Source organism: Homo sapiens, chromosome 2 (assembly GCF_000001405.40).
Source record: "Homo sapiens chromosome 2, GRCh38.p14 Primary Assembly".
NCBI lineage: Eukaryota > Metazoa > Chordata > Mammalia > Primates > Hominidae > Homo > Homo sapiens.
This window is the reverse complement of record NC_000002.12, coordinates 204,373,418-204,517,596: the sequence shown is the minus strand read 5'-3', so window position 1 is coordinate 204,517,596 and position 144,179 is coordinate 204,373,418. Positions and strand designations below refer to the sequence as shown.

Below are 144,179 nucleotides of genomic sequence, written 5' to 3'. Positions count from 1 at the left end.
CCTATCACCTAGGTATTAAGCCCAGCATCCATTAGCTATTCTTCCTGATGCTCTCCCTCAGCCCCCACCTCTGACAGGCCCCAGTGTGTGTTGTTTCCCCCAATGTGTCCATGTGCTCTCATTGTTCCGTTCCCACTTACAAGTGAGAACATGCCACACAGTGTTTGTTTTTCTGTTCCTGTGTTAGTTCGCTGAGGATAATGGCTTCCAGCTCCATCCCTGTCCGTGCAAAGGATATGATCTTGTTCCTTTTCATGGCTGCATAGTATTCCATGGTGTATATATAACCATATTTTCTTTATCCAGTCTATCATTGATAGGCACTTGGGTTGATTCCGTATCTTTGCTCTTGTGAATAGTGCGGCAGTGAAAATATGCATGCATGTGTCTTTATAATAGAATGATTTATATTCCTTTTTCAACATGAGATTTGGAGAGGACAAATATCCAAACCATGTCAATATATTTGTTAAATATTCAAAGGCAAGTTGCAGACATCATTCCGCTTTACCTGTAGATACTTCAGCATGTGTTTCCAAGGAACAAGGATCTTCTAAATAGCCACAATATCATTCTCATACCCAAGAAATGTAGTATTAATACAACTATGTTACCTAATATGCAAGCTAGATTCAGATTTCCCTGAGCATCCCAATAATGTTTTTATAGCTGTATTTTTAAAAATCTTGGATCTAATTAAAGATCATATATTGCAATTAATCGGCTTTTGTGAAATCTGCCTTATAGATTTTAGTTTCTTCTAATGTACATACAAAAAAGGGGTGGAGCTCACAGATGTGACAGACGCTGTTGATGCCTCTCTTCATATCGCTGTGGCTCACCTGCAGCCTTGGTGGACATTGACTGTGTGAGGACAGCTTCTTGCCTCCTGTGCCTATGGTCACTCCACCTCCCTGCCACAGGGCTGTCTGCAGAGCTACGGGAGCTTGTTCAGCAAGCAGGATAGCTTGGAAGAGCTGGAGATTTCAGCACCCCAGGGACAACTCTCCATCCATGAAGTTCACAGCTTAGTACATGAATGCTCAATGTTCTCTTCCTTTGGTGGAACAATTCTGATGCTTGCTCTCTATATCACCTTACAGGGAGCTGAAGCCCATTTCTTCTTGCCCATTAGCACAATTTGAGGGACATCCCCGGCTGCCCTGTCCCTCTCATACTCAAGTGTGCTTCTTGGGATTACCTCCCAAATATGTTACCTGCACCCACGTCCTTGTTTAAGGATCTGCTTTGTGGAGAACCCAAACTAAATTGTCTACCATTATACCCTAACTAATGGCAAGCCAGGATTTGGACTCAGGCAGCCTGGCTGCAGAAAGCATGCTCTTAACCCCTAAACCAAATATCATTTTACATACAGATTTCCCTACAGGGTTAAGTCACTTAGCTAAGGTCTCAAGTCAGTAATTAGGGCTGAAATGGAAATGCAAACTCATATTTGACTCATTCCAAAACTGTCAACAATAACATAATTTAAGCCCAGTGAAACTTCAAAATGCAGAATATAATAAGGATAACAGAGACCAGATTATTTTCTCTCTTGAATTATGTTTAACTTTTTTGTTTATTACAGGAAAATTTAGTAAAGATTTTTTTTTTACTAAAAACCTATGAATCAACAAATATTTATTAAACCATGATTGAGTTCTAAGGGCTATGCTGGGTTCGGGGTAGTCATTAATCTCTACCCTCAAGGAGATTACAGTATAGTCATTGTAATTTATTGCTGTAGTAACTCAACAACATTAATAATAATAAAACACACACACACACACACACACACACACAGAACCTCTAAGTCTCAATGGAGAGAATTAATTTGTCATTCCACTCTTTTTCTCCAAGATATGTCCTTGTTACGATATTCCTCACTTTATTGTAGTTGTCTATTTATATATCTGTGTCTCCCACTAGACTTTGAGTTTTTCAAGGTCAGGGATCCCATTTTATCCTCAGCATCCAGCCCTGGTCTTAGCAGATAGCTATTAATTTATCTGTTTCTTCCACGTGGCCAGAGACTGTACTAAGCATATTACGTGCATTGCCTTTTTTAATAATCAAAACAATCCTATAATGTAGCACCTATTATTGTCTTTATATTCATTAATAAGGGCTTGTGGGATGGGGGTTTGCTAAGGTCACTTGGCTAGGAAGTGGCAGAGCTGAGACTCAATCCTAAAATTCAGCATGATTCCTTGCTCCTTTCTATATTCTGTGTCCCCGTAGTTGAGCTCTCCTGAAAACAGGGATCACTGAAAATGGTTCTGATCGCTTTAAAATTGTGCAGAATATTGCTTCTGCCAAGCCTCTCAATATGGCTGCACCCCCCAGCAGATGAGACAGCTGCCTTGTCTCAATTAACCTTTACTGAGATCGAGTTGGGTTGACATTAGCTCCCTAAGCACCTCTTCAATCACTCATTCATTCATTCATGCATTCATGGATTTTCATTTCAAATTGCTCCTTTGTGAACCAAGTTGGGAAATTCTCATTTTCACACATCACCTATTTTGATGGATTCTGCTCGGTTATTTTCTGTTTTCATGATTGACCAGCAGCCGTTTATACATTTTTTCAACCATCATCTCCTTTGCAGCAGTAGGCCTTCGACCTGTGATCGCTTTCAAGGAGGTAAATTACCAATTGTTGTTGTTTTTTTTTGGACTGCAGTTCCCTGGTAGCTTCAGTTTTCAAATGAAATTGAACAAGATGAATCTTTGTCACTTCCAAATCTATGAAATCTTAGCATACATATACATACATACACACAGATACTGTATGTCTGTGTGTGTGTGTGTGTGTGTGTGTGCCAAATTTTCAGCACCTTCATTAGTACTCATGGGGAATGTACTAATGGGAAATTTGCTAGTCATTTAAGTGGTGGATGTGCCAGTTACAGACTTTCCTGGCGGGGTGGCCAAGATGGTTTTTATAAATAAAGTTTTATTGGAACACAGCCATGCCATTTATGCACTGTCTGTGGCTGCTTTTGTGCTACAATAGTAGGGTTGAGTAATCACAGCAAGAGAACATATTGCCTGAAAAACCTAAAATATTTATTTTCTGAAAACAGAGAAATGTTGGAATAGAGAAAAGAGCACAGTTATACAATCTCCGAACCTTGACTCTGCCACTTAGTAACTGAGATCGTTTGGGAAAATCATTATCTTTCTGAACTTTGGTTTTTTTAATCTATACAATTATGTTAATAATGAATGTGAAAATGCTTTGTATTTGGTCAACTTTTATCCAGACTTTAACAGTAAAACATCTGGGAAGAGCAGGACTGACAACTATATCAGTTAGCTTTTGCTGCGTGACAAACTACCCTCAAACTTAGTGGCTAAATAAACCAATAATGTATTGTTTTTACAAGTCTTTGGGTCAGGTGGGGGTTGGCTGATCTTGACTGGGCTCAATTGAGTGAATTTTCTGGTCTCTGCTGAACTCCATCACACACTTTATGGCTGGCTGGAGGGTGTTTCTTATGTGATTGTATTTCATCTTCTTCCTGGGACCAGTAGGCTAGCCTAGGCAAGAGCATTGGCACAAGAGACCAAGCTCAATCACCTAAGCAGTTGTAAAGACTTGCCATGCATTATAACTGCTAAGATCCCATTGATCAAAGAAAGTTCACATGGTCAAAGTCAGGAACAACCATAACAGGAGGCCAGGGCAAGGTCACATGGCAAAGGATGTGGATACAGGGAGTAGTGAAGACTTGAGGTCATTCGTGAAATGTATTAAAGCATTGTTTGAGAAAATGAGATGGTGAGATAAAAATTGGTACAACTTCTTTGGACAACAGTTGGGCAGCACATAAGAAAAACATTATATATATATATATATGTGTGTGTGTGTGTGTAGTATTTCACTCAGCTATCACATTCTAAACATTTATGCTAGGAGACTCATCATGGATGAATATAAAGATTTATCAGTAAGGATACTAACTATAACATTCCTGATAAGGGTAAAAACCTGAAAACAAATGTCCAAAAATTGAGTCGTAGTGAATAAATTATGGCCCATTCACATGATGGAATAACATAAAACCATTAAAAATGAGAATAAAGAAGAATAATGCTATGGAAAAAAATGCATGATATATTGCATAGTGAAAAAGGTCATAAAATAATTTCTATAATATATTCATGTTTTGTTAAAAATGAACATATATACATAGATGAGAGAATATGTATATATTAAAATATTAACAATGGCTATGTGTGAAAAGATTAGCATGAAGTTTTATTTTCTTCTTTGTAATTTTTCTGGGCTATCCAAATTTTCCAAAATGATCATGTATTTTTTTGAATAAAAATTGCTTTACACAAGGTAAAATAAGTTAAATCATCTTTTTAAAAAAGCATGGGAAAGAAGTATGGCCAGAGCAATCAGTATATATGCCATGGGTTGCCGATTCTTGCTTTCAGAGTTTTTCTTTGTTCTCCCAGAGGCATTGTAAGATAATGTGCACTTCATCTATTGATTGAAAATGCATGTTATTTCAAAGGAGTAACTTGTTGGATAGGAATCATTTATGTCTATGTAGCTATGCATCAATTGTACTGCTCTTGTTTAAGTTATTTATTGTGAATTAGAATTATGATTAATCTTTGCCTAAACATTTTTTATGTACAACTATTCCCTTGCCACTTGCAAAAGCCTGTTTTAACTTTGAAACACCTAAGAGATGGCAGATTACAATAGTATTGTCAGGTTTTGTACTAATATGTTGAAAAATAATATAATTGCCAATATGTGACATATTAGAAGAAAAATAAACTCAGAGTACATATGTGACTCACTTACATGCTTTTCCCTTCAGCCTTTTGTCTACTCCTCTCATATTTCTTGTTGTTGTACTTGTTAAGATTTATATTGTGGAGAGGAAGTTTCCTTCTCCATAGCTATCTTTGGTCAATAGAAATGTATCCAACAAAGCATTAATTCTATTCTCAAATGAGAACCACTTGTAAATGTTCATGGATACAATGAGGCAGTAATTAGTCATTAAGAATATATAGAATGAGGCAATGCCATGGGTCTTGACAGACATACAGGCTGGCTACCTATTTCAGAACAAAATAATAGTAATATGAATAACAATAAATCTGATCATTGCACATGCTTAAATTTTTATAATTGCATATGTTTAAAAATTGATCATTACATATGTTTAGCAAAATAAACGGTATAGTCACAAATATTCAAAAGCAGGCAGTATGTATGGTTCCAAGTCTGCCACTGGGAAATACATCCCACTATATTCAAGTGCTCACTTTTTTCAATAACTTTAATGCACACTGCAAATTTAAAAATTTGCTTGTAGTTTATGTGATAATCACAAGCTGCTTTACAGAAAATATTTTTAGGGGAATGAATAAATAATTTGTGATATCACCATACAAAGGAACATTATACAGTGATGAAGATGAATGAACTAAAGCCACAGGTATCAACAAGAATGAGTTTTACAAAAATGATGTTGAACAAAAATGCAAGTTGCAAAAGTATACTTATGGTACACTTAAGTTATGTCATCCATATGAAGTTTAAAACCATGCAAAACAATAGTAAATATTGCTTAGAGACATACATATAGTAGATAGATGTAATTTGTCTATACACTAGCTGTTCACTGTCTACACATTAGCTAGACGTTAGTGATGATAAATCCCAAACTCAGCAGAGGGGTTCTTGCTGAGAGCAAAGGGTGGAGTACATTTGAGGAAAAGTTTATAGAGGGCTTTCAGTGTATGGGCAATATTTTAATTCTATAGTTGGTTCCTGAGTGAGATGGAATTTATGATGTTATTTGTATACCTTTCTATACAACTCAAATATGCTGTAATAAAAATTTTAAATAAATGTTCTGGAAGGCTCAGGTAGATGCCCCTTGACACAAGTGTGACTAAAAGAAAGAAAAATTTTTTATCAATCTTAGATAAAAAGGTGACAAATTGATTTAAAAGGATTTACAGCAGTGCATTAAGGTAAAATGCATTAACGTAAAAACTTGAACACAGTCTTTAAGAACGTGAACTCAGTACAACTATGTGGAACAAAGTTTGTCCATCCAGGAACTTATTCATGCTGACACTCATGTTTGTACTGAAGGTCCTTAATTTCAAGAAACTGCTTACTGAATGTTGGGGAAAGTTTCCATGCCTGAGAATTTAGTGCTGTTAATCTTCTGCCACATTTGTGCTAGGTCCATTAGACCATTTCAGGTCTTGTCTGTTTTTATTACTTGTTATATTTCTAGCAAAGTTAAAGCTTTTAACACTGCTTGGGTGCCTGTGAAGTTGATGAATTCCTCTGCTGCTGATGGTGTCTCATGCTGATCCTCTAATGGGTGCATTGAAATATAATCTGCTGCATTATTTGCTTTCCCTGGCCCCTGCACAATTTTATAACCATAACCATGTAGATATTTTAAACCCCATCACTCAGAGCACATTGCTGCCTTGAACTGTGAACTGCCAAATATTGTCATGAGTACCTGATGATCTGTTACCATAGTAAATGCTGAGCCGTAAATGAATAAACGACAGTGTATGAAAACCAGGAGGGCTGGCAGGTCTCTCTCAAGTTCCCGAGGATGGTTAGGACATTCTTAAAATCGGTCTTGCAAAGAAGAAAGTAAATGCACTTTCACCTAGATTGGAAACAAGATATGTTTTCACAGATTTAAGAAAGCCCTCATAAATCTGGTGATGGAGTCTTTTTGTTTTTTCTTACTGTTAGGTAATGGCCTGTAAGTTTGGATATTGCAAAGCATGCTAGAGTTATTACCTTCATTTTCATTTGTCAAATGGCTGGGAATACACAAAATTATTTTACAATGCTTGACACTATAATAGCTTCCCAGTCAATGAAGCAGTAGAAAAGCCATATTTCTAACTGGGTCCCAAATTCTAATTTCTTAAGAAACTGAGACACGGTTGGTCTTGGTGTTGCAATGTCTCCATCTATAAAATAGAGATAATAATGGTTTCTCTGTTGTGGTATATATATACACAATGGAATACTACTCAGCCATAAAAAGGAATGAATTAATGGCATTTGCAGCAACCTGGATGGGATAGGAGACTATTATTCTAAGTGAAGTAACTCAGGAATGGAAAACCAAACCCTGTATGCTCTCACTCATAAGTGGGAGCTAAGCTATGAGGATGCAAAGGCATAAGAATGACAGAAGGGACTTTGGGGACTCAGGGGGAAAGTATGGGAAGGGGTGAGGGATAAAAGACTACAAATTGGGTGCAGCATATACTGCTCAGGAGATGGGTGCACCAAAACCTCACAAATCACCACTAAAGAACTTACTCATGTAACCAAATACTATCTGTTCCCCAAAAACCTATAGAAATAAAAAAATTAAAAAAAAACACACATCTCCACTTATCCTCCACTTCCCCATTACCCTTACCAGCCTGTGTAACCATCCTTCTATTCTCTATCTCCATGAGTTCAATTGTTTTAATTTTTAGCTCCCCCAAACAAGTGAGAACATACATTAACAAATGTAGTCTAAAACAATAAATAGAACAATATATGCAAAAAATTATAGTTTCTCTGGCCTGAGGTATTGTAAAGATTAGTTCATGTTTAAAACGAACTTTAAAAATGCAAAGCACTGGGCCGGGCGCGGTGGCTCACGCCTGTAATCCCAGCACTTTGGGAGGCCGAGGCAGGCGGATCACGAGGTCAGGAGATCGAGACCATCCCGGCTAAAACGGTGAAACCCCGTCTCTACTAAAAATACAAAAAATTAGCCGGGCGTAGTGGCGGGCGCCTGTAGTCCCAGCTACTCGGGAGGCTGAGGCAGGAGAATGGCGTGAACCCGGGAAGGCGGAGCTTGCAGTGAGCCGAGATCCCGCCACTGCACTCCAGCCTGGGCGACAGAGCGAGACTCCGTCTCAAAAAAAAAAAAAAAAAAAAAAAAAAAAAAAAAAAAAAAACAATGCAAAGCACTGTATGAAAGTTAGAAAAACAAGCTATAGAATATCTAAATCTTGATTTTTTGACACTGTAAAGCTCAATTATAAGTTTATTTTATTCGATGCCTTCTTTTACATTTTTCATATTAAAAAAGAAAGAAAACTAAACTTATTCTACCACATGTTTCATATAGCTTAGGATTTACAGTATCCTTCATGTATCTACATGAGTGCTGAAGATAATAAAATACTTGCGATTTCTAAAAAAAATTTCACTTTATTTAGGCTACTCTTCGATGTGTTTAAAGAACATAGATTGCTTTTCAGTATACTCCTCTTTCAAAGATAACTTTTTCCATAAAAAAGGATACGAGATTTAAATATTGTTTAGTTGGTGCACACAAAGTTTACTCAGTTTGTAAATTCACTGTGTATCCTTTTGTCTGGCTCTGATCTTTTGAATCTTGTGTCCCGGTCCTGATTACCAGGTTTCTGTTCTGTTTCTTTATGCCTGGCACTCCAGCCATGGAGAAAGGGACTCATATTTCTACACCTGTCACCTTCTGAGATACATAGCAAGATGGCCTTTTGTTCAAACAACAGTGTTCTATTTTTTCAGCCCCTCTATCAATTAATTGAATGAAGATGTAACAGCAGTTTAGTGTTATTATGCCAGACACTGTACTAGGCATTTTACATATTTCATCCAATTTAACTGCCACTACAACTCAATGAGGTTCATGCTGTATTTATCTCCATCTCACGGTTGGAAGACAGAGACTCAGAAAGGCTAATAATTTTCCCGAAGTTACAGAGTGGCAGAGGCAGGATTCAAACCCAAGCCTGTTTAGTAATCTTTTGATGCCTCCCCTCCTTTTTTCAGTCTGCAGAAAAATCAGCCATTGTGGTTTTAAAATATGTCCACCATTCTTTGGCATTTCTTCCTTCAAAAGGCAGAGCTAATTCTCATCATATAATTTGCAGAAGTGACTGCGTGACTTCTAAGCACATGGATGGTGTCGCAGCTTCCTCCTCGAAGGATCTTTCTCTTGGCTCATCACACTGGGGAAAACCAGCCACCTCTCCTCAGTCAGCTCAGTGCAGAGGTCCACAAGGCCTGAGGACTCCTGCCAAAAACCAGCATCACTTTGCCTGTCATGGGAGGAAGCCATCTTGGACACTGTTCTTCCAGTCCAGTGAGGTCCTCAGATGACTGGAGCCTTGGTCTACATCACGACCCCCAGCCTCATGAAACATATTAAACCAGAAGCACACAGCTAGGCTGATCTCGATCTCCTCACCCACAGAAACTGTGTGAAGCCATAAATGTTAATTGTTTTAAAATGCTAAGATTCAGGGTAATTTCTCATGCGGCAATATACCAGCAAATAGAACAGATAGCAGAACTGACAAGTGAAGTGATCACAGCGGTTTGGAATCCTAGGCTAAAATCAGGAACAAAAAGTTAAAAACAATTGCTTTTCTAGACATGTACAATCAATTGCCATAAGTTAAATTCCTAATACAGAAGCAGTTAATTTTGAAATATTGAAATTGATCACAACTTCAAACTGAGCTGCCAAAGTAATTCTTAAACAAACACACACACACACACACACACATACAAACAAACAAACACACAAAATCAATGTTTGTGTTGTCTTGGGCAGCATTCATGGAAACAGGATCATCCTTTCCCTGCCATCTTCTGGACAGGCCAGACCATGGCTAAAAACTCAGTTCTGTTCTGCGGACCCTATTTTAAGAAGCACGTGAACAGCCAAAGCACCACCCAGGATTGTGAGAGACTGGAAACCACGCCCAGTGAAGCATCATTTGGGAATCTGGGGTTCTTTGGTTCTGAAACAGCTAGACGAATCGATATAATTTTGCTGTCTTCAACTTTTTAAAGAGTTATAGCACATATGTGGAGGAGAACTTGTTCTGTGTTGCTCCATGGTGCAGAAATAGAATTACTGGAAGCCAGTTCTAGGAGGCCCCTGGTGCTGTCAGTGCTGGAGTGTCCAGGAAGAGATAGTGTTAATTTTCAACGAAGCTCTAGAGAAAAGGATGACCCCCTGCCTGAGAGGTTAGACTGCAAAACCCAGGAACCCTTTACATCTGTAATTCAGTGGCATTAGGACCCAATTTGGATGTTGGTGTGGGTGGCAGCAGTTACACTGGTAGCCTGGACTGTTCATATAGCTCATTCATGTCCCGAACTTGATCCCAGAAGGAATCATTGTTTCTTATACCATGAATAAGGGATGCAGGAGAGGGCTTATGCTGCTACCCTTGCATGCGGCGGGGTGGGGGATGGCCACTCTCTGGGAGATGTCTGCTACTTGAGATTGACAAAGAAAGAAGCTGCCCTGTCCTTTTTTAAAAAAGTTTTTTTTTGAGAAAGGGCCTGGTACTGTCACACAGGCTGGAGTGCAGTGGCACAATCGTGGCTCACTGCAGCCTCAACCTCCTGGGCTCAAGCAATCCTCCTACCTCAGCCTTCTGAGTAGCTGGGACTATAGGTAGGCATCACGATGCCTGGCTAAATTTTTATTTTATTATTATTTTTTGTAGTGACAGCGTCTCACTATGTTTCTCAGGCTGGTCTCAAACTCCTGGGCTCAATCGATCCTCCTGCCTCAGCCTCCCAAAGTGCTGGGATTACAGGTGTGAGCCACGGCACCTGGCCTGCCCTGTTCTTGAGTACCACCTCACTGTTATTTCCCCAGAGCAAATGTACACTGAGCTTGCTGAAAGTTTGAAGAAGTTTTATTTTCCACTTTATTTTTAAGTTCCTCTGTGTTAAATTATACACAAATTCAAAGTGTATTCATGTTATACATGCTGCTTTTAGTGTAATTTTTTTCTCATTTTGTTTTGCATTCCCCTTCCCCTCCATTCTATTCTATCCACATTAGACCTCCTTACCCCAAAAGGTTACCCATGTTAATAATCCAGTACCCATATCCTTCTATATGTCTCTCTGTGCTCATGTACATGTAAACACATATGTATTAAATATATCCACCTAGACAGAGGGCTTTTTGGTGCTGGTTCATCAATGTGGAATCATATTATACATAATTGCCTGCATCTTACCTGTAACAGTTCTCATTTCTACTTGCAATGCACAGGAATACTCTTTTGCCTAAGGTATAATGGCTCTTCATATTTTTTTGTCAAACCAATGCACACTTTCTCATTGTTACTTTAATTTGCATTTCTCTGACTTGTTTGTAATTTTGAGCTACTTTTTATATGTCTGTCAGCATTTGGATTTTACTCTTCTGGGAGTTGCCTGTTCATATCTTTGGCACCTTTGTTATTGGGCCTGTTCCTTGTTAGTTGTAAGGAGACTTTGTGCATTATGGGTATTGTCCTTTTTGTGAGAGCTAATGAATAAGCAGGGCACATGCGAACCGCAATAAAATGATGACTACATTGTGGAATTCTTACTCTTCATTAGGAATTCCTCACGAATCCCGTGACACCAGTATCTTGGCATACTGACCACATGATGTGGCCATGGTCATTTTTACACTAAATTCTCAGTAGAGCTTAAATAAAAACTATACAAAAATAAATATTATGGCATTTTCCCTTCTCTACTCAATAGATCCTCTTGTATAATAGCACCTAGGAAAATGTACACACTTTAATTTCAAGAGGAATGCCTATTCCTCAGTTCACATCACCCTGATCTTAGTCCTTGGAAGATAGTAACACTTGCCTTATTTTGATGAAGGAATACATGGACCTCTGTCTAAGTCATTTAGGATGTATACCACCATTCTGAAATATTTTTTCCTTGATCATCATTTTTCTAAATGTTTTATTCTAACTCACACGTTTCTCCCTGACTGGAGTGAAGGGAGTTAGGGGGGTGAGCAAGGGAGAGGGACTGTTCAAGGTCACTCACCTCACATTCAACACAGCAAGATAGCAGCAAGTCAAAACATTGCACAGATGGGTGAGAAAGCAAGATTAGTCAGGAGTAAGGTTTAACCTATAAACTTGCTGGAAATGCACCACAAATCTGGTACTGAGCTTTCTTGCAGCTAAATGAAAAAGGGAAAAGCAATTGCCTATAAACTTCACAGTATTCACAAGTTAAATATTAATCTGTCGCTCAGGAAATAGCTCAAATATCCCTATAATTTGGCCAGAGATTAATTTTTTTCCATAGGGCTATTCATGTCACAGAGGACATACATTTCAGCCTATTTTTCCTTACCTAAGAAGAAGGGCCTGACTAAGGATCATCTCCTTGGTTTTTTCTTGCTCTTGTATGCTCTGACAGCTTGCTTTTTTGTGTTAACTTTTTGTTTGTTGTATAACTTCCCAGATATCATCCAATATGCCATTGACTGTGGGCATGTTCTTCTGATCCCATCATTTAGTTATGTCGAATTTGCCAGAGCTAAGTATGAGGCACAAAATCAGAAGACCTGTCTTTAAAGATTATGTGGGTCTTTTTAAATACTTCTTGTATTCTATATCCAGTGTCTGGAGCTACTAAAGGACTTTCCATACCAAAACACTACATCCTCTATCATTATCGTCTTCGAGTAAAACCACCACTCATGATGTAAATGAATTCTTTTGCTCATAATTGATATAGCAACTTGCTGAGTTGGTGGCTTTAGGTAGAATAGCTCCTATAGTATTTTTTAAATTAATAGACTATTTTTAGAGCAGCTTTAGAGTTATAGAAAATTGCTCAGACAGTACAGTAAGTTTCCATATATTCCCCCACTCAGTTTCCCTTACTACAAACATCGTGCATCAGTGCAATACATCAGTTATAATTGGTGAGCCAATATTGACACATTATTATTAACCGAAGTCCATGGTTCACTCTTTGTGTTATATAGTTCTGTGGGTTTTGTCAATGCACAGTGTCACATATCCACATTACAGTATCATACAAAATGGTCTCTTACTGCCCTGGCTTTAGGTCTGAGATAGTTCTGATAGTATTTTTTTTTATCACCTTTTAACATCTTACATGAGGTTATCTTATTAATGTTCAAAGACAAAAATAATATAATGTCCAAGTGCCCTCCAAAGATGGTCACATGTTTTAATTTAGCACATGGCTAAATTTCATCTCAGTTTAGAATATATATTTTTGTGGGACTTCGTTGTCATTTTCCATAGAAATTTATGACATTTGGAAATTCCTCTGGGGTACTCAATCCCATCATCAGTGTATTATCCCAAAAGAGCACATGGTGGCTTAGCGCAACATTCTGATGTTACAACAAGATGTCTAACTAAACATTCGAGACATAGCACCTAAGCAGTCCTTTCCTAAGCAGCATTATACTATTCCTAAATATTTGATGAATTCAATGAAGTGAGTCCTTCAAATTTTAAAGTGTTGTGAATTTATGCTCAGTAGAAAGCACTTCTAGAAATATGGAAGCCTGCAATTATTGTGTTATTTTGCCATCTGTCCCTTAAATGTATTGAGCATGCAAGAAAAAGATATAATACCCAGATACTCAGACATGCCTTTTACTTCACGTCATCATGATGTTTCCTGAGGTCACAGGCATGTGAGGCATCTGTGGTCATCAGTTAGATAAGTTATCATCTTTGGCCAGTGACTATGTCCTCAGTGAACATATCCGTGTGAACAGAGAGAGATATTTATTTACATGTGATTATCCATTAAGTTAACAAATTTTTATTGAGTCCTGCTATATACTAGGTATTGGGCTAGATGACACAGATAAGTCAACAGACAATTATAAGACAGGGTGAAAGTACATGAACATGGCATTTTAATGCTCACAGGCAGTCAAATCCTTGTGTTACAACTCATTTCCCAACTAAGTAAGTTGAGGCTAGGAAAGGTCACCTAGCAGTTGAATAGCAGAGCCAGGAATAGAACTGACTCTTAGTTAAGCACTCTCCTCTCCCTTGCCCCGTTCCCTTTTTTGTGTGTGTACTTAAACAATATTGTACTGTTCTGCCAAATTCGTGACATCTTTAATATTTTAATTTGTGCCTACTGTATTCCTTGGGATGATTTGAGGAGAAGGAAGATGCCCACAGAATTCTAGTGATGTTTAATTTAATTTGCCTTGGATGAAATTGAAGCTAAAATTGTTAGCCGAAAGACATACATAAGGAGGTATGAAAACCCAAGTATTGTTGTTGTTCTTTTCCAAGTTTGTTACAGATTAGAATTTCATCACTGGAGTTAAAAGCACTGGGGACATGTTGAATTACTTTCCTGATGGTATCTTTAAAATTTTCTCAACAGCTGAGTTTATTTTAGACATTAATCTTAGAGGCTGTCTCAAGAAAACACAAAAAGAAAAAATTTTTCAAATAACAAGATCTTGTAACAAGTTCTGAGGGTCACCTTTGTTCAAATCTGGCTCAGAAAAGACAGATGAACCATTGAGCAATTGAACTGTATCTGTTAAAATTGACCAGATAATATATATGTCTCCTTCTATCTCTTCATCTGAGTGATTCACACCAATGCAAATTCTGACCTACCTCTATTATTCAGTTTAAGAAGAGAAAGTATAAAAGATATATTAGTGCATGGTGCTGGATCAGTCACTGTCCTGATTTTATCTCTGCCTTTTTCATTCTTTTAAATTAGATTCTTCATTTTTCTTAAGCTTTCATGTTTCTTCATTTTTGTCGTGCAGCGTCCATAATTTCTCAACATTTGCAGCTAAGTCAGGCTGTAGAATATATCAGCTGTATTTTTAATGGTACACATGAAATTGCACTATAATATCCCAAAGGCAGAATACTGATTCTATTAAATTACAAATAAATGTAGAACATTCAGGGATGCTGGAATTACAACAAATGGTATGTCATCTAACATGTGGAACAGAATGTTTTCTCAACAGCTAAAAATTGCTTTTATTGTCTGAATATCGTAAAGGAGCTTTAAGTTGTGTTTAAAGTATGCTAATAGAGTGGAACACACATTTCGACGGACATATAATATTATATGCTAACCAGGTTCTAGGAAGCTTTTATTCTTTGCAGGTGCCCTATTTCTGAGGAATTGCCTTGACCCATGGTCCCTCTGAACTAGTGTAATAATAAGTCACAAAGATCCCAGAGTAACTCATTTTTGCCTTTTACAGTTTACAACAGTACTTTCATATACTTATCTCATTTTGATCCCATTTATAACCACACAAGGGATATGATTCTCAGCATTTTACCTATTACACATATGGTCCTTTATTTTCAGGGGGCTACGTTGGAAGGGAACTAACACTACTTGCCTACTATAAGACTTGTTGCTTAGAGCTCCTCTTCAAAGAGCATTTTTACATCTTTTTCTTGCTAAAAGATGTAAGTGTTCTGAACTCAAAACACTTCCCTTCTTGATTAATAACAACCAATCAAATTGGGAAGTGGTGGGAAAAGTGGTAGGAAGAAAATGAAATAAACCTTCAGATCATCAGGAAAGGAAAATTAAAGTAACCCTACCTGTGGAAAATACTTATTTTTTCCTAACAGAGGCCTGGAAATATCATAGCCTGAAGCCCCCATTTTGTCCTGGTCAGAGCACAGCAATCTATTTGCATTCCTGAACAGATCACCAAACCATAATGCCGGCAGCAGACATTGTCACTATGGATGTCCTGCCTGTATGCTAACCTGGTGCCACTAACTGACTGACAGTTCCCTAGTAGGAGGCTTCCTGTGTCTCTCTGCCTCCAGACACCCATGGGTCCTGGGAGCAAGGGAAGCCAGAATGTGGGGCAGACTGGAAGTGCCAGGGCATTAATGCCCCCAGGAGTGACCTCCACCACGGAGGTCTGGTTGTTAGTGGATGTGTTAGTCTGGGTCCTCTGTGAAGCAGACACCAAGAGGAGATTAAATGGACACACAGGAGAAATGCTGTGTAAAAGAAAATAGAGAAGGGGTCAGGAAGGCTGGGAGAGCTACCAGACCATGACGCAGGTCCAACCCCCAGGGAAGTAGAAAAAGAGAAGTTTGGGTGGATGCATCCTACACTGTGGTACAGAATAAACTGTCAGCAAAGCTGTTAGCAAGTCCTTGAGCTGAAGTCACCAATGAAGGAGTCCCATGTCCCCCAGGTACAGGCCCACCCTAGTATCTCCACCACCTTGGTCACTGGCAAGGAGTAGCCCTGAGAGATGAGGTTCAGCCCAAATCTGTCGACGGATTTCAGAGCATGGCTGCTGGGCTCTCAGCCAATTCGCCTGCTGGAATAGTTGGTCTGCAAGGTGCAGGCTCACGGCTGCTGGGGTAGATATAAACCCAGAAACTGTGAGGGGACAGGTCTGAGGTATGTTCCACACAGTTCCTCAGTGAGTTCCCAGCAGGACTAGGCCCCAGTTGTCCATTGCAATAACCCACTTTTACTGGCATTTCTTGTCTCACTTCTCTCTTTTCTCACTGTGCTTCCTGGCGTCAACTCTCAAATAAACTGCTTGCACCTCAATCCTGACTCAGGGCCAGCTTTTGGAGAAATCCAAACTAAGACAATGCCTTTCAATGATTAAGGGCTTTGTCTACCTTGCAGCAGGTCCTTTCACTGTGGCCGATTGGGATTGCCATTTTTATGCTCAAAATGAGAGTACTGAGACATCAAAACAGTTGGCGTTTACCTATTAGTGAGTCCCAAAGATATTTCTCCCTCTTCCCCCTCTCTTGAATCCCACCATCTTCTTAATTTTCCCATGCCTGACTGCCCCCTAAATAGGTGAGAATGGCCCTTAGCAAAATATTTCTTCAAAATCTTTGCTTAGAATTGCTCTTTCATCTTTAATAGAATGAGAAAGGGGTTAATTAGGGCCAGAACAATTAAGACAAAACATGCACAGAATATTCTATTTTATCTTTGTGAGACTCATACGGCTTGATTTGTGTTTTACCTGATGATGGGCGTGGCCAGTGTAGCAAGAACGGAGGCATTTGAATGGCATACCAGGCTCATCCCCTGAGCCTGGGAGATCAGCTGCCTTCCCACTCTGGCAGAATAGAGTGAGTTTTGAGTTTTACATCCTGCAAAACCATCAGTCAAGGGGTCAGGATAGGGGTCCCTGACTTCTCGGGTTAGGTCCCAAGGTAGGTTTGCCTTAAAGTCACTATGACAACATGGGTGATTGGGCTGTACTGTAAGCTGACTGGTGAGGGACAGATGCAGGGGGACCACCCAGGCACCCCACAACTTCTTGTTCCGCTATCTCCAGTGAGTTGAACGGAGCTGGCACTGTTTTGTGCTCTCCATTCTTGCATGCAGCGCTCTTTACTCCCAGCCACAGCTCCTATTCTTGTCACAATTGAGTATCACCCTTACAGGTGCTTCCTGAGACTTCAGGGTCTCCTAGTACTACAATCTGGATGACACAGTCACGATGGTCCTCTTGAGAAGCACCCAATCCTAACCCTCTTCATTTTTTAAATTTCAACCCCAAATTCTAATGAGGGAAGATCACAATTACGGTATTGCCAAGGGTTTCATCATTCAAATAAATGCCAATCCCTATTACCATGATTTTCATAGAAGTACAGTTGTCCCTTAGTATCCAGGACCCTGAGGATGACCAAATCCATGGATGCCCAAGTCCCTTATATAAAATGGCATAGTAGTATTTGCATATAAGCAATGTACATCCTCCCATGTACTTTAAATCAATGCTGGATAATTTATAATACCTACTAAAATGTAAATGCTACGACAATAGTGGTTATACTGCATTGTTTCTTTATTTGTATTATCATTTTATTATTTTTACTTTTTTAAAAAATATTTTTCATCTGAGATTGGTTGAATCCACAGTGGAACCCTCCCATATGAAAGGCCTGCCATAAATATATTTCAACACTAAAAATTAGAAAGAATGTTATCTCAAGACCGGATGCAGTGGCTCATGCCCGTAATCCCAGCACTTTGGGAGGCCAAGGCTGGTGGATCACCTGAGGTCAGGAGTTCAAGACCAGCCTGGCCAACATGGCAAAACCCTGTCTGTACTAAAAATACAAAACATTAGCTGGACATGGTGATGGGTGCCTGTAATCCCAGCTACTTGAGAGGCTGAGGCAGGAGAATTGCTTGCACCTGGGAGGCAGAGGTTGTAGTGAGCCAAGATCGTACCATTGCACTCCAGCCTGGGTGACAGAGTAAGACTCTGTCTAAAAAAAAAAAAAAAAAGGAAAGAGTATCTCAGGGTAAAGAAAAACTGTTCCCAAGAAAGAACACTTTGTGACTTTATACTAATGTTGATATGTTTTTAAATTTCTTCACACACAGTACTAGTCTGGCAACTGGCATTTGGGAACTACCAATATGAAATAACATTAATAATGAACATTGTTTACTATGTGTCAGACACTGCACTATTGCTTTACAAGCATTATCTCATTTAATTCCCAGAATAACACTTGAGGTAAGCACTGTTATTGTTTCTATTTTACAGGTGAATAAACTGAGGCAATGAGGATAAGTAGCTTGTTCAAGATTATCCAGACATCAAAGAGCAAAGCCAGACTCAAACCCTGCATTTGAACTCCAGAGCCTACATTTTTAAGCCCTATAATTTACTTCACTGGTTCTCCAAACGTGGTCCAGAAACCAGCAGTGTCAGCATCACCTGGGAACTTATTAAAAATGCAAATTCTTGGGTCTCACTCCAGCCCTAATGGATCTGAAACAAGATGGGGCCCAGTAATCCGTGCTTTAGCAAGATGCTAGTGGATTTTGCAGCATGATAAAGTTTAAGAACTGCCACTCTAAGAAATGCACAACAATAATATATTATTTGCTATCTGTTTATTTTATAGCTCTTTGCAACAATATTGCTTATGGATGGTGCAGAGTTGGGATCTTGAACTTTTATCCTCTGTAGTATAGGCCATCTTGTGGACCTCTATGAAACACTCATTAAATGGAAAAGGAAATGCTGCCGTATATGTCTTGAATGACTTAAGCTCATTTGTGTATAAAGATGAGATGCTAGATTAGAGAACTTTTTGAGATTCTTTGCATCTTCAACACCATAATATTATTCCTGTCTCTCATTGCATGTGTTTGTGATAATCAGGAATTACATGAATATAAAACTAATATAACATTTTGCTTGCATGTGCGATAATCATTAAAAACACAGCATGAATGATAGCAACACATGGCATTTAAAAATAAGCTTTCCAATTATGCCAGGAGACGCAGAGCTCATTTTATTTTGCCACAGACTTCGTAATATTGGTAAGTAAAGGTTTGAAGAAGTGGCTTTCTTTGGAATACATTAGAAAGATTTCTTTTTTTCTTTTTTCCTATGTGCAACATTGGTGCTGCACCTATCTCACAGGTGCAGATCAACAGGACAATTTTCTAAACTTGCTTTTAAAGAAAAGTCCTCTAGAAATATACGGTATTAGATTAGAGATATTAAAACACAGAAATTTTGCAATCCCACAATTGAATTACATTTCACATGATGGGTTCTTGATATTACATATGATTGAGCCCAAACAATATGCTTTGGAAACTATCCAGACTTATAATTATAAAAGGAATTTGAAGTGTATGGGTGTTCTGCAGTTTCTTATCAAAAGTGTAATTGAAGACTTCCTTTATTTCACTATCTCAAGTATGGCATTATATGCCCATCACTCAGAGAGAGATAAACAAATTTGATGCTCATTTTTAATCTCCATGCCAGCAACAACATTCTTACCCACCAGGCCAAGTTCTTACATAGAATTTGTTAGACTACTAAGATTTAATAATGTTTATTTACAGAGATCCAAAGGGTGCTTTACTATTAATACTGCATTCCCAGATATTTTTATTATCCTTCACTGAATGTAATTGGCAACATATACTCAAAATGTTCTTCCCAACTATAGTTTCTCTAATAAATATTTTTGCATAGGCTACGTCTACCTGGGTTAAGGTGCTAATAAGATTAACTTTTTGTTGGAATTGCTGGTCATTTTAGGAAAAGCTAAATAAAATGAACAATTTGGTCAGATATGCCTGTTTTATTTTCCTGCCTTTAACTTTTGGATATAAGTTACAGAATTGGCTTTGTTGATTCTGAGCTATAGAATCCACTCTACGTGATTTAAACATAAAGGAGGATTTTGTGATAAGGTCTCTGAGCATTGGGGAAGCAAGCAGTCAGGCCTCAGGAGTGGAAGACTGGATGAGGAGCTGAGGTGGACACCCCCAGCCTTTAGACACATGGGCTTTGCTTATGCTGCATGGCTTCTTCACCCTCCCTTCTCTCTGCAAAGTGGTTTTCTCAGATTCCCCTAATGCATGTCACCAAACAGGTTGTCTTCAGGGCTGCCACCAGCCCATATGGCACTCACACATCAATTAGAAATAGGTTTCCTTCTCAATACACTTTGATTCCATCCGTCAGAAAATTGTCATAATATATTGATTTTGTAGTAACAAGACTCTTCACTGCTGGAACAACGTCAAAATGAACATTCAGAATTCTAACAACTACAACCTGAATGGTGCCCCCTTAGGTGTGATGTCCTGACACAGGGCACAGCCTGCTCTACTGTGTGCAGTGCCCTGGCTGCCCTAGCCCTTAAGTCAACCCCAACAAAGAAAAGGAAGGATAAGCAGGAGAGAGCACATTATTGACTCAGCGTGAGTCTGACTGGCACCCTGAATGCGCATCTAGAGAGAGTAGGTGTGGTCAGATACAAACATGACTGCCAGGTGGAATGACCAACCATCACAGTTTGTGTCAGACTGAGGGATTTTACAGATTTGATTAGGATTTTCATAAATTACATTAGGATTTTGATAGATTTGGTAGAGGTAAGAGCTAAGACTGGGTACGTTCTGGGCAAACCAGGCAAGTTGGTCATCCTACAGTGAGGGTCAACTCTTCAAAGTGGGTACAGCTCTCAACAAGAAGTGTGAGAAGACACCCCAAGAGGATATAGTATATATCATATGTATTACTGTTTGGGGTTGAATTATAATAGTTGCTTTGTTATTTTGACATTGTGGAGGCTTAGTCCTGCAGGAATTTTATTTCATTTGGCCCAACAATGCTATCGCAAAATATCATGGTAATCTTCATTTGGGTACACTGGGCTATGTATCACAGTGCTATTTCTTTTCTGTTCAAATTCTATTCCAGCAAAGAAATTATTGTTCTATATTAAATTTGTTTTTTTTTTCCAGTCTTGACATTTTGCTTAGGTTAATGTTACCATTGTTTTTCTTAGGAAGTTTTTGAAATGTTCTATTTAGGAAAAAAAAAAACTTTGGAAAGAAAAATATATATTTGTAAACTGGATTGCATAATTTGTTATTGTTTTCAATGAGGGTGGATATTTATACATGACATCCAGATAAATATTTAAACATTTGTTTCCTTAAATTAATGTTTTTATCCATTCTGGTATTCGACACATAAGAGATAAAAGAGATGGAGCAGGGTTCTCTATTTGTAGAAGGGCAAAGAAGGGTTATCCTTAGAGCTCTACTTCCCAACAAAAAGAAACTTGAGATTTATAATTGCTATCTTTGCATAAAACAAAGAAAATTTCTTATTTCAATTAAAATTACCTTCACATTAGATCTTAATCTATAACTTACTTCAAGTCCTATTGGAAGAGAAATGATCAGAAATCTTAAATGCCTACTGAGGAATGTAATTGACCTGACATTAAATTTTAGAAGGGGAAATACATTTGGTAATTAAAACAAGAGTCTAAAATTCAGTTCCTTTTGAGGGACAAGGCAAATCATTGAGGGGAGGAAAGTAGAGACTGAGAGAAAAACGGAAGGAAAAAAGAGTGATTGTGGGCAAAGTGAGAAGGTCATTGTCACTGGTGGAGGGGAAAAGATAGTGAGGGACCAGTGAAGAGAAGAATGGAGATGAGAGTAAAGATCCAATCAAGATGTTCTGAATTAACTGATATAAGCAGCTCAGCAAAACTGGCTCTGAAACAAGACAGAGATAGAGCCAATCCCAGTCCCACTATGCACCAGTGTGTGACTAGCTTCCTTCCCTTCCCTGAGCTTAATTATTCCATCTATAAAACAAAGATGATATTGTTTATCCAGTGGGGATGTTGTAGGGCTGGACATGTCATGCTTGAAGATCTTGGCATGTAATTGTTGCTTTACTAAGCAACAATTATTTTATTACTGTCATGCTTTATTTTTTGCTTTAGAGTGTTGTCTTTGCAATGTTAATTATATGATGAACTGTTGCCTTTTCAAATTTAATATAATTCAAGTAATTGTTTATGGAAGCTAGATGTCCTGCTAGGTACTAGAGATATAAAGATAAAATATTGTCCCTAACCTTAAGATCTCAGAATCCCAGCACAAGGAGAGAAGTTCACAAATAGAGTTGTGTTCTAGGCACAAGTGGTTAACTGGCTACAGTGGCTTGGAGAAGGCTTCTTTAAACCCTGGGATGAGTCTTAAGAGTGTTTTTAAAACTTTTATGGGCATACAAATTACCTACGAATCCTGTTACACTGTTAATTTTGAGTCTGTAGCCTAGGGTATGTCCTGAGATTCTGAGTTTATAAGAAGTTCCAAGATGATGTCAAGATTGCTGGTCAGCTGACCACACATTGAGTAGCAAGTAAAGAAGTGGTTCTTAACCACACCAGCATGTTAGTATCACATGGGAAATATTTTTTAAATGTTACTGATGCTCAGCTACCACTTCTGAAATCGTTTGTTTTCACTGGTCTAGGGAGGGGCCCAGGGAGTCTTAGTTCTAACAGGCTCCCAGGTGATTCTCATGTGAGCCAGGATTGACTCCACTGCTTTAAAGGATGAGCTGGGACTTGCCAGGACACCTTGGCAAGGGAGATTGCTTTGCAGAAAGGAAGAACAGCATGTGGAAAAAACATGGATGTGTGGATCCAAATGGCATATTTAGGGTATTCGCCTGTCATTCAGTTTGAAGTTATGACGAGCAAAAGATGTGGGGTGGTGGTAAGAGATGAGATTGGGTGGCCAAATTATATACTTGCCTTTCAAAAAATATCTATATATATTATCATTGTGGTAAAATATATAAAAAATGAAATTTGCAACTATAACCATTTTTATGTGTACAATTCAGTGGCAATAAGTACAATGTTATATAACTGTCACCACTATCTACTTCCAAAACTTTTTCATCACCTCACACAGAAACTCTGTAATCATTCAGAGTTAAGTCCACATTTCTCCTCCCCTGGTAACCTGTATTCTACTTTCTGTCTCTATTTATTTGCCTGTTATTGATACTGCATATAAATAAAACCACACAAATATGTCCTTTTCTGTCTGGCTTATTTTACTTAGCATAATGTTTTAAAGTTTCATCCATATTGTAGCATATATCAGCACTGCATTCCCGTTTATGGCTGAATAATATTCTGTGGTATGGATATACCACATTTTGTTTATCCATTCATCTGTTGATGGACACTTGGGTTGTTTCCACCTTTTGGTAATTGTGAATAATGCTATGGCCATTCAATCCTAGTTACAGATCAGAATAACATGTAGAACTTTAAAAAATTACTGCTGTCTGGGCCTTACTTTAGATCAACCAAACTCAACTCTGGGAATAAAAATCAGATGTGGTTGCTGTGGCTTTAAACCTTCCCAAGAGATTCTATTGTGCAGCTAGAAATGTGAACTGCTGATTTGATTTACATAAGGCGAGCTGAATACAAGTCCCAGGTGCAATTTCTTTAAGGGTTAATTTATTTAAGATTCACGTACAGAACAATCACATGGAGGGCTTCTTGAGAAGGCCTAGACCTAGTTCTCAGACTGAAGATTTTGATTTACTAGGTCTTTGATAGGCCTTAGGAATCCTGATGTAGTCATATGGTTATGCTTTGTGGCCCCACCCAAATCTCTTCTGAATTGTAATTCCCAGGTGTTTAGGGAGAGACCTGGTGGGAAGCGATTGGATTAAGGGGGCAGTTTCCCCCATGCTTTTCTCATGATGGTGAGTTCTCACAAGATCTGATAGTTTTATAAGGACAGTTTTCTCTGCCCTTGCGAGCTCTCTCTTTCCTGCTGCCATGTGAAGAAAGTCCTTGCTTCCCCTTTCACCTTCCACCATGATTGTAAGTTTCCTGAGGCCTCCCCAGTCATGTCAATCTGTGAGTCAATTAAACCTGTTTTCTTTATAAATTACCCAGTCTCTGGCAGTTCTTTATAGCTGTGTGAAAATGGACTAATACATGTAGCTATCCTGGAACTCTAGTTTGAAGAACACTAACTTCCAGACTATTTAGCTTGACACAGAGAAACTGCATATCTTTGTTACATTCTGATAACCATACTATCTTGGCATCTCTAATTGCAAGGAGCCATTTGTCATAGGAGAAGCTGAGTGAAAGCCTAGAGATGGTTCAGAAAATCTGTTCACTGTTATGGAGAAATAATTTGGACCAACTGAAATGTCAACTATACAATACTTGATATAATAGGGATACTAGGGATACATCAGTAGAGAAGAATCCTGGGACTCCCTTTCTTACTTTGCTCTTTTTTGAGTTCTGTCCTTTATTGCATGAATTAGTCCTCAAAGAACTTTTTGTCTAGACTGTATCTACTAATGACTTTTTTAAAAAGAGGTAAGCATCAATGTCTTACTTTTTCTCTAACACTCTATATTGTGTTTGTGTCAGAAATGCATACAGTATAGTGACTTTCATCAAGTTGTTCCTGGATCCACTTGGCTGATGTTTATTTCATAAGGTAATATTTTAGATCATAATACTTTAACCCTGAAACAGAGATATTTAACTTTTTTAGAATTAAAACATTTCTTTTTATATATTTTGTTGTCTCTAGTCACGCTTTCAGGAGTGCTGATCAATTATCCCACACCTAGAAGCCCACATAATTGAGTGACAATGCATTTTTCACGTTCTCACATTCACTACAATAAAAAAGCTTTCAAACTTATTCAACCTTCTTCTGTGTTACTGCATGGCAGGGTTATTGGTATTTGATGTGTCAGACATGAGGAAAATTCTGTCTTTCCAAGCATGGACAGAAATGCACTTAAGTGTAAAATTATGAAGGGTGTAATTTTGCACTCAAACTTCAATTACAATAATTCTTTCAATTAACATGCCCTGTTTCTTGTTTGCTTGGGCCCTTAAATCTGACAGTCTTCTCTTTCCATAAGAGAACACATAGAATTTTACCTAAATACAGCTTGGAGAGAAAAGTGCAGTTGGCAGTTTTATTATTCTTTCTTATTTTTATTACTCTCTAAGTTTAACTCTTGTATTTTGACAGCTTTCAAAAAAGTATTCACAAGACTTTGCTGTATTCCAAGAATGACAAGTTCATGGAGAAATTTGACTGCTTTGTCAAAGCTGGGTCACATAAGCACATGACCCTTTTTGAGGACTTCGTAGGGCAGAGACAGAAAGGTAGTTACCTGACAACTTCAATGGGTGAGTATGAAGCCCTCTCCCTGTGGTCTCTAAAGTCGGGGTACCATATATTCTGGATTTGGGGGTCCAGTCTTAGGTTGAGAATCTGTAGCAGCCCGTATATTCTCCTGACTAGGCCCAGGAGAGCTTAAATGTTGAGATATGTAGGTAGGTTATCTGCCATATTTGGGGATTAAAACCAACCAAAAATATACCTCTAAAAGGACCTGGACCTCTTTGAGGGTCTTCTAGGCAAATCCTAGCAAAATGATGGTGGGCCCAAAACAATTTCTTAAGAGGAATGATGAATGAATTATGGATGCTTCACCAAGAGGGGGAAAAGACTCAGTAGGGGACCCATTAGCTGACTCCAATGGTTTGGAAGAATGCCAGGTGTTGCTGTCCATGTGATGAGCCAGCACACAGGCTCTTTTGATCATGACAGAACCCTCAGCACCTTGAGCTGATTTTTATTGTTTGGAAGTGGGTTTAGTCTCTGGGATTGATGAGTAGGGTTGCCATACAGCACTTTCCCTGGAATTCAGCCAGCAGCTTGAATCCAGCTATGGCATCATTGTCCTGGCATTTGGTTTCAAACAATAGCATTCTATAAAAAAGTATTTAATTTAAAACTAGAGGAAAGATCTTTACTGTTTTTCTCTTGGCTAATGGGAACTTCTTGTCAAAGCAATAAATGCTGAAAAATTATTAAATTTTAAATTAATAAGGCCATAGGAAAGGTATCTGCCCAGTGGGGATTTCCAGCACAGTCTCAGACAAGGCCTGCCTCACTGTTCCAGCAAGTTTTCAGCAGACTCAGTGACCTTTTCCTAAGACCCTCTGCAATCCATGGGGTGCTTGGTAGAAATTTGTACCTCCATGCTTGTCAAACTACAGCCATTCAGTGAATATAATGGATGGTACAATAAAATAAATTATTTAAATAGTAGTAATAGAACAAAAAGCACTGTATGTTTTTGGGGATACAATATCATTGCTGGAATAAGCAATTCCTTGAGCAGTAACTAATGCTAATGGGAAGACACTATGGCTGCATGTCATTCTCGGAGTTACTCTGATTCTGAGGTTCAAAGCTACTATTGTACAATCTGGGACTTTTACTGGTCTGCAAGTCTTAGTCTTCAGGGTACCTACACTCAGAAATCAAGTAACCTCCTTTTGTCTCTGTTAGAACTTTCTCATGCAAGCTTAGTATGTTTCATTTCATGAGTAATTGACTCGAGAATATGATTGTGACTTGCTATAGTCCTTCTTGTCACCTGGGCAGAAGCCTGCAAAGGGATAATATCCTAATGGATTCACCCTTATTGAAAGTCAGGTTTTCAGTACTACAGTTCCAAACAGCAGTCCTTATTTTTTCCGCAGAAGAGTGCTACGAATCAAACGCATAACAAAATGATTTATAAACCAGAAAATTAATTTCCATGAAAGTTCAAACCACCTCCTTGGACCGGAGAGTCATTTTCTTAGATTGCACATCCTGTCTCATTAGGCAAATCTACATGGGAAGGCACTTGGTAATCCGAGGGTCACTTTGTGACTAGGTCATCAAAGTAGAATGATATTTATCATTTAATGGCATCAAGAAAAAGTAGTTAACACTTATTGAATGCTTACTATGTATTAGGTACCTCTTGCAGGATCATGATTCACCTCTGTGTTCTTTATGCATTAGGCAGTGTTCTAAACATTTTTACATATTAACTTATTTTATTATCCATTATGTCAGTATTATTATCATCACCCCCATCTTACAGATAAGAAAACAAGCCCAGAGGGGTTAGGTAACTTGTCTAAAGTCACTGGTAAGTGGTAGAACTGGGATTTGAACATAGACTTAACCCCCATTTTTACCCAATACACTCCCTCTGCTCCTTGGGGATGCATCTAATACACTTTCATTCACTGATCAATGGGCCTCTCCTCCCAGGTGAGTAACAAGAACTCTGAAAACGTTGCCTCTCACACTCATTTTCTGGATTTCCAAGCTGCTGATCCCATAGTGTTAACACATGCTTTCTTAGAAAATGTTAACACCACTGATTGGTCATTGCCAAGATCTGATCTTGTTGCTTTCAATTTGAGCCATATCTCTCAAGGTGACTTTTCGCGTATCAGATCTCACTTACCTTGTGCTGACTATTAGTCTACCTCCTGGAACCCTGGGAATGCCCCTCTAACAGTATGGTCCACACTGTATTACCTACAGTTATGTTCAAAAGTGTCAGGAAAACATGCACACAGTGAAACACATTGATCAAAAGTTAAAAGGGAAGAGACAGCGTAGAAAAAATTTATTTCTAATTGGAAGAAATAGGACTAACATTCTCAAAATAATTAGAAAACCAGTAAACGCTAAACCACATGGCTCAATAGGTATTTAGGGAAAGGAAAGAGCTGCACCTTTCTTTTCAGGGATACAAATTTTTGTTTAATGTGTCTTAGAAATTTGGGAAGATACTCTTAACTCTCAAAAAATCAGCCCTTAGAGGCACAGCAGGTAATTAGGTTCCACCTAAGGTTTGAGATCTCCTAGATTTTAACCTTAAACATTTAGCCCATATGCCATTTTAACAAATCATAACAGTCCTTATAGACAGTCCTGGACTCTTTGCGAATATGATCTGTCAATGCGCTTTCTTTTTATTTAACTTTTTCTGAGCACCATGCTCTGCAGCACATGGCTAGTAAGAAGCAGTTACTGAAATCTGAGAACTATCAAAGAGGTGGAGAAAGAAATGGGGGTACAAACCGTACATAAGCCAAAGAGACAGCTTACAATTATTCCTTCACTTCTCTGAGAAAAAAAAAATAGCACACATCAGTGGAACAGGCACTTGCAATGACAGAATTCTGTCAATAACAATTGGTGGAGTGTGTTCTATTTGCTCATCAATGCACTTTTTGATAACCAGAGTCCATAGCTGTGCTTACACAATGGCAAACATATTGCTCATTCTTAACAGCCAGGGGCTTCCAAACATCTCAATATTTATTATAACACATGAAGAAAAAGAATTTTCAATGTCTTTCTCATATTTTATTAGAAGGTTTTGACATTGTGAAGGCAATATCTGAATCTATGTTGTGTGACTCAATGGCTTGTATACATTAAATATTCCATTTGAAGGCTCCATAGCAAGCTAACTTTGCTTATTCCTGGAATTATTGTGCAATTACTGTGGTACTTAACTACAGCTAGATGTTTTAAGTATAGGTTAGTGCAAATGTAATTGCGGTTTTTGCATTTGTACTAACCTAATAGTTAGCCGTAAAAGGTAAAACAGGTATTTTAAACACATTTAAATCATCTAAATATTCCTATTGGAAGAAGAAATGACCATATTACAAATCAGAAGTAATATCATCCTTCAGAGAGAATTTATGATTAAATACACTTTAATACATAGAACAACTGAACAGCACAGAAAAGAAGTAACTGGAGCGCAGCAATGATATTTAGCCTGTATATTCTCACTGGTTGCTATTAAGTCCTGATTTGTTGGCTCTGTTCTGATTAGTGAGTGTCTGGTTCTGGTTGGTTGATTCCTTTCAATTGTTAAATATTTGGATTGATTTCTGATTTCTGAAGCAATTGTTAACGATTTTGAATATCATCTCTACTTGAAGATATACTATAATACCATAGAGCCAACAAACTCCAAATTATCAAAGGGTTGTTATAAAGCAACACTTTCTCTAGCAATAAAAAGGCACACTTGGATATATTTATATTCTAAAATAGGTATCATAGAATAAATACCACAATGAAAGTCACACAGTGGGAAAATAAGTTGTAAACTTAAAATCAATGGCTTATGTATAATGATAAACACACAGATTTACTATGTGCTAACCACTGTTTTAAGCACTTTACATATCTTGGCCCATTTACTTTTCAAAGCAACTCCATGGGATAGGTTTTATTATTATCATCTTTATACAGATGAGAAAATTGAGGCACAGAGTGATTGAACAACTTACATGAACTTACTAACCAATAAGGGGCAGAGACTAAGTTCAAATCCAGGAGTTTGGCTCCAGAGCTATGCTTTCAACACCTATTCTCTCTGTCTCCTTTAAAAAGATATGTAGAATTCAAATAAACATACAAGTTAATAAGTGTTCAAAAGCGATAAAGACCCTTTCAAGGGGCTGGAGTCCGTGTCCTGACTGCAAGTTGTAAAAACAGTCTACAACCTTGCAGTGATTAATTGCGAAAGAGATGAATAGAGAGTTAATACATGAAGAAATAAATTCAGTAAATAATTACATTAAAACCCCAATCTTTGTTGAGATTAGAGAAATAAGAATTAACTCATTCAATAAATGTCTCAAATTAGCAAAAATGAATAAATATGAAGAAGCTGAATTTCATCAGGGCTATGAGAAGGCAGGCTCACGTCCAATGGCTGTTGCCGTAAAAAATTGACTAAAGCTTTCTGGAGAACCATTTGGAAGTAGGTTATGAGAGCTTCTGAACAAGAGTTTATTTTTCTTTCATGCAGGAATTCCAGTTTAGGAAAAAAATGCCTCAAAGAGAATAACCCAAGGATGACATAAATGAGTGCTATCTTACAAAGATGTTTGTATCATTGATGTATACAATGGCAGGATTTTATAGTGCCTGAGATGCACTACAAAAGGGGAAGAGCTAGACAAGCTGTGGTATGTTAAGAATTCAGAACGTCATTCTTATTAAAATAGTAAAATAAAAATTTGTGAGATTTATCCATATGTAGAAATATATAAGTGAAAAAAATGAATCTGAAGATGAAATACACACACTGATGGCAACTATGGAAAAACACATATGCATTATTTGTTTAAGGCCTCGGAAAGAAAGGGATGGATGTAAGAATTGAGTATTGGTGTGTGTTTGCCTCTTTATTAATCTTATGTTACTTAGATTCTCATTGGCTTGCTCTCTTGTGTGTGACAAAACAAGTAAATGAAATAAGGAAACACATTTCTGAAATGAACTCATTTTATCTAAACTAAATTACTCTCTCTGTCTCTGATACGATCCTATATGGAGCTGCCTGGGAACCCTATCTGATAGCAAACATCAGGATAGGGCACATGAGGAAGAAAAAAGGAGAAGTCAATGCATGTAAGGTCAGGAAAAATAGTCTGAGCATTCATCATACTTGGCAGAAACATACATGCAAGAACAACCCCACCCATAACTAGTCACAAATGGTCTGCCAAATGAAAGACTAAAATAGCAGCATATGTTGGAAATCTTGCTGTCTTTATGATATGCAGAGAGACATTTTCTTTCATACATTTCTTTCTTTTATGCTGCTGAGATCCAGCCTGCCATTTGCTGTGATGTCTTTCAGACTTTTTCTGGGCAAATTTTCGACTTTCTTCTCACCCTGCATAGTGATCTTCAGCATCCAGGCTGAATGTGTCTGTTTGATATTTCAAAAATATACGTGGTCCACCAGAGCCTCTATTTCCATTTAGTTTCCTCCAAACTCCTCACCACCACCACCATCATTTACCATTTACTGAATATTCTACATGTAGTCACATTTGCTTCAGTTAGTGTCATTATGAATATTAAAAATAGAGTTTTGAAAGAAAACACATATACCCCTCTGTGCTGTACCTTCCTCCAAAAAGCACAACGCTGCATAATTTCTCAGATGCAAACTCCATTTTCATCTTGCCAGCAATTTGGCGGTTCTCAAAAGGTTACTGCTCTGAATTTGTTTTCTTTGTAGTCTTGCAGTCCATTTGTTCTGCCTTAATGCTGAAAATCTATGTGGGATCTCGACCTCCATATGCCATACACCAGTAGATTTACCCTTTTCTTTAAAATTTTCCTCTACATTAACATAAGAAGAAGAATGTGTTTCATGATTTGTTAAATTGGCATATGGGCTAAATGTTTAAGGTTAAAATCTAGGAGATCTCAAACCTTAGGTGGAACCTAATTACCTGCTGTGCCTCTAAGGGCTGATTTTTTGAGAGTTAAGAGTATCTTCCCAAATTTCTAAGACACATTAAACAAAAATTTGCATCCCTGAAAAGAAAGGTGCAGTTAATCTACCCGGCCAGTTAGTGACCTTGCCCTAAAGGTAATTCCACCTCAACTTTAATGACCACATAAAAAGGAATGAGCCAAAGTCATAAGCCAAAACCAAAAAAGTAAAAGCTGGTCCTACATACAAAATAATGGGGAGATAAGCACTTAAGTGAAAAGTAAACTTGCTCTATGTCTGGCTGTTTCCTGTGTGTTTCCTACGCATGTGACCATTTTCTACACATTTATGTGTTGTGTTTTCCCATGTGTTTATCTTGGTGCCAAGGTTATTAAGGCAAGTTCCCCAACCTCAAGAGATTTATTTCTAATTGGAAGAAATAGGACTAACACTCTCAAAATAATTAGAAAACCAGTAAATGCTAAAACACATGGCTCAATAGGTATTTAGGGAAAGGAGAGGGCTGCTGAGCTGGAGAAGTAGGGATGTTTCATAGAGGAAGCAGAGTGAGAGGTGGGCAGTGGAGAATAGGAAAGACAGAGATGAGCAAAGAGGAGATGAGAGGAAGATAGGCTGGTGCATAGTGATGGTGTTACAGGAAAGGGGTCTGATCCAGACCCCAAGACAGGGTTCCTGAACCTTGCGCAAGAAAGAATTCAGAGTGAGTTCCATAAAGTGAAAGCAAGTTTATTAAGAAAGTGGAAGAATAAAAGAATGGCTACTCCATAGACAGAGCAGCCCCAAGGGTTGCTGGTTACCCATTTTTATGGTTATTTCTTGATTATTTGCTAAACAAGGGGTGGATTATTCATGGCTCCCCTTTTTAGACCATGTAGGGTAACTTCCTGATGTTGCTATGGCATTCGTAAACTGTCATGGTGCTGGTGGGGGTGTAGCAGTGAGCATGACCAGAGGTCGCTCTCATCGTCATCTTGGTTTTGGTAGGTTTTAGCTGGCTTCTTTACTGCAACCTGTTTTATCAGCAAGGTGTTATGACCTGTATCTTGTGCTAACATCCTATCTCATCCTGTGACTTAGAATGCCTTAACTGTCCGGGAATGCAGCCCAGTAGGTCTCAGCCTCATTTCACCCAGCTCCTATTCAAGACAGAGTTGCTCTGGTTCACAGGCCTCCGACAATGGAGTACCAGGTAGAGGGACAGCGGGGGCACAAGCCCAAGGGAAGAAAGAAGAAGGTAAATGTTGAGGTGGGCCTAGCTGTATAGAAGATCCAGGTAGGGAATGTGGCTTCATAAGGATGGGTGATGGAGGGCTGGACTCAGTGTGGTAGGCACTGGGGAGAGTGGTTGGGGCTTTCTAAGGGAAAATGGTACTCTAGGAAGAATAGTCTGGTAGTGGCTGGAGGCTGGTGAGTACAGAGATTAACGCTAGAAAGCTGCTCCCCTTATTCTGGAAGGTATGAGTTCAAAGAATGCTATTTTCTTGGAGAAAAAGAACAAAGGGGAAGTTTGAGAAACGCTTCAAAGAGGGAAAGAGAAAACTTGATGAAATCTTTAGCTCATAGCGGTTATATCTTGGGAATAAGGTGAGAGAGCAGATGGTATTGGAGATTTTGCATTTGATCTTATACACTGCATACAGTTCAGGATAATTATACATATGTGAATGTATATGTATATACATGTATATGTCTATGTGTGTGTATATGTATATATAAACATGTGTGTATATGTATATGTATAAACATATATGCATATATATTACTTTTAAACAAAGGTCATACATTATTTTTTATAGCAAATTTAAAAAATGTAATCATAAGATTTCGGGAAGACTTCAAAAATAATGACACTACTAACAAATGGGTTAACTGTAAGAAGAAGCTGGCCTCCTTTCTGGCAGGTGTATCTGGCATTAGTGCGCGCATGCACACACGCACACACACGCTCCTCTAGGTCTGATGTGCTCATCATGCATGTCCTTATTTCACCACTTTCTGCCTCTTGGATCCTTATGCTTTGTGGGCCTGGAGCTGTTTTGCCTCCTGCTCCCTTCCCTGATGTCTCTGCCACTCTATCTCTGATTTCTGTATGCCAGAAAGATCTGGCTTTTGCTGCTGCTACTTCTCAACTGTCAGGGTCTCCATGAAGATATTCTGCTGAGTCTCTCTTGAGTTTCTTCAGTCTGAAGTTACCACTTTCCTTCACATCCTACCAGAGGCGTGTGGACTACTCTGCGATCAATCTTCCACACTTGTCCAACTCAGTGAACCTGACTTGCAGTCAAAAGTGATCCACTGCTGGTGGGTTGGCTCAATGCCAGGACTTTGTTGACTGCAGCCTGGGGTGGATTAATGTTCAAGGAGTTCACATTCACTAACAAACAATCAGGCTTTCCAACTGATTTCATAATTTATAGAAGGGATGGCCCTGCCCCTGTAATATACGGCAGTGGCTTCATACATATGAATTAAGAGGCTACATACAAATCAAGCCCTAGAACCTTTAGAGGCTGCATATGTGCCAGCCGGTCAGGGGAGCTTGTGATACAATCAGTAAACAGTGAAGAGGCCAGCATTCTTTATCTAAACTCCAATATGCACACATGGCCTTGCATTAAGAAGGCTTTGGGGAGAATATACCACATTTTATGAGAATGGACATAGGGGTGGAGAAAAAAAGTGGTTGGAAGTGGTGATTTGGCCAATGATGATTATAGAAGAGCAACTGTTTTCTTAAAATAAAGTTAAAGATCATAATACATGACCACAATAGATGCACAACAGAAGACAAGGTGCAGCGTCTTGTGTGTCACTTCTACAGATTTTGCTTTTGAAACTATTAGTTGTGTAATCCCTCGTACGGACTTTTTGTTTCCTGAAAGTTCTGTGCTTTTTGAGCGGAATAATGTACCTACCGTATAACAGGATTTTATCTAATGCTTTTTTCACCAATGCATGCAAAAATAATTAAACTAAAAAAAAATCCCAAGAGCTTTAAAAATTATAACATAGTTTCCATATGAATTTGTAGGACAAGTACAATTTTAATTTTCCAAAAATGAAGCATTTAAATACAGCAAAATCTGTCACTTTTGAATAACTAATGAATGAATGTATTTTTTGTCCAAATCTTAAATATTTTGGCATCTTTAAAAAGACAAAAAATTTTTTAAAGTGAGATGAAAATCTATAATATTTCTGAGATTTTAAAAATAAAATCAGAATACTTGACAAAATCTTTTTAGTAATTTTATACTTTAGGAAATAATTTTGTCTCAAATAGTTGAGATGCCAGGAAATTCTAGGCACTGTACCAAGAGCTAGATGCCAAAGAAGTCATAAATAAGTCCTGCCCTCTTAGAGCTTATGTCCTAGGGGAGGAGACAGAAATCAAAAGTAAACACATACATTTGATAATGATAGAATATGACACTTGATATGAAGGCAATAAAGTGAGTGTTGTTGAGAAATCTCAGAAATAGGTGAGGGAGTGGTCAGTGAGAGCCTCTCTGAGGTGGTGATATTGGGACTGTGATTTAAAGCACGCAAATGAGCCAGCAATGTCCAGATGAAAGGAAGCATATTCCACGTGGAGGGAACAGCCAATTGCCTGGTGCTGAAGGTAGTGGAGTAAGGGCAGGAAGGGAGGCCCTGACCAGCTTTTGTGGGATCTTTTGGGCTACCATAAGAAATTTTCATTTTATTCTAAGTGCCAAAGAAAGTCATAGGAAGGTTTTTGAGTAGGAAGATGATCTGATCTGATCGACATGATCCCGTTTTCATTTTTAAGAGATCACTCTGGCTCCTTGAGGGAATTGGATTAGAGGGGGCAAGAGCTGGAATAGAGAGGCCCCAGGAGGTTACTGAGGTAGACTAAGGGAGAGAGGATGGTAGCTTGATGGAGTGGGAGATAGGAAGAAGGAGAGAAGTAGATGTGCTTGAGCACATTTGCAGATAAAACTAACAGGACTTGCATATGGACTGACATCCAGAAGAGAGGAGTCAAGGATGTCTCCTAGGTTTTCAGCTTTACCAATGATGCATAGTGGTGCTATGTACAGGGGTGGGAAGTCTGACAGAGGAACAGGCTTGTGGGAGAGGAGGAGGAGGATCAGGAGCTCTGTTTTGAATCTAGCCTGAGATTCTTAGTTAACATCCAAGTGAAGATGTTAAACAGGTAGTTGGATATGGAGTTCAGAGTAGTCTGTGTTTGAAATATAAATATGGAGACCACCAGCATGCAGATATAAAGCCAAAGGTCAGAATGAGGTTATCTAAGGACAGTGGGTACATAGACAAGAAGACCTAAAACAATCCAAAAAAGGAAAGGTAGGTAGAGAAATCTCCAGAAAAGGCATAAACTGGAAGATAGAAAACCATGCGTGTACAGTGTTCTGGACACAGGAGGGAAGAGTGATCATCTGTATGAAATACTGCTGAGAATTCAAGTAAGATGAAATCAGAGAAGCAGTCGTTGAATTTGGTAACCTCGAAAATACAATTTCAGTGAAGAGTGAAGCCAAATTGAAGAAGGTGAAGAATGAATGAGAGATGAAGCTATAGATGCAGCATGTGTAGCAACTCATTGGAGGAGTTTGGATCAAAGGAGAAACAGGAAAATAGGAAGTAGCAGGAAGGGGAATGATGAGGTCACAGAGGCTGCATTTTTTTTTTTTTTTTGCAAAGACTGCACATATTTAATACAGAATTGGCTAAATAAATCATGGTACTTCTACACGATGCAACTACATAGCTGTAGAACAGAAGGAGGAAGCCACGTATGAACTAAGATGAAATCATCTCCAACATGTCCTGTTAAGTGAAAAACACAAGTGCGGAACAATATGTGCAGGGTGCAAACTTTGTTTTTAAGGGGGAAAGAGGAATATACATATTTGTATGTTACTACACAGATGCATGAAGTATTTCAAGAAGGATAAACCAGAAGGTAAAAATGCTGGCTCTCTATAGGGAAGAGAATGAAGTAATTTGAGTACCTTGGGAAAGGCGGACTCGACTTTGTAAATCTTTTTGTACTTTTCAAAATTTGTAGGACATGAATGCCTTCCCTTTCAAATAAATTAAATAAACAAACAAACAAATAAAAGATAGTCTCAGCTAAAAGCTAAAAGTTTGAGTGATTGAGTAGAGAAAGAGACACAGTTTCATGGTGCAGGAAATTGAGATGATAAATAAGGAGCAAAGTCTGGTAGAAGTGGGAGGAGATACATACCAGAGCCCTGGTGGAAGCAGCCCACCAGGCTTCCTCCCACCAGACAGAAGCAGGGACACTTTCCTGCACAACAGAAGAGCATATAGGTTTGGATATTTGACAGTGGGAGGATGAGTGTGTTTTGTTTACTTGGTATTCATTCTGTGAGTGAAAGAAGGGGCATCAGCTAAGAGTTCAGGGGAATGGAAGAGGTGGGGAAAATTTAATGGTCTCAAAGGATGGGCTATCCTCCCTTGGGAAACAAAATACATGATATCTGGGTAAAAGTGGGGTGGTCACAAATGCAAAAAGAAAGTAGTTAGGTTAGTTACTTACTATTTTCCCAGTCACACTGAGCTGGCTAGGTGTATGTCCAAGGAAGAGAGGTGATTGGGGTTGTGAACCCAAAATCTATGAGGTCTCAATCAATTTAGAAAGTTTATTTTGACAAGGTTAAGGATGTGCCTGTGATACTGCCTCAGGAGGTCCTGACAATATGTACCCAAGATGACTGGGGTACAGCTTGCATTACACAGGGAGACATGAAGCATCAATCAATATGTGTAAGATGTACATTGGTTCAGTCAAGAAAGGTGGAACACTTTGACGTGGGGGTGGCTTCAGGTCACAAGTAGATAAGAGACAGACTTTCAGTGAAAATACAACTTACATGTGAGGCGGGCGGGTAGAGGAACAACCATTTATGCTTTAGTCTGGTTCAGTGAATCTACATTTTTACATAAACAATAAGGCAGAAGAAGTAGTCAGATATGCATTTGTCTCAGGTGAGCAGAGGGAGGACTTTCCCGCACCTGTGAAGAGGATAAGCTATTGATATTTTAGGGTAAAGATCTTGAGGTCCACAAGGAATGTCCTGTAGGTAAATTTTCAGGGAGGTATGTAGCTTTTTTAAAAAAATAATCTTTGTAGCTATCTTATTTAGGAACAAAATGGGAGGCAGGTCTGCCTGACAGAGTTCCCAGCTCGACTTTTCCCTTTGACTTAGTGATTTTGGGGGTCCCAAGATTTATTTTCCTTTCACAGGGTGTTACAATTCCAGCATGACTGAGGCCAAGCAGAGAAGTTGAGAATGTTTGCAAGAGAGTGATTCGAAGGAACTTCGGAATTTAGCTGGATAAATTGGAGAGTGAAGACCAGGATAGGCAGATATGGATATAGATAGTTAAAAATAGGTGGTTTCCACAGATTAGGGGGTTTCCAGTACATGGATGAATCATTGCAATGGTGTGGGGGAGGGGGGAAGGGAGTTCAAAAGGAAGTGAGCTGGAAGGGCAAGAAATGGCATCTAAGAATGAGATGTGAAGCAATGACAGGCAGCATAGATCAGAACACACCAGGGGACGAGGTAGCTGAGAAGGATGGAGTAGCATGTTGGGGAGATGGAGAGGCACCACCACGAATAGACTGAGCTGTGGAATGAGTCCCTGGGATGAAACAACAGCCTGTGGAGAGCTGGAGAGCCAAACAGTGATCCGAGTGCTAGGGGACTTAGTGAAGGTGAGGATGGGGGGGTGGGGACTGCCGAACAGCTGATGAAGTGCAGTGGAAGTCATGAGTTTCCTCTGAACTGGAGTACTTAAAGGAAGAAAGGGAAAGGGGTTGGAAGACACATGGTGGAAAAAAGACCTAAGGAGTGGCATATAAGAAAAAATAAAAAGCACAACGGCCTCCACTTGTGGGGACTGTAGCAGAAACACGGCCCTCAGAAGAAAGTAAGACAAAAAGGGTTCAGGAGCAGTGAGAAGAGTTGCAGGATGCAGAGGCATTTCCTGAGCAGGCAGGCATGCCAGAGTGCACAGTGATATGTAACTGATATACATCTCTTACCTTCTTTAACCTCGTCTCTTTTTCATCCAGCCAAACGTCTACACCTTTGCACCTGGAGCTAAGACTCTTATCTTTTGACCTCTATCCCCTGGCTCGTTACAAATTCAGAGATGGGCCAAGTGGGGACCAGCCATGGCTCCATCTTAGTTTATAAGGTTTGGAGGACATTACCTGCAACTCTGAGTGTTCCTGGTGGTGACAGAGTATAGCCCCAGGAAAAGAGATTCCATGCTAGCCACATAAGGCAAGGATTATAGCAACTGACTGTAGCCAGAAGTTGAACATACAGTTCTCATATGCAAGCAGGTAGAGCAAACCTGCCCTGCATACCTAGGCCTCTGCCTGTGCACAGAGATAATGAATGCACACAGGCAGTGTAGACTACAAGTGGCATGGGACTGGAATTGGAAATGATAAATGGAAAGAAGAAATGACGTCAAATAATTGTTCAGCAATTTTAAAAGCAGAAGGATGAAACAAGGAAGAACCTGGTCACCCATTTCTGAAGTGGTGGGATCCATAGTTGATAAGGCTTCAAGCTGGGCATGAGGGTGTTTGCCCTTAGAAAAAAAGAGCCATAGGAGGTCACTGTAGGATGCCTTGGGTCTTTTGCACACATATCCTAGCAACCTGAGGCACTGAAGAAAGTTACCCGAGGAGCCCCAAGCATCAGGATTTCCACCACTGGGGAATTTTATTTTAGAGAGCTTGAGGGCTGAGTTACCTAAGCAGCCCTTAGAGCTAACCCTCTCTGCTTGAGGCACTGCGAGAACTAGGGGGCCTTTAAAAACTTTCCACTCAGCATGGCCAATTTAGCAAGTCTTTAATTTTTTTTTTTTTAATTAGCTGAGCATTGTGGTTTGCACCTGTTGTCCCAGGTACTCGGAAGGCTGAGGCAAGAGGGTCCTTTGAACACAGGAGTTTGAGGCTGCAGTGAGTTATGATCGCACCACAGCACTCCAGTCTGAGTAACAGAGCAAGACCATGTCTCTGAGAAGAAAACAAAAAACTTACTACCTGTTCCTCCTTTTTCTGTACCCCCAAACTCTGCAACTGTAATAAAATCCCAAAGAGACCTTAATACCAAGCCATCACTTGCTTTATCACTCACTTCATTAACTTGCATGTATTTCAATCTGAGTAAATCAAGTGACTTTGCTCAGTCTCTCACAATTTCTGGTTATAGCTACTAGCTATAACCTCTAGTATACAAGGTTCTCAGTTCAGTCTGTTTATGGGCCATCTGGCGTTCTTGCATTTCAAGATCAAAGACTCACCTATAACTCTGACCAACTCTAGACAACTTTAAGCCCAAGCAGAACAATATCAGAGAGTCTTGTTCATACTTGTTGCTCAACAAGGGCTGTTTTTCTTCATCCACTACCATGGCCTCACCAATCTCGGGGCATTCCTATGAGCAGTTTGGCATTTCCCTTCCTCCCTACTCTTTCTAAACCCCTTAATATTGCAAATAGATACACACACGTGGTTGAAGTTTTCTTCTCTTCCACTCTCAGCAATTAAGCAGCTAAAGCTGGAGGGATCAGAGAATTGGACTATCAGGATAAAACATAAGAGCAAAATCCAGGGTGAGGTGCTGACTCACAAGCACAAGTTAGAACTGAAAATATTTAAACAATTATTGAGGGAAGCTTTGGTTGGGGTAAGCCTGTAGGGTAGATTTGCCACCAAATAGTGTAGCACTAGCTCTTGATGGTTTGGAGAGAAGTGTTCTATCAATAGGTCAGAACATGTCAGGAATGGGGAGAAGAGAACGTACAGGACCAGACTTCTGCCACAGGCCCCAAACCCTCTGTTACTTTCTTTCTTTCTTTTTTTTTTTTTTTTTTTTGAGACAGAGTCTTGCTTTGTCGCCGAGGCTGGAGTGCAGTGGCGCGATCTCGGCTCACTGCAAGCTCCGCCTCCCAGGTTCATGCCATTCTCCTGCCTCAGCCTCCTTAGTGGCTGGGACTTCAGGCGCAAGCCACCACGCCCGGCTAATTTTTTTTTTTTTTTTTTTTTTTGGATTTTTAGTAGAGACGGGGTTTCACCGTGTTAGCCTGGATGGTCTCAATCTCCTGACCTCGTGATCCACCCGCCTCGGCCTCCCAAAGTGCTGGGATTACAGGCGTGAGCCACCGCGCCCGGCCTGTTACTTTCCTATAGAGCTGGAAGGTTAGACTTCTGCCACAGGCCCAAAAACATGTGGGAAAATCCCTGGCCTTGGGATACTCCTGTAAGAGAATGCCTTGTGTCATTTTGGTTTCTGTGGGCACCCTTCTGGTCCCACAATGATGGAATTTTGGTGCAACTGACTACACAAAGTATTGAATGGCAGAATCGCAGCTCGCTGCTAGGGATTGGCCATGTCAATTTTTCCAACCATGGCACAGGAGAAAGTGTAGCTTTTCCACAAAAGAGTGACATGATTAGCCTAAGAAACTGGTCATCTTCCAGGTCAAACAAAGGCTTTTTCCTTCGTTCGAGCACTTCCTTCAGGCAGAAGGATTTTTTAAAAATAAAACACAGCACAGTTTCATGGGAGGAAATTGACCCTTGCATCATTGCAATGTACTCAGCCAGCCACTGCAATGCTTGTCCAGAGAAGAACATGGAGGCACTGGGCTGGTGGGCAGCTTTTAGAGCGGACAAATCTAGCTAATCACAGCCACTAGACTATCCCTAGCCCAGCAGAAGTCTGTTCAGAGTAGGTGCTGCTTGAAAAACATTGCTTAGTCTCTTCCCAGTGCATGTAAAAATCCTAATTACTCACTATTCACTGTATTTTTTGTACGTTCATTCTCTCTGATTTGGCAAAACTGAAATATCATCGAGGTGACCATGATTTTCATTGGGAGGATATGTGGGTGGAAGGAATGTGTGTTGATTTCAGTTTGGAATATGCAGTAAACACAGCTTCCAACACAAAGACTCTAAATTAGGTCGTTGAATAAAAAAACATGGGATTCCCATTACAATCAACTAGAGCCCTACTTGTGCATCTATAACCAGGTAATAGTAGAATGGATTCCAGAATTAGCTCATTAGGCAGCTACCTCTTAGAACCCTTAATTTCCTGTTCAGTCTTCCCCTAGAATGTTGAGATTGTACAGCTGATAAAATCATGGGTCTCAGGCAGCAAAGACAAATGTGAAACTGAGTTTACTCAACCTATAAGCAGGTTGGCTTTCTTTATTTAAAAAAATCAGAAGAATCCAAGATAACTCCAGTGTAACTTTTTGGTACTTGACAGCCACGGAGCGTATTTTCCTTTTCCAGGAGTTAGAAGCGTCAAGTGGGGAAGTGAGGGAAATAACTGGATATTAAAGATTACCATAACCAAACCCATATTTCCCTCAAGACTGAAAAAGTAAAGTACCACTTAATAATACATGACACAACTTCTACCCTTGGCAAAGCAATATTTTAAACCTAAAATTATATTGTAATTAGCCTTTCAAAAATGTGAACACTTCAATATAGGAGTCCATTAATAATCTAACTGCTGCTGCAAAGCGCGTTCCTCCCACACGAGTAACTTAATTAAACTTACAGCTTCTCATTCCAACCGTCAGACCGTCATGAAAAACAGGTGGCTCCCAACTTCCAGATAATGGAAAGATGGATCTTGTGATGACTTTGCACACCCAGATGAAATTATCTAAATGTCTTCCTTGTTCTTTCTTCTGGCAATTTCTATTGCAAACACAGATTTGCTTCTACTCTACAGGATTTAAAGTTCAAGCACTACCTAGGATAATTCTAATGAAAATTAAATGTAGATTTATATAATCATCTGGGTCATTCCTTATATGAAGATCTAAAAAAAAAAAAAAAAGAAAACCCTCTGTTACTTTCTTACAGAGCTAGAAGGTTAGGTAAGTGCTAAGAATAATTACATCCTAGATGGTGTGATTTCAAGGACACTGACAGGATAGCAACTAAAGGCAACAACCTCTGTGAATCTTCTCTCACTTCTCTAAGGGCTACAGGCCAGGTATCATAAATTCAAAACCCTGCAGAAGGAGGCAAGTGGCTGGAATGGGTGAAGATGGCTGGATGTAAGGGTGGCACGGATGTGGTTAACTGGAGAGTGTGTGTCCTGTCTAGACGGGCAGTCTCCACTCGACTCCAGCAGATCCTTGTCTTGCCTTCAAGAGGGTTGAGTTACCGACTGAGTAGAAGAAGGAAATTCCAATTTGTAGGTTAAATCTTTTAATATTGCAAAAATTTGACAACTAATTTAATATTTTAAACTTTGAGTGGGCCAAACCAAATAATATAAGGGCCCAGGACCACCTTCAGAGACTGATGTGGATTAAGACTTCAATGTGTTTTCCCTCCTAAGAAGCGAGACAGTTTATCAGTCATCTGTGCCTTGCAGTATATCCATAATCTGAGAAGAAACCTTAAAGAGAGAAGGAGATATTCCACCAGTAAGTGGGGAAGGAGAGCATGGGAGGGTGCTAAACTCAGAAGTAAGTGGAGAGGAGGGTCTTTCACGATAAAAAGATAAATATCACCAGGAAATTGGAGACAAAAATTGCACAGAAAAGTGAGCTAAGGTCCACCTCTATGTTCTCACTGAGTAGGTTTGGCACCGTACTTGATAGTGTTGATTTTGAAGACAGGTGTCTGCACTCCCCTGGGCACTCCTGCCTCCATTGGCTTGCCTTAGTGTCCTCAGGCAATCCTCCCAATGAAAATCATGGTCACCTGGATGACATTTCAGTTTTGCCAAATCAGAGAGAATGAACGTACAAAAAAGACAGTGAATAGTGAGTAATTAGGATTTTTACATGCACTGGGAAGAGACTAAGGGATGTTTTTCAAGCAGCACCTACTCTGAACAGCCTTCTGCTGGGCCGGGGATAGTGTCCTTAGGACCCGAAATGCTGGGGGCTTTCCCTGAGTCTGGACAGAGTGCCAGAGTCAATCTCCTCTAGCCCCAAAGGAAAGAACAGCCTTCAGACAATAACGGGCGGAGGTTGGAGGATTGGTACTCCTGCTCCTCTGCGTTCAGTGGATCCCTCTACACTATCTCCCAGACTCTTCAGCACGGCATGAGTAAGCCCCCAGGGTCCACAGGTAACCTGTTCCATAAATGACCCATTACTCTCTCCTTTCCCTTCCCTGTCGTCTTTCCCCACTCCCCTCCTGATACTTCCTGGCATCATCTCCCAAACCACTTAAACTCTAATCTATGTCTCAAGTTCTGCTTCACAGGGAACCCAAATAAGACAAACAAAGGCCCATGAGAACATCTCCTGGAGGTCCTGCTCACCTAAGCTCACCTCAGGCCCGAGACGCCATTTTTATATGACGTAAGTACACAGTATTGTGTTCCCTTAACTACAAAACTGCGATAATTTTGTAAAAGCTGCCACTCCAAGCTCAAAGTATTGTTATGAGGATCAAATACTTAAATGTGCTTCACAGATTGTAAAGTTTCATACAAATGCCTTTTTTAATAACTTATTATTATTAAGATCAAATAATGATGCGTCTCCAGGAGCAAAGATGAGAGAGATAGCGGGGGAAAACGAGCAAGGTGAGGTGCTTTTCTGAACTGCTTAGTAAGTCTCCGAACATGAATATCTGGCTGGATATGGCGGCTTTTATGAGATGCCTTCAAATTTATGACACCACAACAAGGTGGATCAGTCCATCGAGGTGGTGCTATGGAGGCATGTACTATTTACAACGCATTTAATGTGTTTGGAAACTGAGTTATTATTCCCAGGACTGGGGGAAGATAAGAGTGGCTGACAGAAGGCATAAAACCACACCTTCGAAGAGAATTTCATCTGCGTAAACTACAGTGACTAATTCAAACAATGAAGTATTTAGTGCCTGTGACTATTTATAGTAGAAACTAATGGCTCTTTTATACCTGATTTAATGGCCATTTAAAAAGAAAAAGTGTAATAATAGGACAGTCAATGGAATAAGTGATATTTACAGATCAAATGATTAGCTATAGAAAGAGGGAGACATTTTTTCCTAGCACTTTCAACAGTTGAGTTAGACTTGAGCTGCAGTTGGAAATAACTTATTTTTGTTGACTAGACATGTATGTATCTGTGTGTGTGTGTGTGTGTGTGTGTGACACTGGATTAAACACTGCAGGCAGCAGGCATGTGCTTTTTGCCTTTTATAGCAGCTGAACTGCTTTTTAGAATTTTCTTTAGTAGATAGTGATTTCAGGTGATTCTCTTTTCTTTTCCCATGCTGCTAGGTATGCTTTTATTTTTCATGACCACACACATCCTTTTCAAGAGGAAAACCTTCAACAATTTCATCAACACTTAGATTTTTCACTGGCTGCACAACTTTCCCTTTGCTTTGATGGTTTTTAGCAAAGTATTTTATGTAAAAGGGAGTCTTGCTGAAGTATTTAAACATGAACGCCTCTTCGAGAGACAGCCCTACGTCAGTTTCTTAACCTCAGCACAGTGGAAATTTGGGGCTGTATAATCATCTGTTGCAGTTGCGGGGGGGTTGTCTTCTGCACTGCGAGATTTTTAGCAGCATAATTGACCTCTACCCACTAGATGCCAGTAACATCCCCCAAATCGTGACAACCAAAAACATCTCCAGACGTTGCCAAACTGTCGTGTGTATGTGTGTGCGTATGTGTGTGTGTAAAACCACTGTGTGAATCATCAGTGGACACGAGGTGTGCCTAAGGTTTCTGTCACTTTGGGTTCATTGGGGTGTATGAAGCATGTTTTTGAGAGACAGGGGACTTGCTGTGACTGCTAACTCTGCCAGGCCTTTGTGTGGTTTTTGAATGATACTAATTCCTCTTCTGTCATTCGCACTTACCCTCACAGGGTTGTGTGAGAACTAGAAGAGAAAGATCATATTGAGCATTTACTGTGTTCTAGGCCTGTTCTGGATGCTTTAAATAATTGATTTAATCTTTGTAACAGCCTCATACCATCCTCTGTGAGGTGGTATTACAATGATACCCATTTTATAGCTGATGGAATTGAGGTACAAAGAGTTTGAATAACTTGCCCAAGGTCATAGAGCTGGTGAGTAGCGGAGTTAGAATATAAACCTAGGCTCTGTGGTTCTCAAGTCCCTGTCTCTACCTACTTACCACACTGACCCTCTAAGTTAAGTGTATATGAACAGTTTAGAAATGTCGCAGCAGAAAATCCATTGTTAATAAGCTTCCTATGCATACCCAGACCATGCTCTCTAGGGCTCAGACATCCTACGCATCTAACAAGGAGCCTCTCTGTCATGGTATTCCCATTTGCATCGTTTACTTTCCATCTCTACAGCTTTACATTGTATACATCTTTGATGCCAGCCTCAAATGCCCACCTCCCAGGAGCCCTTCCTCTTAATTCCTCTTAATTTCCACATCAGGTGCTCTAGTGCTTCTTGAAGTGCCTTTCTGTTTATACTAACTCTGTGAAATTCATCTGCCTCTCTATCAGTGACATGTATGTGACATATCCCCCTCTAGCAGCAAACTCCTGGTGTTCAGCAGGGACCCTCACAGTGATAGTCCCTCGCAGTGGCCAACATGGAGCCTGGGCATTCTATGTATTGAAAGAGAAAGATTTCTAAATTGGTGAATGACTTGAGCAGATTATTGGATTGAATAATGACAATTTCTACCTATAACTGTTTATCCCTATTTTACAGATGAAACAACTGGGTTGGAGGAAGTCACCCAAAGAGGGATCTTTGTATCTTCCCCATCCCCAGAAACAGCAAGCAATGCAGATGTCATAAGTATATAGTGCAGAAATTAGCTGAGCACAGCCACTTGCCTAAGAGTGACTGAATTCTGCTGGATGAGCAATAGGTGGCAAGAGGGTCCTAAAAGTCCTAATCTACTGTAGGCAACACTCTCCTCACACCAGAGGCCATTTTCTCATTGCCCCGCCTCCACACTTTTTAGGTCATTGCTGTTGAGCATCACCTTGCACTGATAGACGATTTGCCACAAATGTTGAAAAATATCTCATTGATCAGGTTTCACTAACTGTCCAGGCAAGAGATCACGAAAGGACAGACCAGTTGACATGGGCCTGATTACTTTGCTTACAAAAGCTTTTTGTAGCTGTCCTTATCTGGGCTTTGTGCCTGTACTCTACAGTGTCAATTTCTTAGAGAGATTGAGCAGGGCTGCCAAGGGCATTCTTCTTTGTCAAATGTTTCACTTATTGAGTTTGTACCCAGGGAAACATTTATCTCTTGTGGCAGCATTGCTGCCATGCTTGCTTCAGACGCAGGTTCAGTCCCAGTGATCCTTAAGGAGGTCTTGTTAGAGCAGAAGGAATGGATGTTGAGTGAATGAGAGTAATTAGCTTGAAGATGTGTGATCAGAGTGTTGGCATAGTACATTGCCACAAGAAGTGAGAATCAGAGGCCTTCCACAGTGGGGCATGGATCCTAGTTAGCTCGCTGGAGATCACCGAGTGTTCCTTAGACACACCTTTGGTTGACCTTTATTTCAGACTCTGTTGTTAAAGGATACAATTCTACAAGGATTCTCTATTAATGAGAAGCAATAGCTGTATTTTATTCGTAGGTGATCTAAAGGGGGTTTTATCACAATCTCACTGTATCCTAATCCAAAATATATTAATGTCATCAAAACACACACAATATGTTCAGAGAGACTGTAGTTAAAATGGCATTGTCTCATGGACTGTTTTTTTCCCTTTTCTATCTACTTTTACAATAACCATGGGACCAGTGCATCCCTGAAAGAAGCAAAGTCTCTAACTATTGCATTATCAATTGCAAACGAAGTGCTACGTGGAACCATGTTTTATGATGCAAGGGGGAGAAAGAGTATAATTTCTACTTCTGATGCAAGAGGCAGAAATAGTCAACTTTGACGAACGATCCATGTTTGAAGATGCAATTAGAAAAACCTCTCTCTTACTTGTAAGATGAAAAAGCATGATACAGATGAGACTGAAAGAAATATCTAACTCTTAAGCATCCTGATCTAAGGAATTCAGCTTGATTTTCCCCCCAAGGCACAGCAATATTGGGGAAAAACAGCTCAGAAACTTGGGGTTTTTTTTTAAGGTTTATTTGTTCCAAGAAACTAACTTTCTTTCCATCTCTGACTTTTCACATCATATGAATTCAGAACACAGCCCCTGTTTAAAAATAATATTTCTTCAGAATAGAAAAATAAACTTGCCTGTACGTGGAACATTTCCAAAGAGAGAACATGAACAAACAGGTTTTTAATTTTAGGTGGAAAGTAGACCTTTTGGCCCACATTTAATTGCAGATAAGAAACTCCTGGATCCTGGAATTAACCAGCTACTTCCCAATGGTCGTTTATTTTAAACAAAAATTAAGATCAAGCTATTTATTTACAGAGGAAATAATTAACCATACACAACACACAGCTACATTAAAAGATCTCAGTTTTCCAGAAATCAAGTAGCGAAGGAAGTTTTCGTCATCATCTTACACCCTAGGATCATGCTGTCCTCCAAACAAGTAGCATTAAGCTGTTTCCATGTAAAAATAGAAAACCTGAAGAGCTGTACCTTATGAACTGAGTGGGGAAGTGCTTGTGTGACAGCTTCCAACCTCTGTGAGAGTTTAATCCTTATGAACTGTATCTTTACCCATATGACTTTCTATTCCAAAGAGCAAGAGTCTGACTTCTTCCGTTTTATACTCTGCTGGGTTTTGAAAATTGGAAGCACATTGTTCAATTAAGAACCAATTAATGTGACATTCCAGCATGAAAGAAGTGTTAGGCAAGAGGAACCCGCTGCAAACTAATCAGTTTAAAGTTTCATTGACTCATGATCTGCTGTTTCTTAAAGGCATGAGTGTTTTGCATTTATATCACCTCCAGCTCTTGGAACTTGACTGACTTTATAAACTATGCAGGGTCAAGTTGAGTCAGGATTGCATGGCGACCTTCCCAGAGTAGCCCAATTTCTGCAAAAATGTGCATACCATGGGTGTGTTCTTTCTCTCACATTGGTACTAAGTCGTTGTTTTGCAGCTGATACTCCTATTTACCATGTGACTCAAAGATAAATAGCAACCAAAATCTCAAAGGACCTGCATTGTAGTCTAGTTCTCTCAAACACAGTTTGTGCTCATGAACTTCAGTTTCCTCATCTCTTAAATGGAAGCAACAGGATCTGTTAAATGGAACTAAGTTGCTGTGTCACTCACTGTCTGAAAAGAATAAGCCCTGGTTTTTTGAATAAATGCCAGCCTCAGCAATTAGTCCATCAACTTAAATTCTTCTTGCAGTTTCAATTAGATTAGAACCCTTCCCTGGTTTCCACTCAGGCTGTTGTGCAACATTTTTGCAAGGCTAACAGCTGTCTTATTCTACCCTTGAGAGAGCTCTATTTCAGCTACTCATGCATTCCTAGTTCATAAAGCGCTCCAGGATCCAGTGGGTGAAAGGCACTGTCTAGCATCACAAGATGATATTTGTTAGTAGTAAATAAGCTATGGCAAAGAGGCAGGCAGTGATTACATTCTTGTTAACAAGTCACTCAATAGTCTAGTTGGCATCACTGTACCAAGATTTGGTTGAATATTGCAGAACTTGGAGTGGCATATTTTATAGGGTATATTTTTTAATGCTGAGAGGGAGGGAAGGGGGGAGGGAAACATGACAACAAAACTCCAAAGATAGATGTTCACGACCTGTCAGCATCATCTCCCATTTCAAAATGAATGTGCAAGGAGATGGTCCATGCAGTTGTTTAGCAGGTTTTTATTTTTTAACATCATTTAAGGCAGGTTTCCAAATAATATTCTAAGAGAAATAACCTCCCCAAAATTCTATTCAGACCCAGAGAGTTATATCCTATTTCATTTTCCTTCATCCTCTCCTTTTCCATCTTCATTTTCTGTTCCAGTCATTCTTACCTCCTTCCATCGCGTTCCTTTTCACTCTAAGAGACCTTAGCAAAGCTCCTCAGAATCTCCCTTCAACATTTCTGTTGCTCATTGTCCACTTGCATCCTTGCCCTTCCTTTCCCTTCTCTCTCCTGCTCTGAACCAGGGAGCCGGACCTTGGTGCCTCATGCACCCAGACTTCTTTGACAGCTGGCTTCAGTCAATGAATGGGAGGCAGGAAGAGAGGTATTTATTCCCTGTTCTTTCCCTGCTTTGGCCATGGCTTTACTACTGAACCTGTCCATAGCGCCTCATTCCACGCTACAGCTCTTACTGGGCTCTGGTAACAATATTTCCTCTCCTTGCCCTTCTGCCTAGGGGTAATAATAAATTTCTACTATTTCTAGTCTCTGGCTGCAACCACCTCGCTGATTCCTGACTCCGGTTCACACTTCTGCAATCAGCAATCAGTCCCTTCAGTAAAACCACTTTAGCTGGATTCTGAATCCTACCAGGACTCTGATTCTCTTCTCCTGCCTCCCATCTTTTTCTTTCTTTCTCTCTCTCTCTCTCTCTCTGTTTTATTTATTTATCTTCCTTCCCTCTTCTCTCCTCTCCTCTCCTCTCCTCTCCTCCCCTCCCCTCTCCTCCCCTCCCCTCTCCTCCCCTTCCCTCTCCTCCCCTCCCCTCTCCTCCCCTCCCCTCTCCTCCCCTCCCCTCTCCTTCCTTTCATTTCTTTCTCTCTCCCACACACAAGCACACAGAGAAAAAAAAAACACACAAAACTATATTGAATGTATGTGGAGCTTCCTACCTGATTTGAATTGATTCAGTGCCTGAATTCTCTCAAAGTCTGATATATAAGCCCTTATTTCTGTATTTATTGTTCATATAATGCACATGGAAGAATCAATCACTAAGAAATTTTACTTTATTTAGTGGTTATGCTGATATAAAGGTAGTAACAAAGCAACCATTTAAAATGAGAAAGTTATAATTAGTTTAGTTCAAATACTTTAATGACAGTGAAATATTAGCCAAAATAAAATTTCTATTTATTTGTATAATGAATGTCTTTTATATTTATTTTAACCTAGCCATACTAGTAGCTCTCTTAGGGATTAAGACTAATTTCAGAATACTCCCAAAGGAGTCCTATTAATTTAAAAGGCACTAAGTATTTAGTGAGAGGACTCAACTTTAGGTAGTACAAATTTACTCTCATTATATTATAAAAGATATTAGATTTTTTTTTTTTTTTTTGAGACAGAGTCTCACTCTGTTGCCCAGGCTCCTGCCTCAGCCTCCCAAGTAGTTGGGACTACAGGTGCCCACCACTACACCCAGCTAATTTTTTGTATTTTTAGTAGAGATGGGTTTTCACCATGTTAGCCAGGATGGTCTCGATCTCCTAACCCTGTGATCTGCCCGCCTCGGCCTCCCAAAGTCCTGGGACTACAGGCGTGACCCACTGCGCCCGGCCAATATTAGATATTTTTAAAAAGATAATGAAATATTTGTAGCTTGCATACTTCCTTTCTCATTACAATATTTGTCACGAAGATGAATTAATGTTGTGCCATCTTCCATTCTCATTACAATCTTGGTCTGGAGATGAAATACTGGATGTTTAATGTCTTTATGAATTGTAGCAGAAAACTGTATGATGTTGCCCTTTTTAATATTCTGGTTTCTGACTGGCTGGCATTTCTACTCCTCCTCCCCCTGAAACAGTTCCTACTAATATGGAAGAAAGGTTTAGGATAGGTAGCCAATGAGAGAGCAGAATATTAAAAAGGTCAACAGAGTACAGTCTTTTCTATAAATTCAAAAAATGCACTAAGACATTAAGATTCAAATACTATAACTCATACTTACAAGCAAAACATGTAATCATAATTGTAAAAAAAATCCCTGTTTTAAAACCTTCTCATTACCGTGATAAAAATACAATATAATTATTCAAGATTAAAAAGTCTCTTAAATATTTTATAAGAGATTGTGCATGTTTTTAAGAAGTCACAGTTACTAAAAATGAATATACAGCTCACTTTATTTGCTTTCCTTATGGTAAAACATTGTATTATTTCTTCTTTAATAACACTAATACCAACAGATAACTGTAGAAATGAAAATTTACTTTGAATGAATGCAATGCTATTCATGTTTCAGAATAAAGAATTCCTAATTTAGATTTTGGAAAATGAAAAAAAGATTTCAGATTTAGGATTCATATTCATCATTTTATTGGACATTTTTAAAAATCATACTTTAAGTTCTGAGGTACATGTGCAGAATGTGCAGGTTTGTTACACAGATACACACGTCCCATGGTGGTTTGCTGCACCCATCAACACGTCACCTACATTAGGTATTTCTCCTAATGCTCTCCCTCCCCTAGCCCCACCCCCAACAGGCCCCAGTGTGTGATGTTCCCCTCCCTGTGTCCATGTGTTCGAATTGTTCAACTCCCACTTATGAGTGAGAACATGCTATGTTTGGTTTTCCTGTTCTTGTGTTAGTTTGCTGAGACTGATGGTTTCCAGCTTCATCCATGTCCCTGCAAAGGACATGAACTCATCCTTTTTATGGCTGTATAGTATTCCATGGTGTATATGTACCACATTTTCTTTATCCAGTCTATCATTGATGGGCATTTGGGTTGGTTCCAAGTCTTTGCTATTGTGAACAGTGCCACAATAAACATACATGTGGATGTATTTTTATAGTGGAATGACTTATAATCCTTTGGGTAAATACCCAGTAATGGAATTGCTGGGTCAAATGGTATTTCTAGTTCTAGATCCTTAAGGAATCGCCACACTGTCTTCCACAATGGTTGAACTAATTTACATTCCCACCAACAGTGTAAAAGCATTCCTATTTCTCCACACCCTCTCCAGCATCTATTGTTTCCTGACATTGTAGTGATCGCCATTCTAACTGGCATGAGATGACATCTCATTGTGGTTTTGATTTGCATTTCTCTAATGACCAGTGATGATGAGATTTTTTTAATATGTTTATTGGCTGCATAAATGTCTTCTTTTGAGAAGTGTCTGTTTATATCCTTCACCCACTTTTTGATGGGGTTGTTTTTTTCTTGTAAGTGTATTTAAGTTTTTTGTAGGTTCTGGATATTAGCCCTTTGTCACATGGGTAGATTGCAAAAATTTTCTCCCATTCTGCAGGTTGCCTGTTCACTCTGATGATAGTTTCTTTTGTTGTGCACAAGCTCTTTAGTTTAATTAGATCCCACTTGTCAATTTTGGCTTTTGTTGCAATTGCTTCTGGTGTTTTAGACATGAAGTCTTTGCCCATGCTTGTGACCTGAATGGTATTGCCTAGGTTTTCTTCTGGGGTTTTTATGGTTTTAGGTCTTATGTTTAAGTCTTTAATCCATCTTGAGTTAATTTTTGTATAAGGTGTAAGTAAGGTGTAAGGTTTCCAGTTTCAGTTTTCTGCATATGGCTAGCCAGTTTTCCCAACACCATTTATTAAATAGGGAATCCTTTCCCCATTGCTTGTTTTTATCAGGTTTGTCAAAGATCAGATGGTTGTAGATGTGTGGTGTTACTTCTGAGGCCTCTGTTTTGTTCCACTGGTCTATATATCTGTTTTGGTACCAGTACCATGCTGTTTTGGTTACTGTTGCCTTGTAGTATAGTTTGAAGTCAGGTAGCGTGATGCCTCCAGCTTTGTTCTTTTTGCTTAGGACTGTCTTGGCTATGCAGGCTCTTTTTTGGTTCCATATGAAGTTTAAAGATGTTTTCCTCGGGAGGCTGAGGCAGGAGAATGGCGTGAACCCGGGAGGCGGAGCTTGCAGTGAGCCGAGATTGCACCACTGCACTCCCACCTGGGCCACAGAGCGAGACTCCGTCTCAAAAAAAAAAAAAAAAAAAAAAAAAAAAAAAAAAAGATGTTTTCCAATTCTGTGCAGAAAGTCAATGGTACCTTGATGGGGATAGCATTGACTCTATAAATTACTTGGGCAGTATGGCCGTTTTCATAATATTGATTCTTCCTAACCATGATCATGGAATGTTTTTCCATTTATATGTGTCCTCTTTTACTTCTTTGAGCAGTGGTTTGTAGTTCTCCTTGAAGAGGTCTTTCTCATCCCTTGTAAGTTGTATTCCTAGTTATTTTATTCTCTTTTTAGCAATTGTGAATGGGAGTTCACTCATGATTTGGCTTTCTGTTTGTCTGTTATTGGTGTGTGAAAAGACCAAATCTACATTTGATTGGTGTACCTGAAAGTGACAGGGAGAATGGAACCAAGTTGGAATACACTCTTCCGGATATTATCCAAGAGAACTTCCCCAACCTAGCAAGACAGGCCAACATTCAAATTCAGGAAATACAGAGAACACCACAAAGCTACTCCTTGAGAAGAGCCACCCCAAGACACATAATTGTCAGATTCACCAAGGTTGAAATGAAGAAAAAATGTTAAGGGAAGCCAGAGAGAAAGGTCAGCTTCCCCACAAAGGGAAGCCCATCAGACTAACAGCAGATCTGTCTGCAGAAACCCTACAAGCCAGAAGAGAGTGGCGGCCAATATTCAACATTCTTAAAGAAAAGAATTTTCAACCTAGAATTTCATATCCAGCCAAACTAAGCTTCATAAGCAAAGGAGAAATAAAATCCTTTATAGACAAGCAAATGCTGAGAGATTTTGTCACCATCAGGCCTGCCTTACAAGAGCTCCTGAAGGAAGCACTAAACATGGAAAGGAACAACCGGTACCAGCCACTGCAAAAACATACCAAATTGTAAAGACCATCGACACTATGAAGAAACTGCATCAACTAATGGGCAAAATAACCAGCTAGCATCATAATGACAGGATCAAATTCACACATAACAATATTAACCTTAAATGTAAATGGGCTAAATGCCCCAATTAAAAGACACAGACTGGCAAATTGGATAGAGAGTCACGACCCCTTGGTATGCTGTATTCAGGAGACCCATCTCACATGCAAAGACACACATAGCTCAAAATAAACGGATGGAGGGATATTTACCAATCAAATGGAAGGCAAAAAAAAAAAAAAGCAGGAGTTGCAATCCTAGTCTCTGATAAAGCAGACTTTAAACCAAAAAGATCAAAATAGACAAAGAAGGGCATTGCATAATGATAAAGGAATCAATGCAAAAAGAAGAGCTATCCTACACATATATGCACCCAATACAGGCACACCCAGATTCATAAAGCAAGTTCTTAGAGACCTACAAAGAGACTTAGACTCCCACACAATAATAGTGGGATACTTTAACACCCCACTGTAAATATTAGATCAACAAGACAGAAAGTTAACAAGGATATTCAGGACTTGAACTCATCTCTGGACCAAGTGGACCTAATAGACATCTACAGAACTCTGTACCCCAAATCAATAGAATGTACATTCTTCTCAGCACCTCATTGCACTTATTCTAAAATTGACCACATAATTGGAAGTAAAACACTCCTCAGCAAATGAAAAAGAATGGAAATCATAACAAACAGTCTCTCAGACCACAGTGCAATCATATTAGAACTCAGGATTAAGAAACTCACTCAAAACCACACAACTACATGGAAACTGAACAACCTGCTCCTGAATGATTACTGGATAAATGACAAAATGAAAGCAGAAATAAAGATGTTCTTTGAAACCAATGAGAACAAAGACAGCATACCAGAATCTCTGGGACACATTTAAAGCAGTGTTTACAGGGAAATTTATGGCACTAAATTCCACAAGAGACAGCAGGAAAGATCTAAAATTGACACCCTAACATCACAATTAAAAGAACTAGAGAAGCAAGAGCAAACAAATTCAAAAGCTAGCAGAAGACGAGAAATAACTAAGATCCTAGCAGAACTGAAGGAGACAGAGACACGAAAAACCCTTCAACAAATCAGTGAATCCAGGAGCTGGTTTTGAAAAGATCAACAAAATAGACTGCTAGCCAGACTAATAAAGAAGAAAAGAGAGAAGAATCAAATAGATGCAATAAAAAATGATAAAGGGTGATCAGTGTGATCACTACTGATCCCACAGAAATACAAACTACCATCAGAGAATATTATAAGTACCTCCTACGCAAATAAACTAGAAAATCTAGAAGAAATGGATAAATTCCTGGACACATACACCCTCCCAAGTCTAAACCAGGAAGAAGTCGAATCCCTCAATAGACCAATAACAAGTTCTGAAATTGAGGCAGCAATGAACAGCCTACTAACCCAAAAAAAGTCCAGGACCAGATGGATTCACAGCCAAATTCTACCAGAGGTACAAAGCAGAGCTGGTACCATTTTTTCTGAAACTAATCCAAACAATAGAAAAAGAGGGAATCCTCCCTAACTCATTTTATGAGGCCAGCATCATCCTGATACCAAACCTGACAGAGACACAACAAAAAAAAGAAAATTTCAGGCCAACATCCTTGATGAACATCGATGCAAAAATCTTCAATAAAATATTGGCAAACCGAATCCAGCAGCACATCAAAAAGCTTATCCACCACAATCAAGTCAGCTTGATACCTGGGATGCAAGGCTGGTTCAACATACACAAATCAATAAACGTAATCCATCATATGAACAGAACCAATGACAAAAACCAAATGATTATCTCAATAGATGCAGAAAAGCCCTTCGACAAAATTCAGCAGCCCTTCATGCTAAAAACTCTCAATAAACTAGGTATTGATGGAACATATCTCAAAATAATAAGAGCTATTTATGACAGACCCACAGCCAATATCATACTGAATGGGCAAAAACTGGAAGCATTCTCTTTGAAAACCGGAACAAGACAAGGATGCCCTTTCTCACCACTCCTATTCAGCATAGAATTGGAAGTGCTGGCCAGGGCAATCAGACAAGAGAAAGAAATAAAGGGTATTCGAACAGGAAAACAGGAAGTCAAATTGTCTCTGTTTGGAGATGACATGATTGTACATTTAGAAAACCCCACCATCTCAGCCCCAAATCTCCTTAAGCTGATAAGCAACTTTAGCAAAGTCTCAGGTTACAAAATCAATGTATTTGGCATATTTTAATTGTTCAACAAATGTTATTGAATAAATGTATATGTAGGAAAGGTATGAATCCCTACAAACAAGTATAAAAAAAAAGAAGGGACTAAAAAAATACTACTAAGCTTTATAGTTCACTGGTGTGTTACTCTTCTTACAATACCTGATATATGGGTATTGTAAGACAACTGTATGAAAGAATGAGAGAGAAAGGAATACAAGAAGGAGAAAAGGAGTATTACCCATAGCCTGTGGATTGCAGTAGTACCCATCAGCTAACTTTTTTTTTAAAAAAAAAAAAAACAGAGTCACAGTCTCACTCCATCACTCAGGCTGAAGTGCAGTGGCACGATCTCACCTCACTGCAACCTCCGCCTCCCGGGTTCAAGCAATTCTCATGCCTCAGCCTCCCGAGTAGCTGGAATTACAGGTACATGCTACAACACCTGGCTAACTTTTGTATTTTTAGTAGAGATGGGGTTTCACCATGTTGGCCAGGCTGGTCTCGAACTCCTGACCTCAACTGATCCACCTGCCTCAGCCTCCTAAAGTGCTAGGATTACAGTCATAAGCCACCACGCCCGGCCCTCATCAGCTAATTTTTCATCTGCCCAGCAATTTTTCCTGTTGTTTTCTTGTCCAGCCCCAGTTAAACCATCCAGCCCCACCTTTCCTCACATTATCTTGGTTGACAAATCCAGTTTCTTTCTCTCCGGATACTATTTTGGTTGGAGGTGGGCATTTAACTCAACCACAGCCAAAGCAACACACAGTGGGGGACTAATATGGATGTTAAGTGAGAAAGGGGTTGATCTCTTATCCTGGTTCACTGGCTGTAAGGACAGAACAGCCTTGGAGTTGCTGTGGCCATCTCTGCCACTAACTAGAGAAAACTAGCTGCAGAAGGAAGCCAGCAGAGAAGAAAGCACAGTGAAGAGCTGGAGAGAGGGAGAGAAGGGCATGGTGACATCATGTGAATGCCTGGACTGGGCCTTATTTAAAACTAGTGCCTCTTCTTGAATGTCTCAGATATCAATTAATTAATTCCCTTTTTGCTATGGTAATTTGAACAAAATAACTGTCATCTACAGTTGGAGGAGTCTTAACTATAGAATTATAGCAAAGAGTTCTAAGATCCAGATGGACCCCAAGCATTAATTACTGAATAATAGATACAACCACTTTGAATTAATATGGTTGCTTTTGTTGATAAATTATAAATATATATTAATTCAGAGCAACTTTTTGTCATTATTGAATTAGTGAATATTAAACCTATTAGTGTGTAAACTCTGTAAATATATTCTACACTTGGGGGGAGATTTTTGTGTTTATACAGATTGGAAATCACTATTTAAGATAACTATAATTAATTTTCAATCTAGTACTATAGTTAATCACAACTAGTTCTCAAAAGAGCTATCAAAGTTTCTCTGATCTAAGAACATGGTTGCTAGTCTTACCCTGCCTATGAATCAATTAAACAGCTTTCATTATGTACAATATGCAGAGCACTCTCTACGATCCTAAGGGAAGTCCAAGTTTATAGGCACTCCAGGGGAGTGCCTTCAAGAAGCTGAACATGAAGCTCATATACATGATAATCAAACCAACACCATCATGTCAAAATAACTTTTAAGGGACTAGTGCCAATCACAGTTCCCTAAGAACTTAAAATCCATCTATTTTGCATATGTAAGAATGACAAAATGGTAAAAAGAACATACCCTAGGGAAGAGTACACGAGAGAGAGAGAGAGAGAGAGAGAGAGAGAGAGAGAGAGAGAGAAGCTACCAACTCTATATGAGGGAGGGAAGCCACCCAATTTCTTTATTCTACTGGTAAAATAGTTCAAAGCTCATTCTTAGAAGCCTGACATTTCCTGAACATGCAAGCCTGCTTTGTTGTGACCGAGACTATTCTAGGATGTCCTTCACTGGAAAGTGGTCACCTATAGTGGCCACCTCTCTACGACTCCCCTTTCTTCTACTTCTATTTCAAGGCCCGTCTCCAACTTGTGTATTTTGCTTAATAATATTGTTTACACTGACCTTCTTTGCCCTGCCCTCTGCCTCTGGAGTCTGAACCTTAGAGATGCATCAACTGAGCTTTCTGGTCTCCTGGCTTCAAATAGGGCTCAGCCAGTGGGAGATATCTATGGGAGAGGAGAGGGTGGGAGGGAAGTCAGGGTCAGGGTGTTTACTCCCCTGTCTCCCTCCCTATTGGATCCCTACAGGCTGGCTGCATCCTTCTACCAAAAGCTAAAACTCCTTCCTCTGGCTCCTTTTAGGCCTCAGGGTGGTAGACGGTCCCCACAGTTGGTAGCTTCACCATCTGTTGTTCGTTTCCTTAACTTTGCCCACATTTTTATAAGTCATTTCTTCATTAATCTCCCTATCATTCCTGCCTCTTGAGTGTGCCATATCTTTCTTGCCAGGACCTGACTGATATGCTCCCTTTTTGAATCCTGCCTGCTGGCCCTTCACTGATGGCCAGTTGAAGTGACCACTGCTTCCTTTGTTTTTCCTCTTGTCCTGTGCTTTCTTGAATCATTGCTCTGATCACACTGTGCTGCCCACATTTGTTCCCATGTTCATCTCTTCTGTGGCCTGGAAGCTCCTTGAGAGTAGATATTGCCTATTCCCCAATCCTAGGGTTTGTAGCAAGGTACTCACAGGCTGAATGAATGAATGAATAACTGAGAATACTGCCCTCCATTGAAGTCAGTATACTAGGCATTCGTATTAGAGTGCTTGGAATGTCACCATATTTTGGAGGGTTTTAATACCTGCTTCATCGTGGCCAACTCTAGCCAAGGGTTTGATCATTCAAGCTGATCAGATTTGAAAAGCCAATTATTTCTCTCACCTTGACTCTAGTTAATTAGGTCAAACTTACCAAACTCAAGAGATGTGGATTTCTATATTAAAATAATCCCATATTAATAGTTGATGATAAAAACTATAATTGCCAGCCAGGCGTGGTGGCCCACACCTGCAATCCAAGCACTTTGGGAGGCCGAGGCGGGCGGATCAAGACCATCCTGGCCAACAGAGTGAAACCCTGTCTCTACTAAAAATACAAAAATTAGCTGGGCGTGGTGGCATGCGCCTGTAGTCCCAGCTACTCGGGAGGCTGAGGCAGGAGAATCGCTTGAACCAGGGAGGCGGAGGTTGCAGTGATCTGAGATCGCGCCACTGCCCTCTAGCCTGGTGACAGAGTGAGACTCCGTCTCAAAACAACAACAACAACAACAACCAAAAAAAAAAAAAAATATATATATATATATATATAATTGCCAAGTGGACAGAAGTTAGTGTTCTTTTTCTGATTTTTATTACCAAAAGTTTCAAACATAAAAAACTTTGAAAGAACAAAACATCCTTATACTCACCACTTAGATTTACTATTAATATTTTTTATAGTTGTATCACTTAACCATCTACATTTATATGTATATACGCATATATATGACTTCTTTGCTGAATCTTTTGAAAATAAATTACAAACATCATCAACACTTCACCCCTGCATAGTTCTGCATGCATTTCTTAAAACTAGGCCAATTCTTCTTCCCTGGTATCATGCCTAAGAGTGCTAGCAATAATTCCCTGATAGCATCTAATATGCATTGATAATATGTTTGTCAGGCAGACTTGGGGAGCAGGGGCACCTTTGGCCCACAGAGCTACTCTGGTTTAATCTCAATTTGATCTGGCATGCAGTTTTTTCTAAATGTCAATATCCATCAGCTGCAACTGTTGAGATCAACAAATTTATGCACATACCTGAGAGTTCCTTCTGGGTTTCTCTCTGGAAGCACATTCTCAGAGATGAGGCCAGGACTGCTGCAGACAGCAAGTAGCAGGGGCTCAGCAAGAAAGAGCTTTAGTTTTTTCTCCTTTTGTTTCTTTACCTTGTTTCCTAATCCCAGCCCAGAATATCCTTTTTTCTTTTCCTGGTCCAAAATTTATTCTATATGTTTTTCTTTAAAAAAGGAGATAGAAGCCAAGTGCAGTGGCTCACAGCTATAATCCCAACACTTTGGAAGGTTGAGGTGGAAGGGTTGCTTGAAGCCAGGAGTTCAAAACCAGCTTCGGAAACATAGTGAGATTTCATCTCTACGAGAAAAAAAAACTTCGTTGGGCATGGTAGCAAACACCTCTAGTCCTAGCTGCTCAGGAGTCTGAAGTGGGAGGATCGTTTGAGCCCAGGAGTTTGAGGCTGCAATGAACTATGATAGCATTGCGGCACTCCAGCCTGGGCAACAGAGTGAGATCCTGTCTCTTGGGGAAGAAAAGGGGAGAGAAAAATGTAGATGTAAAAGATGACCCCAATGTGGAACTTGTAAAATAATCTAAGCAACTCCATGACTCTTGCTGGGGAGCATCATGGCCACCTTCTCTTGTTGGCACCTAGGTTCCCACAGGAGTGCTGGGTCATGTGCTTTATTTGTTGTCTCAGGTAAAAAAGCTTTAGGTCCCTCATTTGTAATTTACTGAAAAGGAAGTGAAACTGCTGAACAAACTTAAATGGCTTTGATTGGTGTTTTTTCCTCCCCTATGGATCAGTTGACTAACTATTAAAAATAAAGTTTCTTCATCCTTTTGGTTGAGATTAACTATATGGAAGCAGACCTAAGGTTTAGGTGTGAGGACTACTTGGTGAATGCTGAATTTGCACAAAGGAAAGTGGATGGTCTTCAAAGATCTCCATTATGTTAGGGGAAAGTGGTGTGCCAAGCACACTGTCAGAGGCCATCTCCCTTTCCCTTCTCCCTTTACCGACAAGGGATTGGTGGCAGGTGGGGAAAGCCGAGGTATTTCTCTGCTTCTTGTGGGATCTCCAGCTTTGGGCCATCTCCACCATGACTCCAGTTCCTGCAGGAAATCCATTCCCTCCATCGCCCTAGTTCCCATCAAACACCTCCAGTAACACCACCTTCTCCCAATTTATCTTCAGCCTCCTGTTACTATCATCTCAGAGGTGCCTTACCACCCTGTTTGTCTTCCCAGTTCTCTCACACTGTGTAGCCAATTTCCTTTATTAAATACCCCCTGTAAAGATGTAGAATGGTTTCCATTTCCTTGGCTGGACCTTGACTTCTGGATCTCCCCATAGGTTTGCCATGAGATGAATTAAAACATGAATTAATCCAAGTTCCTATTTCAAGGAGCTCACAATTGAGTGGAGGAAAGAGATCAGTATATAATTTTAATAAATGATGATAAATGGTATGGGGACACAGAAAGTGGGTTCAAAATGCCTTCACAGGTGTTTTCTTGTTTATTGGCTAGCTGTGATGGTGTGGCATAGGGACCTTGGCAATTATAGTTTTTATCATCAACTATTAATATGAGATTGCTATAAGAATGGTCAGGACAAATTCAAAATAAATATGAATTTTCTATGTTATTAAGTGCCCCCTACGTGGAAGGCACTGGGTCTAGGCACAAGGGAAGAAAAAATGAATTAATTTACGTTCCTATTTCAAGGAGCTCACAACTGAGTGGAGGAAAGAGATCAGTACATAATTTTAATAAATGATGATAAATGATATGGGGACACAGAAAGTGGGTTCAAAATGCCTTCAAGGTTGTTTTGTTTATTGGCTAGCTTTGGTGGTATGGCATAGGGAGATGGGCACTCACTAACAGCCATGAGAATTAAGCTCTAGGCTGGCTCTGCCACCACTAACTTTTTGTATGGCCTTGGGCAATTCATTAAGCCTTTCTGGGCTTCCATTTCCTATTTATAAGAGATAATATCTGAGTTTCCTTTTGGATTGCAAATGTTATTACCATGACCTTGTAATCACTCATTGAACAATTCTGAGAGCCCACTATGTGCTGGGCACTTATTTTGAAATTCCTTCCAAATAGTATGACTGAAGCCGGACTTGTCTTTATTTAACCCAGGAGTCCTGCCTCTCCAATCCACTGCATAGCACAGGAAAACATGGACACACATGTGCACACACACACACACACACACACACTTAAATACACTTTATCTCTGCTACCCACCACCTCTATGTCCTGGACATCCCACAGACCTGTTGAAGGGATGCATGGTTAGCAACCTAGAACACCCAGCACGGCACACATCACTGTCTGAGAAGAATGAGAAGGTGGGCCCCGCAGCTATGGGCTCTGCACACCCTGGTGGGATGCATCTAGCTCGAACAAGGACAGGTCTCCCTGGTTGAGTTCTTCAGAGACACCCCCACGATGCATATCATAGCCCTTGTGCGATGGCTCCATTTCAGTGGGCACAAAGCAGCTACTTTATGGGGGAGCTAGCAAAAAAAATCAATCATTTCCATATGTTTTCCAAGTATATTCTCTCAACCAAACATGTCAGACACCTTCCCACTGATATGCTTTTCCAGTTATTACATCATCTGCAAAGTAAATATCTTAATCAGTTAAACTTATTGCAATTGAATATTTAATTCCTGCCACTGTACAATTTAAATAATCTCTTCCAAATAATTTGCTTATGGTCATCAGGCTTACATAAGGCCCTCACAGAATGTGTCTCTGTCAAAGCACAACAACTTCTTTTGCTGATGGCAGGCAGACCATATGTAGAGGGGCATTTCCAGCCCTATCCCAGCATAATATCATAGGTGCTGGAGGTACAGTGGTCAACAGACAAGCAGGCATTTCTTTATGGCAATGTAATGAAAGAGAAGAAAATCTAGAGCGGAGGAAAACACAGTGATTTGATGTATTTTAAGGTGGGCCTTAAAAGAAAGTAAATTTGCCATATTATTCTCAAGAGAGTTATGATTTAAAATGTAGTATTTAAAACAGACTTGCAAATAGAGGGAAAAAAATTCTGCCCCACCTCTGCTGAGTGGTTGACGAAAAGCAGGTTTAAGATCTAGCAGCAAATTGAACTTTAGAAATGATCAGCTGAAGCCCTGTGAAGTCCAGCACCTTTGCTCGTGTCTTCTGTCAGAGAAGGGAATTGTGTGCACTTTATATGGCAAACCAGAGTCTCTTCCTTTTGGTGCAGAGAGTGGGTTTCGCCTCATAGGGAGCTTTTGCTATTCTTTCCTCTGCATTCTCCTAAGGCTTGTGCTCAGAATGGGAGGGCCTCCCCCGGCCTCCCGGTCCCCTTTTCCCACAGCCCTAGATTCTGTGTCCCTTACTTCCTGACAGTGATCAGCCACTAGGTTTCTTGTGTGTCTTTTGTGAAGGCAGGAAACACAGAGGAGGTGCCTTGGAGACGGAGGGCTGCTTTCCCAGTGGCACTGCCTCTGCTCCACCCCTCCTGGCCCCATCTTAGGCACTCTGCCAAGGGCACCGGGGCAGCCGTGTGACTGAACGTGGTCCTCAGACACACAAGAATATCCCTGTTCCCACCCTGGCTACACCAGTATCAGCCTGCTAGAGCCAGTTCTGTTCCCTTAAAACTAGATGTGGAGTCACAAGGGCTCACTGGATGCAGAGATTCTGCAGAATCCACATTTAGACATTTACGACATGCCAGGCACACAAAAAAAGCCAGGATTGCATGCTTCACACTATCTTGTTTAAACTAGTGCTCCCAGCCAAGAGTCTCACAAAAATCGTCAGCTTTTAATTGCTTTGTTTTGCTCTTAGCCATGGTCTCAACTCAAATAATGGAAGTAGGAAGGTATCTGTTAAAAAAATTAGTTTTGCTTGATATAACAGAAACACCCCAGTAATAGTGACTTACACATATAGAAGTTTAACTTTTGCTCACATAAAAAAAAGTTGACATTAACTCAGGCTCTTTGTAGTTCATCTCCCCATTATTTATAGAGTGTGGAATTAAACCAGCTTTCAAGCTTTTTGGTCTCCGGATCCCTTTACCCCCTCAAAAGTCATTAAGGCCTGCAAAGAGCTATTGTTTATGTAAGTTACTATAGTAAAAATTAAAACCGAGAAATTTTTTTACATATTTTCATTTTAAAATACAAATAATAAACCTACTGCATGTTAGCAATAACACGGATTTGTGAAAAATAATTATGTTTTCTAAGACAAAAAAATTAGTGGGAAGAATAACCTTTTTACATTTTTATAAATCCCTATCTGGCTTAATAGAAGACATTTTGAATTTCATATACGCCACTGTATGCAATCTGTTGCAATATATTCATAGTTTTGGTTGAAATTTATGAAGAAAATTCTAGACTTGAAATAGATATATATTTGGAAAAGGGAGGATTCTGTGGGCCTCCTGAGCAAGGCTTTTGTTCTCTGTATCCTCAGCCTATACTTTGAGAATTGCTGTCTTAAATCCCATAGTCTAAAATAGCTGCTGGAGCTCCAGCCATTATATTCATATCCAAGGTATCACGATAGAGGAAAGACTGAAGGAAGAATTGGTACTCTTCGTTTAAAGAGAATTCCTGGAAGGCACACACACAGCATTCCTGCTTACATCTCTGTGGTCAGGGCTTTCACATGGCAACATCAAGCCACAAGGGAAATGTTTTAGTGGGGCAGTGATGTGTTCAGCTAAAACTTTCTTATAAAGAAAGGGAGAACGGCTACTGAGAAGCAATTAGTAGTCTCTGCCACAGGAAGCGCGAGTTAAAAGCATTCCAATGACCATACACTTCATCTGTCGTTTCCATGGCTGCAGATGGTCAAAACACCACAGAGTCCTGAGGAGTTCCCTGGGAAGAAATTATTGTTTACTTTGCCAAATGATTCATCTGTGGTGTTCAAGTGGATTTTAAAGTGTCTACGAGGGGCAGGGTGTGGGATGGGAGTTTAAGGGGCAGGATATGGGGAAAAAGGCAGCAAGATCTGGGCTGATCAGAAGTCCCTCCAAAGAAGTACTGACCAGAACCATGTTGTGAAATGGAAATGAAAAGTCCCAAGAAAAGAAAGGCTCTCCTGGCAAGATGTCACTGCAGCTATACAGACATTCCTCTGTTTCGAGAGACTGACTGACACTCAAAGAATAGCTGTCAAGGACAAAATTTATTGGAAAAAAAGGAAAATGTTTTCTCTCTAACAAGAAGTAAACACCACAGGATTTTCCAGTTAATAAGAAAGTGTTAAGAAACGAACATAACATACTTTCACTCAGCGTTTGCTTTGTGCCGCCAAGATTCTATGCACTTTACATGTATTATTGACTCTTTTGATCCTCACGGCAAACCTAAGGGGAAGATACTATTAGTATCCAATTTTTCTAATAAGAAAATCGAAGCAGAGGGAAGTTAAGTGACCTGTCTGAGATCACCCAGTTGGGAAGGTTGTATTTGGCTCTATAGTCTATATTCTGAAACTACTAAGCTACACTCACTTATATTTTGAAAAGGAGCTTGGAGCCAAGGTTGAAGCCTGAGGAAGTCCATTGGATGAGATAAAACTTTATCACAACATAATTTAGTACTCTTGAAATTTACTGTTAGGCCCTATATTACCTGTAACTGGATATTATAGTTTGTTTGCATGTGCCTTTCAATTTTCCCTGTGTTTAAAAGGAGATATTAGCATTACTAAAAAGTGATATCTCTATATAAGGATTGGTAGTGCATTAAGGAAATCCTCATGTACTTTCTCCTCATTTCTTTCAGTAACCCAAACCTAACGAGGCATACTTCATCACAGCCTGTGGCTTCATATTCACCTTCCATCACTAACCCAGCGGCAGCTACCTAAAACGTGAGCGTGGTGCCTAGCAGGAAGTAATCAGCCTTGTGGGATGTATTTTAATCATCCAAACCTTTCAGCAGAAGGTGCAAATTGGTAGCCTGCGGCTAAAATTTTGCTTATGGACATGCTTTATTTGGTTCATAAAATATAATTTTAGAAAACAGATTTTTTCCTGGCCAAAATTCAAAATCTAGATTTTACCTAAGAATCCAGAGGAGATACTTTGCCTTTTAGATAGGCCATGTTCTCCCTGGTTCAGCTTGGCCCCCAATACTCCAACCTCTTAAAAGTGGCTTTTTCCTGCAAGTATGTTACCTGTCTGTCCCCTGAAGGCATTTGAGTTTGCAGCCTTTTCTTTACAGGTATTAAACTTCAAATCATACTAAACCCTATATTTTATTGTAGCAGAACCTGTTCTGGAATTACTCCACCTGCAATTTCCACTTGAACTAATTATGCTGTCACAGCTTATCCACATGGTGGGTTCTGCAATCAATGGAAACACAGAAGTTATGATTCCAAACTGCATGTGGGTAGATAAATGATGGGCTGAAAATGATGGGATAGGATAGAACCACAAAATAATGGGATAAATATCTGGAGTTTGATAATACAGATCCTGGCACATAGTTCTAGAGTTTAAACAGTTATTGCTGAAGGTTTGATGGTGCACAGGCAGAGGTTTACTAAAGCTGCTAGGACTTCTGTTTTGCCTTGACTATCACCATCATCACTGATAACAGTGACAATCAGTCATTGATGCCATTCACCAAGTATTTCTGGCTATGTGACTTCAGGTATATAAGAGGATTACATTTCCTGCCCCTTGAAGTTTGGGTGGGGGCATGAGACTAGTTCTGTGGAATGAGGTGTGAGCAGAGCTGATATGTGTCCCTTTGGGCCAGATCATGTAACTGGCAGGCTAAGACCTTCCAGAGTAATCTTTCCTCTGACATGGTGACCAGCAGGTTTTGAGATGGTGGCAGCTCTAGTAGCCTAGGTCCCTGAGCCACTACACTGGGCAGATGCTTCTGCAAAACCGTGAGAGACGTCGCATGAACAAGAAACAAAATTGTTATTATAACCCACTAAGATATTTGTTTTCTCTTTTTAGCAGCAGCATAACCTATCCAATCCTGATTAAAACAGTCATCAAATGTTCACTAACAAGTGCATACTAAGTTAAGATTTCTAAAAATCTGAATTCAGTGACTTGGGCTATCACTAATGTTGAAATGAAAATCCTTCTTTGGGCCTTGTGTTTCTGTGATTCACTGATTCTAGGTCCATTTTCTGAAACCTCCGGTCACCCGTGCACTCTCCTCTAGCTGTTTCAGCCTTTATCCTTTGCCACTGAGCTTGTCAATAATAGAGCTTTTCTTCTTGCTTGGGGAAAGACATCCATCAAGCATCAAGAGACAGAGTCACTCTGAAAGCAAATGTGCAGGGTCTTTCCCAGAGCTACATTTTGCAGCAGGATTATACTCTCAGCCCACAGACAATAAAAACCATTTGTATCTCAGCTCTGCGGCAGCTTGGCACAATCTTTCCTATCAGAACTTGTGTGTGTCTGATGGTAACAGAGCTAAGGAAAAGCCCAGGTCTTACTGCTCTTTTTAAAGACCAGGTCCTGATCAATCCAGTCAGCAGTATAATCCATTTCTTACAGGTTTCTTTCTGCGTCTGTGTATTTTAACATTGCATCCGTAATTAAATTTACTTTCTGAACTAGGGATGTATTTTCTTGTTAATGCTATCAACATTTAAAAAATAAATCTCTTTTAAGTTTATTGTTTCAAAATGCAAGAAGTGTCCCTCAGGACCCACCTACTGGGAAGCAGATGATCTCATTTGTCAGTGGAAAATGCCTGTCTGGATGGTAAAAACTTTTCTTGGTCCTTATTTTAGACCTTTTTGGTCTGAAAAATGTAAGTTTGGGATGGTCATTCATGGGTTTAATATATTGCTGGAGAAGTTGGTGTTCTGGTTAGCTCTTTCTTCATGCTGAGCTTTTAAATATGATATTTTAAAGAATTTCAGTAAATCAAGTGTTGTTAAGTAGGCGGGACTGTCAAGTTTTAAGTTTCAAAATCCATTTACTTAATCAGTGAAAAAGTTATTGAACACTTGGCTCAATAAATGACTTCTTCAACAGGAAAGACCATGTCTTATTTACCTTTTACCTCTACCACCTAGCCCAATGCCTATATTGGGGTGCCCAACATGTGTTTTCACAGTTGCTAGTCAAAGTACTATGCTAATGCACCCCGGAAAATACAAGAAAGTCCTCACACTTTATGACCTAATAGTCTGGTGGTTTAGATAAAATAAATGTGCAGTTAACTATACTCTGTGGCAGTGAAGAAAACATTATTTGCTGAGAAGTGTGATGGAAAAGGATGTTCGATGGGTCACACAAATAATGCAGGAATTTAGAGTCCCTGGGTTTTACCGAGTCTCCACTGACTAGCAGTGCAGCTGTGGGAGAATCTCTGGGTTTCTGGGACTCCAACTGTTAAATGAAGGAGTTGACAAAACAATTAGAAACTTTTTGAAATTATAGCACTTGAACACATTTTTATAAATTTCAAACAATGCAGGTAGAGCAAAAGTTCCTGACAGCTTTAGCTGTATTCTGTAAGTTCTGAGTATGTTTGTTTTCATTTTTATTTATCTCAAAGTATTTTCTAACTTCCCTTGTGATCATTTTTTCTTTGACTCACTGGTCATTGGGAGTATGTTATTTAATTTCCATATATTTCTGAATTTGCCAAATTTTCTTTTTTATTTATTTTTTGAGGCAGGGTCTCACTCTGACTCTCAGGCTGGGGGGGGGCAGTGGTGTGATCACATCTCACTGCAGCTTCAACCTCCCCAGCTCAAGTGATCCTCCTTCCTCAGCCTCCCAAGTAACTGGGACTACAGGCATGTGCCAACATGCCCAGGTAATTTTTTTCCTTTTAGACACAGGGTCTTGCTATCTTGCCCAGGCTGATCTCAAACACCTGGGGTGAAGCAATCCTCCTGCCTTGGCTTCCCAAAGTGTTGAGATTACAGGTATAAGCTACTGCTCCCAGCCTGTTTCTTTCTAATTTTATTTCTTTGTGCTTGAGGAACATACTTTGTATTATTTAAATCCTTTTAAATTTACTGAGATTTGTTTTATGGCTTAACATATGGTCTATCCTAGAGAATGTTCCGTGTGTGCTTGAGAAAAATATTTATTCTTCTGTAGTTAGGAGTTTTCTATAAATGTCTAGTTGGTTTATAGTATTGTTCAAGTGTTCTATTTCCGTGCTTATCTTCTGTCTAGTTGCACTATCCATTATTGGAAGAGGAATATTGAAGTCTCCAATTACCATTATTTAATTGTGTATTTCACCCTTCAATTCTGTCAGGTTTTGCTTCACATATTTTGCAGCTCTGTTATAAGTATATACACTTTCATTATTATATATTCTTGCAGAGTGACCCTTTTATCACTATCAAATATCTTTTTTGTCTCTAGTAACAATTTTTTGTCTTCGAGTCTAGTTTGTCTGATATTAGTATAGTCACCCCAGTTCTCTTTTGGCTACTGTTGTATGATATATTTTTGTATTTATTTGCTTTCGATCTTCTGTGTCTTTGAATCCAAAGTACTTCTCTAATAGTACATAGTTGAATCATGTGTTTAAAAATTCATTCTACCAATCATTGTCTTTTGATTGTAATGTTTATTTCATTTACATTTACTGTAAGTAGTAAACATAGGATTTATACTTGATATTATCTAATTATTTTCTGTGTATCTCATGCTTTCTGTTCCTCTATTCTTCCATCATTGCATTCTTTTGTGTTAAATAATTTTCTATATACCATTTTTTTATCATTCCCTTTACTATATATGTTTGGGTTATTTTCTTAATGGTTGCCCTGGGATTACAATTAATATCTTAATTTAAAAGTGTCTGGTTTGGATTAATACAACTTGATTTTAACAGTATATAAAACCCTTGTTTCTAGGGATGTGAAGGACCTCTTCAAGGAGAACTACAAACCACTGCTTGAGGAAATAAGAGAGGACACAAACAAGTGGAAAAACATTCCATGCTCATGGATAGGAAAAATCAATATTGTGAAAATGGCCAAACTGCCCAAAGTAATTTATAGATTCAGTGCTATCCCCATCAAGCTGCCATTGACTTTCTTCACAGAATTGGAAAAAAGTACTTTTAATTTCATATAGAACCACAAAAGAGCCTGCATAGACAAGATAATCCTAAGCAAAAAGAATAAAGCTGGATACATCACTCTACCTGACTTCAAACTATACTACAAGGCTACAGTAACCAAAACAGCTTGGTACTGGTACCAAAACAGATATATAGACCAATGGAACAGAACAGAGGCCTCAGAAATAATGCCCCATGTCTACAACCATAGGATCTATGACAAACCTGACGAAAACAAGCAATGGGGAAAGGATTCCCTATTTAACAAACGGTGTTGGGAAAACTGTTTAGCCATATGCAGAAAGCTGAAACTGGATCCCTTCCTTACACATATGCAGAAAGCTGAAACTGGATCCCTTTCTTACACCTTATACAAAAATTAACCCAAGATGGATTAAAGACTTAAACATAAGACCTAAAACCATAAAAATCCTAGAAGAAAACCTAGGCAATACCATTCAGGTAATAGGCATGGTCAAAGACTTCATGACTAAAACACCAAAAGCAATTGCAACAAAAGCCAAAATTGACAAATGGGACCTAATTAAACTAAAGAGCTTCTGCACAGCAAAAGAAACTATCAGCAGAGTGAACAGGCAACTTACAGAATGGGAGAAAATTTTTGCAATCTATCCATCTGACAAAGGGCTAATATCCAGAATCTACAAAGAACTTAAACACATTGACAAGAAAAAAACAAACAACCCCATCAAAAAGTGGGTGAAGGATCTGAACAGACACTTCACAAAAGAAGACACTTATGCAGCCAACAAACATATGAAAAAAAGCTCATCATCACTGGTCATTAGAGAAATGCAAATCCAAACCACAATGAGATGTCATCTCATGCCAGTTAGAATGGCAATCATTAAAAAGTCAGGAAACAACAGATGCTAGAGAGGATGTGGAGAAATAAGAATGTTTTTACATTGTTGGTGGGAGTGTAAATTAGTTTAACCATTGTGGAAGAGAGTGTGGCAATTCCTCAAGGATCCAGAACTAGAAATACCATTTGACCCAGCAATCCCATTACTGGGTATACACCCAAAAGATTATAAATCATTCTACTATAAAGACACATGGACATGTGTGTTTATTGCAGCACTGTTCACAATAGCAAAGACTTGGAACCAACCCAAATGCCCATTAATGATAGACTAGATAAAGAAAATGTAGCACATATACATCGTGGAATACTATGCAGCCATAAAAAGGGATGAGTTCATGTCCTTTACAGGGACATGGATGATGCTGGAAACCATCATTCTCAGGAAACTAACACAAGACCAGAAAACCAAACACCGCATGTTCTCACTCATAAGTGGGAGTTGAACAATTCGAACACATGGACACAGGGAGGGGAACATAACACACTGGGGCCTGTTGGGGGACTGGGGGCAGGGATAGCACTAGGAGAAATACCTAATATAGATGATGGGTTGATGGGTGCAGCAAACCATCCTGGCACGTGTATACCTATGTAACAAACCTGTACATTCTGCACATGTACCCCAGAACTTAAAGTATAATTTTAAAAAACCCTTGTTCTTGTAAAATTCCTTTGTGCCATTATTGTAATAAAATTATATCTTTGTATATTGTATGCCCATCAACACAGATTTATAGGTTTTGCTTTATGCAGTTGTCCCTTAAATCACATAGGAGAAAAAAAGTATTGCAAAAAATATATATCAATACTGTGTTGGTTTTTGTTTATCTGAGAATGTCTTAAATTCTTCTTCATTTTTTAAAGATAGTTTTGTCTGATATAAAATTCTTAATTGACACCTTTTCTCTCTCAGCACTTTAGATACATTATCTCACTGTTTTCTGGCCTTCATGATTTCTGATAAAAAAAATTGACCGTTAATCTTACTGAAATTCCTTGTATGTGATAAGTCACTACTCTCTTGCTGCTTTCAAGATTCTTCCTTTTCTTTATCTTTAGAGTTGTTTGCTTATGATGTGTGTGGTTGTGAATCCCTTTGAGTCCTTGAATGTACACATCAATATTTTTCATCATGTTTTAGAAGTTTTCAGCCATTATTTCTGTCCACTTTTCTCTCTCCTTTCCTTCTGGGACGCCTATTATGCATATGTTCACACGTTACAGGTCTCTGAGGCTTTGTTCATCTTTTTTCATTCTTTTATCCTTCTGTGCCTCATACTGGATCATGTATGTTGACCTATCTTCAAATTTGTTGGTTATTTTGCCTGCTCAAATCTGTGGTAGAATCCCTCTCATGAATTTTTTAAGTTATTGTACTTTTAAACTCAAGAATTTCTATTTGGTTCTTGTTATAATTTCTTGTTTTAAATTGATATTCTCTATTTGGTAAGACATCATTTTACTTTCCTTTAGTTCTTTAGTCATTACTTCCTTTGGTTCTTTGAACATATTTAAAAGTTTCTGATTGTCTTGTCAACTCCTTCATTTAACAGTTGGAATCTCAGAAACCCATAAAAGTTGGACAACTCTCCCATAGCCACACTGATAGTCAGTGGAAACTCAGTAAAACCCAGGGACTCAAAATTTCTGCATTATCTGTGAGACCCATCAAACGTCCCTTCTTCTTCAACTGCATTTCTCAGTAAATAATGTAATGCAGCAACTCTGGAAATCAGATCCTCCTTTCTCCCCAGAGTTTATTGTTTTTATTGTTATTTGTAGTAATAGTTGTTTGCTTAGTGACTTTTCTGAACTAATTCTGCCTGTGTTCTTTGGCATGTCAAAGCTACTGAAGTCTACTCGCTTAGCTTTACGGTTGGCTAATGAATCAACAGAGATTTCCTTAACCAAAGGTGAAAGCTTAGGGTCTTCTCAGGATTTTACAAATTGTGTGCACAGCCCTGGGCATGCTTATAACCCTGTGCCTAACTTGTATATGAAATCACTGAAATGACATAATTTGTATGTCACAGCTTGTACATTCATATGTATTTCATTCTTAACAGAACAGTGGAAACACTGTACAAAACTAAGTTGACTCTTTTGACTTCACCTTTTTCATACATGAATATTCTACCAACCCTCTCTACCTTTGGCTTACTGATAAGGAACAACGGATAAGAAAAGGAATTTGGGTTTCTTCCTTATTTCCTTTCCCCTATGTAATCATAGTTGAAAAAGCTTAAGAGTTTACTTTATGCAGGGAAAAGTAACATGAGTTAGAAAGGAGATGATAGGGTTCCTAGATCATTTGTGTTTCTTACACACTGTTGCCTTCTCTCAGTTTGTAGTAGGTTCTGGTTTTAATGGAAAGCACAGCCTCTCAGGGCTGTCAGCATCCCCACTTCTTCAGCTACAGATGTAACAGCCTTCCTTTGCACTCATTTTGAGTCTCACTAAATTTCCATGCATCATGAGTCTACCAGAATTCCTTGCTCCTGACATATCATGAATGCTACATGCAAATGGGGCAAGGACCAGGGAGCATGCATATTGTACATATCTCTTCTGCTCATGCACGGGTTCCATTGTCCCATTGGACTTCACTTATAAAATACAAGTTCAAAGATAAAACAATTAAGCATTTCAAGATGGCCATAAAGGGCATTACACCAAGTATGGGGTCTTATGTGACTGCATAAGCCTCACATCCATGAAGCTGGCCCAGTGAGGCAGATGCTGTTAAATGCCTTCCTACCCAGTTTCCCTTTCTTATTGATGGAAAAGACAAACTTACTATTTGCTTATGGTATCACTGTGCTCATTTAAGAACCTACCTGTCCTATCCCTTTTATTCCATTTTTTAATTGACAAATACAAATTGCATATATTTATCATATATACCATGTCATTTTGAAATATGTATACATTGTGGCATGGCTAAATGCAGCTAATTACCAAATGCATTACCTCACATATTTATTAACTTTTTTTGTGATGAGAACACTCAAAATCTACTCTCTTATCAATTTTTGAGAGTATAATGTATTGTTCTTAACTCAGGTCACCATGCTGTATAATAGAGCTATTGAACTTATTCCTCCTATCTAACTGGAATTTTGTATCCTTTGACCAACATCTCCCTAACCATCCGTCCATCTTCCCTCCCATCCATCCATCTGTCCTCCCATCCGAACATCTCCCCTCCCATCTGTCTGTCTCCCCTCCCATCCGTCTGTCTCCCCTCCCATCCGTCTGTCTCCCCTCCCATCAGTCTGTCTCCCCTCCCATCCATCCATCTCTCCTCCCATCTTCCATCTCTCATCCATCCATCTCTTCTCCCATCCTTTCTTGAAGCTACAGAGAGGACATGACACAATTCTGACCAATGAAATGGAAGCAGAAGTCTCAGCCTGCTGGGACTTCTGGAAAAGTTCTGCATCTAAAACCTAGCTCTTCCTCCTGTTTATTTATCCCTGAAAGGGGAATGCACCACTGAAGAAGGGGCAGCAAAGTATGCATGAGGTGGTGAGCATGAAAGCAAGAACTTGGGCTAAGGAGCAGGATTAGAAAACTGAAGGGAATGTGGATCTCCAAAGCTTTGCAATAGCCCTTAACTGCAATCCTCTGTATCTTGTTATGTGAGGAGAGTAAATCCCTGTTTGATTAAATTACAGTTTTTCAGGTGTCTGCTACTAGCTGTAGAACATAATCATAACTTACATCCATTAATTTTGAATACCACCTTTATCATGCACAAAATTCCCATAGATACATATTTTCTTTCTGTATTCTTAAACTGTCTCACTGATTTTTAAAATACATTTCTGTGCCGAAATCACATCAGTTGATTGGCTATAGATTTATAGTATGTGTTGTAATCTGTTAGAGCAATGCCTCTTCTCTTTGTTCTTTTATTAAAAGTCTTATTTTTATCTGTATTCACTTCCATGTGAATTTTAGAACATCCTTGGTACATTGAATGAAAATTAGTCAAATTTCGATGACGATTATGTTGAATTAAATGCTTAATTTGTGAAGAATTGAAATCTTTTACATTTTCATGATTTCCATCTAGGAACATAACATAACTTTCCTTTTATTCAGACCTTTCTTCTGTCCTTCAGTAGATTTTGTTTCACTTGCATGGATTCTGCACTTTCCTGTTAAATGTATTGCTAGGTATTATATCTTTGGTTACTATTATAAGTGGGATTTTTCCCACTGTATTGTCAAATTTGTTTTTTCAATTTTATAGTAAGGTCGTTATTTTTTATTAACCTTAATTTCATACTCAGCCAGCTGGCTGGAGCTCCATTTCCCCTAGATGCTTTCTAGGATCCCATTTCAGCCCTAAAAATTCTAGAACTTAGGTGTTATAGAACTTTGTCATTGGAAGAGGTTATATCTGGTTCAGGCCAAAGGAAAAGCTTCATGGAAAGGGTAAGATTCATTGTCATTATCATTTAAGGCTGTCTAACTCTTCTGGTGGTAATGTCTCCAATTCTGTTTATTTATAATTTTTAGTGCCAGGCTTTTTAGGGTTCCTTCAGACTCCTCTGCATTTCTTCATTGTTTAATGCTACCTCCACAATTGTTCCCAAATCTGATATGACATGACAGGCTGAGTAAGGACTGCTGTAAAATAAATCCCCAAACATCTCCTCTAGTGCTCACAGTTTTCTTAGTGGTGATCAATATCTCCTTTTGTCCCCCAAACCAAAGCTCCAAAACCTAAATTTACATTCCCTTCCCAGTGAATATATTGAAAGGCCACAGCTAAGTTTTTTTATCGAGCATTTTAGAGTTTTGGCACAGTAAATTAAAACTGAACTTAGAACAATTCTGAAAGAATGACTGTTAGCCAGGAAGTCATATTATCTTCTCTCACTCCACAACCCCCACTCATATTCCCAAGTCCCTAAGAAATAAGTCACCTATTGATAGTGTTAAAAAATTAGCAATCAACCCCCAATCATGAGTCATGGGAGTATACATGGTTTAATGAACCAGTCTTCAGACATGGACTTACCATAACAGCCAGGAAGATGTCATCCATGCATTTCCACATCTGGAACATTTTAGGTCCTTCCTAAATGAGCAGGGGAGGAAAGAAGTAGGGAGAGATAAGAAGCTTTATTTTCCAAATAGATAAGTTCTTGAAATTTTTCCTGAAAAGCCTTTGAAGGTCCCTCTGAGGGGTATTGATTTTAGAATCGAGAGACTTGTATTAAAACCTGGCTTTAAGACTTACTATGCTACTTCCATAATTCATTCTCAACCTCCTCAAGTCTAGTTTTCTGCATACAAGAATGTTTAGAGGATAAAATGAAATGAAGTTGACAAAAGAATCATGTAAACTGTAAAGTGCTTTGCAGATGTAAGTTGTTAGTAATTTTGGCATGTTGAACACTTCCCCTTGCCTGTTACATAACATGTCTGGGGATATATAATTCAAAGGGGAAAAGAACCCTGAAGTGGCCTCAATGCATGAGAAAATCATACTTAAGCATGATGGAAACCTTTACAAAATATATAATTAAAGTAAAACTCATGACTTCATGATAAAATTTTGATGAAAATAATCAAAAACAAGTCATAAAATATAAATGCAAAGTAGTTAACTTTGTTCTGATGTTTGAACTAGTGGCTTAGAAATCTAAATAAAATGATGACAGGGTGATTTAATCAAATGCACAGAGTTGCCTAGTTTTTATAAAGCCTCCTACCTGACAGACCTCCCTAGGGCTAGAGAGCATGCACTTCTCTGGTTGGAGAGACTCAGTTTCTTCATTGTGTCAGGGAGGTTCTGGTTTTCAGATTGTCAGCAACAGCAGCATCGGCATCATCCTCATTGCATTAATTCCCTGTTGCTGCTGTAACCGAGTAGCAAAAAAAAAAAAATGACTAGGTTAAAATGACATGGATTTACTGCTTTGCAGTTCTGGAGGTCAGAAGTCCAAAATGGGTCAGCAGGGATATAGTCCTGGAGGCTCTAGGGTAGAATATTTTTCTTGCTTTTTAGGCTCCTAGAGGCTGCCTGCATTCCTTGGCTCACAGCCCCTTCCTTCCATTACTCTAAGCTCTGCTTCCACAGTTACATCTCACTCTCTGACCCTCCTGCTTCCCTATTATAAGGACCCTTGTGAATACACATTGGGCCTACTGGATAATTTAGATTATCCAGTAGATAATTGAGATCCTCATCTCAAGATCTTTAATCACAGCTGCAAAGTCCCTGTTACCATGTAAGGTACCATACTCATAGGTTCCTATGAATGTGAACATCTTTGGGGGTAGAGGCATGAGCCAGCCCATAATAATCCTCAACAACAATGAACACTTATTGAGCATTTTTAAAATGTGACAAGCATCATTCTAAGTACCTCATACACATTAAATCACAAAAATCTTATGCAGAAGATATCATTCTCTTCACTTTAGGGTCATGACATTGAGGCATGGAGAGGTTAAGTAATTTGTCTAGTCACACAGCTAGGACATTAACCCACGTGAGCTGACTCTGGATCCCAAACTACTCACCAGTATCCCCTTAAGAAGTGAATAGATTGGCCCATTAGACTTAAAGGACACAGAAGCCCCTAAACAGTTTTTGAAGAGGCAGTAATTTTACAGTAACAACACTAACAATGGCAGTATTTTATATTTTTGTAGTGGTTCACAATATCCAAAACACATTCTCAAGATGTTCCACAAAAATTTCTCATAATTCTCAAAACAACATTTTCCTCCATTAAATCCCTTTCTGATTTATCTAAATAACAAGGGCTCATATTATGCCTTTTACTGGAATTTGTATACCTGTTTGTCCTGTTAAACTGTGATCTCTTTAAAGGTAGAAACAACCTCCCCTTCAAAGAAAACAGTATTAGTGAGTTGAATATATTCAATGAATAGGTGTTGAATTGAATAGTATACCTGAGGCAGAATATGGTTTGGGGTACTGGAAACCTAAAATACACGTGGTAGACTCTTCCTTTAATGACCCCCAATGAACCATGACTTCCAGTATTCATGCCCTGTGTAATCACCTCTCAACTTGACTTGGGATGATATATAACTATTTTAACCAATTGAATATGATGAAAGTGATATTGTGCCAGTTCTAGTTCCAGCCCTTCCTTGACCTAAAAGTTTCTCTTTTCTCCATCTTGATATTCTCACTCTTGGAATACTGCTTTTGAACCCAACCACCATGCTGGGAGGCAGTCCAAGCAGCCATGTGGAGAAACCCATATGGAATAGGACTGAAACCCCCCACCAATAGCACTGAGTTCCAGTAGACCCTCCAGATGACTACAACCATCTGACACCACAAAGAATAGAATTACCCAGACAACCTGCAGAATTGTGTGTTATTTTGAGCTTCTAGGTTTTGGGGTGATTTTTAATGTAACAGTACTTAACCAGAATACCAGGACAACCATATGTGTGCAGCACAGGGACACCATGCTCTCTCTTCCTCCTGCTGAAGCATTCTTGGTGGGACCATAGATTCTAGGTTGAGAAGGCAGAAACTCTGCCACCTCTAAGCCATTGAATGGTTCCTGCAGTTTGGAAGAGAGTCTTCTTGCAGTTCCAGAGACTGAGGAGTGTAGGCTGAATGTGGCTTTCAGAGTCTGGGGACATGAATAGTCAGAAGGAGGATTGCTGGGACCTGTGCTGATTTGAATTCCTTAGAATCTGAGTCTGGCTGTCCTCTCTTTTTATCCTCTGAAGACTTAGTAACTAACACACACTTTCCTTTCTCCTTTTCCAGTGGTTTCACCTTCTCCTGACAAGGGGGTCTTGTTTCTTATTGTTGAGAATGGCAGTCTTGTGTGTGCAGTCTTTTGATCCCTAGTTGGCCACATAAGAATGAGCTCTGGGCTGGGAACACTTCTTTACCAAGAGCTAAGGAGCCCACCCACCTATGCTGGGCTTGCCACCTGGTGTGGAAGTTATTTTCCCTGTTTGGACCCATTGTGTACTCCTTTGTTCTGCTTAAGTAAATGCGTCCATCAATGGCTCTCAGATGTGCCCCCAGTTTTCTGCATGTCAGAGCTCACAGGGGAAAGCTGGAGTCTTTCTACTGCAGCACACAATAGGGTACGTGCAGCCAACACTGCCCTCACGGGCTGCGAGTAGACCCACCCGCCATCGGGGACGGAGGTGTTTTAAGGGGCAGGATGTTTCCGTGAGCACTCTCTCGTCTCTTGCTCTAAGTAAATGCTGAGGCTGCTGTGCGCTTTGTTTGTCATCAGTGACCTTGAGCCATGTGCTGGTCTGTTCCCAGAGTGGCACTTATTTGCCTTTTAACCTTGGTGGCACCCATATCCTATCTTGTGGCACAACCCAGGGAACGGCAAAATATTTGCTTTGCAGCCTTTCAACTTCCCTCTTGACTTCCTGTCTTTGACTGTACTTTTTCCAGTTCTAGTTCTCCACTGTGGGGAAAAACAAGAAACATAGAATAAAACAGAATCCGTCCCTGAAGCCAAGTGATCCCAGTTGCCTAGAGAGACATTACTGGAAGGCGCACCTGTCTGACCTTGCAGGTTCCTGCAGAAGATGCTGTGCTGTTGATTCACAATAGGCTCGTGTGCTATTAACATGAAGACAAAACCACATGGCGCAAAAAGATGTGGCTCAGGAGCCGGTTCTGAATGACGAAGGCGCCCTTCCCACTCCACATTCTTCCTTCCTCGCCCTCCACCCACTCCCCATTTTAAGACCCTTTAGGAAAAGACAAAGGCATTGACTCCATGGGCATTCAGTCCATCATGAGCTTCTCGTGCTTGTGTGTTGTTTGGGGAGGGGGTGAGATGAGTGAGGGATGGAATGGAGCCTGTGGTTTCTGTGAGGGACAAGTGGGAGGGGCAGCAGTGGTGACAAGGGTGGGGGCATGCATGCAGCTGAGGGTTCACCTCCCTCCTCCCACTCCCTTTATCTACCATCTGCCAGCCTAAACGCCGTTCTACCCTCACACTGGGGTAATGGGAAGGACGAGAATGGGGGTGGGTGTAAACAATTGTCTAAATTAACAGCCTACACTACCGTGGGAAGGGAAAAAGGAGGCTGGAAGATAGTTGCCATCATTGTTTCTGGGAGAGATTTCAATCCCTCATTCTCTAGAACAAGGCACAGTTGTTTATGTAAAGCATGTATTGACAGCTCGAAAAAAAGGTCGGTCAGATTATTTATTTTGTTAACAAATATTAGTTCTATTGTCTGCCAAGTCCTGCTCTAAGCACTTTACAAATACTAATACACTGAATTCTTATAACAACTCCATGAGCTGAATACTTAGAGGAAAATATTATTTTTTAGAGACAGTCTCACTTTGTCACCTAGGCTGGAGTTCAGTGGCATGATCTTGGCTCACTGCAGCTTCAAACTGTGGGGCTCAAGAGAGCCTCCCACCTCAGCCTCCTGAGTAGCTAGGATGACAGGTGCATGCCACCATGCCCAGCTATTCTTTAAAAAAATTTTTGTAGAGACAGGGTCTCACTATATTGCCCAGGCTGGTCTTGAACTCCTGGCCTCAAGCAGTCCTCCTGCCTTAGCCTCACAAAGTAGTGGTGTTACAGGTGTAAGACACTGCACCTGGCCTAGATACTCAGAAAATACTATTTTTATCTCCATTTTGTGGATGAGGAAAGTGAGGTCTATAAGGGTTAAAGGCCTTGTACAAGGTAAGAGTTGCCAGATTTTGCAAATAAAAATAAAGCTCAGTTAAATTTGAATTTCAGAATGCGAACTGATAATCTTTTAGTAAAAATATGTCACATATATTGTCTGCTCACAAATTCTTGCTAACAAATCAAATATTGCATGCAACATCTAAGATACACTTATATTTAAAAATTATTTATGGTTTATTTGAAATTCAAACAGAACTGGGCATCCTGTATTCTATCTGGCAACCGGAGCTCCAAGAACAGACTTCCAATAAGTGGTGGATCAGGGCTTGAACCTTGAAAGTGTGGCTTCTAGTCCAGGCTTCTAAGAACCTTGCAATGCTGCCTCTCTATTGAACATTGGAATGCTAATTGGTTAAACAAAACATGAATCAAGTTGTGTTTTCTCTCTTGCAGGCCATTTGTGAAAGATTAAACAGTATTTTCTCTTTCTGTCTCTTGGAAGGTGGCCAGGGATTTGTGTCCAGTGGCCTAAGCTTCCCTGGATCCAGGAGAGAATTGAGAAGCTGTTATTTTTTTAAATTCTGAACCCTTGAAGCCATTGGACTGGTTTGTCTAGAGGTGTTTCTCAGGCTTAAAGGACTTCAAAGACTGATCTGTTCTAGGCTCTGGGAGGGCATAGGTCTGCACCATGGTGGAAGGAACTCAAATAAGGATAGGTGCACATATACCTGGAGAGAATGGACACCAGGTCACACTTGGGAACCTCAGCCTAGAGGCCCATGGTTGAAGGCTGGCACAAAGTGGGCAGAGCCACGTCCTCCCAGTGGAACAGGAGGGCTGTGAAGCAAAGAGCCCAGAAGGGGCTGCTGTGATCCCAGCCTAATTTTTCTGAACTACTTAAACCATAGAATTGATGACTTCAAAAAGAAAAAAGAAGTGACTTTCCCTTCCACGCTGTGTAGAAATCCCACCCCAGTTTTGTTAAAATGAATATATTAGTAAGCAGTTACTGTCTGCCTGGTTCTTGCATATTATACTTTCTCATTTGATCATAACAGCCCTGATGCCATATAGACCAAGACATAGAGCTGGAAAATGTTTGCTCTTGAAAACACTGATTATTTCCGTCGAAAACATGGGGTCTTAACTACCTCCATTGTACTACCTCTCTCCATTCAAAACCCAATTTTAATTTCTTGAGCCAAATTTAGATGTTTGATCTCCTGATGCTGGAGGGCAGCAGGGGAGTGGGGAGAGGGGGTGTAGTTCAAGAACCACATGCAGAAAACATTCTTTTTAGACTCTGTAGAGGAAAATTATACTCAAACATCAAGTACCGTTGGATTAAAAAGATTGTATTTCAAATAGTTGTCATTTTTTTTCAGAATTACACACCTTCTTTTTAATATCCTGAATTTAAAAGCTTAAATATAGATACCCAGTTTGTAAAGCATTGCAGAGAACAGGCTTCTCTCTACAACACAAACTCTGGTGTGATGTAGCCCTGGTCTTAGTTATGCCCCTCATCTACATTGCTCTGCTGCAGCCATGGTTGAGTCACCATTTCTTGACAGTCAGAGCTCCTGTGGACCCCACGAAGGTCCCTGTGGGGACCAGAAATACAGTACACTCAAAGGAGTCAAAGATGTTTACAACATGAATCAGCAATCCATAGCAATTTTTCCCCCTAAAAGTCACATCTTTCATATAAGCAATACTAATTATGCTGTTTAGTTTTGTTTTTCCAAGGCGAATGACAAGAAAAATGTATAACCAAGGAACTGGTTGACAGAAGTGAAGAAATATGAGACAACTAAAACAGAGAACAAAAAATAATGAGAAAAATTATTAAAAGAACTGAATTGTGTGGGTTGCTCTACTGGTAATGAGCCTGAACTAAATGAAGAAGTTGCATGTATTTATGGAACCTGCAGGAGAGATAAGGAAGTAGCTTTCTCCTAATCTCTAACTGGATTTTGTTTTCCAACTGGGTGGATAATGAAAGCAGCATGAGAAAGCTGTCCTGGGGTCACCCCTGCAGTAGTCCTACAAGGGGAGCTGGCCTCATAGATAATTTTTGCTTTTCCTCGCCTCTGCCTTTGGATCCCACTCTGCCTGGACTTACTTGTAATTTCACAGTAATTCATACCCAGTTACATCTTTCCACACCTATATATTAATTGCCTCTCCACACTTACCCAAAGGCCCACTTAACAACAGTGTTTTATTTATGGGCTCCATCTACCTCCCACTCTGAATTAGTTTATTGTGGCGGTGTAACAAATCACCACAAACTGGGTGGCTTTAAAGCAATATAAATTTATTTTCTGGAGGCCAGAAATCTGAAGTTGTGTGTTTGTAGGACCTCACTCCCTCTGAAGGTTCTAAAGGAGAAGGTTTTTGTCTTTTCCAGCTTCTGGTGGGTCTAGGCATTCCTTGGTTTGTGGCTGTAGACCTCCAATCTCTGCCTTGTCTTCACATGGCTTTCTTCTCCCCACCTGCCTTTGTCTTATAAGGATACTTGTCATAGCATTCAGGGCCCACCCAGATAACCCAAGATTATGTTATCTTGAGACCCTAACATATCTGCAAAGACCCCTTTTCAAAATAAGCTTATATTCACAGGTTCTGGTTTAATGTATCTTTGGGGGCAAATCATCATTGAACTAGCTATACTCCCTTTCCTAAACACAAGGTACTCTTATTCCCTAAGTAAGAGAGTAATCAAAGAAGAATCAATTTGTAATTCACCAAGACATTTTTTAACATCCCCTTTCCTCACTGCTCCAATTTTCTTATAAGCCAAAGCTACTTAAGATCATCATTGTCTTGTAAACTTTCAAAACTCCCTTGAAACTTACAGTCTGCTTTGTCTGAGTTCCATATATTCAGCTCTCATTCTAGTAAGTCTACCTTCCACAGTCCTTCCACCATTGCTGAATTATGTAGACCCATTTAGCTTTCCAAACCAGTGGTTATACATCCTGGTTTATAGGGACAGTTCGGGCTTAAGCCTGTTTGTCCCAATGTCCTTTCTTGTTGGCACCCCCTCTTTAATTCTCAAAATCTACTTGAAATGATACCCCTAACTAGAACACTTTCTCTTTTGTTGAGAAGGTTTGAGGGAAAATTTACAGAAAGAATTCTGTTGAGTGAGTGATGAGTGATGAGGAGGGGGAATTTCTTTGCCAGAAGTTGCAAAGTTGGAGGCTAAAATAGGAATGGGAAAGATCTGGAGACAATTGGCATACAGAACATATTATAGTGTAATTTAAGACAAGACTTCTGTTCTTCTCACTGGGGAGAGAATGAGCATCTACTAGTAGCTTGGGACCTCAGTTTTCTTATTTAAAATAGTCTAGGAGCAATTAGCTTCTGAAGTTTGAGTCTCAGATGTAATTGTATTATTTGGTTTGGTGAAATATGGTCTCTACAATTTTGCAAGCAAAACACTCCCCAGTGGTGCCCCTGAGCTCTGCTTGGGGGCCCAAGGACAAGCCCATCTGGGTCACTGCCACCACTACTGGTCCCCACATGGGCTGCAAGGGAGACTGAGGACCTGCCCAGTCAGTGCTTTTGCATTCTCCTGCCCCAGGGACCCAAAACTGGCCTGCCTAGAGTTCCCATCCCCAGAAAAGCTTTGTCATAGCCTTCACAAAAACCATAACCTAAACTACTGAGGAAATCACAGGACACTGCTGATATTGATTATAGCTGAAGAAATTATACGGAGACCACACTAGTGCACCCACCCAGAACCAAAGCCAAAGCACCCTACTCAACTGGCACTATAGATAGATCTATAAGAAAAAGTCATTCCCTACAAAAGCTATTGAATAAAATTGGAAGAAGTGTTTGGTACACCAGATGCACAGATATCAATGTAGGAACAGAGAAAGCATGAAAAAGCAAGGAAACATGGCAACTTTAAATGAACATATTGATTCTCCAGTAACAAACCCCAAGAAAAGAAAAATCTATACAATGCCTCAAAAGGAATTCAAAATAATGATCTTAAGGAAACTCAGTGAAATACAAAGAATACAGACAATACAAAGAAATCAGGAAAACACTTCATTATCTGAATGAGAAACTCAATTCATTCAAATTCATCTATCAAAGAGATAGATGTCATAAAAAAGAACCAAACAGAAATCTTGAAAAGCCCAAGAATAGACAGTGTTACTGCTGAATTCTACCAAATTTTCAAAGAAGAACTAAACCAATTCTTCTCAAACTATTACAAGAAATTGAAAAGAAGGGACTTCTTTCTGCTCATTCTACAAGGCCAGCATTACCCCGATAGTAAAGCCAGATAGGAACACAACAAAAAAATACAAAACTATAGGCCAATATCCCCAATGAACATAGGTACAAAAATTCTCAACAACATACTAGCAAATTGAATGCAGCACACCAAAAAAATAACACATCATGATCAAGTGGGATTTATTGCAGGAATGCAAGGATAGTTTAACACACGCAAGCCAATAAATGTGATGTATAACATCAATGGAAAAATTACAAAAACTATATGATCATTTTAATAGACACAGAAAAAACATTTGATAACATTCAACATTGCTTCATGATAAAAACACTCAACAAGGCCGGGCACGGTGTCTCACACCTGTGATCCCAGCACTTTGGGAGGCTGAGGTGGGCGGATCACGAAGTCAGGAGATCGAGACCATCCTGGCTAACATGGTGAAACCCCGTATCTACTAAAAATGCAAACAAGTAGCCGGGCATGGTGGTGGGCATCTGTAGTCCCAGCTACTGGGTAGGCTGAGGCAGGAGAATGGCATGAACCTGGGAGGTGGAGCTTGCAGGGAGCTGAGATTGCGCCACTGCACTCCAGCCTGGGCAACAGAGCAAGACTCTGTCTCAAACAAAATGCTCAACAAATTAGGTATAGAAGGAACATAGGTTGACACAATAAAGGCCATATAAGAGAAACCCTCAGCTCACAGCAAACTGAATGGAGAAAAGCTGAAAGTATTTCCTCTTAAGAACTGGAACAAGACAAGGATGTCCACTTTTATCACTCTTCTTCAACATAGTATTGGAAGTCCTAGCCAGAGCAGTTAAACAAGAGAAAGAAAAAAGGGCATCCAAATTGGAAAAGAGGGAGTCAAATTGTCCCCGTTTGAAGATGACATCATCTTATATCTAGAAAAACCTGAAGACTCCACAAAAAAACTCTTAAAACTAATAAATGAATGCATAGCCAGGCACAATGGCTCATGCCTATAATCCCAGCATTTTGGGAGGCCAAGGTGGAATAATTGCTTGGGCCCAGGAGTTCAAGATCAGCCTGGCAATGCAGTGAGACCCCCATCTCTACTAATTTTTTTTTCTTAATTAGCTGGGCATGATGGAATGCACCTGTAGTCCCAGCTACCTGGGAAGCTGAGGTGGGAGGATCACTTGAGCCCAAGAGTTACAGACTGCAGGTGAGCTATGATCATACAACTGCACTCCCACCTAGGTGACAGAATGAAACCGTGTCTCTGAAAACAAAACAAAACAAACAAAAAGCCACTAATAAAAAAAATTTAACAAAATTTCAGGATACAGAAATCAATATGAAAAATCAGTAGCATTTCTATACACCAATAACAAACTAGCTGAAAAAAATCAAGAAAGTAACCCTATTTGAAATAACTACAAAAATAAAGAAAATACTTAAGAATAAATAAAATGCTCAGGAATAAATAAAATAAAATCAAGGAGGTGGAAAGATCTCTACAATGACAACCATGAAAGAAAGAAAGAGAGAGAGAAAGAGCAAAAGAGAGAGAAAGAAAAAGAAAGAAGAAAGAGAGAAAGAGATAAGTCAATCAATTAATCAATCAATCATACTGAATGGGCAAAACTGGAAGCATTCCCTTTGAAAACCGGCACAAGACAAAGATGCCTCTCTCACCACTCCCATTCAACATAGTATTGGAAGTTCTGGCCAGGGCAATCAGGCAAGAGAAAGAAATAAAGGGTATTCAAATAGGAAAAGAGGAAGTCAAACTGTTTGCAGGTGACATGATTGTATATTTAGAAAACCCTGTTGGCTGGGTGCAATGGCTCACACCTATAATCCCAGCATTTTGGGAGGCCAAGGCGGGTGGATCACCTGAGGTCAAGAGTTCAAGACCAGCATGGCCAACATGGTGAAATCGCGTCTGTACTAAAAAATACAAAAATTAGCCAGGCATGGTGGCAGGTGCCTGTAATCCCAGCTACTCAGGAGGCTGAGGCAGGAGAATTGCTTGAACCTAGGAGGCGGAGGTTGCAGTGAGCTGAGATCATGCTATTGCACTCCAGCCTGGGTGACAAGAGCAAAACACTGTCTCAAAAAAGAAAAAAGAAAACTCCATCGTTTCAGTCCCAAAACTCCTTAAGTTGGTAAGCAAAATAGGCATTATTATACCCAGTTTGAAAATGGATGAAAATGCCTCAGGTTAAGTAACTTGCCTGAGATCACACAGCAAGTAAGAGCTGGAGCTAGGACTACAGTGAGTTTTAATTCACCCCAAAGCCTATGTTCTTTTCATGACAACGTTCATATGGAGGGTGACAAAAGAGGGGGAATGCTGGAAAATTATTGAATTAATTTTATTTATTGTTTTTGTGCAATGTAGTCTGAACACTGGCTATAACTTATCCATATTATATACATAGCTTAAGATTAAACTTATGTAAAGAAAGCAAAAGGCCAAAATTCTTCAGAAAATTTGATGGCAATTTAGGAGACTATCTTTAGCTTCCTCTACCCAAGGAAACGAGATTTTGACTCTCCGGGGACGTGCTCATAGACACGTCAAAGACAGGCTTTATCTTCACCTGTCTGCCTAAACACACAAAACATAGGGAGCTGGTTAAAGGTTCCAGCATGTTGTTCTTTGGTTCAAGGGAACCCACTCGACTTTTTCTTGTTATGCTTTTTCTTGTCCAATAAATCACCAAAGGGGGTGTAAAACTGTCCACTTCAGAACAGTGTGGCAGCTTCTTAAAATGCTGAATATACACCTCCTTCGTGACCAAGCAGTTTCACTTTTAGGTATTAAAATAAAAATATATATTCATAACAAGAGTTGTACAAGAATATTGATAGCAAAGCTATTTATAATAGCAAATAACTGGACAAATCCCAAATGTTAACAGAAGGATTCATAAACATGATAGAGTCACATAATGATTAGCCATTTTAAAAAAAGAATTATTGATTCAATCAATCAATCACCGGTCCTAGAGAGTCCCCCTCCAAAATAGACCTGCTTCCCTCCTTATCACCACCCTTGTCTAAGCTTCTGTAATCATCCTATGTTCTGAGGAATTCAATGGTCTTCATCCGTATCTCCTTAGCTGCTTTTAACTTTCTCAGATTCATTCCCCACAGAGCAGCCAGAATGATCTAAAAACACCACAAACCTGATCTTGGCACCCACTTACTACAGCTCTTCAGTGGCTGCGTCTTCCTTTTGGATGAAGTCTAAAATCTCTGCAGGCCACGAAGCCCTCCAGAATCCATTCCATCCCCTTGCTCACTGTGCCGCTTCTCCCCCAGCCTCCACTGTGTCAGATTCCTTTAGGCATCAGACAGCCTTGCTGAGGCTGTTCTGCCTTCAGCACAGCACTCCCAACCTCTCCTGGTCATTTCACCCTAGGCCTCCTCCAGAAAAAGCGAAATAGAGGGAAGTTAGCTCAGCCCATCTTAGGTTCGGCCTCTGTTATGTCTCCTTATGGGATTCTCTGCTTTTCCTTCATGGCACCAATCACAACGATAGTGATACAGGGTTTCAGATAATTATTTGCTTATTTTTTGTATTATTTTCCCCTATTGCTGCTGTAAAAAATTACCACAAACTTACTGGCTTAAAACAACATAAATGTATTATCTTACAGGTCTGAAAGTCAAAAATCTAAAATGAGTTTCAGTGGGTCAAAAGCAAGGGCTGTCTCAGGGCTATGCTCCCTCTGGAGGCCTTAGCAAGGGATCCATCCACCCTCTTGCCCTGTCCAACTGCTACACATCACCTGTATTCCTTGGCTCATGGCCTCTTCCTCTATATTCAAAGCTAGCAGCAAAACACCTCTCCTCCCTGCCATCTGCTTTGCTATTTTATCTTCTCTCTCTGACTCTGATCCTCTTGCCTTCCTCTTATAAGGACCCTGATGCTTACATTGGGCCCACCTGATAATTTAGGATCATCTCCCCATCTCAAGATCCTTAATGAAATCATGTCTGTGAGGTAACCATGTGAGGTAACATATTCACAGGCTCTGGGGATCAGGATGTGGCCATATTTGGGAGACCATACTTTGAGCCTACCACGTTTGACATCTCCCAAGGTTTTAAGCTCCATAATGGATAGAAACCATGTCTGTCATGTCCAGTGCTGAACTCTGACTTCCTGGAAGGAGCTTTGCACAAAATAGGTGCTAAATAATTCATTTGCTGGATAAAATAATAGCATTGAAGCCACTTGTATGCAAATTGATTAGATTTTGTAATATTTATTTTTCAGTTTCCAAGTTATTTTTCAGTTGCTTTTCCACGTTTCAGACTGGATCGCCTTTTGTGGTTCCGTAACCACTAAGGAGGGAGGGCCTGTTTTACCTGAACTTCCTAGTCTCATCAAAATGGCTCTAAAAAAATTACCTGAACCATGATTCAGTTACTTACCAATTCCATTTGAGTTTTTTGTGTTAAATTCTCTTTGCCTAATCATGTAACACCTAGGAACAAACACTCCTGAACTCCTCCTGCTTTAAAAATGTTCTCACCTGCATCACAAACTCCAGAATTCACGTGAATCAGCATGCATCCTCCAGCTCAACAGGCTTCTGAGAGATTTATGCCCCTGCAGTGCTTCTATAAGCCGGCTATGTGTTTTTTTTTTTAACTCCTATTGTAGGTTCAGGGGTACATGTTCAGATTTCTAGTTGAACTGCATGTCATGGGGGTTTTGTTTACAGACTATTTTGTAACCTAGGTAATGAGCATAATACCTGATAGGTAGTTTTTTAATCCTCTCCCTCCTCCAACCTTTCACTCTCAAGTAGTCCCTGGTGTGTTGTTCCCCTCTTTTTGCCCATGTGTTCTCATTTAGCTCCCACTTGTAAGTGAGAACAGGTAGTATTTGGTTTTCTGTTCCTGCATTAGTTTGCTTACGATAATGGCCTCCAGCTCATCTATGTTGCTGCAAGGGACATGATCTCATTTTTTATGACTATATAATATTGCATGGTGTATATGTACCACATTTTCTTTATTCAATCTTCCATTGATGGGCATTTAGGTTGATTCCATGTCTTTGCTATTGTGAATATTGCTGCAATAAACATACACAAGTATGTATCCTTATGGTAGAGCAATTTCTTTTCCTTTGGGTATATGCCCAATCATGGGCTTTCTGGGTGGAATAGTAATTCTGTTTTAAGTTCTTTTAGGAATCACCATACTGCTTTCCACAATGGCTGAACTAACTTACACTCCCACCAACAGTGTGTAAGCACTTTTTTCTCTGCAACCTCACCAGCATCCATTATTTTTTGACTTTTTAATAATAGCCATTCTGACTGGTGTGAGATGGTGTCTCATTGTGGTTTTGATTTGCATTTCTCTAATAATTAGTGATGTTAAGCATGTTTTTTAGATGCTTATTGGCCACATGTGTTTCTTCTTTTGAAAAGTGTTCATGTCCTTTACTCACTTTTTAATAGGCTTGTTTTTATACTTGTAAATTTGTTTCAGTTCCTTATACATGCTAGATATTAGATCTTTGTCAGATGTGTAGTCTGTAAATATTTTCTCTCATTCTTTAGGTTGTCTGTTTACTCTGTTGATAGTTTCTTTTGCTGTGCAGAAGCTCTTTGATACAATTAGTTTCCATTTGTCAATTTTTGTTTTTGCTGCAATTCCTTTTTATGTCTTTGTTATGAAATTTTTGCCAGATCCTGTGTCCAGAATGTTATTTTCTAGGTTATCTTCCAGAATTTTTATAGTATCAGTATTAGGTTTTACATTTAGGTCTTTAATCCATCTTGAGTTAATTTTTGTGTACAGTATAAGAAAGGGGTCTAGTTTCATCTTCTGCTTATGGCTAGCCAGTTATCTTAGGGCCATTTATTAAACAGGGAGTCCTTTCCCCACTGATTGTTTTGACTTTGTTGAAGATCAGATGGCTGTAGGTGTGTGGCATTATTTCTGGGCTCTCTATTCTGTTCCATTGGTCTATGTGTCTGTTTTTGTCCCAGTACCATGCTGTTTTGCTTACTGTATCTTTTAAGAATAGTTTGAAGTCAGGTAATGTAATGACTCCAGCTTTGTTCTTTTTGCTTAAGATTGCCTTGGCAATTAGGGCTTTTTTTGGTTCCATATGAATTTTGAAATAGTTTTTTCTAATTCTTTGAAGAATGTCATTAGTAATTTGATAGGAATTGCATTGAACCTGTGAATTGCTTTGGGCAGTCTGGCCGCTTTAACAACATTCATTCTTCCTATCCATGAGCATGGAATATGTTTCCATTTGCTTGTGTCATCTCTGATTTCTTTGAACAGTGTTTCATAATTCTTGTTGTAGAAATCTTTCACCTCCCTGGTTAGCGGTATTCCTAAGTACTTTATCCTTTTTGTGGCTATTGTGAATGGGATTGTGTTCTTAATTGGCTCTCAGCTTGGATGCTGTTGGTGTATAGGAATGCTACTGAGTTTTGTATGTTAATTTTGTATTCTGAAACTTTGCTGAAGTTGTTTATCAGATCAAGGAATTTTGGGACAGAAACTATGGTGATTTTTAGGTATACAGTCATATCATCTGCAAACAGGCATAGTTTGACTTCCTCTCTTCCTGTTTGAATGCCTTTTTTTTTCTTTCTCTTGCCTGATTGCTGTGGCCAGGATTCCAGTACTATGTTCTGTAGGAATGGCAGAGAGGGCACCCTGTCTTGTTCCGGTTTTCAAGGGAAATGCATCCAGATTTTGCTCATTCAGTATGTTGGCTGTGGGTTTCTCATAGATGGCTCTTATTATTTTGAAGAATGTTCTTCAGTGCCTAGTTTGTTGAGCGTTTTTAACATGAAGGGATGTTGGATTTTATCAAAAGCCTTTTCTACATGTATTGAGATAATCATGTGGTTCTTGTTTTAAGTTTTGTTCATGTGGCGAATCACGTTTATTGATTTGTGCATGTTGAGTCAACCTTGCATCCCAGGGATAAAGCCTACTTGTTTGTAGTAAATTAGGTTTTTGATGTGCCACTGGATTCAGTTTGCTAGTATTTTGTTGAGGACTTTTGCATCTGTGTTCATCAAGGATATTTATTGGCCTGAATTTTTCTTTATTTGTTGTATCTCTGCCAGGTCTTGGTATCAGGATGATGCTGGCCTCATAGAATGACTTATGAAAGAGCCCTCCTCAATTTTTTTGAATACTTTTAGTAGTAATGGTATCAGCTCTTCTTTATACATCTGGTAGAATTCAGCTGTGAATCTCTGTGGTCATGGGCATTTTTTAGTTGGTAGGCTTTTTTAACTGATTCAGTTTTGAAACTCATTTTGAATTTGAAATTCTACCAGATATGTAAAGAAGAGCTGGCACTGTTCAGTCTTGGGAGGTTGTATATGTCCAGGAATTGATCCATTTCTTCCAGGTTTTCTAGTTTGTGTGGATAGATGTGTTCATAGTAGTCTCTGAGGGTGTTTTTTTGGTTGTTGTTAATTTCTGTGGGAACAGTGGTAATGTCCTCTTTGTCATTTCTGATTATATTTATTTGAATCTTCTCTCTTCTTTTCTTTATTAGTCCAGCTAGTGGCCTATCTTATTAATTCTCTCAAAAAAACAAACTCCTTGATTCGTTGATCTTTTGTATTTTTTTTCTAAGTTTCCTTCAGTTCAGCTTTTATTATGGTTATTTCTTATCTTGTGCCAGCTTTGGGGCTGGTTTGCTCTTGTTTCTCTAGTTCCTCTAGTTGTGATGTTAGGTTTTTTATTTGAGACCTTTCTAACTCAAAATATGCCCACATGAAATTTGATGTGGGCATTTAGTGCTATAAAATTCCCTCTTAACACTGCTATGACTGTCCCAGAGATTCCGGTATGTTGTATGTTCTCATTAATTTCACGCTTTCTTTTATTTCTGCCTTAATTTTATTATTTACCCAAAAGCCTTTCAGGAACAGGTTGTTTAATTTCTATGTACTCGTATGATTCTGAGTAATTTTCTTAGTCTTGATTTCTATTTTTATTGTACTTTTTATTGTACTGTGGACTGACAGTGCAGTTGATATGATTTTTGTTTTTTTTTAATTTGCTGAGAATTATTCTATGACCAATTGTGTGGTCGCTTTTAGATTATGTGCCACACTGATGACAACAATACATTTTCTGTTGTTTTGGGGTGGTGTGTTCTGTAGATATCTATTGGGTCCATTTGGTCAAGTGTTGAGTTCAGGTTCTGAATACCTTTGTTAGTTTTCTGCCTTGATGATCTGTCCAATACTGTCAGTGAGGTGTTAATATCTCTCACTATTATTGTGTGGAAATCTAAGTCTCTTCCTGGGTCTCTAAGAACTTGCTTTATGAATTTGGGTGGCTCCTGTGTTGTGCATATATATTTAGGGTAGTTAAGTCTTCTTGTTGAATTGAATCCTTTACCATTATGTGATACCCTTCTTTGTCTTTTTAAAAATCTTCGTTGGCTTAAAGTCTGTTTTATCTGAAATTAGGATACCAACCTCTGCCTTTTTTTTTTCCATTTGCATGGTAGATTTTTCTGCATCACTTTATTTTGAACCTATGGTTGTCATGATATGTGAGATGGGTCTCTTGAAGACAGCATATGGATCTTGCTTCTCTATCCAACTTCCCACTCTGTGTCTTTTAATTGGGTTATTTAGCCCACTTACATTCAAGATTGATATTGTTATGTGCAGATTTGTTCCTGTCATCATGTTTATAGATGGTGATTATGCAGATTTATTTGTGTGGTTGCTTTATAGAGTCAATAATCTGTGTATTTAAGTGTGTTTTTGTAGTGGCTGGTAATGGTCTTTCTATATTTAGCGCTCCTTTCAGGCCCTCTCATAAGGCAAGTCTGGTGGCCATAAATTCCCTAAGCATTTGCTTGTCTTAAAAGGATCTTATTTCTCCTTTGCTTATGAAAGTTAGTTTGGCTGGATATGAAATTCTTGTTTGGAAATTCTTTTCTATAAGAATGCTGAATGTAGGCCCCCAGTCTCTCCTGACTTGTAGGGTTTCTGCTTAAAGTTCTGCTGTTAGTCTGATGGGGTTCCCTTTGCAGGTGACCTGCCCCTCTCTCTAGCTGCCCTTAACACTTTTTCTTTCATTTTGACCTCAGATAATCTAATGATTAGGTGTCTTGGGGATGGTCTTCTTGTGTAGAATCTTGCAGGGGTTCTCTGCATTTCCTGAATTTAAATGTTGGCCTCCCTAGTGAAGTTGCAGATGATTTCATGGACAGTTTCCTGAAATGTGTTTTCTAAGTTGCTTGCTGTCTCTGCATCTCTCTCAGGAACACCAGTGAGTTGTAGATTTGCTCTCCTTACAGAATCCCATATTTCTCATATTTCCCATATTTTGTTCATTTTTTTCTTTTTTTATTGTTTGACTGAATTACTTCAGAGAACAAATCTTTGAGCTCTGAGATTCTTTCCTTAGCTTGTTCTATTATGCTGTTAATATGTTAAGCCAGATCACTATAAACTCTTTTCCCAAACTCAGCATCACTATTTCATGGGCAACTCAGCAATGGAGAACTTGATGACCGTATTCTAAAAGCCAGATGACAACATAAAAATTTAGAATAATTGCAACTCAATTATACTAGTACTGTTTAGCCTCTGCCATATTGGGAGTCTCCCTACTTAGGAGATGGGAACAAGAGATTAAAGAAGGAATGTGTGTGTGTGTGTGTGTGTGTGTGTGTGTGTGTGTCCAAAACAGAGACACATCAACTGTACATTGAATACATTTCAAACAGAAAACTTTCATAAATAAGTGAAATGAGTGAATTATTCCAATCAACGAAAATAAAAGTAGAGAAAATAAAGTCAGACAAACCATTTTCTTGATACAATTTTTTTGGTCAAGAAGAGAAAAATTTATCATCAGTTGTTCTGATTCTACATGGACACAATCTGAATGTGGATACTGCTATGGTTTGAATATGTCTCCCGGAAGTTCATACCTTAGAAACATAATACCCAGTGCAACAGTGTTAAGAGGTGAGACCTTTAAGAGGTGATTAGATCATGAGGGTTCCGCCTTCATGAATAGATTAATGCTGTTATTGTGGGAGTAGGTTCCTTATCTCAAGAGTGTGCTCCTGACGAAAGGATAAGCTTGGCTTCTATTTATTCTGCCTCGAGTGTATCCATGTATTTGCCATGAGATGCCTTCATGTGGGGATATGCACAGATGAGCAATTAAGGATGCAGTAAGAATATCCTCACCAGATGCCAGTGCCAACCTCTAGGACTTCCCAGCCTCCAGACCCATGAGCCAAATAAACTTCTTTTCTTTATAAATTACCCAATCTGTAGTATTTTCTTACAGCAGCAGAAAATTAACTAAGACAGGCACACTACCTATTTGGCAAATAAAATCACCAAACAGATTTAGAAGATCTTAAACCTAATTATGCCCATGAACTTCTTGTTCTATCTGGTCTGTTTTGAATTTTTGTCTTGGCTTGCTTCATAAGGACCTTATAGAGAAGCCCTGACTCCAAAAAAAAAAAAAACACCAAAATAAAAAAATAAACAAACAAACAAACCAGTAGACAATTTGTTAAGCCCATTGTCTCTTCTACCTAGCCTTGCTTGGACTTAAAGGACATTGCCAGGACATATGAGGCTGTGAAACGTTATTTATTTCTCACAGAGAAGCTAAGTGAGTTGGAATTAGCCTCAATAATGAATGCTTTGATTTAGCCAGGAGCAAGGTTCTTCTCTAATACAATGCATGTACACACTTAGCTAATTGCTCATCTGTGCATATCCCCAAATGCAGAGAGAACTTTTACAACCCAGAGTGACAACCATGCACCATGTGTCTCCATTCCAACCAAGGTGAGGAAGGAGAATGTTCAGTTCTCTGCCTTTTTTCTCATTGGCTGCTTATCCTCAAATGCAATTAATTATCTGGGCAAAGGACTAGAGGGTACTTGGAGTCTGTATACAAACAACTTATGCTATTTATTAAGAAATTTTTATTAATAAAAAACTATTTGACTTACCCTCACATGGGGACAAAAGCATCCAGACATCATAACTAGAAGTTCACTAGATAAATACTGGAAAATTATTTCAAGCAAAGGGAAATCAAGCTGAAGAAAAACTAAGGCCAAATCCCCTATTTTTAAATATTGAAACCCATGTTTCTGAACACAGGTAGCATGTTTGAAGAATAGACGTAAATTTTATCAAGGAGGATGATGGTATGCCCTTTACAGTGCTAAAAATATTATAAAATTTCTAATTCCAGGTCTTGTAAAGCCATTGCCTCCCTTCAACTCTTGTGTAATTTGGGTCCCTCTGGAGGTGGAGGTGGAGGCTGGGGACATTCTTCTGACTCACAGGAAGCCAGTGTCGCTACAAGCATCTGCCTAATAGCTACCCATAATTTTATTCCAGACATTTATTATAGTAACAGAGACTGATGACAAATGACACACACTTCGAATTTAGTCCTTCATATACCAGCACGCAAATGACGATCACCACTATCTGAGGAAGTTCCTGCAGATGGGTGGTTTACTACCCTAACAACTTCACTGTTGGACAGGAGCAAAAGTTAACCATTTTATTCAACATCTGTATTAGTTTCTGATCACTACTGTAACAAATTATTACAAACTTAATGGTTTAAGAAACACAAATTTATTACATTCCTGGAGTTCAGAGGTCCAAAATGGGTCCCACTGGGCAAAAATCAAGATTTTGGCAGAGCTACGTTCCTTCTCAAAGTTCTAGGGAAATCTATTCCCTTCCCTTTCCAGTTTCTAAAGGTTGCTGTCAATTCTTGGCTCATGGCCCCCTTACAGCCTGCAATCCTATCCCTCTGACTTCTGCTTCCATTGTCACATCTTCTTTTCTGACTTTCCTCCCTCCATTTACAAGGAACATTGTGATTACATTGGGTCCACTCAAATAGCCCAGGATAATCTTCCCATCTCAGCATCTTTAACTTAATCACATATGTGCATATGTGAAGACCACTTTGCCATGTAAAGTAAAATTCACAGTTTCCATGATTAGGACTTGGACACCTTTGTGGGGTTGGGGCAGGGAAGGACATTCTTCTGCCTAACACAATATCCTTTTCCATTTTCAAACCAGAAGCTATTGGCCATTTTTGTACTTAACCCTTTTTTCTCCACTTATCTCAACTTACCACCTGGCTTTTCTTTTACCCTAAAGTATTATTTGTAAATTTCCTACTTCTTTACAAGATTGAGAGTTACTTAGAACAGAAGATGTTGTATTTTTTATTATTACTGAAACAATTTAAAAACTGGACAAAATATATGGCACAATGGTTAGAAAGACTTTGGACTCTAGCAATAAAAAACAATGAGCCCAGAATGATGGGAAACAAATGCAGTGAGCCCCCAATTGGCCCAGTTGGCTGTCTGGAGAGAGTCTCTGGCTGAGGCACAGAGTGAGATCCCAGCAGAGAACAGTGGCCTCCTGGAGTGGAGAAGAGACAAGAGTCTGCATGGCTAGAGTTTACAGGGTAGAGAATAGAGAGAAGAAAACAGAGATCTACTGAGGGCTCTGCTTCCACCTTCAGCTGAATCCTGATTCCTGTATGTTTCAGAGAACTCTATCCAAGTCTGGGGAAAGAACTCTCTCAAAAGATGAAAGGGACAGTGATAGGCCCACACATAAAGCCAGGAATAGTTCCTGCTCTTACCAGCTAGGGTGGAAAACCTCATAATTCACAGGCATTGGGTCGAGTTTTCAGAAAGGCTTAGCTTGTGTCTTGAAACAAAGATACCCCTAGATTAAAGGCTGCTCTAGTTCCACTTGGCAAAGCTCAACTGCAAGTTCTGAAAGGATCAAAGTGTAAGTAATTCAAGTGCATCCCAGAAAAAAACCTCAAGAATATTTACAGGAATACAAACATATCTACCACCCAAAAGGGTAAAACTTACAACGTCTGATAACCATTCAGCAATTAGCAGAATTAACATTCCAAATTGGCATTTGGAAGTAGGAAATTATGATTTGTAATGAGGACAAAAATCAATCAATTGAAACTGACATAAGAATCACACAGATGATAGAATTACTAGACAGGACACTAGAAGAGTTAGTACAACAGTTCAAGAAGCTAGAGGAAAGATTGCACATGATGACTAGAGGCATGGAAGACCTTCTACAGATAAAAACTACAATATCTGACATGAAAAATAACAGCAGATTAAACATTGGAGAAAAAAAGATTAGGAAACTTGAAGACATAGCAATAAAAGCTATCCAAAATGAAACTAGAGAGAATAAAAAAAAAAAGAAAATGAAAATGAACAGAGTATCAGGGAACCAAGGGACAACTTCAAACATCAAATATACATGTAATTGGAGTTCCCAAAGCACAAGAGGGATTGTTTCCAGTTTTGAGCAATTTTGAATAAAATTTCCATGAATATTTATATATTTGTACGGGCATATGCTTTCAGTTCGCTTGGGTATATACCCGGGAAAGAAACTGCTGGGTCCTAGGGATTGTATATATTTAACTTTTTAAGAAATTGTCGAACAATTTTCCAGGGAAATTGTGCCTGGGTGCCAGGCAATTTTACACTCCTGCCAGGGTGGATTAAAATTCCAACTCCTTCACATCCTCACCAACATTTTATAGTATCATTACTCATTTTAATTTTAGCTATCCTAGTGGATCTGTAGTGATATCTCATTGTGGTTTTGATTTGCTTTCCCTGATGGCTAATACTGTTGAGTATCTTTTCATGGGTTTATTGGCTATTCATATATATATATATATATATATATACACACACACATATAATTATATATGTGTATATATATACACACACACATATATATACATATATACACATACATATATATACACATATATACTTTTTATGAATGTCTATTGAAATATTTTGCTTATTGTTTTATTGGGTTATTTGTCTCATCAAGTGTAAGAGTTCTTTATATATCCTGGATACAAGTCAGATTTAATTATTGCACATATTTTCTCCTTTTCTGTGGCCTTCATCATTTTTTTAATGATGACTTTTTAAACAGGTTTTTGAGATATAATTGACATACAGTAAACTACACACACTTACAATATAAAATCTTATCAGTTTTAACATCTGTGTACATCCCTGAAACACTCTGTACAATCAAGTTAATGAACATATCCACCACCGCCCAAGTTTCCTGGTGCCCCTTTTGAATACCTCCCTACTACCCTTCCATCCCCATCCTCAGACAGCCATTAATCTGCTTCATGTCATTATAAGCTACTTTATATTTTCTATAATCTTATATCCACAAAATTATATAGTATGTCTTCTTTTTGTTTGTTTTCTTTCATGAGCATAATTATTTTCAGATGCACCACATTGCTTGTGTAATAATCTGTCTCCTTTTATTGCTGAGTAGTAGTCTGTCAAATAAATAATAGCACATTCATGTATTTATTTACCTGTTAATGAGCATTTGGGTAGTTTCCAGGTTTGGGCCATTAAAAATAAAGCTTCTATGAACATTTGTATAAAAGTCTTTGTGTGCATGTGTGATTTCATTTCTCTTTGGTCTAAAATCAATGACCTCAGCGTCTACCTTGACATGCAGGAAAAAAGCAAATGAAAGGTATAGATAGTACATGAAAGGAAATAAGAATTAGAGCACGAATCAATGAAATAGAAGACAAAAACAACGGATAAAAATCAATGAAAACAAAATCTGTTTTTTGAGAAGATAATAAAGTAGATAAAATTCTGGCAGACCGATTAAAGAAGGAAGAAGACACCAAAAGATATACATCTATATTGTTATTGATATCAATATATCTTCATCAAAAGTTAAAAATTCTGCTCTTCAAAAAGATAGTGCTTTGACAATGAAAAAAGAAGATTCAGAGTAAGAGAAAATATTTCCTAATCATATATGTGATAAAAGGCTGTATCCAGTATATATAAAGAACTCTCAAAACTCAAGAATAAGGAAACAAACAACTGAAGTAAAAAATCAGCAAGAGATTTGAAGAGTTACTTCACTAAAGAAGATAAACATGGCAAATAAGGACATGAAAAGATGCTAACATCATTAGTTATGAGGGAAACACAAAACCACTGCAAGATATAATTACATACTTATTAGAATGTCAAAAATTATAAAGATTGGCCACATCAAGTGTCGGCAAGGATATGGAGAAATTGGGTCTTTTACGAATTGCTGGTGGGAATGTAAAGTGGTACAATGACTTTGGAAAACAGATTGTCAGTTTCTCAACAGGCTAAGCATACATCTCCCAAATGACCTAGCCACCCCACTCCTAAATATTCACTAAAACCCAACATTAAATCTGCAAATTTGAATAACCCAACCATGGAAGGGAGCTTCAAATTTGTGGTTTGGTTTTCCTCACAAGAAAATGTTATTCAAATGTTAATGTAGATAAAATATTATGGTTACTTTGAACATTGGCTTTCCTGTTGCTGGCTGGAGAGCCACATACAGAATTCTAGGTTGAAATGTCATTTTCTGTCCTTCAAGCCACAGCATTATTTGAAGAACATCATTCATTCATTCAACCTTTAAGTATCAATTCTTCTTAATGACAATTTTTTCTCTATGCATGTTTAAAGGTCTTAAACACATGTCTGAACAAAAATTCTTTAACTTGAGCACTTTTAGACTCCTTTTGATGATACACCATTATTTTGCATATTTGCCAAGTGACTATTCCTAAAATCTGAAATCCTTTCATAGTTTAACTACATTTGGAGTATGTTTTCCCTGGCCTGGCTCCGTTTTTCTATTATGATGTCAAGTTCATATTTTCTAGTGTGTAAAAAATCATTTTTTAAAATAAATGCATCTTCATTCTGGAGTCTTCAAGACAAAAATTTTAGCCATCAGGAACTAACTGATTACTTTGTGCCTGAAAACCAATTCGATTCTTGTTTCCTTTGTGTCATTGTAACTCTGGACATGCATAGAAGCTGGGTTTACAGATCAGTAGATGTGATATGAGAAATACATTGGGTCAAGCCTCTATCATGGAATCAGGGAAAATCAGTTTGCACTCCAATAAAAACAGAACAACTTGTTTTCAAATCTCCCAGCTTCCAATAAGCCCTGGTGCTTCCATTTGTTTGGTGAAGCAGCCCAGCCTCACACTCTCCTGCTGTTGTGAGAGTCTTTGTCTCTGCCTCTGCAGCGCAAAGACCAAAGGAGATCTCAGAAAAAGCGACGGGTAGCTGCGTCTCTTGCAGTGGGGAGATATACGTGATTTCACAGTAAGAAAAGACATCTGATCTTTCTAGTCCCCTTTGTTTCCTCTCTCCAAGTTTTACAGCCCTTTTTATCTATAAATAATAAAGTTGTACATACATTTTCAAAATGTGCTGCATAATACAACTTCATACATTTAGGAAGTTGACAGCTGCCCTCTGAGGTATAGCCTGACAGTCTAAAATCCAGAAATCAATCATTTAGATGTAGTGATGCCATGCTACCGCTGCCGGTATGTATTGCGGCACCCAGGAACCACTTATTTGAGATATGCCATCGTAACTCTGATAGATTAAAGCACCACATCCAGGAAACAATTGTGTGTTGAGGGGAGGGGGGATGCTATCATAGATCTGCCATGTTACAGCCCAGAATCCAGCAGCCAACCAGGCAAGTCTGTGCTGAATCGGAGCTTCCAGAAACCTGCGAAGCAGCAGGATGACAGTTCTGTTCTTCAACAGCCCATTATGAACTAATTAGCATACATGAATTGCAGATTTGAGGCATTAAAGTGATGTACAAATCATTAATTTTTTGTCAAATCTATGTCATCCTTGTGTATGCCTTCCTATTTTAATGTTGCATGACAGTGAAGAGAGGTACAATCCTCTGTATATAAAGAGGAGAGATTTGGTGTAGCTGATACAATGAGATCTATTTAAACACTATGTATTTTTCAGCTTTGAATATATCTGCTTGGGAAAAAAAATGCTACACTTGTCCCATTAGGGTTAATTGTGAAAGGATGTTAATATATTCAAAACCCCAGGGGTAGTTCTACATATTGTCTGAATGAAACAGGGGATGTAAGACCAACTTCACATTTGAGCTTTCTTTTATAAAAGTCCTCCTTCTGAGTAATAAAAGGAGCCATAAAATCGTTCTCACTGACTATGGAAGGTGTAACTATCTAGAATAAGAGCTCAGCTTTTAGGTGTGTGAAAGCTCCTATTCAGCAAGCAGATCTATTCTTGTTAACCCAATGCCAAATTTAATTTATAAAGATGTATAACATAATGCAGTGGAAAAGGGAAAACAACATCAAAGCCAACTTTCATACTGCAAAAGGCTTCTAAGTATTAATTTGCAGTTTTCTGTATTGTCTCTATGTATTTAATTACTAAAGCTATTTGTGCTTAAACAAATGCTTGGTATTTCATTTGAATTTCTTATTTCATATTACAGTGGAAATTTGTTAGTACTGTAATAGTTTCCGTGGTAACAGAGTCTAATGTTATACATAAATATGTATGTGGTATGTATACATGTGTGTATTATAAATATATGCTATAGGTGATTATGACTGTATTCCAAGAGCACATCTCCAAAGAATTAGCTCTCAAGGAAAATCCTAATTTAGAATGCTGGTATATTTTGTGAATCTAAAGTGATGGTCACAAACTGGGTTCTCTTTTTCATATGGGAAGAATGTAAGTTCTGAGAAGCAGGGAGATACTTGCTTTCCCTCTTCTCGTAAGTTCTCTTCTGTCTGGGAGCAAAGCCATCCATGCCTAGGGTCCATACTCTATGGACTTCTTCTCTTCTCCCTACCTGTTTCTCCACCAACCTTTTTCACAATAACTTTCCAGGAAGCTGTAACCCAAAACCCATGCTTACTTAATTGTCATTGGCCAGTCTTGTGTCATATAGCCATCAGGAAGGGAAAGGAAATATATGGAGTGAGTCATTTTAACTCAGCCTAATGTTGCCCATAGTAAAATGAGGGTCCTCTTAGTAAAGAAGAATTGGAGTATGGTTATTAAGTGGGCAATGAGCAGCTGTCATCTGTGATAGATATTTCCATGTGACCTAATCAAAATACACACTGATGTACGGAAAAGGGCCCTTTGCATCAAGAGAAATCACTAAACACATATTCTGGCACACAGTTAGACATCAGCTGGACATTACTCATTTCTTGCTATTTCTTGAATCTTCAGTTTCCATTCTGAGCCTCCTCTGCTTACTTTCTCTTATTTGGAGTACTGATTGGCTACCTGATTGGTATTTGACCTTTTGCCTGTTCACTTGATACCTCTACAACACTAGTGAAATGGTAGCTCTGTGCACAGTTTGATGTGTTTTGCAGAAGCTGTGCAGCAGAGTGGTTGTATTAGTCTGTTTTCATGATGCTGATAAAGACATACCTGAGACTGGGCAATTTACAAAAGAAAGAGGTTTAATGGACTCAGTTCCATATGGCTGGGGAGGTCTCACAATCATGGCCGAAGGCAAGGAGGAGCAAGTCACATCTTACATGGATGACAGCAGGCAAAAAGAGAGAGCTTGTGCAGGGAAACTCCCCCTTATAATACTGCCAGATCTTGTGAGACTTATTTGCTATCATGAGAACAGCATGGGAAAACCTGCCCCCATGATTCGATTACCTCCCACCAGGTCCCTCCCACAACATAGAGGAATTCAAGATGAGATTTGGATGGGGACACAGCCAAACCATATCATTTCATCCCTGGACCCTCCCAAATCTCATGTCCTCACATTTCAAAACCAATCATGCCTTCCCAAGAGCCCCCTCAAAGTCTTAACTCATTTCAGCATTAACTCAAAAGTCCACAGTCCCAGGTCTCGTCTGAGACAAGGCAGGACCCTTACACCTATGAGCCTGTGAAATCAAAAGCCAGTTAATTACTTCCTAGATACAATGGGGGTACAGGCATTTGGTAAGTACAGCCATTCCAAATGGGAGAGATTGGCCAAAACAAAGCGGCTGCAGGCCCCATGCAAGTCTGAAATCCAGCAGGGCAGTCAAATCTTAAAGCTCCAAAATGATGTCCTTTGACTCCATGTCTCACATCCAGGTCATGCTGATGCAAGAGGTGGGTTCCCATTGTCTTGGGCAGTTCTGCCCCTGTGGCTTTGCAGGGTACAGCCTCCCTCCCAGCTGCTTTCATGGGCTGACATTGACTGTTTGTGGCTTTTCCAGGCACATGGGGCAAGCTGTCAGTGGATCTACCATTCTGGAGTCTGGAAGATGGTGGCCTACTTCTCACAGCTCCACTAGGCAGTACCCCAGTAGTAACTCTGTGTGGGGGCTCCAACCCCACATTTTCCATCCTCACTGCCCTAGCAGAGGTTCTCCATGAGAGCCCTGCTCCTGCAGCAAACGTCTGCCTGGACATCCAGGTGTTTCTATACATTCTCTGAAATCTAGGCAGAGGTTCCCAAACCTCAATTCTTAACTTCTGTGTACCCACAGGCTCAACACCATGTGGAAGCTGCCAAGGCTTGGGGCTTGTACCCTCTGAAGCCATGGCCTGAGCTGCACCTTGATCCATTTTAGTCACAACTGGAGCAGCTGGGACGCAGGGAACCAAGTCCCTAGATTGCACATAGCATGGGGACCCTGGGCCCGGCCCACAAAACCATTTTTTCCTCCTAGGCCTCCAGGCCTGTGATGGGAGGAGCTGCCATGAAGACCTTTGACATGCCCTGGAGACATTTTCCTCATTGTCTTGTGGATTAACATTCAGCTCCTCATTACTTATGCAAATGTCTGTAGCTGGCTTGAATTTCTCCTCAGAAAATGGGATTTTCTTTTCTATTGCATTGTCAGGCTGCAAATTTTCCAAACTTTTATGCTCTGCTTTCCTTATAAAACTGAATGCCTTTAACAGCACCCAAATCAAATTTTGAATGCTTTGCTGCTTTTGAAATTTCTTCTACCAGATACCCTAAATCGTCTCTCTCAAGTTCAAAGTTCCACAAATCTCTAGGGTGGGGCAAAATGCTGCCAGTCTCTTTGCTAAAACATAACAAGAGTCAACTTTGCTCCAGTCCCCAACAAGTTCCTCATCTCCATCTGAGGCCACCTCAGCCTGGACCTTATTGTTCATATCACTATCAGCTTTTTTATTAAAGCCATTCAATGAGTCTCTAGGAGGTTCCAAAATTTCCCACATTTTCCTGTCTTCTTCTAAGCCCCCCAAACTGTTCCAATCTCTGCCTGTTACCCAGTTCCAAAGTCACTTCACGTTTTCAGGTATCTTTTCAGCAATGCCCCACTCTACTGGTACAAATTTACTGTATTAGTCCATTTTCACGCTGCTCAAAAAGGCATACCCAAGACTGGGCAATTTCCAAAAGAAAGAGGTTTAATAGGCTTACAGTTCCACATGGCTGCAGAGGCCTCACAATCATGGCAGAAGGCAAGGCAAGAAGGAGCAAGTTACATCTTACACGAATGGCAGCAGGCAGAAAGAGAGAGCTTGTGCAGGGAAACTCCCCCTTATATACCATTAGATCTCATGAGACTTATTCACTATCATGAGAACAGCATGGGAAAGACCTGCCCATGATTCAGTTACCTGCCACCAGGTCCCTTCCACAACACCTGGGAATTCAAGATGAGATTTGGGTGGGGACACAGCCAAACCAAATCAGTGGTCAAGAGCTAAGGAGTCGCACAGAACTAGGTTCAAACTTGAGCTTCACCTCTTATAACCTGTGTGATTCTAAGCAAGTTCCTTAACTTTTCTAAACTTTGATTTCCTCATCTTATAAATGAGGACAATGAAAACACCTTCCTCAGAGGGTTTCTATGAGGAAGAAACAAGTCACTGTACATAAAGCACCCAGAGAAATACCTGACCTATGGCAAGCGTTTGAGCAACGTTAACTGTTATTATAATAATTTCTGTCAGTCAAGTTATCTGCCATTTTCTTGGACAAGCTATTAAAAGTCTTTGTTCCTCAGTAGATCATATGGAAAATTATTACTTTGCAAGGTTATAGATTGTAGATATGGAAAGTACCCAGTAAAGTGGCTGATGAATAGTAGGAATGGTAAACCCTACTAGTTATCTGGCAATATCAATTCTCTTTCTCCCTGTCAGAATTTCATTTTGTTCAGAACAGTGATATGCTCTGCTAAAATAACTTCACCTCCATTTGCAGCTAGGGGATGACAAAGTTCTGGCCAATGTAACGTAAGTGGAATTTTCAGGAGAGAGATTTCTTTCCTTAATAAACTGGCAAAAGCTTACCTTGTGAAATCCCTTTTACCTCTCTCCTTCTTCTTTGTACACCTGGAGATGCTGCTGCCATTTTCAAAGCATGAGGACAAGAGCCATGAACAAATGATGACAGAGCAGGAATGTAGACCTTGGGTCTCTGACAGCATCATTGATCTTCACATTTCCCAACTCTAGATTTATAATATGAAGAAAACAAACCTAACTGCCTTAAGGCAACATTCCCGAGTTTTATTTTATGTGCAGCCAAACAGAATGGGTTTTTAATATAGGTTTTTTTGTCAGGTGGAAATTGCATTAATAGTAATCATCATCAGCATCATCATCATCATCACCTGTATCTATGACACGACCCACCCCCTCCAGGATATCCATATCTGTATTCTGTTCTTACAGCACTTACCAAAGGGTTTGATCATGGCTTTGTGAAAGAAACTTAGCAGGAAATATTGATGAGAATTCCTCTAGGGTCTTCATTTTTCTGGAGAGAACAGGAAAAATCCTAACAGTCTCTGTGACTTGGGGGCAAGGAACAGGCAATAGTCAGACCAAGTCATAGGGTCCTGAAGTGACTGCTAATCCAGGAGAGCCCTGTGCCTACACTGAATCCCACTGAATCCCTCTGGATCTGTAGTCTGGAGATCTGTGAGTCTTTTACCCTCTAATTGACCATAGGCACCTAGGTAACATTAAGAACATCTGGGACGAGCTAAAGCAAGATCAAATGCTGAGTGGAGGGTAATGTTGCAGATTATTTTGTCAATAACAGTAACTACCGATAATTAGACATGGATGATGAATAACTGTCTCCCCCACAACCTCTTCACTAGTTTATATTGAAAGCAAATCTCTGACCAAATTTGGCCACATATAAAAATGTACATTAAACATTTATTAGGAAGCGGTCACAAAACAGCTCATGTAACCTATTCTATAATTTGATGAAATTGCAACTGTTGGCCTTTTAGGTATTCTAACTGCACTGGTGCATGCAATGCTCACTTGAAGCAGATATGATCATATTCTAGAAGCTGGTTTCAATTAGTCTTATAGTAGATATCAGGCAACTCAAGAACTGAAGACCGAGTCAATGGTCGGACTCAGGACCGTACAGAAATCAGTCTCCAGAAAATATCCCTAAAGGTATAGGACACAGAGTTTTCTACATTTTTATTCTGTTTATGCAACTAGGGAGAGTCTAGAATTTGAACATCACTATTTTCACCAGTGAAACCCCATTTCTAGCAGCCATAATGCTAATTGACAAGCTATTAATTTCACCAATGAAAACCCATTTTAACATGCATCCTGCTAATTAAGAATAACTTGGGTGGTGTTGGGAGTTTAAGATAGCTGAATCACCTCTGGAAGGTGGGCTTCTAACTGGAAGTCTAGGTGATGACACCTAGGGTATGAATTTTTGGTTTGGGCAAATGACTGCCCCTCAGGAATGGCTTAAACTGACTGACATTTGCATAATTTTATACTGCCTATACATTAAGGGGAGGTTTAAATTACAGACATTCTGTTAAGTAGTCCATGCAATTAGTAAAAGGTAAAATCAGAAGTAGCCCTTGTATTCTCTGACTCCCAAATTTCAAAGTCTTACCACTATAGCATCCCAGCTCGGTGTTAATCCGACAAACTGTCCACACTCATTGCCTTAAGAAGTAGCCTTTTCTAAGTCAGACTATTACTATCATAGAAAATGTTCCCACTTAGAGTGAAAACAGCAAATTTAGTTGCTGATATTTTTCTTGGAGCAGTCTGCACATAGAATAAGGCAGGGTTAAAAAACAGAGCATCAAATAGTAAATGTTTGGATTTATAAGAGGTGGTCAAATGTAAAATAACAAAGCTGGTTCCTAGAAAACTAGAAGAAAACAAAGTAAGTGTTGACTAAGAAGTTCAAAGCAAATCTTGTCTTGTTATCATCCCTCCTTTATTTTGACCCTGCAATGTCCGTACTTTGCAGGCCCATGCTGATTTCATTACTATTTATGTTCATCTCTTTGATAATTTCTCTTTTATTAGTAAGCATCCACTCCATGACTTCTAATTTATTTTTACATGGCAAATTATGAGAAAGCAATGAAAGAATTCCTAAATGTGATAAATGGTTTCTAGCGGCATTGCTTATGCTTTCTAAAAAGCTAAGAGATTCCAGTGTGGGGGTTCCCATGGGGGATTCTGATATGTTCTTCTGAAGAAATAAGGAAGGTCTGTATCTACCATCCCCAGGCCTCTACTTAGCAAACCATGTTCCTCCCCGGGCCAGGCTCACCACTCCACCCACACGGAGGGGACGACTTCTAATTCCTGCACTTGCTTTATGACTTTGTGTAAATGTGTTCAGTGCCATTTGGCTGTTCTTCTGAAGAAAACTCAGTCTCAATTGTGCTCCCTGGCTTAATTGTTGTCAAGGTGAAGGCTGGATATTGCCAACAGAGCCTATCAAGAAGATCTTGTTTTACTGGAGAGTATGATTCAGGAAGAATGCACACACTGATTGAAGCCAAAACTATGATGAAGTTGTTGGATATTTTTGAGAGGGTGTTGAAGGATGGGTAGAATTAATTTCCACCTGAAGAAACTGGTACTTCTCTCCCCACCCCTAAACAATTGTATATTGATATATTTTCTCCATCTGTAAAACAAAGATAATTTTTCAGTCTCATTCATCAAAATGGCAAAGGCTCCTATAAAAAGCTTAGTAAGACACTAAATGTTAAGTCAGTGCTTAATGATAATCTACCGGAGTCTTTATGGCTTGATCTTCTGAGAATTAAAAACCACTTGGCCTTCCCCGAAACTCTCCACTGGGAATAGCAATGGCTCCTAGATTCTGTGTAATTAAACTTCCTGGAAAGGAGGGGGCTGGGAAGCTGTAGACCACTAAATCAATAGATTAAAAAACAACAGGTAAATGGGTTAAATGGTTAAGTGGTGATCCATCTGAGTATTGGCCCTTTCTCTAATAAACCTAATATCAAAGAATGAATGCCATGATACGGAGTTCAAAAAGCACCCTAAACTTAAAACACCTATTGAAAAACCAAGCTGGTTTAACTGACATAATTATTGTGGATTCACTGAAGTCTGAACAGCAAAGTATTTAAAGCACTGTCAGGAAATATTAAATCCCCCTTCTGAGACTAGGATTGAAAAAAGGTAGGACAAGGCTCATTTTTTACATTAAAGCAAGATTGGGCCTGATTAGTATTTGAAATATTTCTTTCCCAATTTTGGACAGCATTAGATTTTGGCTAGTGAAATATAAATGAACATCAATTGTATATGACAAATGCTGATCCAAGCCACTTAAAATTCCCTGAATGTCCTTTTCTCTCTTAGACTGACTGCTAGAGTCTCATCATCAAAGTCTGCAGAGCCGACCAAAGGTAGCTCTGTGGTGGAGGCCCCGCCTAAGCTATGAAGGGTTAGAAAGATAGCTGTTTGTTTTGTAAGGACATGAATCACTATCAGGGCTATCACAACATTGCAAGCTAGGTCACAGGACTCCAAGTCACTCTGCATTTTGCTCAGAGGTGAGGGAGCTTAGAGACTTGTTGCTGCCTTTCTGTTTCACTGGAAATGAAATCCACTTGTGTCACCATTCCCTCCTGTTTCAGGTTGAGACCAAAGAGATTAAGAGAAATATACTAGTGTTAAACATTAAAGCCACAATAATAAAGATGGCCAGAGTACCTAGTAAACATTTTTGTTCACAATTTGGAAAATGAATGAAGACCGAAAAAAAGGAAAGATCCTTCAGTTTGTCCTGGAGAGAAATGTAATTATGGTTTAGTCCTTAGCCATCATAATGGGTTCTTTGAAGCGGCTTCCTGGGCCAAAATAAACAGTTCATTATATACAAATTCAAGAGATAAGGTTGATTTGGCTCTTTGGAATCAAGATCCTTATCTTTCCATTAGTTTAGTCTAGAAATATGGTAACCAGATTCACCCAAGACACCGACTCTCTCCTCCGACTCCTAGATTTGATTTCAAGGTCTTGTCTATGAGATCTATTAGAACAAAGAGCCCACTAATTAAGCAGCTAACCCCAAGACTATGCTGTTAGCCTGGGGGGACTTGTTTTATTCCATTAATTTGAGAGCAGCTACTTTATATCCAGTGGTAATTGGTGCAGGACTATCTCTGTCTACTTACACGGGAGGAAATACCACAATTTACTCTAATTTGAATTAAATATTTTACAGTTTAGACTGGCTAGCCCCACATTTTTCTTTGTTAGTGATGCTGAAGAAGCCTCCTTTATAGTGTTCTGGAAGACTGCTCCATCTTTATCTATTACCCATGCAAATGTTTTGTATTTAGCTAAGGCTGTAGCTGATAGAACCAAAATACTTAGCAGATTTTGGATTGATTCTGCTCTCCACAGCCCAGTCGGCTCTTTGCTGTATGAATTGAGCATGAAAGGTCACAGTGAATCAATGCCGGCCTGGCTTTGCAAAAATGTGACTAGAAGGTAGTCAGTCATGGTAGCTCCCTTTTGTGAGAAGGTTATTAAAGTTCACTGGAAAACAATTTCCCCAATCTCACATTTATAATTGAAATTGCTGTTGTGAAGTTTCAATGAGATAAAAATATGTGAAAGTGCTTTGTAAACTCTGTAAAGTAAAAAGTCTAAAAGAAGAGCTGCATAACCATTCACTGTGGTTCATGCTGAAAAATGAGATTCTGGGGGAAACTTCACTGTCTAACTTGTATCCTTCTCTAATGTTTAAAATTTTAAAGCTACAAATATGTCTTTCTCATAAAATCAGGAAAATAGATAAGAATCTTTCCCTTTTTTCCTGTTTTCCACAGGAAGGGATGTAACAGTAGGCTACCTTTTATCTTTAAAACTTACTGTGTCCTGGATTTCAGATGACTAAAACAGGGGTAATTATCAGCAGATTTTCAAGGAGAAAAAACTCAAATATCACATATGTAGCAGAGAGGAGGAAAACTAAAGCTAGACTTTTCCAGAATCATATCGTATTCCATAGATATAATTTTAAAGTTGCTTTTGAGAAAATTTGAAATGATACCTTATTGTGCATTTAGCTCCCTGTATAAAAACAACACAATTGTGAGTATTCTGAGGAACCTGTTTGAGAATGGAACATTAGGTGTTTTCAGGACACCAAGAGGATTGTTCTGTGTTTCAACGTAAAGAAGATGAGAACAAATATAGAAATGGAAACCCCAGGCCCACTGGGGCAGCCTAAGGAGGCCCCATTATGAAGGGCACAAGCACCCACACCTCCTGTACCTTATTCAAGATGTCCTCACTCTGCTGTTCTCTTATTCTTTAGTGTTCTCATTCGGGGCTCCTCAACCACCAGTTCTAGGTCTGCCATTTTCTAGCAGTTTTAGGTTGGATCCATGCTTTAAGCTTATTGGGCCTCCTCTGTTAAAGTTCTGTGAGAGTTAAATGAGATTGATAACAAAAGCAATCCAAAGAGTGTATATCCACCTACAAGTGTAAGGTGAAGTATTATGTATTTACTTTCTATACCAACTTGTCAACATTTAGGCAACTGAAGTCCCATTGCCTCAGGACTTTGTTTCTAGTAGTTGATCTGATAAACTAAATACTGCTTATATGTTTGGGGTGCTAATGAGCTAACTTAATGTCCATTTCAGGTAATACATTTACAATAGGAAGGAACTAAAAGGAGCTTTTCCTAGTTGGGTTAGGGAAGGGGAAGAGAAGCTGGAAAGCGTGTCTACACTTAGTGCCTTATGTGCACTCTAATGGGAACTCCATATTCATTGCTTTTTAAATCCATATGAAGTATGTACAGGTGTAAGATTTCATAACAAGCACTGGAGATATATAAATGGATCAATTCATTAGGGAAACTTTAAGATTGTAATGTGATCAAAGCAGGAACAAGAACCATAATTTGGAACTTGGGTCCAAGTGACAGGAGAAAAGCTGCCACTTGCAGTTTAACTGCATTATTTTGTGCTTTCTTTATCTAATAATAGGTCATCAGGATTATAAGAATGCAACCCAAGGCTAATGATAGTTCTGGAGGGGACTGGAGAAGAAAAAGACTTTCTCTTTCAGTTAAAAATTTCAAACAACAACAAAAAGACACAATAGTATAGTGAAACTCCACGTAGCAGATTCAATCCAGATTCAATATTTATCAAGATTTTCCTTCACTTCTTTCTTCTATTCCTCCCTTTTTGTTCTGAAGCATGTTAAAGCAAATAGTTAATAAAGTTAGGTTAAATGTTTAATTTTCCCCAAATTGTGAATTGTGAGAGTGTAGTATTATATACAAGTTACCTCCAACCTGACCAAGGAGGTGTGTGTGTGTGTGTGTGTGTATGTTTCATTTTGATTTTGTTTTTATTGCTTTGACTACCCTCTCTTTGTTTGAGAACCATAACAGACTCTTGGGTTTTTTAGATATTCAATTTTGTGGCCGATGTTGTCAATTCCCTGCCCAAGTCATCCCAACACTCACCATTCCCAAATAGAAAGAAGGAAAGCACCTGCAACTCCCCACCTGAGAGTTTTATGTCCTCCAATGCACAAGGCAGACGGAAGTGCCAGAGAATTAACATATTTTGAGCATTCCCTCCATCAGCAATGTAAGAGGACAAGTCTGAGGTGTGTTCCACACCATTTCCCAGGAGTCCTGGCAGGATTGAGCCCCTGTTGTCCTGCACGGTAACCTGCTTATTAATACACCTTATATTCGCTTCCTACATTTTCCTGTCTCGCTTTATTCTTGTCTCCTGCAGTCATTCCCCAGTAAACCACATGCACTCAAATCCTTGTCTTGGGGTCTGCTTCTTGGGGAACCTAGTCTAAGAAAGTTGATCCAAGAGTGGTTATAGTAAGCTGATTGGTGACGTGGAACAGCTCCTACAACTGGTAAATGGGGCAATGATTACCTCTGGCAGGGCATACCATTACAATTTCTTAGATTACACCTATAGTGGATTGAGATGGGGAACATGAAGAAGGGAATGTACTGGCTTATGCAATAGATCTAATGGATGAAAGATATAAGGCAAGAGAAATTATGAGGATTGGGGAATTAGCTGTTGCTAACAGCCACAGGAGGAAAGAAAATAACAGACTGAGATCAGTAGTCTATTAATTCACGACATGATATGAAAGCTAGAATGCTTTAATAATAGTGTTTATAGAGGCCACCATCTCCTGCATCCAGAAGGCTGTGCAAAAAATCTGAGTGCCATGTTTATACAGACCACTATCTCTTGCACCCAGTGGCTGAACTAAAAAAAGGCTAAGTCCACAGCTCCTACACTACAGTGTCTCCTACACTAAAGTCAAGACCGACCCTAAGACCTATAATGAGAACCTCTGGGCGGATGTGCTTGACCACTGCCAAGGCCCAGAGATTCCTTTGGGCCGTCTGGTCCAGGTGGGGTGGTCTCCTTCTGCTGGCTAGTGGGAAGCAACCTTCCATTTTTCAGAGGCCATACAGAATACTTACTTGAGATGGATTCCCTTCAAGATGGTGTTTTTTCTCTTTAAAATCTCTACTCCTTCCTGACTCCTTTCATTGCATTTAGATCTGTTTCGTCAAATCCAATAGCCACTAGCCACATACAACTATAAGCCAATTAAGGTAAAATACAATCAAATTTTTTGGTCTTATTCACAGTAGCCACATTTAAAGCAAGTCAATAGCCACACGTGGCTAGTGGCTACCATGTTGGATGGTGCACAGGTGATAGAACATTTCCATCATTGCAGAAAGTTCTATTGGACAGTGCTGATCTAGACCAGAAATTGGCAAACTTATTTGAAAGAATCAGATAGTAAATACTGTAGTGTTTGTAGGCTATATGGTTCCTGTCACTACTACTAAACTCTGCCATCATAGCATGAAAGCAGCCCTAAACCATATATAAATAAACTAGCGTGGCTGTGTTCCTTAATGTTACAACAGTTTTAAGTGTCAGGCCAAAGGGCCTTAGTTTGCCCATCTCTGGTCTACACTAAAAACTAGGGTCAACTCTTAGTATGGTGCAAGTAGGAAGTATTGTTCACACTACAGAGAGAAAAGGAATTATTCACTGAAGGGCTTATGTGTACCAATGTGTTTCAGGACAACACGCCCGGGAATGCATCTTGCAGCTGCTCAGAGGAGATGATTACAAGGTTAGATGGGAAAGAGTGTATTGATATGAGTGCAGGCAAGATTTAACATCCCAGAAAGGACTTCTGGAGCCAAGCTTAACAAATGACTTCTTAACTCTCAAGCCTACCATTTTCTGGAGTCTTATAGTAAATGAAATGGAGATTCCAGAACTCTTGGCAGAGTACTAGGGAAAGGATGAAAAGGATCAGAGATGTGCCAAACAAAAACAAAAGTAACAACAACAACAACAAACCCCAGATATCTATGTTCCCCAGGAAGGCCCAGAGGATATCCCTTCCCTAAAGCAATGAGGAATGGAAGGAGTTAATAGTTATAGTCATTTGTGGGCCAGGGGTGGCATGGGAGGTTGTTACAGACCTGGCTTACTTAGTATCAATGGAGATGATAAACTTCTGGCATAAGAGAGGCCAGGTGGTAACACTTAACCATCAGAAGCAAAGTGAACATAATTTCCATAACAGGCAGTGCAGCTGGAATGGCAATAAGGAGCCCTTGATCCATGGGAATCTGTGAAGATGTTCAATAGACCATGGTATTTTTAGGGTCAAGGAAGTTGGGCAGCTGATGATCAATTGTGGGTGAGCAGAAAGCTGCCATATTGGAAAATCATGATCTCTCACACCGTTCTCAGGCCCAGAGTTAATAGAAGGGGAGGCTATTTCCCTTTGAGGAAATATGCTATGATGCTACAGTAGCTATTTTCCCAATCCATTCCCAATGGATTTATGTTCATTTACCAGATAATTGTACACTCGGGGAAAGGAGATTTTTCAAGGGCTGAGGGTATTGAATTGTAGGTGATACTGATAAATGAAGAGAATCAAATTGCCCATGGGCTATGGAAGCCATGTGATAAACAGAGTCTTATCCCAGGTCTATCTCACAGTGAATACAATGAATCTGTTGTCCTGCCCTATGATGATGTTTTTCCAGCCCCCAGATGCATCATCAGGATGAATTTACCTAGAACTTGGTAGAACCCTCATATTTATGACTTGATTTTGTGAAGTAGGTGTGGTATGATAAGGGAAGTTAGTGGAAATATTGTAGGCAGAATAATGGCCCCTTATATATGTCCATGTCCTAATCTCTGGAACCTATGAATATATTCGTTTACATTGCAAGGGGTAATTAAAGTTGCAGATGAAACTAAAGTTGCTAATCAGCTGACTTTCAGTTGAAGAGATTATTCTGCATTATCTAGGTGGCCCCAAACAATCCTGAGTCCTTATAAATGGAAGAAGGAGGCAGAAAAAGAAGTCAGTCAGATTTAAACATGCTACGCTCCTAGCTTTGAAGGTGGAGGAAGGGTTCATGAGAGTTCTTCCCTGCCTGCCAAGGAATGCAGGCAGTCTCTAGAAGCTGGAAAAGTCTAGGAAACAGATTCTCTAGACCTCAAGAATAAATACAGCTCTGCTGAAAACTTGATTTTATTTCATTGAGACCCATTCTGGACTTCCAATATCCAGAACTGTAAGATAACAAATTATGCTGTTTTAAGCACTGCATTTGTGGTAATTTGCTACAGCAGTAATAGAAAACTAATATAGGAAGCTCTTAAATTTGTACCAATAACCTCCATCCCTGTGAGAAATTAGAACTTAAGCAATAACATGTCCCAGATGAATAGCAGAGATGAGCACCACCCTCAAGGACTTAAAAGATGTTGAGGTGGCACATCATATTCTATTTTAACTCATTGAAATGAGCTAAAATAGAACCCCCTGAAAATCAAATGGTTCATGGCAGAGCATGGTGAACTACCATAAACTTAAACAAGTGGGACCCGCAGTTTCAGCTGCTATGCCAAGTGTGGTATCTTTACTAAAATAGATCAAAACAGTATCTGGCGGACAGAATGCAGCTGTTGAGCTAGGAGATGCATTCTTTTCCATTCCTGTCATGAAGGAGGATCAAAAGAAGTTCTCGGGAATGACAGCAGTACACGTTCATTTACAGTTGTGTCAGAGGGATGCTACTTTGCTAGTCATGGTAGTCTTCATATTGCAAAGAACGTTATGTTGGTCCAACATGTTAATGATACCATGTTAACCAGACCTGGTGAGCAGGAAATGTCAAGCACTCTGAATGCTCTGAAACTCATGTGCATACCAGGGTGAGAAGGAAATCTTATGAAGGAAGTCTTATGAAGACCACATTGGTGATGTCTTCAGGGGTCCAGTTGTTTGCAGTGTGCCATGACATTACCTCTGACATAACAGACAAGTTATTGCATCTTGAACATTCTATCACCAAGAAAGAGATAGGCCTTTTAGAATTATTTATTTTTTAAAATTTTTTCATATAGTATGAAGTCTGACTCTTAAGTGTACAACCTGATGAATTTTACATACAAATATAAATATATAAATATGTATATATATATAGCTAGAGAGAGAGAGAGAGAGAGAGACATCTCAAATATTCATGATGCATATATATCAAGAACATTCCTATTGTCCCAGAAAGTTTTCTCATGCCTTGCTCAGTCAATAATTTCCCCCAAAGGTAAGAATTATTCTGACTTCTATCACCTTATGTTAACTTCACCTATTTTTCACCTCATCTCAATGGAATCATAGTGTATATAACTTCTGTATTTTACTTATTTTATACAATATGTTTCTGATATTTATCTATGCTGTTTTTTGTTACAGTGATTTGCTCTTTTTTACTGATGCATAGTATTCTATTGTATGGATGTACTAAACTGTATTTATCAAATGTCTTGTTGATGGATGTGTGTGCTGTTTTCAATTTTGGGATATTATGAATAAAGCTTCTGTGACCATTCTTGAACACTTTTTTGTGGACATATGCACTCACTTATTTGGGTAATATAGCCAGGGGTAAAATTGCTAGGCAAAAAGTGAGCATATATTTAACTTTATTAAAACTGCCAAACAATTTTCCAAAGTGGTTTAACCCTTTTGTACTTTTACCAGTAATATATGAGAGTTTCACTTGCTCTGCATCCTTTTCAACACATGGTTTTGACAATCTTCTTAAAGTATTAGCTATTTCGTGTATGCATGATAGCATCTCATTTAATTTTCAGTTCTCTAATGATTGATAATGTTGAATGTCTTTTTGTATGCTTACTGGCCACTTGGATATATTCTTTTGTGAAGTGCCTAGTAAGTCTTTTGCTATTTGTTTTATGGAATACTTGTCATTTTCTTATTGGTTTGCAGTTCATTATATATTCTACCTATGAATCCTTTGTCAAATATATGTGTTTAAAATATTATCTCATAGCCTAGGGCTTCCATTCTTACTTTCTTAAACACATCTTTTGATGAGAAGTTTAAAGTTTTTATGAAGGCCTATTATTATTACATTTTCTTTCGCGGTTAGTACTTTTTGCATTCCACCCAAGAAATCTTTCTTCACCCCAAGGTCACTGATGTTTTCTTCTAGAAACTTTATGGCTTATGTCCTTCCATTTAGGTCTTTGATAAATTTCAAATTAATTTATGTGTACAGTATGAATTAGGGGTCAACATTTACTTTGTCCCTATAGGGACATCCTGTTGTTTCAGCATTGTTTATTGAAAAGACATCCCTTTCTTCACTGAAATGCACTGGGGCTTTCATTGAAATCAAGTAATTAAATGGATGTGGGTCTATTTCTGGATTTTTTTATTATGTTCCATAGATCTATGTATTCATATCCAAACACCACACTGTCTTAATTACATAGCTTTATTAAAGGTCTCAAACTCTGACAGTGTACATACGGTAAATTTATCCTCAAGATTGTCTTGGCCATTCTAAGTCCTTTGCATTTCCATATAAATTTTAATATCATCTTTCCAATTTACATAAGTAAATATTGCTAGATTTTGATTGGAATTATATTAAATCTATAGGTCAATTTGGTGGGGTTTTTTAAATTCACCTTGCTTCTACTCTGTTTTATTTTATTTATTTTTTAATTTTATTTTTCCATAAGTTATTGGGGTACAGGTGGTATTTGGTTACATGAGTAAATTCTTCAGTGGTGAATTTGAGATTTTGGTGCACCCATCACACAAGCAATATACACTGCACCATATTTGTAGTATTTTATCCTTCGCCACCTCCCAATCTTCCCCATAAGTTGCCAGAGTCCATTGTATCATTCTTACACCTTTGCATCCTCATAGCTTAGCTCCCACATATCAGTGAGAACATACAATGTTTGGTTTTCCATTCCTGAGTTACATCAGTTAGAATAATAGTCTCCAATTTCATCCAGTTCACTGTAAGTGCTGTTAATTCATTCCTTTTTATGACTGTGTAGTATTCCATTATATATACATGTATTCTATTTTATATATGTATTCATATATATGTACTCCATTATATATGTATTAATATATATATATAACAGTTTTTTTTAATCCACTCGTTGATTGATGGGCATTTGGATTGGTTCCATGATTTTGCAATTGTGTATTGTGCTGCTATAAACATGCATGTGTAAGTATCGTTTTTGAATAATGACTTCTTTTCTTCTGGGTAGATACCCAGCAGTGGGATTGCTGGATCAAATGGTAGCTCTACTTTTAGTTCTTTGAGGAATCTCCACACTGTTTCCCATAGTGGCTGTACTAGTTTACATTCCCACCAACAGTGTAGAAGTGTTCCCTGTTAACTGCATCCATGCCAGCATCAACTGTTTTTTGATTTTTTGAGTATAGCCATCCTTGCAGGAGTAAGGTAGTTTGCATTGTGGTTTTAATTTGCATTTCCCTAATCATTAGTGATTTTGAGCACTTTTCCATATATTTCTTGGCCATTTGTATATCTTCTTTTGAGGATGTCTATTCATGTTCTTAGCCCACTCATTTTAATAGATTATACATTCCTTTTGATTCTTTATGGATACAATCATATCATGTGCAAACAAAGACAATTTTATCTTTCTAATCTATATCTATTTATTTCTTTTTCTCACTGTTGAATGCTAGCTAAGACCACAAGTGCAAGAGTTGAATAAAACTAGAGATAGTGAAAATCATTGCCTTGTTCCCAATTTTATCAGATTTACTAACTTGTAAAGAGACCTCCCACTAATGTCATATATAAGGTTAAAATATAAAGTACTTTCCCAAACTTTGGAGAAAGTGTGCTGATCCCCCTCACAGCTCTCAGCCTTCTGAATCATCTAGTAAAAGGTTTGGAGCAATATTCTAAACTATGATATATGCTGTCTGGATTTCCATTTCCAGTTAGTATGCAGACTTTAACAGATCATTGTTCCTAGGGTGAAAATGAAAAATTAAATTTAATAAAGTCATATTTCTAATAGATTTATTTTTAGAGCACTTTTATGTTCACAGGAAAATGGAACAAAAAGTACAGGGAGTTCCCATATAGCCTCCCCACTCCCTGCACACATGCATACACACAAATGGCTTCTCCAACTATCAACATCTCGTACCAGAGTAGTATATTTGTTATAATTAATGAACCTACATTGGAACACCATTATCAACCAGAGTTCATAGTTAACATTAGAGTTCACTCTTGGTGTCTTACATCCTAAGGGTTTTGACAAATGTGTAATGACATGCACCCATCACTGTCGTAGAGAACAGTTTCACTGCCCTAAAAATTTCCTGTGCTCTGCCTATTTACCCCTCCCTTCCCTTAAGCCCTGGCAACCACTGATCTTTTTCTTGACCCCATGGTTTTTCTTTTTCTAGAATGTCATAATTGGAATCATACAGTATATAGCCTTTTCAGATTGGCTCCTTTCACCCAGTAATATCCATTTAAGTTTCCTCCATGTGTTTTCGTGGCTGATAGCTTATTTATTGTTAGCACTGGATAATATTCCTTTGCCGGTACATACCACAATTTATCCTACTGAAGGATACCTTGGTTGCTTTCAAGTTTGGGCAACATGAATAAAGCTGTTATAAACATCTGTATGCAAGTTTCATATGAACATAAGTTTTCAACTCAATGAGTAAACACCAAGGAGCTTGATTGCTGGATTGTATGGTAACGGTATGTTTAGTTTTGTAAGAAACCGCCAAACTGTCTTCCAAAGTGGCTGTAGTATTTTGTATTCTCACCAACAATGAATGAGAGTTCCCATTGCTCCACATCCTCACCAACATTTGGTGTTGTCAGCGTTTTGAATTTGGACCATTCTAACAGATACGTAGCAGTATGTTATTGTTTTAATTTGCAATTCCCTAATTACATATGATGTTGAGCTCTTTTCATATTCTTATTTGCCATCTGTATATCTTATTTGATGAAGTTCTTTTCAGGATTTTTGCCCATTTTTAACACAGGTTGTTCAATTTTTCTTTGCTGAAGATGGAATGTTTCTGCCCCACTAAAATTCGTATGTTGAAACCTAATTCCCAATGTGATGGTATTTGCAGGTAAGGTCTTTGGGAGGTGATTGGGTCATGAGGATAAAGCCTTTGTGGATAGTATTCATCGTCTTACAAAAGAGACCCCAGAAAGCTCCCTCATTCCTTCCACCATGTGAGAACACAACAAAAAGTTGGCTGTCTATGAGCCAGGAAGCAGGCCTTCATCAGACAGTGAATCTGCTGGCACCTTGATCTTGAACTTGAAGCCTCCAGAACTGTGAGAAATAAATGTCTCTTGTTTGTAAGATATATAGTCTATGATAAAATTCTGTGATACCAACCTGAACAGAATTTTAAGAGTTCTCTGTATATTTTAGATAACAGTCCTTTATCAGTTGTTTTTGCAAATATTTTCTTTCAGTCTGTGGCTTGGCTTTTCATTTTCTTGACAGTATTTTTAAGTAGGGCAGAAATATTTAATTTTAAATAAAGTCCAGCTTATCGATTCTTTCTTTCATGGATTGTGTCTTCAATGTTGTATCGAAAAAGTCACCTTCATACTCAAGGTCACCCGGGTGTTCTCCTAGATTATCTTCTAAGAGTTTCATAGTTTTCTGTTTTACTTTTAGGTTTATGATCTTTTTGAGTTAGTTTTTGTGAAGAGTATAAGGTCTGCATCTCAGTTCATTTTTTTTGCCTGTGGATGTCCAATTGCACCAGCACCATTTTTTAAAAAGACCATCTTTCTCCAAGATCATAATGTTTGAAAACATATTAAAACACTGTGGATGCAAATAAGTCTATAGGAAGTAAATTACAGAAAGCAACAGGTCCTTCCTAGATGGGCAGAGATTTCATTTACCCTTCACAACAGCTCTATGAAGTAGAGATTATTATTAAATTACTTGTTCAAGGTCACATAGCCTAATTCCCACCAGGATAGAGTAAATGGAAAAAATCCCAAGTGACCTCCTGTTTGCCAAAATCAATGAAAACACTTCAGCTCTTATCTCACTGGCAACATCTTGGCAATGTTCTCGAAAATCCTCCCTCTTAACTCCTATGACACTGAATTGTTTTTCTTTTCTCTCTGGCCCCTTTTCCTCATCTCTCTTCTCCTGAGTTGTCGATATTCCCCAGAGTTTCAATTTCCGCATTCCTCTCATTGATGTCTTCCCTGAGTAATGACATTTCTTCACGCCAGTGGCCCAAGCCAAAGCTAATAGTTCCCTAAATATTTACTACCAGCTCAGATACTTTTCCTAATGGCATAGCAGGATCCCCCTTGAATTATGCCTATCCAACAGCAGCCCAAACCCAACCTAACTAAAACTGACTTCATATTTTATGTTGTCCACTTTAGGGCATGGAACTACCTGAAAAGTTCTCAAGCCTGAAAATTGGACATAAGCCTAGATCTCTCCTACTACTACTTTCAAACAGGATTAATTAATCTCTTATATATACTCCTTCTATTCATTCCCCCTTCATTCCCCCTGCTAATATCTTGTTCCAGATCTTTCTCATTTCTTGTCTGCTTATTGAAACAATCCCTTAGCTTCTCTCCTGCCGCTAGCCTGATTTCTCTCCAATCCATCATCTGTCACGCTGTTAGAACAATCTTTCTAAAGCTGCATTTGTTCATGTGCCCCCCACAACTGAAAACCCTTCAACAGCATCCCACTGGCTTTGGGGGGAAAGAAAACACATCTCATAACATGATTTCTCAACCATTCAGAAGGCATGAATCTCTAATGTCATTTCTTATGACTCCCATTTTCATTTTCCTAAGTGAGAAAAGCTCTCCCTTACCTAAGAAATGTATCATGTGCCATTTCTTCTTCCTGCTAATTAGAATGCTTCTTTTTTGTGCTTCCCTTCTACCCTGATATGTTATTCATTGTGCTTTATTTTAATTGTGTGTTGACTTCTGGCCTTCTCTCTTACCCTGAAGACACCTTAGGGGCAAGCACAAGTTGACTTTAGCACCTCCAACCTCTGTAGTTTGGTTGGCACCTACTTAATGGGTGAGTGAATGAAGTCCCCCTCCACAGCCGAGCTTCCTACTCTGCTGACACTGACTGACTATTCTGCTTTTTGTCTGGGGCTTTCTATGCCTCAGTGTGACATTCTTGCTCTTCCTCAGTCCTCAGTAGACTGGTTTTATCATATATAAAGTCTTGCTGTGGTTCCTATGTGATGTTCTATTACCACCCCACTCACTGACCTAATACTTCCTGTCATTGACAATGTAAGCGTCGGCCTGCAGATTGGGCCTCTTTTCCCATGTAATCTCCATACCCAGTTTAATTCAGCTTGGAGTTCCCCTAGCTGCAAGCTCAAAACTGCCTAAAGAGCTATACTCTTGACACCTACTGGCCTCTGCTTTCCACCTTAATAGTAATTGACACTTAAGGTCCAAGCTACCTAAAATTAAAACATCATCAAGATAATTATACCAAGGATTTGGGATAGATGGATGGTTACTAATGTATAATTTAAGGTTATAACCTAGGTACATGTCTGGCAGAAATTGTTGGCACAAATTAAGGGGGAAAATAAGATGGCTTTACAATTAGCAAATGGAAAAACTGAACCCCCACATACCTTTGCCACAAGGAGGGAGGGAGCAAGGAAAAGCAACATAGAAAACAATAACCAGTGTAGAAATATAGCAGCCAAGAAATAGTATTTCTTGCTAGGGTACTCCTAGAAGTAACTTTGAGATAGTTGTTCAAGAGGGATCCTCAGAAGACGTTTCCAAGTCATGGTTTGAGCCTCAGGCCTCTCTGAGAATGACATAAGAGGAGCTTCAGATCTCTGGTAAGTGAAGGCAGCAGAGCAAAGTTTTGGCTGGTATGGTGAGGAGTGGGGCCTTGGGGGTGTGATGAAGTGGGTGGAGAAGTTTTTCTGCAGCCAGACTGCCTGTTTCTGAATCCTGGTTCCACCACTTACTAGATCAAATCATTAACCTTTTTTTGCCCCGGTTTTCTCATATACTCATTGAGGATATCATGATACATCAGTATATAATGAAGATCCCATGAAAGAGCTGATGTAAAGTGCTATCTCAACATACAGAGTTCAATAAATTTCAGATGATGGTGATGTGATTATTATTTTCCTTCTTGTGCCAACATTCTTAGCACTGAGTTGGCTCAAGAAAAATCAATGGGGATTTGGATGTACCTGCTTCAGTGCTGAATTGTGCCAAACATTGGAAGAATAACGAATGCCAGTTCTCAAATTATTCCAAAAAATTAAAGACGAGGGAATTCTATCTAATGCATTCTACTAAGCAAACATCACCCTGATACCAAAACCAGACAAGGACACAACAGAAAAGAAAACAATGAACCAATATTCATGATGAACATAAGTGCAAAAATCCTCAACAAAATACTAGCAAAGCAAATCCAATAGCACATCAAAAAATTTATACACAATGATCAAGTTGAATTTAACCCAGGGCTGCAAAGATGGTTCAACATACACAATCAATAAACGTAATACATCACATCAGCTGAATGAAGGACAAATACGATATGATCATTTCAGTAGATGCAGAAAAAGCATTTGATAAAATTCAACATGTTTTCATGATAAAAAATAAAACTCTCAATAAATTAGGTGTAGAAGGTACATACCTCAACACAATAAAGACCATGTAAGACAGACCCACAGCTAACATCATACTTTTCCTCTAAGAACTGGAACAAGACAAGGATGTCCACTTTCACCACTCATATTCAACATAGTACTGGAGGTCCTAGTCAGAGCAATTAGACAAGAGTTCAAAATACAGCCAAATTGAAAGGAGAAAGTCAAATCATTCCTGTTTGCAGATGGCATAATTTTATATATAGAAAAACCTAAAGCCTATACCAGAACTAGTAAAGTTCAACAAAGTTGCAGGATACAAAATCAATACATAAAAATCAGTAGCATTTTGATACATTAATAACAAACTAGCTGGAAAATGAACTTAAAAAACACTCTCATTTGCAATAGATACAAAAATAAAATACCTTGGAATAAATCTAACCAAGGATATTAAAGATTTCTATAAAGAATGCTATAAAACACTAATGAGAGAAATTGTAGAGGACACACACAAACACAAACACACGTAAACATAAACACAAACACACACACACACACACACAGAAATGGGAAGACATCCCATGTTCGTTAATTGGAAAAATTAATGTCATTAAGATGACCATACTATCTGAAGCAATCTACAGATTAAATACACTCCCTTTCAAAATACTAACGACATTCTTCACAGAAGTAGAAAAAAAAATCCTAAAATTTTTTATAGAACCAGAAAGGACCCAAACTAGACAAAGTAATCTTGAGCATAAAGAACAAAGCTGGAGACAACACATTACCTAACTTCAAAGTATACTACAAAGCTAGAATAATTAAAACTGCATGCTACTGGCATAAAAACAGACCCAAAGACAAATAGAACAGATTGAGATTTACAAAATAAATCCACCTGTTTACAGCCAACAGATTTCTGACAAAGGCACCAAGAACATACATTGGGGACAGACCACCATCTTCAATGAATGGTGGCTGGGAAAACTGGACAACCATTTGCAGAAGAATAAAATTAGACCCCTATCTCTCACTATATATAAAAACCACCTTAAAACAGATTAAATGCTTCAATGTAAGTCCCAAAACTATAGAACCACTAGGAAAAAGATAGGGGAAATTCTTCAGGACATTGGTCTGAGCAAAGATTTTATGAACAGGACCTCAAAAGCATAGACAACAAAAGCAAAAATGGACAAATGGGACTATATCAAGCTAAAAAGCTCCTGCACAGTGAAGGAAACAATAAACAGAGTGAAGAAAGAACCTGTAGAATTGGAGAAAATATTTGCATCCTATTTATCTGACAAGGGATTAATATCCAGAATATACAAGGAACTTAACAGCAAAATCATCATCATCATCATCATCATCATCACCATAAGAGTAAAAATATGCAAATTATCTATTCGGCCAGTGCAAAAGTAATTGCGGTTTTTGCCATGACTTTCAATGGCAAAACTGCAATTACTTTTGCACCAACCTAATACATAGACATTTCTCAAAAGAAGACATACAAATGGTCAACAAGTATATGAAAAAATGCTCAACATCACTAATCATCAAGGAAATACAGATCAAAACCACAATGAGATATCATCTTATCAGTCAGAATGGCTGTTATCAAAACACATATCATCTGTTAAGATATCATCTTAGCCAGTTCGAATGGCTGTTATCAATACGACAAAAAAATAACAAATACTGGCAAGATGGGGAGAAAGGGGAACTCTTATTTGCTGTTGATAGGGATGTAAATTAGTATGGCCATTATGGAAAACAGAATGGAGGTTCCTCAATAAACTAAAAATAGAACCACTATATGATCCAGCAATCCCACTACTGAGTATATATCCAAAGGAAAGAAATCAGTATGTCCAAGAGATACCTACACTTCTATGTGTATTGTAACACTATTCACAATAGCCATGATATGGAATCAGCCTAAGAGATGGTGTACAGACGAATGGATAAAGAAAACATGGTATATATAAACAAAGGAATACTATTCAACCATAAAAATGAATGGAATTCTGTCATTTTTGCCAACATGGATGAACCTGGAGGACTGTGTTAAGTGAAATAAGCCAGGCACAGCGACAGAAATATGTTCTCACTCATATGTGGAAACTAAAAAAGTTGATCTCATAGAAATGGAGTAGTTACTAGAGGCTGGGAACAGTAGGGGGATAGGGAGAAGTTGGTTAATGAATACGAACTTACAGCTAGGAGGGATAAGATCTAGTGTTCTGTAGCACTGTAGGTTGATATTTTAATTACCCTGATTTGATCATTACACATTGTATACATATATTGAAATATCACACTGTACCTCAGAAACATGTACAATGGTTACGTGTCAAAAAGAATAGTAATTTCAAAAATTTCTTTAAAAATTGTTCATTAAAAAAGCCAACAATGCCATTTTTGTGAAAAAAAAATTGCAGGTTTGGATGCATGGTTCCATCCCAGTAATTTCATACTTTCCACTCTATGCTACTCAGTCTTGGCCTATTTGCTCTCAGATCCTTCCCAGTCTTCTCCTTGTTCCGGTCTATATTGCAGGCTAGCATCCCAGGCTACCATGTCCGTTGCCTTATGGTTCATTTAGCGTGAGGCACTGCAAGAAGATTGGAGGGTGGGAGGAAGGGAGGCCGGGGTATTTCTTCCTCTCCCTGTCTGCTCAGGAGGTGTCTCTGGCAGTCACTGAGTCTCTTCCTTGGCTCAGGATGTCATGGGACAAGCCCATCATGGTTCCCACTTCCATGGAGCTTGAGTAACTCTGGCTTTCCCTTTTCCCTTCCACTCCTAGGTGGTAAGGGGCTTCCTACTTTGGCTAATCTCTGAGTTGTCTCACTCTTTCCTATTTCATTTTTGTCTTCCATTACCTGTGCAGCCAATCCCTTGAATTAAATTCTCACTTTTGAAAAATAGAGTGGTTTCTGTTTTCTGGTTTGTAGTCGACTAATACTCTCTCCTTTCCTATCCCAGCCATCCTGTTACTGTCTGTGGGCTGATGAAGTTAAGGGACACTGCTTGGAGTTGTGCAGCTTAAAGAAGGGGATGATAACTGATTCTGCATCCCTCTCACTTCTGGGAATTCTCAAAGTCTGGGTGGGAAGTCCCTCTGTACACACAAAGGCTGTTAAGCAGAAGCATTTCCTATCCTGAGCTGTGTAGGATGATACCCCAACAGTCCCAAACATTGCTGCTGTCTATATGACAGCAAAGAAATGTTTTGGCAGAAGCCAGTCTGGGCATCAAAATGCGGAGGCCCATATGTTTCTGCTAACTTCCTGCCAAAATGTTGTTGTTTGAGTTATGAAAAATATACCTTTTAATTCAGAATAAAAAGGGGATTCTAACCCAGATTTTAAAATGTTTAAAATTTAACATTTTAAATTGAAAAAAAAGCAAATAGAAATTAGTTTAAAATAATGAAAATAATAAAAGGGAAAGAGGGATTGAGAATGGGGCATGCAGAAAATGTTTAACAGGCTAGAAGTTTCTGCTGTCTGCCACATCCTGGGATTATAACCTCAGTGGCTTACCCCTGTACAAACTGGGTGAATGTACCAGCTGGGCAGGCCTGAACCCTTCAATATGCTCCTACCAAAGAAGGAGAATTTGGTCCTTGCAAAATATAGACAAAGAAAGAAAAGAGTAACAGAACCTAGTAGAAAGAGAAAACACAGCAGTGGACTGGGAAATAAAGCAAATTTTGCAAGTGTAACCTTTTCATTCCTTGTCAGAAATCATAATTTGCAAATTATAAGGTACATTCACAAGTTGGTAATAATAAAAAAGGAATGCTAGGAAGGGCTTTGGGATGCATGGCCCCAGTGATTGAGAAATTCTGAGGGGCATCATTTTAAACATAGGTTCCTGCTGTTGGTCCCACCCATCCCCCAGGCCCACTCCAGAGGTCACCTGCATATAGTTCCCAGATATGCTGATGGCGTCTTGCCTCTCTCTGCCTGTGGGGTTCCTCTGGCATGCTCATTTGTGCACAAGGCAGGCTGGAAGTGCTGGAGAGTAAGGATAGAGAAAAAGAACTTCAGCCATGGAGAGACAGGAACTGATGGATAAACACCCAGGTTTTTCAAGCCCTGATGGGACAATTATAAAGTGTCTTCCACAGTGACCTAGAAGCTCCCAGGCAGCCCATAGTTTCCCACATGGTAGCCCAGTCATTAATACATCTTTTACAGCCTTTACTTCCTTCCTGATTTCTCAGCTCACCATTACTTCACCATGCTTCCTGGGATCACCCCCAAATAAACTAACTGCACTGAAATCCTTATCCTAAGTACTTCCTTAGTGGCAACCCAATCCAGAGACAATATTATTCCCTCTAGCTCATGGGTCAGTCCTTCCTACCACATCCTTCAGTAGTTAACCAACCTACACTTCAATCAGGGCTTTTAAAAACACCACTAAAGAATGCCAAGAGCAGAACAAAAAGCTAAAACCTTAATGTTAATGTTGCAATCCACATACTACTGAAAGGGGACTTGCAGGGCTGCCAATGGTCAAAACAGCTTTCTGTAATTATTTTATAAAGAATGCTAAGTCTGAATATTAAGCCTGAATATCCCCATGCATAAAACTTAGAACAAATTAGAAATTCTCTATTGAGATTTTATTAACCTTCTTAAAAGAGGCTATTTTGCATCAGATATTATGCTAAGATTTTATATGTCATGGTATTAAATCCTCACAATCATTCTATTATGATTAAATAAAATTAAGCTCATTTTCTAGTTGGGAACACAAAGAATTAATGGTAAAACAACTTGTGCAAAACTTTAGATTTTTTGTGTGGGTAATTTTGGATTTGGTGTCTGTCTTAGTCTGTTTTCTGTTGCTTGTAACAGAATGCCTGAAACTGAGTAATTTATAAAGAAAAAGAATTTATTTATTACAGTTACAGAGGCTGAGAAGTGCCAGGTCAAGAGGCCACATCTGGTGAGGGCCTTCTTGCTGGTAGGGACTCTCTGCAGAGTCTTGAGATGGCAGAGAGCATCTAATGGTGAGGGGGCAGTGTGCTGGCTTAGGCTTCTCTTTCTCTTATAACACCCCACTCCCATAATAGCCCATTAATCCATTCATTGATTAATCAATGATTCATTGATCAATGAATAGATTAATTCATTCATGAGGGCGAGTTCTCATAACCCAATCACCTCTTAAAGGCCCTACCTCTCAATACTGCCACATTGGGGATTAAGTTTCAACATGAGTTTCAGAGGGGACAAACATTTAAATCATAGTAATATCTTTGGGGATATATGTGACCGAGACTGAGTACTTTCCTTTAAATCCATATGCTCCAAGGTGTTTCCTAGCTTCTCCTACAGTTTGGTTGGAACTAATTAATGGGGACCTGGCCAATGAGAAATTAGTTAAAATAATGTAAGCCTCTTCCAGAGCATCCCTAAGGTTTTCCAGTGTGGTTATCCAGCCCTTTCATTCCAAAACTTCAGCAGTGTTGGAGGCCAGGTATTCACAATGACACAGCTGTAAGATAGGAGAGGGCTACCTACCATGCATTACACATTGTGTGAGCTGAAAATAATCTTCATTGTCAATGTCACTGAAAGCTGGGAGGTTGACCATTTTGTAAATTAGGGATTTTTTATTTTTGTTTCTGTTTTTCATTACATCTCTGGTACTCAAGCTACTAGCATGTAGCATTGGATTCATGGGTGGCCAGTAGATGGTGAAGAAACCAATAGTGGAGGCTGGAAAAGTCTTGATTTATGTCATCCAGTGGCAAAACATTTGAAAATTTGCTCCTGCAATAATTTGCAAGGTGGCCTATGTGATTACTGATCTGACATCTCTAGGGGAAAAGGTTGGAAAACAATAAGTTAGTATTGTGTGTTGGTTCCTATTGGCTGCGTTTGGCGAGATGTTATATAGAAGAGATGAGTTCAGAAGAGAACTGATGAGTTTATAAACAGAAATCAAGTCCAGAAATTTGAGGCATTGCAGGATTGGAAAAGGCTACTGCTTCTAGATTCCAAAAGGTAAAGGTGGAATTTAAAAAGATTTTGATCAGCAAATATCTAGCAAAATGTGAATAATATTATTATGAGCACAGATCAGATTAAAGAAGTGACCTTTCTCTCCACACTGGAAATACGAACATAGCCACCATTAAGTTAAAATAAAAAATAGAAGTAAGAAAAGAGTAGATTTGAGGACTATATCTAGAAGATAACTTTAGATGTGTTTATTAGCACATGCAACTGATTAGAATCAAATAGATCAAAGGTCTGCTGAATTTTTGAAGGATGTTATTTTCCCCACAAAACTTTATGAGCAAAAGGGAGGGGCCAAGATGGCTGACTAGAAACAACTGTGGTCAGAGGCTCCCACCAAGTAGGACAAAAGCAGTGAGTGAATCCTGCACCGGCAACTGATGAGCCATTAACCAGAATAACTAGTTTGGAGAGGAACATAAATGACCTTATGGAACTGAAAAACACAACACGAGAACTTCATAAAGCAACCACAAGTATCAATAACCAAATAGACCAAGCAGAGGAAAGAATTTCAGAGCTTGAAGACTATCTTGCTGAAATAAGACAGGCAGACAAGATTAGAGAAAAAAAAAATGAAAAGGAATGAACAAAATTCTGAGAAGTATGGGATTATGTGAAAAGATCAAACCTACGACTGATTGGGGAATGGAACCAAGTTAGAAAACATACTTCAATTTTGGAATAGGTGTGGTGTGGTGCTGAAAAACATGTATATTCTGTTGATTTGGGGTGGAGAGTTCTGTAGATGTCTATTAGGTCTGCTTGGTGCAGAGCTGAGTTCAATTCCTGGGTATCCGTGTTAACTTTCTGTCTCGTTGATCTGTCTAATGTTGACAGTGGGGTGTTAAAATCTCCCATTATTATTGTGTGGGAGTCTAAGTCTCTTTGTAGGTCACTCAGGACTTGCTTTATGAATCTGGGTGCTCCTGTATTGGGTGCATATATATTTAGGATAGTTAGCTCTTCTTGTTGAATTGATCCCTTTACCATTATGTAATGGCCTTCTTTGTCTCTTTTGATCTTTGTTGGTTTAAAGTCTATTTTATCAGAGACTAGGATTGCAACCCCTGCCTTTTTTTGTTTTCCATTTGCTTGGTAGATCTTCCTCCATCCTTTTATTTTGAGCCTATGTGTGTCTCTGCATGTGAGATGGGTTTCCTGAATACAGCACACTGATGGGTCTTGACTCTTTATCCAATTTGCCAGTCTGTGTCTTTTAATTGGAGCATTTAGTCCATTTACATTTAAAGTTAATATTGTTATGTGTGAATTTGATCCTGTCATTACGATGTTAGCTGGTTATTTTGCTCGTTAGTTGATGCAGTTTCTTCCTAGTCTCGATGGTCTTTACATTTTGGCATGATTTTGCAGCAGCTGGTACTGGTTGTTCCTTTCCATGTTTAGTGCTTCCTTCGGGAGTTCTTTTAGGGCAGGCCTGGTGGTGACAAAATCTCTCAGCATTTGCTTGTCTGTAAAGTAGTTTATTTCTCCTTTACTTATGAAGCTTAGTTTGGCTGGATATGAAATTCTGGGTTGAAAATTCTTTTCTTTAAGAATGTTGAATATTGGCCCCCACTCTCTTCTGGCTTGTAGAGTTTCTGCTGAGAGATCCACTGTTAGTCTGATGGGCTTCCCTTTGTGGGTAACCCGACCTTTCTCTCTGGCTGCCCTTAACATTTTTTCCATCATTTCAACTTTGGTGAATCTGACAATTATGTGTCTTGGAGTTGCTCTTCTCGAGGAGTATCTTTGTGGCGTTCTCTGTATTTCCTGAATCTGAATGTTGGCCTGCCTTGCTAGATTGGGGAAGTTCTCCTGGCTAATATCCTGCAGAGTGTTTTCCAACTTGGTTCCATTCTCCCCGTCACTTTCAGGTACACCAGTCAGACATAGATTTGGTCTTTTCACATAGTCCCATATTTCTTGGAGGCTTTGTTTGTTTCTTTTTATTCTTTTTCCTCTAAATTTCCCTTCTCGCTTCATTTCATTCATTTCATCGTCTGTCACTGAAACCCTTTCTTCCAGTTGATCGCATCAGCTCCTGAGGCTTCTGCATTCTTCATGTAGTTCTCGAGCCTTGGCTTTCAGCTCCATCAGCTCCTTTAAACACTTCTCTGTATTGGTTATTCTAGTTATACGTTTGTCTAAATTTTTTTCAAAGTTTTCCACTTCTTTGCCTTTGGTTTGAATGTCCTCCTGTAGCTCGGAGTAGTTTGATCGTCTGAAGCCTTCTTCTCTCAACTCGTCAAAGTCATTCTCCGTCCAGCTTTGTTCGGTTGCTGGTGAGGAACTGCATTCCTTTGGAGGAGGAGAGGCACTCTGCTTTTACTGGGTATATACCCAAAGGACTATAAATCATGCTGCTATAAAGACACATGCACACGTATGTTTATTGCGGCACTATTCACAATAGCAAAGACTTGGAACCAACCCAAATGTCCAACAATGATAGACTGGATTAAGAAAATGTGGCACATATATACCATGGAATACTATGCAGCCATAAAAAATGATGAGTTCATGTCCTTTGTAGGGACATGGATGAAATTGGAAATCATCATTCTCAGTAAACTATCGCAAGGACAAAAAACTAAACACCGCATGTTCTCACTTATAGGTGGGAATTGAACAATGAGAACACATGGACACAGGAAGGGGAACATCACACTCTGGGGACTGTTGTGGGGTGGGGGGAGGGGGGAGGGATAGCATTAGGCGATATACCTAATGCTAAATGACGAGTTAATGGGTGCAGCACACCAGCATGGCACAGGTATACATATGTAACTAACCTGCACATTGTGCACATGTACCCTAAAACTTAAAGTATAATAATAATAAAAAAATTTAAAAAATAAAATAAAATAAAAAATAAAAATGTTAAAAAAAAAAAAAAAAGAAAACATACTTCAAAATATCATCCAAAATAACTTCCCCAACCTAACAAGACAGACCAACATTCAAATTCAGGAAATCCAGAGAACTCCAGTAAGATACTCCATGAAAATATCAACCCCAAGACATATTATCAGATTCTTCAAGGTCAAAATGAAGGAAAAAATATTAATGGCAGCCAGAGAGAAAGACCAGGTCACCTACAAAGGAAACCCCACCAGACTAACAGCAGGCCTCTCAGCAGAAACCCTACAAGCCAGAAGAGATTGGGGACCAGTATTCAAGTATTCAACATTCTCAAAATAATTTCCAACCCAGAATTTCATATCTGGCCAAACTAAGCTTCATACGCAAAGGAGAAATAAAATCCTTTCAGACAGGCCTGCCTTGCAAGGGGTCCTGAAGGAAGCACTAAATATGGAAGGGAAAAACCATTACCAACCACTGCAAAAACATACTGAAGTACAAAGACCAATGACTCTGTGAAGCAACTACATTAACAAGTCTCTAAAATAACCAGCTAGCATCATGATGACAGGATCAAATTCACATATAACAATATTAACCTTAACTGGAAATGAGCTAAATGTCCCAATTAAAAGACACAGAATGGCAGGCTGGAAAAGCAGTCAAGACCCATTGGTGTGCTGTATTCAAGAGATCCATCTCATGTGCAAAGACACACATACACTCAAAGAGATGGAGGAAAATTTAACAAGCAAATGGAAAGCAGAAAAAAGCACAGGTTGCAATCCTAGTTTCTGACAAAACAGACTTTAAACCAACAAAGATCAAAAAAGACAGAGAAGGGCATTACATCACCCCTGTAATCCCAGCACTTTGGGAGGCTGAGGCAGGTGGACTATGAGGCGAGGAGTTCAAGACCAGCCTGGCCAAGATGGTAAAACCCAGTCTCTACTAAAAATACAAAAATTAGCCGGGTGTGATGGCAGACACCTGTAATCCCAGCTACTCGGGACACTGAGGCAGGAGAACTTCTTGAACCCAGAAGGCAGAGGTTGCAGTGAGCTGAGATTGCACCACTGCACTCCATCCTGGGCAACAAGAGTGAAATTCCGTCTCAAAAAATAAAAAATAAAAATAAAAAAAAGAAGGGCATTACATAATGATAAAGGGATCAATTCAACAAGAAGAGCTAACTATCCTAAATATACATGTACCCAATATAGGAGCACCCAGATTCATAAAACAAGTTCTTAGAGACCTACAAAGAGACTTAGACTCCCGCACAATAATAGTAGGAGACTTAATAGTGGGACATTTTAACACCCCACTGTCAACATTAGACAGATCATCAAGAGAGAAAATTAACAAGGATATTCAGGACTTGAACTCAGCTCTGGATCAAGTGGACCTGATAGATATCTTCAGAACACTCCACCCAAGAACAACAGAATGTACATTCTTCTTGGTGCCACATGGCACTTACTCTAAAATCAATCACATAATTGGAAGTAAAACACTCCTGAGCAAATGCAAAAGACCTGAAATCACAACAGTCTCTCAGACCACAGTGCAATCAAATTAGAACTCACTATTATGAAATTCAATTAAATCCACACAACTACATGGAAATTGAACAACCTGCTCCTGAATGACTCCTGGTAAATAATGAAATTAAGGCAGAAATCAAGAACTTCTTTGAAACCAGTGAAAACAAAGAGACAACATACCAGAATCTCTGGAACACAGTTAAAGCAGTGTTAAGAGGGACATTTATAGACTAAATGCCCACATCAAAAAGCTTAAATGTAAAACCCAAAACTATAAAAGCCCTGGAAGAAAATCTAGGCAATACCATTCAAGACATAGGCACGGGCAAAGATTTCATGATGAAAACATCAAAAGCAATTGCAATAAAAGCAAGAATTGACAAATGAGATCTAATTATATTAAAGAGCTTAAAAGAAAGTATCACCAGAGTGAATAGACAACCTACAGAATGGGAGAAAATTTTTGCAGGCTATCCATCTGACAAAGATCTAATATCCAGAATCTACAAGGAACTTAAACCATTTACAAGAAAAAAACAAACAACTCCATTAAAAAGTGAGCAAAGGACATGAACAGACACTTCTCAAAAGAAGATATTTATGCAGCCAACAAACGTAAGAAAAAAAGCTCAAGATAACTGATCATTAGAGAAATGCAACTCAAAACCACACTGAGATACCATCTCACACCAGTCAGAATGACAATTATTAAAAAATCATGAAGCAACAGATCCTGGCAAGGCTGTGGAGAAATAGAAATGCTTTTACACTGCTGGTGGGAATGTAATTAGTTCAACCATTGCGGAAGAGTGTGACAATCCCTCAAAGACTCAGAACCGGAAATACCATTTGACCCAGCAATCCCATTACTGGGTATATACCCAAAGGCATATAAATCATTCTATTATAAAGATACATGCACACTTATGTTCACTGCAGCACTATTCACAATAACAAAGACATAGAATCAACCCAAATGCCCATCAGTGATAGACTGGATAAAGAAAATGTAGTACCTATACATCATGGAATACTATGCAGCCATAAAAAGGAACAAGATCATGTCCTTTGCAGGGACATGGATGGAGCTGACAGCCATTATCCTCAGCAAACTAACACAGGACCTGGAAACCAAATACTGCATGTTCTCACTTACAAGTGGGAGCTGAACAATAAGAACACATGGACACAGGGAGGGGAATAACACACACCGGGGCCTATCAGGGGAGGGAGCGGGACAAGGTGGGAGGTACAATATCTGGATAAATAGCTAATGCATATGGGGCTTAATACCTAGGTGATAGGTTGATCTGTGCAGCAAACCACCACGGCACATGTTTACCTACGTAACAAACCTGCACATCCTGGACATGTATCCTAGAACTTAAAATAAGATAAACATTTTTAAAAATCTATTAGTATGGAGTATAAAATGGCCTTTGATGCTTTGAGACATACAACAACCCTTGGTCCCTCAACCTTCCATGAGCAGAAGCAGGTGCTGAAGCTATGCAACCCAGAGAAGGAGATGATTCCTCACAAATTTCAGATGAGGACAAAGAAGATAATAAATAAGGGAAGACCCTCCTGGAGGACAGAATTAGGGTTAATCCAGGAACATCCCTCACCCAGGATAGGAATCTTCAAAATGTGTCTGGCAGGATTTCAGAATTCCAGATCTGTGACTGCTTTGTGCCTCCCTTTCTTTTCTTAATAGGAGCATTTATTAAGGTGGTGGTTAGGGTGGTACCCATTCCACCAGTGCACATTGGATGGGACAGAGAATTCATCTTTTTAAAGTTCATAAGTCTCTGAAGCCACACTAGATTTGATAGAGAAAAATGTGTATCACCCAGAGATCCTGGACATTAAGCTAAATGCACTGAATTAAGGATTAGTTCACGTAGGGGGAGGGGAGGGGTAACTAACATCTATGTGTAGGATAAAGGGGCAGAGGGGTATTCAGAAATGTTGAATTAAACTAATTTGGCCTGAAGCTGCCTGCATACTTCCGGTCCCTACAGAACAAACTACAACCTAACTTAGTACATGAACTAACTGAAAGCCTAATTCAGGACTGTACTCCTGTAACAGATAGCTGAATCTCAATCAATCATAGCAGCTGAGCTTCAGTCAGTCACAGGTGGCCAACTGATCAGACTATGTTCAAATAAGGCAAATGCAGAGTGTGGCCAATTAAACTGTTTCTGTATCTCACTTCCATTTTCTGTTCCTAAATTTTCTGTTCCTAAATGCTGCCTGCCCACATTGCAAGGCAGAATTCTCTTCACTTCTTTTGGTTCAGAGGGTTGCCTGATTTGCCAATAGTTCTTTACTCGATTAAACTTTGTTAAATGTATCTAAAGTTCTTCTTTTAACAGTTACCATAAAGCAGATTGAGGCAGAGCTGCTGGTGCCCTATGCCTATGCACCTGCGGATTTTCCAGCCTTCCTAGTAGTTAGGTTGAGGTCATGTGACTGGGTCGTGACTATTGGATGTAAGTAGAATCCCTCCCTGTGATTTTCCAGCTTCCTCTTCCTCTATCATACTGACCTTGGAGGCCTCACGTTCCTGATGGTGTGTTGACAAGACAAAAGGGACTACCTCACACATACTGGAGTTTGTGTGAGCTAGAAAGAAATGTATATTCAATTAAGTCACTGAGACTTTAAGGTTTATTGGTAACTATATCATAGCGTAGCCTATTCTGAATAATATCCTCTCCTGTTCTATCAGAGAATATTAATAATATGGAGAACTTTGAGATACTTTTCAAGGCTAGGAAAATGGGTGGTTTTGAAGCATACCTGTTCCTATTTAAGGCTGAAAATATAAAGACAGTTGTCTCTAAGCAAATTTGGAATGAGGGTAGGCATAGTTCATTTTTTATTTCATAGTAGAAATTATATACAAAGTAAAATATGATTTTAGAATTTTGTGAGATGATATTTTATATAAACTGAAAATTTAATCCAAACAACTTTTGGAAAAAAGCTATTTTGAAAACGATTGCACTCTGCCATTGCGGTAAGTATTGGTTCAGCCACTCTGTTAGATTTATCTTGCCTCCTCAGCATAAGGTTTGTCTTCACACTTACAGTCTTTTCTCTTCTGATGCACAAATCCATGAATTTGCCTGAGAAAATTTTTTAGCAGTGTTCTTTCATCTCTGGGTCAGGGAAGAGATTTGTTCAGGAATTACAGCATCATGTTTAACAAAAAAATGAACAATGTGGGGTTCTTCAAACTGTAAACATCTTCAAAATCTTTGACAATGCTGTAGACTGACACTACTACCTGAAATTCTGGATATTTTATTATCAAATGATATAAAGTAACTATACCATGGCAGAACCCAACACCAACCATCTGGGTATAACAATCCTGTTTCAGATATTATATTAGATTTTATAATCAATCTTTTTGGCATTTCTTGATTGAAAACTAAAAGAAAGACTAGTCATTATAGGGTACTGCAGTTCTGGTCCCAGAGAAAAGTCTGAAGCAATGATTGTGTATATATTGCTGCAATTCATATTGCCCATATATTTGGAATCTGGCATTTGTCAGCTTAATAAAGCTTGAATGACAACCACAGCTGTGTCCATATTAACCAGTTTGCTAATATAAGCCTTAAGATGTTCAATTTGGACTCTGTGTCCCATTACTCTATGCTATTACCTTATGGTCAACATTATAGGGACAAGGGAAAGCTCTGTTAGTCATTGAAATGATTAATGATTTTCTGGTTATGAAATTGAAGTACAGATCAGAAATTACTTTCTCGAGCCCTTGGTCTGACATTTCTTCCTAATCACCAGTATATTAATCTGTTTAATGTTGCTAAAAAGGAAAACCTGAGGTGGGTCATGGTGGCTCATGCCTGTAATCCCAGCACTTTGGGAGGCCGAGGCAGGCAGATCACATGAGGTCAAAGGTTCAAGACCAGCCTGGTCAACATGGTGAAACCTTGTCTCTACTAAAAATTTTTTAAAAACTTAGCTGGGCATGGTGGCGCTGTAGTCCAGCCACTCGGGGAGGCTGAGGCAGGAGAATCGCTTGAACCCAGGAGGCAGAGTTTGCCGTGAGCCAAGATTGCACCACTGCACTCCAGCCTGGGCAACAGAGGGAGATTCCATCTAAAACAAAGAAACAGAAACCTGAGGCTGGGTAATTTATTTAAAAAAAAAAAAAAGTTTATTTGGCTCACAATTCTGATGTCTCGAAAAGTTCAAAAATATTGAGCATCTGCATTTGGTGACGACCATAGACTCATGGCAGAAGATGAAGGGGAGCCTGTGTGTGCAGAGATCAAATGGTGAGAGTGGATGCAAGGGAGAGCAAGAGCCGCGGGTTGGGGGTATGGGGGTGGGCTCTTTTTAACAACAAGCTCTTTCGGGAACTACTCACTACCCAGGGAGGGTATAATCTATTTCTGAGGGATTCACCTCCATGACCCAAACACCTTCCATGGGGCACCACCTCCAACATTCGGGATCAAACTTCAACATGAGGTTTCAGGGAACAAATATCCAAACTATAGCAATGAGAAAGAGCATAAAAAGTGAGAAGAGGTTCCTGTTTTCCCCAGACTCAGCGTTGTTTTGTATTCCTTCCCACTTTCCTGCCAGTATTATCACCTCCATATGGCTGCTCCTTCTTCCAGAAATCTACTTCATTATTGCCAATTTCTCACAGGCATGGAATTTTACCTCCCACCTACATAAAGCCCTCCTTTCTGACAGTGAAGCTGCTGTTTTTCATGGCCCCATCCTGGAAACCCCTTTGTATTAGTCTATTCTCATACTAAAGACATACCTGAGACTGGGTAATGTATAAAGAAAAAGAGGTTTAATGGACTCACAGTTCCACATGGCCGGGGAGGCCTCACAATCATGGCAGAAGGCAAAGGAGGAGCAAAGGCATGTCTTACATGGTGGCAGGCAAGACAGCATGTGCAGGGGAACTGCCCTTTATAAAACCATCAGATCTCATGAGACTTACTATCACAAGAACAGCACAGGAAAAACCCACTCCCATGATTCTGTTTCCTCCCACTGGGTCCCTCCCATGACACATGGGGATTATGAGAGCTACAATTCAAGGTAAGATTTGGGTGGGGACACAGCCAAACCATATCACCCAACATCGGGCCCTTTGCCCTTGCTGGTCCCTCTGCATGGGGTAATTTCCCTCTGGATAACCCAACACTTGCTTCCTCACTCTTTTAGGTTTTTGCTCAATGTCACTTTCTCAGTGAGGCCTTCTCTGAGCACCCTATTTAAAATTTCAGTTCCTAGCTCCACCCATAGAATTCCATATCACCTTTGTCTAATGTATCTGAATTACTGTGTATTTCATTTATTTATTTATTTATTTATTTTCTATGTCCTCCTCCCACTTAGATGCAAGTCCCATGGAGATGGGGTTTTTGTCTAGTTATTCACTATGCTATCTCTAGCACTTAGAATAGTGCCTGACTTATAGAATACACTTTGTGAAATCCATAACTAACTTGAGCTGATCTTGTGATTCTGCAATCACATTGGGGTCTCTGAAGGGTTGAAACATTATAGGGATATACTCAGAGGAGTGCTCAGGACCCAGGAACACAAAGTCAATGCTGGGTCAAGCCATTTGGGGTCAGATACGAGAGAAAAAGGCAGTAGCATTGGTCTTGTCTTTAACATTTTGATATTTTATTCACCATGTATTTTTTGCATAATTTTTATTTTTCAAAATATTGTGTTAAGATACCATTTATGTGACTACTGAGTTCTTTGTGCTGCCTTAAATTTTGTGCCTGAGGCAAGTGCCTCACTGGCCTCCCCTAGTCCTGACCCTGAAAGAGGGGCAAAGGGCCCTGGAATTGGTCACTAAATATGTGCTGAGATGGCCTGGAAGATCTGCTGCATCTCTTCCCAAGATGTTCTCAAAATGCTTCTGATTATACAATGTGTGAAAAAGGTTGATGCTTTAAGTGTAATCTTTTAAGGGGAAATCTGAGCACAATGCCAAAAGAGGGGTTTTCCAAGTGACAATAGAAAGTTTTGACAGACTATTAGTAGAGATGATGTTTGATGGGGATGATGATGATGATGTTGACAATGATGGCATTTAAAGTGCCAATGTATCTTATGAAGGAATTCAGATATTAAGTCAAAGCCTAAGGCAAAAATGACATTTTATTAGTTTTTCTCCTTGATATCTTAGAGAGTCATGCTGGAGACCAAACAAACCGCAATTCCGCATAAGCCTAACTTTAGTTGTTCTTCCTATATTAAAGCAGATTGGTGTTTCTTCATGTGTGCACCAGATGAAGTCTCTGGCTTCCATTTAAAGGACTTGATGTATAACAAACATATACTTTATAAAGACCTTCTAGGGGGCATAGAGATGCTCATGGTATGAGAGGCACGCAGAGGCTGACACTGACTGAGGGACCCACAAACTCATAGATCCCTTCTCATGCTTACTCCAAGTCACACACACAAATAAATGGATATTTATTTCTCTTTTTTCTTGTTCTGTTGAGGATGTATGTCAGGCTGAATTAGCCCAGGTTAAATGTGTTAAGATAGGTCTCTACTATCTTGAGTACTTGCTATGTGCAGACATTGTGCTATTTGCTTGTATGCATTACTATTTAGTTTTCATAACTGTATGACATAGGCACCCTTATTATGCTCCTTTAACAGATAAGAACACTGAGGATTGGAAAAGTCCATTGTTCTCAAGGTCACATAACTAATCTTGAATGGGGAATTCAAACAGAAATTCAAAGACCTTTCACTTCACCGCTCTACAACCCTGTCAACTTTTGCCTTCAGGTCTCTCCAGTCTAAAATATCAGAAAAACTTGACCTTAGCCTCATTGGCTGTCATGCCATGTCCTATCGGGTCTTACCTGCCTTTACTATACATATTATATAGAAAAAAACACCTGGCCTGGAGTATAGCTCACTAAAATTCTTCTCTTTGTTCTGCCACTGGTTTCATTTGTAATTTTAGGCAGGGTCCCCAGTTTCTTAAGGACTAAGTTAAGTCGATTGTAAAATAAAAGTTTTATATTAGATTATCTTTCATATAATCTTTTTAGCTCAGGTTTTCCATTATTCCATTTCCTGATTTAATGCATCTGTAGTTGCCACAAAACTCTTAATTGGAAAAGTCATATGGCAACATTTCATTGAACAGTTGCCACCACTTTTAAACCATTGCTCCAAAGCCAAAGTAAGATTTAAAAGTGAGGTAGGGAACAATTATAGAAGAAAGAGAATTTCAGTGAAGGGGATGCATTCAGCCTCAAAGACACTCTTTGTGAGTATGTGTGCTCCAAAAGCCAAGAATATCTATGCCACTCCTTTGATACAAAGGCAGAAGATATTTTGAGAGAAGAGAGCTCTTTTATAAATATATTGCTCTGCGGGACTCCCACTGCTCCAACGTTAACATGGTTTTGGGTAAGAACAGCTAAGAAGAAACCAGACATTGCTTGTGTAGAGAAGTAACATTACTGAACTCTTTACCCTTGAGAGAGAAAGACTGAAGCTTAGGGGCTGAGTGTTCATTTACTCGGACAGAGTAACTGAAAGATTTTTTTTTTTTTTTTGAGATGGAGTTTCGTTCTGTTGCCCAGGCTGGAGTGCAGTGGCACAATCTCGCCTCACTGCAAGCTCCGCCTCCCAGGTTCATGCCATTCTCCTGCCTCAGCCTCCCAAGTAGCTGGGACTACAGGCGCCCGCCACCACGCCGGGCTAATTTTTTGTATTTTTAGTAGAGACGGGGTTTCACCGTGTTAGCCAGGATGGTCTTGATCTCCTGACCTCGTGATCCACCCACCTCAGCCTCCCAAAGTGCTGGGATTACAGGCGTAAGCCACTGTGCCCGGCCCCTGAAAGATTTTTCAAATTCACACCAAAGCACCAGTGCCAGTGCAGTATCTTCAAGAAAGGGATCTGGGTTGGAGATAGATTATGACCTGATAATACCACTTAACCCAAGACCTTCACCAAAGCCTTGGTAAGGGATGATACATAGCCAACAGTAGAATAGCACTTTACAATATTTATGTTGTGCTCTGTGTGTTTACACTTAACTGTGATTTTGCCGTGTGTGGTTCACTTTAGAGAGTGAATTTAGTTTTTCTCAAGTAATTTTTAAATTTCCTTCTAAAGTCCCTCCTTGCTTCTCCTCTTTAGCTCTCTCTCCACCTCACCCCTTCCCCCACTTTCTCTCTTAACATATATTTATTGGCTACCGAGTTGGTATTCGGATGCTGTGTATATAACGATGAACAAAAAACAGACATTGTTCCTGCTTCATAGAGTTTTGGGGCTTTTGGGCCAATGCGTAACCTCTTCCAGTCATATTAAGGAGGGTGAGATAAACCAGGGAAAATAACTGGCATTTCATTCACTATTGTGAGTCCCCAGACTGGTAAGAAATCCTTATACAGAAACATCCCTGTCGAGCAATATAGCCCTGAATAACTCTCCTGTATGTGACATCTACTTCACCTCCTAGAGGAGCAACAGGCAACATAGTTAATAATGCAAGAAGTTTCAAGAGTTACTTTCACTAAGGTAGGGGATGACTCTAGAACAAATACTTTAGAGCAGGGGTCCCCACCCCCAGGAAGTGACCCATGTCCTGTTAAGAACTAGACTGCACAGCAAGAGGTGAGCAGTGGGTGAGCAAGCAAAGCTTCCTCTGTATTTACAGCCACTCCCCATTCTTGCATTACCATCTGAGCTCCATCTCCTCTCAGATCAGCAGCAGCATTAGATTCTCATAGGAGTGCAAACCCTATTGTGAACTGCACCTGCAATGGATCTAGACTGTGAGCTCCTTATGAGAATCTAATGCCTGATGATCTGTCACTGTCTCCCATCACCCCTACGTGGGAACATCTAGTTGCAGGAAAACAAGCTCAGAGCTCCCACTGATTCTACATTACGGTGAGTTTTATAATTATTTCATTATATATTACAATATAATAATAATAGAAATAAAGTGCACAATAAATGTAATGGGCTCGAATCATCCTAAAACCATCCCCACCTGCCGCCCATGAAAAAATTTTCTTCCACAAAACCAGTCCCTGATGCCAAAAAGGTTGGCGGCTGCTACTTTAGAGCTTCCTCAAAAGATTATTTTATTCCATTTCAGTTCATTTATTTCCACATTTATTAAACACATACCTGGTGTTACCTACCAGAGCATGTGCTACAGATTAATAATGGAGCACACGTTACTATTCGTTGTTGGACGTTCGAAAGTGAATGAGACGTGGTTCCTGCCTTCACATTGTTTGCAGTTTAGCTGGGAAGAAAACACAGAAATCATTATAATAGAGAGCAATACAGGGCAATGATGGAAGTATTAATGAGGTACTAAAGCA

The 144,179-nt window shown here is 39.2% G+C and overlaps 1 long non-coding RNA gene and 1 pseudogene across 2 annotated transcripts, besides 4 other annotated features; both read right to left on the bottom strand.

The window, feature by feature from the left end:
• Window positions 1–41,574: 41,574 nt before the first annotated feature.
• LOC105373845 (uncharacterized) lies at window positions 41,575–43,785 on the bottom strand. 2 transcript variants are annotated; one of them, XR_923799.3, is made up of 3 exons: window positions 43,705–43,785; window positions 43,027–43,136; window positions 41,575–42,240 (listed from the first exon to the last, which is right to left on the bottom strand). It is a non-coding gene; the product is annotated as an uncharacterized LOC105373845 (long non-coding RNA). The 2 variants fall into 2 exon arrangements; XR_923798.3 differs by lacking the exon at window positions 41,575–42,240 and adding an exon at window positions 42,619–42,828.
• Window positions 42,862–44,061: an enhancer, noted in NCBI's record as "MED14-independent group 3 enhancer chr2:205338259-205339458 (GRCh37/hg19 assembly coordinates)". NCBI's record gives its function as "activates an origin of replication core promoter dependent on BRD2, BRD4, P300/CBP and CDK7 cofactors, and independent of MED14, by STARR-seq in HCT116 cells {active_cell/tissue: HCT116}" and the evidence as "EXISTENCE:reporter gene assay evidence [ECO:0000049][PMID:35650434]".
• Window positions 63,063–63,563: an enhancer, noted in NCBI's record as "H3K4me1 hESC enhancer chr2:205318757-205319257 (GRCh37/hg19 assembly coordinates)". NCBI's record gives its function as "activates a minimal SCP1, AML or CMV promoter by ChIP-STARR-seq in naive H9 embryonic stem cells {active_cell/tissue: H9 hESC(naive)}" and the evidence as "EXISTENCE:reporter gene assay evidence [ECO:0000049][PMID:30033119]".
• Window positions 64,469–65,668: an enhancer, noted in NCBI's record as "BRD4-independent group 4 enhancer chr2:205316652-205317851 (GRCh37/hg19 assembly coordinates)". NCBI's record gives its function as "activates an origin of replication core promoter dependent on BRD2, P300/CBP, MED14 and CDK7 cofactors, and independent of BRD4, by STARR-seq in HCT116 cells {active_cell/tissue: HCT116}" and the evidence as "EXISTENCE:reporter gene assay evidence [ECO:0000049][PMID:35650434]".
• Window positions 78,789–79,336: an enhancer, noted in NCBI's record as "NANOG hESC enhancer chr2:205302984-205303531 (GRCh37/hg19 assembly coordinates)". NCBI's record gives its function as "activates a minimal SCP1, AML or CMV promoter by ChIP-STARR-seq in naive H9 embryonic stem cells {active_cell/tissue: H9 hESC(naive)}" and the evidence as "EXISTENCE:reporter gene assay evidence [ECO:0000049][PMID:30033119]".
• On the bottom strand, window positions 137,805–138,502 carry LOC100132669 (carboxymethylenebutenolidase homolog (Pseudomonas) pseudogene; annotated as a pseudogene).